Source organism: Clytia hemisphaerica, unplaced genomic scaffold, assembly GCF_902728285.1.
Source record: "Clytia hemisphaerica strain Z4C2 unplaced genomic scaffold, Clytia hemisphaerica genome assembly, whole genome shotgun sequence".
NCBI lineage: Eukaryota > Metazoa > Cnidaria > Hydrozoa > Leptothecata > Clytiidae > Clytia > Clytia hemisphaerica.
Window position 1 is genome coordinate 451,470 of NW_027104122.1, and position 144,179 is coordinate 595,648.

Consider the following 144,179-nt stretch of genomic DNA (forward strand, 5'->3'; position numbering starts at 1 on the left):
CAAAAATTCTCAGTTCTCAGTTTTTCCCTGTTTGTAACACTTTTTTCATTTTCCTAGAGGTTTTTTCAAGAAAGTCAACACTTATTCCTTTACAAAGTGAAGGTTTAACTAAGAGATCTCTTATCAAATGGCCATTTAAAAGTATCTTCTTTCATGGCAGTCACACATATTTAAGGTTCATAAAAGTCGTAGCTTTACCTTCACTTGGTTCACTGTCCTCCTTGAGTGACTTAGGGCAAGTCTCAAAAACCTAACAGTTTACCCTAAGTTTTCGCTACCAATAGCAGCCAGATTCAGAGATCCACTTAGGGCTCTAAAGTACCTCTATACCTTGAGGTTTCAGGGCCCGGTTGTTACGTAATTAAATATTAACCTAAAAATTAATTATTAAAGAAATTGTAATCATGACGTCATAATTTGATCGAATTTGGTGACGTCATGAATCGTATAATCGCTATAGTATAAAAAATAGCCTGGATATTCAAGCTCAAAATTTTAGAAAAAATAAGTTTTACCTCAGCCAGACAAAGTTCTAAAATTATAGAGCTTGGTTCACCTAGAAATCAGGTGAACCCCTGTTGACAGATTTTCCTGCATGAATCCCATGGCTGCAAATAAATATATGCACATAATGACATGCAAAATTTCAAGATGGTACCCCAGCAGTGATAAATCAATTTAGAATGGCAGCCTTGACCATAAAATATAGACAGTGTGGTGGAAATTCTGTTTAGACAAAAAGTGCAAAGTGAATTTTGGAGAAATTTTTTTTTCAAAATCCAACCCAAAACAGCAACAAAAATTGGCAAACAGAAAAGAAGAATTGAAGAAAAATAAAGATATACCTTTTTAGTTCTTTACACGATGCAACCAAGTTATTAAGAAGATTAAAACAAGAATATCTAAGCAAGTAATTGAAAAGAAAACAACCAGAACATAAAATTCCCATGTTTTGATCGGTGCTACCATTATTGTTATTTTTATTTGGATGCGTGGTCAAACACCCAAGGGAGATAATTAGATATTCTATTGTTATTTGCTTCGAAGAAGAAAAGTCAGGGAGATTTGCAAAGCAGCGTATGCGCCTTGCTGATCGCCTGTGCGGTCCACCTAAATATATAGGCGAACACTTCAAGTCAGCTTGTATAATTTCTTATAACGCGCGCCACCATTCAGATCTCTGATTCGCTTGGACCAACCAATCAGAATATCCGCATAATCAGATGAGAATGCAGACGATCTAGGTAAACCAGACCGTAAACATAAGAAATATCAAAATCAAAAAAAAGTTTACGGGCTGGATATCCAGGCTGGGAGGTCGTCAGTAGTCCGACACTTTCTAGTCCGACAGTAAAAATGTCCGACGTTGGGTTTGACGAATGCGTCAGTATTCCGACAACAATTTTGTCCGACAACGAGTCAAAAAAAAAACATGTAAAAACGTAATATTAATCGCGGAAGAGGAGGCACATCTTTTATAAAAATCCAATGTTTCGATTTTGAGGTTAAGCCCACAATCCCGACTTTTCTTAAATTTTGGGAAGCTTGTTAGGATTAGGCTTTTAAGAGTCAAGAAATTGGATTTAGCTGTTTTTACGACCCTTCTTTAGTGATTTACAACCCTGATTGCTCCTTTATTTCTAGTTATGTCAAAATGCCGCCAAAATGAACTTTTATTAATATTATCTCAGTGAAAAACCCTTATTCAAAATTCAACACTCTAAAATCTTTCGTTTTCGGACAAAAGTGACGTCGGAAAAAAGACTTTCAAATTTTAAATTTATTTTATAGATTCGGACTATTTTACTGTCGGACTAGAAAGTGTCGGACTAGTGACATGCACCCATCCAGGCTATATAAAAAATACATGTCAAATCTATCCCAAATTTGAACCAAAGATGCATCTAACTGAAATGTAACCTTTTGAAAAAAATCTTTTGGAAAAATATGATGACGTCAGCAAAAAATTGCATTTTTCGATTTTTTGCTTTTTTTGCTGACGTCATCAAAATCTTCAAAAAAATTTTCATTGAAAAGTTCGGCACCATTACTCTCGGGTGCCTAATAAACGTACATGTACGTTTATTTTTTTTGTGTCAAATTTCCCGCCTGTACGCACCTTATTAGGAACTGTACGTTTATTTATTCTGAAGAATTTTCCCGCCTGTACGTTTATTCCCTCCTGTACGTTTATTTATTTTGACCCAATATCGCCCAACTCATACTGCAAAAAATGTGTTATTTTTTGTTCAAGTAAGATATGTTAATTACATTTGAACGTATTATGGGAGATTTCGAGTGTTACACGAGTAAATTCAAACGTTTTGCTTATTTAGTACTTATCATTGATTTATAAGAGATATACCAATACTTAAGTTTGTCGTTTCGACCTGGATGTTCTACTTTTGAAAAATTGGTAGATTATTCCCTGTACGTTTATTTTAGTCTGTACGTTTATTCATTTTAGCTCTGATTTCTCACCTGTACGTTTATTTCAGCCTGTACGTTTATTAATTCCAATTTTATTCTCTCCCATGTACGTTTATTTTGGTCTGTACGTTTATTAGGCACCCGAGAGTAAGATGCGTCTTTGGTCCAAATTTGACAAAGATATGACATGTACTTATAGAGTTAGAGCTAATTTACGATTTATGACGTCATAATTTGATGACGTCACAATTCACACTTTCTTTAATAATTAATTTCTAGGTTAATATTTAATTACGTAACACCGGGTCCTGAAACTTTAAGGTATAGGTCATCTAAAAATCCATAAGTGAATCCCTGAGAATGGGTGCTATTGGTCGCGGATTCGGGATTTGTGATTTTTAAAAATCTAGACACGCCCTAACTCACCTGAGTTAGGAGTAAATATTTTTTGTTTAACCTCAAAAAATTCCAAAAGTCTTGAAGACATCTCTTAAAATCCTGATATCCTTGCTAATACTTTCCTTTGAAGTCAAAACCCAACTGTCTCAAAGTTCTTTTCCTGATATCTATCAAAATCAATTAAAGTTGTAAAAAAAGGGTAAATAAGGTGAAAGTTGTAAAAAAGGGTAAATAAGGTGATAGCAAACAGAATGGGGTCATTCAAGAGAAGCTCGTCGTTAAAAGAACTGATATCATTTTAAAATTAGGAAGAATGAAAACTGCAATTCATTTCAACATTGGAGGTGAACGTTATTTGTATCAGCTAGGCTTACCTTGGTTTGCTTCTGTTTTCTTGCGCTTTTTGCAATCTTTTCAAGTACGTGTAAAGACCCCCACAAAGAATCATTTTCAGACTGTATTTCAACCAATTAAAACCTTCAATTTAATTACGTAATGATTTTAACCATATATGGTACGTCACGTGAAAAAATTTTCAAAAATTACGTCACGGGCGCGTTTGGGTGGAAGTTATAAAACCCCGCCCGTGAAAAGGGCGCTAAAAGAAACGGCCTACCCAACCTCGTCCCCCCTGTGCATTATCGGCTTCTTTTTGCTTCCTGATGACGCTAGATAATTTGTTCGTGGATTTGAAGCCATCGGAAATATATTTGAACCAAGAGATATACATTCAAATGAATATAAATATTATTAGACTAAATTAGTTTAAAAAAATCAAACAAATCTGAAAAGTATCACAAATCCACATCGAAACGAAAGGATGGTCAATTATCTGGCGTCGATAAGTAGCGTAAATAAAGCCTGGGATACAACGGGGCGAGGTTGTGACGTACTGTTTTAAGAAATTCCCCCTGCTGAGAGGGGGACTCGCATCAGCCAACATCACACCAGGGTATTCTCTGTCAATCAGTAACGTAAATGAAGCCTGGAATACACGGGACCATCAGCCCAGTTTATGTTCAAGCTGGTTGTTAGCCGAACGAAAATTTTCTTCCCAGCCCATGGAACATTTTCCAATAAAGGTTTCGTTCATTTCAACTCGGAGGAAGAAAATGAAGAGCTAGTTTGAAATCGGCTAAAAAATCAATGAAAGTTAACTACTGTGACTTAGAGAGGAGGAATTTAAAGCTGCTATGTTACGTGTTAGTTACACACGTTTCTTTAATTAAAACAAACGTTTATGTCCTGGTTGGAGAATTTTCGAAAAATTAATTATCGTAGAGCAACGCGTATTGATTAGGTACCCGAGAGAGGTTAATTGATTAATTGGTTCTGAATAAAAAGCGCAATACTTCGAATAAACACCCAGTGCGTTTATTAAATTTTTTGATTTTTGGAAAGGCGTTTATTCGAGGGGAAAGTTTATTTATTTATTAATTTATAACATCGGTCACTTTAATATGTATATGCCAATTTATAGGGAGGTAGAAATGGGTCAAAATCAGTTCAAATAACAAAAGTTTTTCTCAAAGGAGAGGCATTTATCGAATAACGGTGTTCTAAGGAATCTAACAAAAGTTCTGTATATCTGTTCTCTAGAAATATTATGCTCCTGGAAAAATATAACAGCTATTCTCTAAGAAAGTTAAAATTCTCCTAGAAAAGGAGATCTTTTAACAAATTTATGAAGCTCCCTGGAAAGAAAATCTGGTATCCGGTTCAGTTTTTCACAATTTAGCTCCTGGATTTTTCGAACAGATTGTCCGCCAGAAAATTGTATGAGTTTTTCCTTAAAATGTGCTCCTGGACTTTAAGACTTTAAGACTTTAAGATGTCTTTAAGGCAACCCCTGGATTTTACCTGGGTGTTTTGAGGAAAGTCTCTCCTAGATTTATCCAAAAAATTTACTCTCCTGGAAAAAAAGATCAGATATTTCAAAAAAAGTCTGCCGGTGGCTGCTCTTGAAGCATACATGGCTTCCCATCAGTCAGGAGCAATTTTGAGAAAGGTTCGGAATATCATAAATACGTGTCGGTTTAATTTGTAAAGTTAAACTGATGATAATTTCAAATAAAAACTCTTGATCGATTTGATGAGCAACTTACTAACAATTTTCGTTTAAGTTTCATGCCCATTTTGAAAGTAAAAGCGAAATCTACCAAATGACTATTACAACTGGAAAATATCTAGTAGTAATCTAGTATCTAGTACTGGTAATTATTATTTTTTTTTTTCTTATGAAGATTTACAGTCCAGGTATACAAGGGCCTCTAAACCGATCTATCGTCTACAATTACAAAGATCTCGATTCGTAGCGCAATGGATGGATTGATGCTAGTAGCGTTAACAGTCTCTTTTGGTAGCTAGATCCATGCTGTCACACATCTATAATAAAACGGATGGATGGATGGATAAAAACTAAATTTTCCTCAACATACAAAGTTCTAACATTATAGAGCTTGTTCTCCCTAGAGAATGAAAGTGCAAACCCATGTTTCCAAAACTTTCCGAGCCAACCCAGGGCAGCAAAACAGAACTTAATAAAAGCAGCCTTCCAAGATCTAAAACCATTTAAAACACCCAAAGATTACACCAGAGTCCATGAACAAGATTGCATGCATTATCATGACCAACCATCAGACCATGTTTTCTCGGAAAATGAATTTGCCTCTGTTTTCTTCTTTTTCATGTTTTCATGTAACAGAAAGCTCTATATTCACTAGCAAGTGGAGGACTATCCTATTTTTGCTTCAGAATTGCTCCGCGCCGTGTAGATTGGTCCTTACGGCTTTAGCGAAGTGAGCGCAATCAAGCGGACTACATTCTCATATGGAGAATGCAAATCGCTCTAGGGAGACCAGGCCGTAAACCAGAACATAAAATATCAAAAACTAGACTGTGAAATAGTTTACAGCCTGGATATCCAGGCTTGGGATGACTGTGACGCATCAATTTGACCTAGTAGACAAGCTTTTCAGCCCTTTACAAGAAGTAACTCTTTACATCTACTATAATTAATGTTTTTGAATTGAGACTTACTCCGTTGTGGTAGTAAAATCCCGCCCGTGAAAAGGGCACTAGAAACGCCTACCATCAGCCCAGTGTGAGTTCAAGTTAGCAAAACGAAGATTGAAACACAGCTATTGAAATCAATGTTTTTTTAATACAGTAGCATATTTATGAAATAATGACACGATACAAAATGCAATATCACATGCAATATCAGAGAGCACGAAACTTTACTTGTGGATTGCAATCTGCCTAATAAGTTACGAAAATACTACTCATGGTGTTTAATTTTAGTGTGGAAATTTCGAATATCTCTAGAGGCTTCTTTAGAAGACTCCCCCCCCCCAACTAAAGACAAAATAACCTTAACACATTGGAGATAAACCTTGTGTTTGGTTTATCATTCTGTTTTATATCTGAAAAGCTGTTTAAAATTCAACAGAGCAACAGAGCGACAAAACTAAAATAAACAAAAAGGGCAAATTATAAAACCAAAACCAACATTCTTACAATTGACAACCGACAAATGTATAAATTTAGCATAGAGAAAACCAGAAAGTGAATATATAAAAAGTTGGGAAATAAACGGAGGATAGATTGATTTTCATCATAATATTAAAAAATTTGCAATCAAGCCTTAGTTTTTATCTCTCAGCATTAATCAACCTTCACCATATTTATCTTCCTTAAAGGCCGGTGTCCACTTTCGCGCGAAGCGCGCAAAACTTTTCACGTTATTTGTAACGTCATTGGTTGATTGAAAAAAAGAAGCAATTCCATTGGTCAAAATTGACGGTAACGGTTGAAAAAAGTTGAACTTCCTGCAACTTTTTTTTTGTTCGCGCGAAACTTTTTTATGATTTAATCTTTTCTTCAGGCAAAAACGGTTACGAAAAATCTTTCGCTCGCTTCGCACGAAAGTGGACATCGGCCTTAACTCTTTAAACCCAAAAATTATCATTGCTTCTTGCAGCCTTTATACCCCTTTTAAAACTTACACCTTTAACATAAAATTTGAAAGTTTGTCCCTTCAATTTTGCGGGTAGATTCTAACCAGTATTTTTGAACTGGCTCGCTCATTCAGACATATTGTTAATGTTTGATAAAGATATTTTAACAGCATCGTGATCTGATAAGTTCACACATTTTCGTAACACTTGAATGTCATACCGATTTGTCAACTCCAGCGTTTTACCATCGATGTGTGTAGAAAATTATGGCAATAGATCATAATTTGACATGATATCAACAGACAGCCGTTCATTTTCATTAAGTACCAATCCATCCCTGTTGAAGTCACCTAAAATGATATCAATAACGTGTCTATCAATATATTGAGCAAGGATATAAGCAAATACATCCTAGTGAATTTTTGAACTATTATAGAGAACTAAAGCGCAAAATTCCTTGTTGGAAAATTCACGTTTCTTAAATTTTACAACAGAAAAAGCAGGAAGAATGATCATATTCAATAATGTCCTAGCGATACTAGGAGAGCTCATTGCATTATTTTTGTCTTAGGGAAAATTAACTTCACTTCTTACGAGGGGAACAGTTTGGGAAGCCCTAGCATATTGATCCTTACTTTGAGCTTTCAAGCCAGCATAGGTATGTCATCAAACTTCACATAAATCTGCTCAACTCTATTATTTCTGATATTGACTTTGTTAATAGTGCCAAGTTACCCATTGATCAACCGGTCCTCAATATCAATATTAGAAATTAACATTACTCTCGCATCAATTTTTAATTCTAACTGGAATATTAACCCACCGGTGTCACTTGGCATCATATTTCTAGCCTTTCTAATTTGAGATTCAGTAAAACCTCTTGGATAGATATCTAAAGCATCGAACTTATCATTTCAGATTGGAGAGAACCCAGTCTCTGACTGTTGTGAAGATTAACATTGGCATTATCAGCAAAAAAATGTAAAGTTTGGGATAGTTTGGGTTTTCTCGAGCTATCATTCTAGATTTAATCAGATCCTCTCCATTTATATCCAGTCGACCAACTCTTACATCATTTAGAAGATCAATAAAATCTGTATCATCTTTTTGACGCATAATTTCATCAAGTTCTGCAAGTTTGAACAAATGCCATAAATTGAATGAATCAATAGTAGTGTTTTCTTTGCTTCCTCCTGAGGAGTATATGGGTGGAGGCCTGATTGGAGGTAATTGGTTTGCTTTTTCCAGCAAATGGAGGAGCTATTTCATCTTTTAGTCCAAAAGTTTCACAAATCCTTGTATGAATATTCAAGAGCTGTTTAGATGAAACCATAGATATTTCATCAATAATTATCAATTGAACATGCAATAGCTTGTTTCTGATGGCATTCTGCTGAGTGTGACCCATAGCTTTAAATTTTCCAACTGGGATACTCAATCCAGTGTGTATCGTAGTTACTGCGATGTTTATAGCAGCAATTCCTGTAGGCGCTAACTTAATAATGCGAGGTTTATCAAGCTCCTGACCTTTATAATCAAGCACCTTAGATAAACAGTTGAATATACATTTTACTAAGTGAGATTTTCCTACCCCGCACCACTTGTTAGGAACATCCTTATTGGTTCTAATTGTTCAGGTTGTTTAGACTTTGAATTTTGCGTAAACTTTTTAGCCCAATGCAATACTAAATCAAAAACTTCTCTTTGTTTAGAATTCAAAGACCTAATGTGGTCATTAATCTCTTCATCAGACTTGAAGTTGTGCTGTGTTTGAGTAAAAGGTGCAAAAGTTGGTTCTTCATTAACATTTTCATTTTCATCTTCAGATGAATCTTGATAGTTGTTCATCAAGTCACGCACCTCATCATTTTCTTGCTGAGAAAAAGCGTCTTGATTGTGAACCATTTCATTCCGATAATTTTGCAATACCAAATCAACAAGGTCACTATCAGGTTCAAAAACCTGTTTATTTTCATTGACTGTGGTATTTACGTCATCCATATTTAGCTTCAAAACATAGGATCCATCAACTCGAAGATCTGTTTAAAGTATAAATTCATTTCATACACTTAATGCTGAATCAACAAAGGTTTTGACCCTGTTAAATAATATTATTCAAAACCTTTACTGTTACCTTGTTCTTATTTTATCTAGAAGATAATGAAATATTTTGGAACACAAAATTATTCTAAAATCATGCCATTATAATGTTTATGACAATATTGATGTGAACACAAAACAATTATTTCAAGATTATAAACCAAGCTTGAATATATATATTAATAAAAAGTAACACAACAACTGAAAGCTTTCTAATGTTTTTATTGTCCCATGTTTTCTTTTTTGAGTTTTTCAAGTTCATTTCGTAGAGACTTTTCACTGCATGAAAAACTTGGATTTCCCAATTCTGCATTGTACGTACGTTATTTTGGCACTTCCCAGTAGGAATATCATTTCGGGAGGTCGTCAGTAGTCCGACACTTTCTAGTCCGACAGTAAAAATGTCCGACGTTGGATTTGACGAAAGTGTCAGTATTCCGACAACAATTTTGTCCGACAACGAGTAAAAAAAAACATATAAAAATCGAAATATGAATCGTGGAAGAGGAAACACATCTTTTCCGATTTTGAGGTTAGGCCCCTAAACCCGACTTTTCTTAAATTTTGGAAAGCTTGTCACGATTAGGCTTTCAAGAGTCAAGAGATTGGATTTAGCTGTTTTTACGACCCTATTCTTTAGTGATTTACACCCCTGATTGGTCCTTTATTTCTACTTATGTCAAAATGTCGCCAAAATAAACTTTTATTAATATTATCTCAGAGAAAAACCCTTATTCAACATTCGACACTCTAAAATCTTGCGTTTTCGGACAAAAGTGACGTCGGAAAAAAAGACTTCCAAATTTTAAATTTATTTTATAGATTCGGACTATTTTACTGTCGGACTAGAAAGTGTCGTGACATGCACCCATCATTTCTTGGAAATATGATATTTCTTTTGTAGTAAATATGAAATAAACACATGTTCATTCATATTTTCACATGCCGAAATTTCACATTCAGACATTTCCTCAAAATAAATACCATATTTACTACAAAAGTAAACGCGACAGAAATTTCACATTCAGACGTTTTCTAACCTTTCTCAAACGGATTTCTACAGATTTAAGAAAACCGAAATCCCAGTTTTTCATGCAGTGTTTTGTTGGAAGATTTGCTAGAGAATTTATGTTTTTCCTTTATTGATTTTGCATAAGAATGAGCTCTGATTCTAAGATACAATCCAACTAACTTTTCCAATAGGCCTTTTGAAATGTTCTTCTCCGGTGTGAACTCTTGACTTCTCATAACAATGTCATACCAAGTTCTGACAGCACAATTTTTCAAACAAAATCTTAATAAAGCTTCATAATCAATATTTATAACATGTGATTTAGTTGCTTACCGAAAAATAATCTCAACTTCCTTAAAAAGTGCAATAGCCTCTTTTCTTACATACCACATTCCACCACGATCACGGCGAAGAATCCTTAGCATCGTTTGGAATGCATCTTCCTCCCAGTGCTTGCTGCTCCGCAATTTAGAGTAAATTTTGTGGAATTCATGCCCAGACAAGCACTGGAGAGCCAAAATTTCCCTTTCTGCCAACACAATATGAGCACTTAAATTTTCAACTGGTGGTTTCACGAGATGGGCCCAACAACGAGACCCCAAATCAAACAATAGCACATTACAAAGTCTTTTATCTGTAAATTGTCCTTTCATTTTTGATAAAACGTCATCATTATATTTGATTATTTTTGTTTTTAAAGTTTCAAGAAATTGTTCTCTGTCAGCTTTGAATTTCAAAATATCATAAATCTAAATATAGAACATTCCAAAGTCACAATCTTCTATTGGAATGTTAAATTCTTTTAACCAATCCCTAAACTCTTTGGGATAACATTTATCTGCCAATATAGATTCCTTTGATTCCTTAATACATTTTCGAATATCAAGAGGGTGAAGTTTTCTTGCTGCATTTTCATGATCTTCAATTTATGCCTTTTTCTTTTCTTTTGCCACGATATCTTGATGCTTGGCAGTTCTGTGTCGTCTTATACCACCTTTTGTTTTACAAACTTTTCCACAAACATCACATTTGAAAATCTGTTGAATTGTAACTTCACTGAGCTAAAAGTTAAAATATAGGGAGAAATAAATAATCTAAGAATTTTGATTATATTTTAAACCTCTGTCAAGTTTGAAAAGGCGAATTTTAAGAGCCACAGAATTTAAAGGTTTATTCTGAATTTGTTTTGTTTTAAATGCCTTTTATCTAGAAAGGGTCTCAATTGCAATTGATACCCTTATTAGTGGCGTTTTCTAATTGATTATTGCCCTACAGCATAAATCAAACATGCCAAGAGGTAGCCTGGATATCCAAACTCAAAATTTTCCTCAACATACAAAGTTCTAAAATTATAGAGCTTGGTCTCCCTAGAAAATGAAAGTACAAACCAATGTTTCCAAAACTTTCGTAGCCAACCCAGGGCAGCAAAACAGAAATTAATAAAAAGCAACCTTGTAAGATCTAAAACCATATCAACATCGATATAGAGTTCGATACGGGCGGGGGCGGCTAGGGCGGCTAGGGCATCCAGGCAAAAATGAATCGATAGAGGCGGCTGGTCGGTGTGATTTTTACGAAACAAATCGTCAAATAAATACTTGCGCTTTTTGAAAAAATTGTGGAAAGTATAATAGTTTGGAACAAGTGATTTTATAGAACGATTCTGATTTCGATGTCTGTCATCTATGTCATCTTTGAGTGTTGTTCTATGTTTTCAAGTGTTTCAATAGTGTTTATTATCTTTGTTTCTAATAATGTTTCTCAGCATGTAGCCATATCTTTGACTTTCTGGGTTCAGTAAAACAGTAAACATTTCATCTGTTTCACATTTATTTTTAAGATGATAGGGAAGTATGTCTGTAATTACATGTATCATAATTTCACAGAGAAACATGAGCAGTAGAAAGTGAGAAAGCTTTGGGGAGATATGGATCAGAGAGTAATAATAGGGCAAAGTTTCGGTTAGTGTAAAACGCAGGTCACAGGTCACAGGTCGCAGGTCACAGGTCGCAGGTCACAGGTCAACAAAGTGCAGACCGGAAAAAAAAAAAGATCATAACATATACATAACATATACATAACATAACATCAATACATAGCGCATTAAATTACAAAAAAGTAATACATGCTATTTAGATATTATAAAATGACTATTGAATAGAATAACAACCTATTTTGACATAGTGACACTTACTTAAAAATAATGACAAAATCATAAAATATGATGCCTAGCAAGACAAAAGCACGAAAAATATTTATTATACAAACTGTGATGTGGATGGTGTGAATGGATATAAAATGGCACCAAACAGAAGCTTGCAAGGACCCTAAGAGAGTGGTTTTAGAAGGATGGAACTAATTAATTATTCAGTTATTATTTTAATGTCTTAATGACAATTTTTGACAAAAATATTAACAGAATCATAAAATATGATGCAAGAACAGACTATAAAACGAAAAATATTTATAATACAGAATGTGATGTAGATAGTGTGAATGGATATAAACGGCACCAATCAGAAGCTTGTGAGGTCCCTAAGAGAGTGGTTTTAGAAGGATGAAACTAATTAATTATTCAATTGTCATTTTAATGACTTAATGACAATTTTTGACAAAAATATTGACAGAATTACAAAATATCATGTCTTACAAGAGAAAAACACCAAAAATATTCAGCATGCCGAATGTGATGATAACAATATGGCTGGATATAAAATTACACCAATCAGAAGCTCGTGAGTTCTCTGAGAAGGTAGTTTTAGAGCGATTTGTTTTATTATATGTAACCATCATATAACATTACAAACATTACAATATGTAATATACCTGTTATACGTATAATATGGTTTCAAATATTTTCTGGTCTGCGTTATACACGGCGCAAACCGCGAAAGATCGATAAAAGCACATGGTTAAATTTTGATGTTTGAAATGGTTTTATATGGATGAAATTGCTTGAGAATTATGTTTTTGATAATTCTTTGTGTTTTCCAAACATTTTCATCTGCAATGACATTGATAAGAGTTAACCTGTCATCACTGACCTGTGACCTGTGACCTGTGACCTGCGTTTTACACTAACCGGCAAAGTTTTGATTTGGTTTATCACCAAGTTATTAATTAATCGTTTGTGAACAGTTAAACAAAATAGAGTAAAGCTTCACTTTTTAACTCAAAGGATGGGTGCAGAATAGTCTGTAAAACAGAAGTTTCTGATATTTTTTTCGTTTGCTGGTTGTACTTAGATGACTCAGTTAGATTTTTTTCAAGCTTGTTATTCATCTTAGCTAAACATCAAGTTGAAAAATTTTGATTTATTTATTTTTCATTCTAAATTTTAGGCAATCCTAACATAACAAAGACCCTGAGCATCCTGATTACATCCCTTCTATATGCAAACCCACTTTTTCAAACTGCCCCACAACGTCCACTCCTATTGCCGCCACTGACAAATTAGATAGATATGAACGAAAGCGAAGAAGATCAAAAGTACCAAAAATGAAAAGATTGATCAATGGAGGAGTCAGCAGAAAGCTTTTTTATATCATCCGAGACATTACTTATTGAACTAGACCATACGTATGCTAAAGTGGATGAATCAAACATTGATTTTGGTGTTGTAAATAAAACCCTAGGCTGTCAGACTGAATTTGAAAGTACTTAAACTTGAATTGATTATGTTGAGGAAAGAGATTTAGTTCTTCAGTCAAGATTAAAAAGTCTAGAGGAACAGGTAAGAAATGAAGTGTGAAAGTGAAATTTAAGTTAGACATACAGTATATACAATAATCAGTAGGTAACAGTTTCTTAAATAATTCTATATCATAAAATGAGACAAAATAAACAGATTATTACAAGCAAGATAATGAAGTTCTCCATAATTTAATGTACAACATTTCCTTTAAAAACTGCACAAAAATACCTGAAAATTTATAAATCATACTGAACTATTAAATTAAATTCAAAAATTTTAACCTTAACTTAAATCCCGACATGAAAGTAGCCGCCTATCCAGAGTTTTTAAAAGGTGCTCATCTTTGGATTTGCATGATCTCTAGCAACCTGGGCTACAATTCTCGCAGCGTGGATTTCCAAACCTTACAAATCTATCGTTGTTACTAAAAGAGGTAACGAGTGGTAACGAGTGGTAACGAGTGGTAACGATGTGGTAACGAGTGGTAACGAGGTGGTAACGAGGTGGTAACGAGTGGTAACGATGTGGTAACGAGGTAACGAGTGGTAACCAGTTGAAAACGGTGGCCCTAAGTCTCCAAATTTGAATTTCTCGATTCTGGTGGTTTTGCAACAGATGCTGATGGCTCTTGAGGTTCTGCAGCAGGACCTGGCAGATCTGGTGAATGTGCAGTAGGAATTGGAGATTTAGGCGTATGTTATAGTGGAGTTGATAGATCTGGTGAATGTGATGGTAAAGTTGGTTGTTTGGGTGAATGAAATGGTGGAATTGATGGTTCTGGTGAATATGAATCAAAGATTGATGGTTCTGGAGGTTCTGCATCAGGAGTTGGCGGTTCTGGGGAATGTGCATCAGGAGTTGGTGATTCTGGTGAATGTGCAGCAGGAGTTGGGGGTTCTGGTGAATGTGCAGCAGGAGTTGGTGCTTCTGGTGAATGTACAGCAGGAGTTGGTGCTTCTGGTGAATGTGCATCAGGAGTCGATGCTTCTGGTGAATGTACAGCAGGAGTTGGTGATTCAGGTGAATGTGCAGCAGGAGTTGGTGGTTTTGGTGAATGTACAGCAGGAGTTGGTGGTTCTGGTGAATGTACAGCAGGAGTTGGTGATTCTGGTGAATGTACAGCAGGAGTTGGTGCATCTGGTGAATGTACAGCAGGAGTTGGTGGTTCTGGTGAATGTAAAGCAGGAGTTGGTGATTCTGGTGAATGTACAGCAGGAGTTGGTGATTCTGGTGAATGTGCAGCAGGAGTTGGTGGTTCTGGTGAATGTACAGCAGGAGTTGGTGATTCTGGTGAATGTACAGCAGGAGTTGGTGCACCTGGTGAATGTACAGCAGGAGTTGGTGCACCTGGTGAATGTACAGCAGGAGTTGGTGGTTCTGGTGAATGTAAAGCAGGAGTTAGTGGTTCTGGTGAATGTACAGCAGGAGTTGGTGATTCTGGTGAATGCGCAGCAGGAGTTGGTGGTTCTGGTGAATGCAATGGTGGAGTTGGTGGTTCTGGTGAATGTACAGCAGGAGTTGGTGCACCTGGTGAATGTACAGCAGGAGTTGGTGGTTCTGGTGAATGTAAAGCAGGAGTTAGTGGTTCTGGTGAATGTACAGCAGGAGTTGGTGATTCTGGTGAATGCGCAGCAGGAGTTGGTGGTTCTGGTGAATGCAATGGTGGAGTTGGTGGTTCTGGTGAATGTAAAGCAGGAGTTGGTGGTTCTGGTGAATGTACAGCAGGAGTTGGTGATTCTGGTGAATGTGCAGCAGGAGTTGGTGGTTTTGGTGAATGTGCAGCAGGAGTTGGTGGTTCTGATGAATGCACTGGTGGAGTTAGTGGTTCTGGTGAATGTACAGCAGGAGTTGGTGGTTCTGGTGAATGTACAGCAGGAGTTGGTGGTTCTGGTGAATGTACAGCAGGAGTTTGTGCTTCTGGTGAATGCACAGCAGGAGTTGGTGGTTTTGCTGAATGTACAGCAGGAGTTGGTGTGGTTCTGGTGAATGTACAGCAGGAGTTGGTTATTTATGGTGAGTGCGCAGCAGGAGTTATTGTTTTTTCCTTCCTTCATTCATTCATCCATTTTATACATAAAATACGCCAATACGAAGAAAACAAATATAGTTATTCAAAGAAGTCGTTCTATTCTTTTAAATAATTAATGATTTTTTATCTTCAAGTTAAAAAAAAAGGATGCTTCGATAATTTGCACATTACATTTACAATTATACACCTCAGAACACCCCTTAATTTATGCTCCAGTGGAAGAAATAAACACAGTGCATTCAAATACAAAACTTTAGAAGCCACTGTGTTGGGTTAAATTGTTTTTTTTTCTAGATAGGTCAGAAACTTTTTTTGCTTTTTCGTCATTATTTGAGAATTTATTTGTTTTACCACTGGGATTGGGATTGAAACAGCATCCAATTTTTCAATGGTTTGACCATTTTGCCAAATGACGTCAATCAAATGGGACTTTGTTTTAGGAATATTTCCACTAGAGTGGGCGATGGGAAAGATTCTCGGTCAAATGGACAAAAGCGTATGAGATAACAAAGAAGTCATGCAGCGTCAGACAATTTTCGGAAAATTAACAAGGGGGCGTTTATTTGGAACCTAAGAGTAAGCTCAAAGTCTTCAATTAATAATGTACATTTACCAGAACCATTAACTTCACCATCACATTCTCCAGAACCATTAACTCCACCATTGCATTCACCAGATCCATCAACTCCTAATGCACATTCAACAGAATAATCAACTCCACCATCACATTCACCGTCCCCACCATCCCCACCATTGCATTCACGAGAATGACCATCCCCAACATTGCATTCACCAGATCCATCAACATCAGCATTATATTCACCAGAATCATCAACTCCACTATCCCATTCACCAGAACCACCAACTCCTGCTGTACATTCACCAGAAGCATCGACTCCTGATGCACATTCACCAAAATCACCAACTCCACCATTGGATTCAACAGAACCACCAACTCCTGCTGCACATTCACCAGAAGCACCAACTCCTGCTGTACATTCACCAGAAGCACCAACTCCTGCTGTACATTCACCAGAACCACCAACTCCTGCTGTACATTCACCAGAACCACCAACTCCTGATGTACATTCACCAGAACCACCAACTCCACCAATGCATTCATCAGAACCACCAACTCCTGCTGCACATTCACCAGAACCACCAACTCCTGCTGTACATTCACCAGAAGCATCGACTCCTGATGCACATTCACCAAAATCACCAACTCCACCATTGGATTCAACAGAACCACCAACTCCTGCTGCACATTCACCAGAAGCACCAACTCCTGCTGTACATTCACCAGAAGCACCAACTCCTGCTGTACATTCACCAGAACCACCAACTCCTGCTGTACATTCACCAGAAGCACCAACTCCTGCTGTACATTCACCAGAACCACCAACTCCTGCTGTACATTCACCAGAACCACCAACTCCTGATGTACATTCACCAGAACCACCAACTCCACCAATGCATTCATCAGAGCCACCAACTCCTGCTGCACATTCACCAGAAGCACCAACTCCTGCTGTACATTCACCAGAACCACCAACTCCTGCTGTACATTCACCAGAACCACCAACTCCTGCTGTACATTCACCAGCACCACCAACTCCACCAATGCATTCATCAGAACCACCAACTCCTGCTGCACATTCACCAGAACCACCAACTCCCGCTGCACATTCACCAGAATCACCCACTCCTGGTGCACATTCCCCAGAATCGCCAACTCCTGATGCAGAACCTCCAGAACCATCAATCTTTGATTCACCTTCACCAGAACCATCAATTCCACCATTTCATTCACCCAAACAACCAACTTTACCATCACATTCACCAGATCCATCAACTCCACTATAACATACGCCTAAATCTCCAATTCCTACTGCACATTCACCAGATCTGCCAGGTCCTGCTGCAGAACCTCAAGAGCCATCAGCATCTGTTGCAAAACCACCAGAATCGAGAAATTCAAATTTGGAGACTTAGGGCCACCGTTTTCAACTGGTTACCACTCGTTACCTCGTTACCACATCGTTACCACTCGTTACCACCTCGTTACCACTCGTTACCACATCGTTACCAGTCGTTACCACTCGTTACCACTCGTTACCTCTTTTAGTAACAACGAAATCTATGTGTTCAGTTCTTTTATCTATTTTAAAGAAAATGTTGTCAACAGCTGGCTCTAACTCCAAAAAAAGATACAATTCTCAATTTATTTTTCAATTTTATTTTCAGGTTCTTTTTTCAAAATACGACCGGCAATGGTTATGATATCACCGGATATTTCACTGGGCTCCATTGGGCCACTTTTGAGTATCTATCAAAATTTATTGTTTCATTTTTAAAACTTTGCGTTTGCGACTTTCTTTTCATCTGGGTAAGTCAAAACAATGACATAATACATTAACATGAGAAATCTATCATGAAATATTATCTACATTTAAAAATATGTATAACGGCTCTGAAATAAATTAACACAATAAAAACTAAAAAAAATAATAAAATATATTAACTTTGAAAATCTCTTGCTTAGTAAAATACCAATAACATTAAAATGCAAACTTTATGACAATAAATAATGAGAAAAATTTACAGGAAAATTAAAATCCGCAGCCAAATTTTTAGAGTCAACTAAACCTAATTTGCATTATTCATTTGATTTTTTATTACCCATAATAAGCTCGAAAAATAAAATGACATTGTTTTTATAAATAAAAACAACACACCAACACAAGAGTAACATGAATTTTAAGGTGTAAAAAACAAAATAATAGTATTCTCTACTTTTCTAAAAATATCAATAAATAGGCATACAAAAACTATGCAAATGTTTAAATCAAGGAAGATTTTAAATGACAATAAAAAATTGCATTCAAATTCTTAGAGTTATCTTCTATCAGCCCGAATCATTATTTTTGGAAATAAGAAAAATTCATTTCTTGAAATAGAAACAACACCGACAAAAGAGCAACTTAAGTTGGTAAGAAATAAGAAATTACTAGACTTTTTTAAATCTCAATATATAAAAACGATATTTTCTAAATAAAATAACTAAAAGATTTTAATAAAAGATTTGTCATTATCACGTTTAAGTGAAGATATTTAAAACCAAAAGCTTAAATTCACTATTTTGAAAATATTTCTTCCCATTGAAAGCTAAATTTTCGAAAAGAAAAATCTCCTTTTGTAACTTATAGAATCGCCTTGGTATTGTACCATCGAGCACTCTAAATAGTCGAATTCCACCACATTTATTGATTGATGATTTGTAACTTATATCAACATTATAGTGTGATTTCTTGCACATGAAAATTTGTACATGAAAATTTGTACATGAAAATTTGTACATAAAAAAATCATAAATTCACTGAATGTAAAATATCATAATTAAGGTCTAAAAAAATGCTAAAATGTCTATGTATGGTACAAAAATAATTAAAACAAAAAATTCATAATAACCTTTACCATATAAATAGCAGAAAAACATGGACATTAATGCTCCCTAATTATCGGACTTTTTGAAATTGTATAAAGAATCATTCTGTACATCCCAGTCTCATACATGTTCCTTGATCCAAGGAACCATTTTTTTAAGATTCTTGAACCTGTTTTGTTAAAGTTTTTAAATTGGGTCGATTCGAACATTTCATTTTTGTGTGTGCTTGAGTGGTGTCCAGACGATTGTAAGACATCTACATTCTGGAGCATCGAATCACAAATTTCTCTGATGCCTTGGTATGCTTTCAAAATCTTGTAAACATTGGCATCAGAAGATTCATTTTGTGCTTGGTTAGTTTCATTATTTTCGTCTACATCTCCTTCCTTCTTAATTGAGCCTATCAATGTTCTATAATGAAAATTGAAATAATGCTATGTATGTCTATCTACACAATTTTTTTATGAGAAACCCTAATTTTTGGCTCAGGGCTAGAATTGCTACGCAACCCCCAAAGCTTTGAATTTTTACCTCACTTTATGCACAAAATACGTAAAGTTGGCTAACAGAATGTCTTTGTTAGACATTTTGATGCCAAATTATGCAAAAAATGCCTGATTTTCAGCTCACACTCAGTTTCAGGGATGTGGTTGCTAAGCCAAATTGCTTAATTTTTTGGCCATTTTCAGGGCTGGAGCCTTAGCAATTTGGTTGCATAAAGACAAAAATGTGTAATTCATCTTTATTTAGTGTGCAAATTTATCTCCTAAAGGCTCAAAAGATGTTTGTTAAATCTTTGAATATTACTTTCACCTGTAAAATCTCCTTGTATATAATAAGAAAGGAAATATTACAAGCTTACCTGAAGCTTACCATCAAGATTCGACAATTGAGCCAACGTTTCTTGACACTAGGATCTTGTATGTGTTCAGGTATGCAATCATTATTCACACATTCATGTTTTCTTGCTTCATGAAAGCACTTACAACCAGAGCTTCTAGCTGCATTATGAAAAATTCTTTGATTTGCTCATACCGTTGTTTGATGTCGCCAAGTGCTCTAGGATTACCAGATCGAACAGTGTTACACTTGTAACCGGATAGATGCATTTTAATCACCGACTGAAATAAAATTTAATGGTATGTGTTATTGAAAGCAATAGTAAATATCATGATAATACCTCCTGCCCTAAGTACTCTTTTTTCTGAATCTGTGGAAAATTATTTTCATTGCAGAATAACTCCCTAATTGACAAGCAAATTGAGCAGCCAAGAGTTGGAATAAGAATGTTACAAGTTAAAAATATCACACAATTATAGAAATCTTTTTTACCACGCTAAAAACTTTAAAAAATAGTTCTGTTTCTTACATCATAAGCAGTCCTAATACAATGCCAATCTTCAAATTTGGCAAACAAGGCTTCGCGTCTCTGTTCCTTTGTTCTGCCATTAAGTATCGCCTTCAGAATGTTTCTAGCTCTTTCCTCAGACACCTTTAGTTTTTGCTCCATATGGAGTCGTGAAAAAAAATTTTCCAAGCTACTTTCACTTTCTCTCCCCAAAATGACAACAATATAGTTCATCATTTTCGTCCAATCAATTTACCGATTTTACTCACGTGATATTGTTTTTACGCATCCAGGCTTCCACGCAGATTTGAAAAGATTGGCTGATAAAAGTATTCAGCTCATCATATGCCGTAGCAATGGTGATCTGTTATGAGATTAGTTTGAACCACGAAGCTAGATAAAAGACAAGAAGGAAGACAAAAATAGTCAAATCTTTCTATAAACTCAGCAAAAAAAATTGAAAGCAAAGTATTTATACCTTCATATAATTGATTTCTTCAATTATCTCCTCGTTCCTGTCAAAAAAACCAGAATCAAGGAGGACAAGTATGTTCTCCAATCCAATTTCTTCATTGTTGTTAAATGGACATGGATTACTTGCTCCATCACCAGTGTCCATCATGACGTATATAGTTTGTCTTTTTAGTCAATTCTTTTTAAATTTAACTAAAAGAAATCAACATAGATGTGTTATTCCTTCAAGAGAAAGAAAAATATATAAAGAAGCCATATAACAAATAAATAAAACTAACAGACATGCATGCACTGAATGAATCACTTTTCCTCTTGCAAATACACCCCTGGCGAACTTCACTGAAAAAAATTGATTCAAATGCACAACAAGTGTTTTAAATATCGTATTATTCAAAAATATCTCCATAATCTAAGTTCTAAGCAAAAAGATTGGGTAGAATCTAAAACCTGTAACACTTCTGCCGTAAAATTTCCGCCATTTTTGTTTGTTTATGAAGGTTCGGAAGTCTGGACCCGAGTATCTCAACATCGAGAGCCGGAAAACAATAGCGCTATTGTTCGCTTCCTAACTATGGAATTTGAGGATTGAAGCCAACGATCTAATACTGGATAACGCCCTAATCACGCCTTAGGAAGAAAGCTTAATCCACAACCAATGACTAAACTTCGATTTCATTTATTTTAACTTATTATTTCTTCTCGTACATGGGGTTTTTTGATATATTACTGAAGAACTCCGAACAAGAACTCCTGAAATATCTTTGTTTTCATCAACTCTCTAAAATATTAGTAGTAAAATATTAGTTGCCGCGTCCGCGTCCTCCTCGTCCACGGGGTGTATAACTACCTCTACCTGAAATGAAAGTAAGAAATTGAGGATTACCGGATGTTGAAGGGCTAAGGAGGGCGGGCAGTATTAGATCGTTGGCTTCGATTTTAGTTATTAAATCGGGATTGCACTGCGGGCCCTTCGGGCCCTTGCACAATCCTCAATTTCATAGCATAAAATCTCCGCCCGATCCAATACTGGATAACGCCCTAATCAGGCCTTGAGTCTGAAAGCTATACTCCACGACCTCTGTTTAAAGCGCTTGGAGAATACTAGATAGAAATTCATCATTATCCTCCTCCATAATCATGTCTTTTTTATACCACTTTTCAAATGTTGTCGAGTCTGACCAATGAGCCCGTCTTAAAATTTCTTTAATCATCATCATTTGTGATGTTGTTTTGAGGGGCGTCGTAATCTATTTAGACTACCTTTGCCCATTGTGGATTTGGTTTAAACATCTTAGTTCCTACATTCAGCTTACTGAGGATTAAGGGATTTATGCCTAAAAAGAAGAGATTATGCCTAAAAAAGGAAGAATTAGTATAAAGTAACAAGGTGCTAAGCATGTATAAAAAAGATTATATCCAAAAGTATTAAAGAGGTAACAATTGAGTGTTTTATAATAAAAGCGGATTTCAGAAGGTCGTGAAGAGAGCTTGGATATAAAGATAAATAATTTAAAATAAAAGACTATTGGCTATTATAAAAAGATAACATAAGGGTTAAAAAGAATATGGTTTGTATTACTAAAACGTAATATATGTGCTCGGTGCGTGTGTAGTGGGATATGAGCCTACAGGCAACTGTTTAAAAATTTTTTAAAAATTCTAAAAATGGATCGTTGTTATTACTGACAACTGTTTGTTTTAATTAAAGTATTGTAATAAAGAGAAAGGTTTTTTATTCGAAGTAAAGCTGACATAATGGAATCCTAGTAGGACCTGTCTGTATTCTGATTACAAAGATATAAATATTTTATTTGTGTGAATGAAAATTAAACTAAAAAGGAATTATTTTTTGAGTGATATGTATATGTGTATTATAAATATAAATAGAAAAGAAAATTGTTAATGAACAAACTAAAAATGTAATATATATTAAAATGAGACAAGTTTTTCATAAAGTGTCTTTTTTTCTGCATTTGGCCTATTTAAAAAGTTATAATTATTGAGTGGGTGATGTTGTATACCATTCCTAGCAAGTAGCCAATTTTTAGAAAGTCGTTTTATCCTATCCTCCAAAGAAGTAACTCTTGCTTCTCTATATAATTCAGTTATCCTAGTCCATCTAGGTTTCCCTAAAATAATTCTTAGTGCCCTATTTTGTATTTTTTCCATATTGTACATCTGAGCATTGGAAATAGAAAGTAAACAAATATGGGAATATTCTAACCTTGATCTCAAAAGGCTTTTGTATATTTATATATATATTTGTATATATATTTATTTTTGGACATGTGGTACTGATTTTTTAATGTTTGAAGAAAATTTAAAAGATGGTATGATTTATCAATCTTGTTTGTTATATAGGACACCAAATTTAGTTCCTTGTCGAGTTGGAGACCTAGGAATTTGATCTTATTATCTTTTTTGATTGAAAAGGGTGTGACCAACAATTTTATTTTTATTTTCATAATATATTTCGGGAGATTCTTCCCATCATCAGATTTAATATCTAAAAACAAATATAAAAACAGTTTAAAAACAGTAGAAAATTCAAAACATATACAACTTCGTAAAAAGCATCCTCATACAACAACCTTCCCATAAATACTAAAAACATGTTTAAAAAATCGAGAAATCAAAAAATTAGAAACCAATACATAAAGCGAAACGAAAAATTAAAAATGAATAAAGAACAATTATATTTTTAGCACTAACGTGCGGCTTTTGTATTCGTCCTTTGTGTTCAATTCAGGTTTTAAGTCTTTAATAAACAAAGCTTCCAGTGTCATTAAGTGTTGTTCATTCTTTGATGACATACCAATTATAGAGACATCCTCAAGGGATATCTCTCTACCACAATCAATGAAATGTTTTCCCACTTGACTCCTTGTGTGCTCCTTAAAGCGTGTAATCAGATGACGAACGGTTTGTCCGACATAGCGCGAGTTACATCGCGGACATTTAAAGAGATAAACTACACTGCTTCGTAGATGCTTTTCGACCTTAGGTTTTAATGAAGGTAGGATCGTTTTTAACTTGCGTGTGGTGAAAACAACTTTGCATGGTGTATCTTTTTTGAGTCTCACATTTCTAACCCAAATTGACATTTTACTCGTACCGAAATTCACATGTTTGGTTTTATCCATATTGACTACTAGCCCCCATTTATGTAAGTTCAATATACTCGTCTAAATTTCAAAAAAGGATAGGTGAAAGACAGGAGCCCTGAGGTACTCCTGCTTTCAAAGAAAAAATGTTTGATTTAAAGTGAGAGTATTTAATATAAGCCTTCCTGTCTTTAAGGTAACTATGTAGGATGTTTAGGAGGTATTTTGGGATACCTAAAGAGTTTAGTTTAAAAAGAAGAGAATGTTTGACTTTGTCAAAAGCCTTCTCAAAATCCACAAAGACTGCATGCATTCTTTCACCCTTGATTTTTGCTTCTTGATAGTCGTTGAGTAAAAGGAAAAGATTATCTACTGTACTTCTTTTAGCTCTAAAGCCAGACTGCTCCTTGTTTTAAAATGTTGTTATTTTCAGCCCAATTATATATTTCTTTCTGCAAGGATTTTCTCAAGATCTTACCAATAGTAGGAAGAAGGCTAATTGGCCTATGTTCTGAGATCTTGTTTGTGTTCACTACTTTGGGGACCATCGAGATTTTTGCAGTTTTTAATGAATCTGGGAAGATGGAATTATTCAACCAGTCATTAAAAAGAGAAGTAAGTGGTGATATAAGGAGAGGAGAGAGTGTGGAAGGAAGTTTATTTTGTATGGCATCATGGCCAGGTGCTTTGTGGACTTTGAGGGACTTTAGAACATTGTCAACCTCTTGATGTGTTATTTTTTCTTCGACTTCAAATCTAGTCAAGAGAGGATCAAACATGTGATAGATAGAAAAACGTTCTCTTCTATGAAAATGAGTGTTCTCAAACCAGTGGTCGACAATATTCTTATGCCTTCTGTCAGAGGGAATATTTGGTTGGAAAATTTTTTCTTGTCTTTCTCTAAAGGAATTAGCTATGTCTTGTTTATCTTTCACCTTAGAGCCATCTTCTTTGACAAAAACTTTATCTTTATGGTGTGTGTTGCATTTTTGTTTCTCTAACATTAATTCTTTTCTTCATGAGCTCGAATCTTGCATCATCGCTATCTGTTATTTGTTGTTTGATCTGTCTGCTTAATTCTGTTTTTCTGCTTCTCAAAAATATGTTATTTTCATTTTTTCTTAACAGATTGATTATACTTCTTCTTTCTTTTATCAATTTTCTGGTTTCAATAGACATACCCTGGTTGAGGCCCCCCCAGCGGACCCAAATTTCACGCATTCACGCAAAATTTTTTCGCAATTCACGCATTCACACAAGTTTTTCTCGAAACTCACGCAAACCCAATCTTTTTGGAAATCGGGGAAATTTTCGGAACAAATCGGGGAAAATGTCAAACATAGAGGTCTTGCACATTTCGCTAAGTTATGTAATTTACGTAATTTCCGCCATTATAAAGTAAAACGTTCGATTTGCATAAAAAAGTATGACAAGGCTGTACTCGAGATATTATTCGACCGGATCTGGTCATGCACTTGAGAAAAACTTAACTCAGTAGTGATTTTTTCCTGTAGACCTGACTATAAAACACCGTGTTTGGTAGCGTCATAAGAAGCCCCCAAATAGAAAGCGTTACGTAATTTTTCAACTTTAATCACATGCCATCACGCAAAATGTTTGATTCTTCTAACTTGTCACGATCGTTCGGAAAAGGTGAAGCTTCCGCAGCTAACGTATCGCGATAGTAAGTGAAAAGATATGCGCCGCAGGCGAATTTTTGAACAAAAAAAAGCTTAAACATAATCAAAAATAGATCAAACAAACTCGAGTATGACACCATGATGCTTAGCTCAGGGGTAAGGAGGCACAACCATGGTTTACGCAGAGAGGAAATTTTTGCATTTCTGCCACTCGCGTTCGGCTAAAAATGCTCTCTTTAACACCATTGAAAAAGAATGTAGTCTAAATTCGTTAGAGGCAAGGTACAATCGCTTGATAGTTTGTAAAATGAGGTAAAAGAATGAACATTTGTTAAGAGAAAGGTTTTAATCAGGGCTCGCGAATTAATTTCCTAACGTGGAGGGCCGAAAACATCGTGACTAAGGAGGCGCAACAATGTTTTGCGCCGACAGGAGAAAATTTCTATTTTAACCCTCTGATGTGCTTAAATACGACTCCATTTCAGACTAATTTTGCCAAGAAATCAGGTTATCGAAAGTCTACATCATGGGTAAAAATTTCTTTGAAATAAGTTTCTTTTTATTTGCAAAAACGTGGCGAAGTCATGGCCGCCTCCTGCCCCCAGTGACTCTGGCCCTGGCCCTGGCCCTATCCCTGGATCATTCATCATGCATATCCATGGTTTTATCTTAAACAAACACGGGGGGAAATTAGAGTTATTTAAGATTCGAGGGCCAATACATGTTTGGCCCGAGCGAAAAAATCTGGAAATTTAAGGTGTCTAGATTGCTAGAAAGCGCATCTAAATCATGAATCGTTTTATAAAATAGAGAATTTGAAAGTTGCTGATTTGTTTGTACACCTTCACCTGGCATCCCTAGAATTTGGAATAGTAGCGCACCTTGGGGTTTTCTACAAACTGTGAAAAGGAAAAATTCACGCGTTCACGCAAAAAACAGGGCAGATTCACGCATTCACGCAATAGAAATATGGATTTTCACGTTCACGCAAGTTTTTTCAATTCACGCATTTACGCAATTTTTTTTCGATTTTCACGCATTCACGCAACCAAAAAAGCCCATTCACGCATTCACGCAAACCGCTGGGGGCCCCCTGGTTTTTACTTGGTATCAACTTAGTTGGCACATGTTTATCTATGTCTTGAAGAATGGAGACCAGTTTGTTTGTTTTTTCTTCGACATTCTTTATTCCAAAAGTTTTGTCACAAGAAAATTGATTTATGATCCTAGCAGCAGTCTCAAGGTTAAGTTTATGGTAGAGTTTAACAAACTTTGATTTTTTAGGTGCTGTAGGATCAAAGAAAGAAAAAGAGACAGGTAGATGGTCACAACCAATGGATTTAAGCGAAGTAATACGCTCAATTTGAAAGAATCTAATAGGAGATGTTATAACTTGTTGTATAACTTCTTTAAATTCACATTTTTGGACCTACCTCCGGGTGCCCCGGTGGAGGTTCTATAAATTAACCCATGTCCGTCCGTTCGTTCGTCCGTCCGTCCGTCCGTCTGTTACCAGCTTTTCTCAGGATTGGCTCATTATTTTTTTCTGATTTTTTGCGCAATGATGCAAAATGGCAATGCCCAGAACGTGACGGAGCCCGATTTTTGAGAAAAAATTTATTTGGGCAAATTTGGGCAAAAAACTACCTAAAAATAGGGTTTTTTAGACTTTGTGCAAAATCCTGTCATTACTTTTTTCTGATTTTTTGTACAAAGATGGAGGGCAAGATTCTCTAAAGAATGGCTGAAGTGGTTTTTCCCGGAAAATTCTTATTCGCCTTAAAAAACGGATTTTCGTATTTTGGGGGAAATTCCCTTTAACCAAATAAGAAAATATAGCTTTTCTCAATGTTGACTCGTTATTTTTTTCTGATTTTTTGCACAATGATGCAAAATAGCAATGCCTAAAATGTGACGGAGCCCGATTTTCAAAAAAAATTATATTTGGGCAAATTTGGGCCAAAAACTGCCTAAAAATAGGGTTTTTTGGACTTTGTGCAAAATTCTGTCATTACTTTTTTCTGATTTTTTGTACAAAGATGGAGGGCAAGATTCTCTAAAGAATGGCTGAAGTGGTTTTTCCCGGAAAATTCTTATTCGCCTTAAAAAACGGATTTTCATATTTTGGGGAAATTCCCTTTAACCAAATAAGAAAATATAGCTTTTCTCAAAGTTGACTCATTATTTTTTTCTGATTTTTTGCACAATGATGCAAAATGGCAATACCTAAAATGTGACGGAGCCCGATTTTCGAAAAAAAATATATTTGGGCAAATTTGGGCCAAAAACTACCTAAAAATAGGGTTTTTTGGACTTTGTGCAAAATCCTGTCATTACTTTTTTCTGATTTTTTGTACAAAGATGGAGGGCAAGATTCTTTAAAGAATGGCTGAAGTGTTTTTCCTGGAAAATTCTTATTCGCCTTAAAAGACGGATTTTCGTATTTTGGGGAAATTCCCTTTAACCAAATAAGAAAATATAGCTTTTCTCAATGTTGACTCATAATTTTTTTCTGATTTTTTGCACAATTATGCAAAATGACAATGCCCAAAATGTGACGGAGCCAGATTTTTAAGGAAAATTTTTTTGGGCAAATTTGGGCCAAAAACAGCTTAAAAGGTTTTTTGGGTCTGAATGGTTTAAGTGATTTTCGTATTTGGGGACATTCCTTTTTACCATTTTACATTATTCAACACACAAGCTTTATTTTTCCATTCTGAATTTTTGTACAATTATTGTCACTTTTTTCTTATTTTCATCTGATGTTAATCATTAGGTAGGTCCATTCAGCATGTTGCTTGTTTGGTTTTAAAGTTTGGTGGCATCACATATGTTTCAAAGTTGTTATCATCGTACAATTTCCTAAAAGTAGTACCTCTATGATTGTCTTTTATACTGCCCCAAGAATGGTGTTTAGAATTTAGGTCTCCGACTATGATTGTATTTGGAAGAAAGAGAAGTTTTAAAACTTCAGCATCTGCTGTAAAAGTAGGTGGAAAATAGCAACAACAGAGATGAAAAGATTTTGACATATTTAGCGAGTCAGGAAAAAATTTAATTAAAAGCATTTCGTATTTCCCTATTTGTTATTTCCTTGTCTCATCATGTGCAATATCCTCTCTAATTAGGATGGCTGTCCCTCCTCCATAAGATTTTAAAGTTCTTCTATTCTTTCTATTGTTCATGATAGCTGTGTAGTGTTTGATTTTGATGGTCTCTTTGTTAATTAACTTTGTTTCGTTCAAACAAACTATGTCAGGTTTTTCTTAAGCTAAGAGAGTTTGTAGATCTTGTTTTTTAGATTTAAATCCGTTAAGGTTTAATTGGATTATTTTTAAGCTCATCCTTTTGGAGATAGGGACACCGGTGGTTCTTCAAGAATTAAAGAGGTATTTCTGAGTTCATCTAAGGAATTCAGGAAGTTTTCTTTATCAAATTTATTATGGTGTCTCTTCATGATGGATTAAAGATGAAAGCAAATGTCAATGTGTGTAGTCATTTTCTGTTGCTCAATAGCATAGCAAGCTTCAATAAGAATTAAAGATAAAGTTTCGATGTCAACAGATTTTTCAGATAGTGAGAGAATTTCTGAAGAAAGTTCAGAAGAGAGATGTTCTTTGGTTACATAGTTATCTTTGACTTCAGATAAAGTATGGCAAATGATTTTATTTTGTTTTTCTAAATTGTCGATTCTGGATGTAATAGAAGAGAGACTGTTACTGATTTTGCTAATGGTTTTCTCTAAAATGTTGACGTTTGTAAAAAGGGTTTTGGTGTTATCAGAGATTGTTCCTAGCAGAGTAGAAATTTCAGTGACTTGTGATTTTATTGAGTCCATTCCTTCAGTACAGGTTTTTACACTGGTTTGCAGGTGACAGATTCTTGACTAAAGTTTGCAACTTGTGCATATGTTTTTTCAAGTTGGCTGTATGAATTTTTTACTTCTTTAACAGAATTATTGATTGCAGATATCTTAGAAGACTTTTGTCTGTCACTACGTGTGACAGTAGCTTTTTCAAGTAAATTTTTATAAACACTACATCCTCTATAAAAAGACGAATGGTTTTTTCCACAGTTCACACAACATTTCTGATTACACTTCCTTCTACAGTTTTCTTTACCACACCGACTACATAGAGGATTTTTGGTTTTACAGATGGGTTGAACATGACCAAATTTTAAGCATTTTTTACATTGGATAATGTAGTTTTCAATAGGATCATATTTCCTGACAAAGTGTTTACTAACAGAATTGTTAGCCTTTATGCTAAGAGGAAAGTCGTCTTCTATATCACCTTTTAACACTTCAAAAACAACAAGATTTCCTTCTCTTCTGAGATTGTATACTTTGTTAACATAGTATTCCAAGTGGTCAAAAACAAGTTGGAGGCTGACAGGTGGACCAGATTCTGGTTCTTTTGCTAGTTTATTTATGCAATAACTATCCAGAAGATTTGATTTTTTGTCGATAGAAATTGATTTAATTTTTTCACTCCAATTGTCTTTGTCCAAAAGGAATTCTATTTCACTAATGTCTATTTCACAAATAAGAGTAGAGGTTTTTGTATGTGCTTCATTAGCAGAAAGGAAAGAAAAATTTTTGACGTGGGAGTTTAATTCCACTATAAGGTTTTTCAAAATTGTGTTCATGGAGAATGACTTTGATCTTTTTCTTCTTTGGTGGTTCTTGAAGAATAAGTGGATTGGGTTTAGATCTATTCGTTTCAAAGCCAGATTCCAGAACAACATTTTCATCAGAAGAGTCAGCAGGTTTTTCTTTGGTGTTTTTAGAAGAGGAAGAGGTGGAAGATGATTGTGAGTTTGAACGAGGTTTTTTAATTCTAGAAATACCAAAGTGGACTTTTTGTTTTTTCTGAGTAATGAAGTCAGTTCTTAGATCTTCAATGCTCTGACTTACATCTTCTAGAGGTGATGTAGGTGTTCCAACCGGAGTGAAATTCCATACGGAGTTGAACTCCGAATAGCCCCGTGGAACCGGAGTAAGACATCGTATAGTCTTTTGTTCAACTCCGGTTAGTAATAGTGACTCCATCGCAGATGGTAATAAGAAAACGAAAGTAACACAAGTCCACGAAGATATATTGCAGCAAGGATATCCAACAACTCCTGATCGTCTGAGAATGATAAAAAATGGAATTAGCTGTCCCTTTTACACGAATGAAAAAGGTATAGTATTGATTTAATTAAGGGATAAATTTGTCATCTTTTGCTTCATTTCATTTGGTGCCACTTGGCTATATAATAATTCCATTTTAAAAGGTCAAGTGTGACTGATAGGAACATATTTCTGGAGATGTCAAGAGGTTTTCAAGGAGCTTAATGCACTTTGTAATACCTGCTGACGCACTTTGTAATAGAAATTGACTCTTTTGTTATAGTAGTTAAGAGGTCTCTGCATTGAATTGCTTTACATGGGCGTGGGAGAGAAAGGAATAATAAAGAGGGGAAAATTGTCCCCTCCCTGCCCACTAACTGCAATTAACGATTAATTGCACTCCTCTCGCTTAATAAACTGACGATTATGAGAACCAAGCGATATCCAATTCATTTACACAATGCCAGGGGAGCCCATAATTTGATATAATCAATTATTACAAACGATCTTTTTTCCAGCCTATGGTTGTACGTCTGATTGAGGAGAATTGAATGATATTGGACAAACCCCTGACAAACCTCTGGATACAAACTATGAAGAGTATAAAAGAGACTTGGGTGGAAAACAGTTGTTAAGATAAGGAAAGTTGTTCCTGGCGGGAGTCTTGGTTTCATGTTCCTGGTACTAACAATCCAGCCGATGCTCCTACTAGACCTGTTGAGGATTTTGTTGCTCTTTTTCAAGATAAGTGGCTTTCTGGCCCTTCCTTTCTTTTTAACCTTGACATTGACTATGACAAAGGACGTGACAGTGAAAACGAAACACCAAACGACACACAAGTACAAAGTAGACGTACTGAGACGTAGTGACACTAACGTTTTAACTGTGACTTCAAATAAGAAAGTTACTCTGCGTGATGTAATCGATTTCTCTCGTCATGGATCATTACGTAAGCTTGTCAATGTTGTATATAGCTTTCGTTCTTTGTTTCAAACATTGGAAAAAGAACATTGCAAGGGTGATTACACACGTGTGGTGAAATTAAATATTGAATTTCCACATGATTGCTGAACCAATTTTTTTTCTTGAAAACTGTTTTAGAAATAGGATGACAGTTCCATCTTCAGATAGCTCTTCTACCATTTTATGGTAGGTGGATGGAGGGCTTTGATATTATTTTTTAATTTAAATTTTATTAATAAAAATAAATTTTCTTAACTACCCTTTAACAATTTAGCTATCTCCGGCTAGAAAAATATCTTTGTGCCCTAACAACTCTTTTGTTCTCTTTCTCTATTAATTAAATAATTTTTGGTTATTATGTATACCAAGAATGGCCAAATACCTTTCTTCTTAAAATGAAGATGTTATATACCAAAAGTTTTCTATTTATTTCATGCAAATTGTAAACCCAGGAAAATTTTCAAAACATTTTGTACATGACATATATTATATATAAATCTAAAATAAACAACATATGTCAAAATGTTGATAAATCATATATATCTTTTTGTTTTTTAGCAGAAGCCATTTCAAGTGATAATAAACTATCAAATCTAAGGTTTTATTTTGTAAGCTTTTCATTTTAGAGAATAGGTTTGTTTTTACAGTACTTTTTTTCTTTTCTTGGCTGTTTTCAAATCATGATTCATCATACAATTAATTAATGATAACCTTTTAATCCATCAGATTATTATTTCTTTAGGTATGGATCTTGAAAAACACCAACAGCTTTTTAGCAAATGGTTGTTAAAGAACACAAAAACAAATTCGAAAACTATTTCAAAAGAAAAATATGACTTACACAGTGATCTTTCATTGGAACTTTTGCAAAATCGGGATTATTTTGGCTAATATCCCTTGTATCTCCTTAAGTAGTGCTCATAAGGAGATGAAATTTGGTATATAAAGTATCATTATAACAATGTAGAAGTAGGAAAAAAAGTTTTTTGATACATAAAATTATTCACCAGTTATTGGGCACTTTCGTTTTCGAGAGATCCCTCTATCCCGTCCTCATCCCGCTTGAGATCCCTCTAAATCGGAATCAAGATAATTACGGATAGGAAAGTGCTAGAGACTTGAAATTTTCACAGAATGTACTTATATTTGTCCTCTAAAGGATAAAAGAAAAAGAAAGCATTTCTTCTCAGTTAATTTCCTAAAAGTTGACTAAAACAAGGAAAATTGAATCCGATTAATCCGATCAAAGATCGCCGTGTTAATTGTCGAGTTTTTGAATGTAAGGAAGGCTAATGGTGATGTCAGTAACTTTCCGAGAAATCTCAAGGACTATATCAATAAACATAAACTGAGAATAATGTCCTACGCACCTCTACAAATTGTCAATAGGGTATACAAAGAGGTGAATTATGATGTAAGTAAGAACGGACTTATGTATACTGTGTAATTTTAAAGCTTAAAAAATGATATTTAAGTACTTTGGGGCCGTCCACATAGTACGTACGCACCAAAATGTCGAAAATCGAGTACCCCCTGTACGCAAGCATACGCTTTTGAGAAGACACCCCCTCCCCCTTTGTGCGTACCGTACGTACTATGTGGACGGCCCCTTTATCAATCTCGATGGTTAGACTTTAAAAAATCACTCACTTTTAAATATTCCACTATATACATACACACTAATTTCACAGGTCAAACAGGTGTTGACTGATACATAAGATTATAGAAGATGCATAGGGTCTGCAAAAATTATTTCCATGAGGGAGATTGAAGAACATTCAACATTTTGAAAGTCAAAACTACGCTGGTAATATTTATTTCTACTTCCCTTGTTTTTACTTAGAAAGTGTTTTCTTTTTTCTTTCAGAAAAGGCTTTACAAGAATGACCTTCCATTCACGGAACAATTCAAACTGGTTGCTACAACAGAGGATCTTTATCAAATAATTTTCAGCAACCATTGTATTGAAACGATCCACTCTGGCATATTAAAAACATACAAAGCAGTTTGTATTTTAAAATTTTGATAAGAAATTTCTTCAGACAATTGCTACAAACACTAATGTCTGACCTTTATTTAATGCTTAAAAATGATATTTAAGTACTTTGGGGCCATCCGCATAGTACATACCCACCAAAATGTCGAAAATTTAATTTTTCATTAGGATAAAAAGTCTTTATAGGTAGAGCTCTGGGTATATTTAATTTCCAAGAGACAAGAAACTTTTGTTTTGCAATGGATTTTGAATTATATATTGAATAATGTTATATCAAACAGAACAAAAACGTTTTGATTTTAAAATGCAATTTAGTTAGTTTTGAAAAAACACATCCTATTTATAGGATTAGGTACATTGTAGTCTTGAACGTTTTCTGTTCATTCAATATTTCAGGTGTGTAGGATGTATTGCAACATATCTCGTGATGTAGTCAGTGCTTGGATCAACTTATGTCCAATATGCAATCTTGCTGCAGTTCAATTCAATAAAGCACCACTTCTGCCAATGATCCCAAAAGGTTTTTTAGAAAGACTCCAGGTAGGATTGTATCTTTATGGTCCTGTTTTCTGCAGTTTTTGTATTTTTGAGGCTTGAAATGAACTTGCTTGCTTCTTTAAATGTAGTGACTACATTTACAGTGATTCAATATGGAATTCGTTTTTAGGTTTATTCGATACTTCGAAAAGGTTTAAAAAGATGAATTTGACTTTAATTGCTACCTTAATAAGGGAACTAATTTTTGCAGGAACTAATTTCCGCTAAAGGAAAGTACATGGAGAGAATCTTTTAAAGGAAAATGAAGCTCATTTCATTTCACAATTCAGGCTTAATAGAACAGAATAGAAACTTATTAATAACTTCTTTGTTTGTAGATTGACTTAATTGACATGCAGACTAAACCATCAGGAAGTTTTAAATATATTGGTCATGTTGCAGATCATTTTTCGAAATTCCGTGTTGCGTTCGCACTCCCAACAAAGCATGCAATACAGGTTGTGGAGCAGCTGAATAATCGTGTTTTTTGCTACTTTGGCCTTCCTTCCATATTTCATAGTGATAACGGGAGGGAGTTTGTCAATGACATAATAACGGCAACAATTTTAATCTGGCCCGGCATCTGTTCAATTGTTAATGGTGGTGTTCGGCATAGCCAATCTCAAGGAAATGTAGAACAAGGCAACGCAACTATTGAACGAATGATCAGCAAAAAGATTCACGAAACTGGTCAGAAAAATTGGCACGATTGGCTTCCTCAAATACAATGTAAGTTGAGGTTTACAAAAATAAATTTAGACCTACATTGGGTTTTAATGAATTAACCCATGTTCGTTCGTTTCTTAGTTACTATTTTATAGTTACTATTTTATAGTTTACCAGCTTTCTTTCTCTTTGTAGGTTCATGAAAGTATAACTTTTGTGTATTATGTTAGGCTACTTGCATTACACTAAGTTTTTTGTTTATTATATATTAATTTGAATTTTAGATATTAAGAATTACATATCAATTATGTGGACTTTTTCTGGCTTTTTGAAAAGTTTCAGACTAGACAAGTAGGTAAAAAAAACATTTTTAAAATTTTGATTCTATTTTAGTTGCCTTGAATACAACAGTGGTTAGGAGTACGAAAAAGACACCTTACGAAATAGTTTTTGGACAAATCCCAAACTGTCATTTGTCTTCGCTAACAACTCAATCTGGACCTATTGATATTGATGAAGTTCAGGATATTATCCAAGACGACGATGGGCCTGAAGATGATATTGATTTTGAGGTTGCTGAATCCAAATTCTTAAAAATGCAACAACACGCTCCAACATCTTCCACCATTAATCAATGTAATTATTTAAATGTTTAATTGCTTTTGATTGAAGTATCATTTCATAAAAAGCAACTACATTTTTAGTTTATTAAAAACCCATCCAATGTTATTAACTAAAAATGTCTTTTCCAGGTTTTGGAATGGATAACACTAAAATTAAAGATAATTTAGCAAAGAATTTTTATGTTTTTGTCTACTTGTTGTCCCCTATTGAAAGTTCATAAGACATCAACAGTGCACATGTCAACACCACCACTGGCTGTACTCTTAGGTGCCAAATAAACGGCCCCCCCCCGTTTGTTAATTTTTCGAAAGTTTTCCAACCCCCCCGTTTATTCGTTTTTTTCTTTTCTATTTGCAGCACCAACATCCAAAACTCAAATGACACCGTCCAAGATTCAAGTCAACACCACTGCCAACTGTAATTATTTACTTTTGTTATCATTGGGGTTTGAATTTAATTCACAATTTTCAACTCGTTGAAAAATTATTTTCAACCAATAAAGGTGTGTTTTTTCTTTTCTATTTGTAGCACCAACATCGAAAACTCAAAGGACAACTGGGATTCATGTCAACACCACTGTTAACTGTAATTATTTACTTTTGATATCATTAGGCTTTGAGTTTAACTCACAATTTTCAACTCATTGAAAAATTATCTTCAATCGTTAAAGGTGTTTTTCTTTTCTATTTGTAGCACCAACATCCAAAACTCAAAGGACAGCATGGATTCATGTCAACATTACTGCCAACTGTAATTATTTACTTTTTTTATCATTGGGGTTTGAATTTAATTCACAATTTTCAATTCGTTGAAAAATTATATTCAACCGATAAAGGTGTTTTTCTTTTCTATTTGTAGCACCAACATCGAAAACTCAAATGACACCCAAGATTCATGTCAACACCACTGTTAACTGTAATTATTTACTTTTGATATCATTAGGCTTTGAATTTATCTCGCAATTTTCAACTCATTGAAAAATTATCTTCAACCGATAAAGGTGTTTTTCTTTTTTATTTGTAGCACCTACATCGAAAACTCAAATGACACCGTCCAAGATTCATGTCAAGACCACTGCCAATTGTAATTATTTACTTTTGTTTTCATTGGCGTTTAATTTTATAACTTTCCATTTTCTAATCAATTTAAAAGTGTTTGTCATTCTGTTATGTTAATGATTTTGCTTTCTTTTTGTAGCACGAACATTGAAAACTAAAACAACTTCCACGATGCCCGTTAAAACCAACACTAAACGTAATTGTTTACTTTCGTTATCGTTAGGGTTTTGAAAAAATTAAAAGATTATTTTTATTCTGTTTAGATTTCTTTATTTGTTTTATATTAGTTTTGCATTATTGAAAGCTCAGTCATCGGCAATACATGTCAATGCCAGTACACAATGTAATTGTTTTACCTTTCCTTTATTGTTATTGTTCATTAGTTGAATTTAACGTTTTATGAATTTCATTTAGTGAAATCGCCGTTAAAAGACTTGGATTTGCCCACTTGGGGGTGTAAAGCCAACCACAATGGAAAAGTAGTGAAATTGATTGTCCAGTTGATTGTTGGATCAGCATAGTTAAAGCTGCTCTATATCACAGTCCTCTTTTTTAGCGCATCCCTCCTTTACGGAAAGTTTCAAATCTTTTGTTGAATTTGTCAGTGCAGGCTTGTACAACGACGTAAGGCTTCAAATAGCTCTTTCAAACCGAACGCCATTAGTAAAACGTTTGGAACGTTTGATTTGTGGCGAAATGAACTCAGCACTTTCTTTAAGTTCGCGGCTTATGATTACGAATCTGAGTGCGACAGCCCAAACTTAAAATTCCTCAGTCAGACAACCCTTCATTTAACCCAACAATAGAAGAATCATTTCTGGTTCAAGTTGAGAATTGGTTCACGGTTGGATCTACATTTAAGTGAAAGAAAGAAATGAAGACTCCAACGAAATGCACGATATATACCTTTTGGGGCAAAAGAACTAACGGGTCAGTATTTGGAATAATGAGGTTATTACGATTTTCATTATATACATAGCTTTGAAGTTTGCAGATCAGGTAGAGTTGCTAATTCGCCATATGCCATTCCCAGTGGCAGAAAGTCCGGAGGACGCCTATATGACGTCCGAATCACGTCCGCCCGTCCAAAGCCCATCCCCGTCCAATCGCGACGTCCTTAAGACGTCTTTAATGGACTTGATTTTTTCAGGACGTCTAATAGGCGTCCGTAATACGCCCAAAATTATGTTATTTAGACCGGTGATTGGAAGTCTGGTAGCGAGTGTATACAAACATGACTGTAGCCGGGGGTGCAACATTTCGTGACATTGATTTTGTAAATGCAAATAATGAAGCGTTCAGCAAGAATTTCACAAATATATGAAGTTCATTTTCATATCTTTCCAATTCAGACATTAAAAAATGTTCATAATATTTTACTAACTGTCAGTTAGTAAATAGTTAGTTCGAATAACCCCCCGACTACTTCTTGAAAATAAAAGTGAAATACGGTTATCTGATTGGCCCGTTATAAAAGTTCTCCATAAAATTTTTTGAGGCAACAGAGTATTTTTCAAAGCAAAACTTCGTGAGGAAAAGATGGTCATGGAAGATCCTTTTGTCAATATTTCTGGCGATTTGACATCTTCTTTTTATGGTTCAAAAGATTGCTTAAAGTGGAGGATACAAGTAACAAGATTATAGAAGAGTAAGTGGTAAAAAATTTCTTCTTTCTATTTGTTTTCATACAGTAGTATATCGTCATATGCCAAGGAATAAAACATTAACACAGGCTCACAGAAACCTAGCGTTCTAAAGAAATTTTTTGTTGCATTTTGTATTCTGAACATCCTGGTTTCTTCCACCACTGATCAAGTTTTGAGTGTTCTCGTTCGACTTTGGTTTAAGCTTTTCATTCTATTTTGTAAACAATAAAACACAAAGCGCCACATGAATTCAAGACTTCTTAAGATACACATCCGAGCAATAAAACAAGGCTTTCCTTTCTCAAAACATTTGTTTCTGTACTTTGTGTTGTTTTTCAGGCATTTTTAGTTGGGTTTAATTAGAAAGCGGTTGGCCTTTTCAATTTTTAGAAAAATATTTTCTCTAATGTGCGTTTCGAATGTTTTGATTCAGAAACGTTCTTTTTATTAAAAACATTCGAATACGAAATTCATTTTGAACATTCGAATCGCCAAAATTTCGAATGTTTTGTTTTGATTCTTTTTCTTGAAACTTTTTAGTGAGCAAAGTATAATATGGTGCTCTTCAGTTTATAGAATGTCGGGATAAGATTATTATTTTTGCCAATTTCATTTTTAAGGAGCTTATGCTGAAAAGATGGAGCAAAGACTTTTGATGGATCATTTTCAGGTGAGTGAAATTTCTAAGACAATCTTTTATCTAATAATTGGCTAGAAAATTCTGAAATTAACTTGCATCATAACATAATGAGTTTCTAAAGTTTCATTTTTTTGATAAGTTCTTTGGGAAGCAAGTACAAATTTATTTTTTCTGAAAGAACAGAGGAGACACAAAAATATTTTGTTCAAAAAGAGACCGGTGAATTGCAATAACTGTGACTTTTGATGGGCTTTTGATTAGTTGACAACAACTTACTTCTTGGAAGACGTACAAAATTGGAGAAAGATTTTCGATCAAAAGGCGTTATTATTTAATCAAAATAAGGGTCTTATTTTCGTGTGGTATTGTATGGGTTTTCTTTGAGAAACTTAAGTTTCATTCGTATCAGAATACCCTGATTGACTGTTACATTACCTTTTAGGTTCGTACCCATCCTACTGGCCCTCTGGAAAATGCAAAAATAACTGATTGTTCAAAGCAAGGTATGCTATTCTATGGTGTGTTTTAGGTACCACAAGTCAACTTTATCATTGACGAATAATACACCCCTCTTTCAGTGACCCGGTGAGAAATTCTTAACCACTTAGGAATGAAATAAAGGAGCTAATTGAGATAACATCAGATTAAAGATTTGACCTCAACCCTGCTTTCTGTTTTTATTTTAGGACGAGATTGAGATATTTTAGGCTCTTTATCCAATTTTTCTCTTGAATTTCTTGCAATTCAATTTCAGCTTAGCACTGATCTTAAATTTTTGTAGCTTCATTACTATCTATTATAAAAAAGAGCTTGTAGTTATAAAGCTTTTGAGGGTTTTCTACTCTTTCCCAAAATCAAAACTTTTCTTTCCTCATTTTGTTTTCCAGATTCGATCAGCACTATTGCATAAATCTAACTCGTCAGTCCAGCTGAACCAAAATATCATCAACATGTTACAGGTAAACCTCATAGATACTAATATGATAAAAATGCTTAGATTCATCCATCGGATCTGGGATCATAGTTTCTAAATACCCTCTTTATTAAGTACCAAGATTTTGTATAGATTTCTGTATGGATTTATATCAATAAAGGTGAAATGGAGTTTACATCATGATCTCAAAAAACTTGCTTTGTAGACTAAATTATTTCAGCAATTGGGGATAAAAATAATGGACTGAAACTCGATGGGAATTACGATTCCCATATTTTTTATGGCTAAGGATTTCAATTCTTTTGTTTTTAAGTCAGAAGGTTCAGTGTGGAAGAGAAAAATAGAATAAAATTTTGCAGTGAGGATCGGTTTATTTGATTATTTTCAATGGTGACATAAATTAGAGGATGATTTTCCACCGGGGCCAATTTTTCCAGTGGGAAGGGGTCCCAGTGGGTCTGTGTGAAGGTAAAATTAAGGAAGGACAAATTAACACCCTTTGTCCCATAGGTTAATAAGTTATTTTGGCACACTGCTATCCGGAGGGTTATAGTCAATAATTATCCTAAAAAAAAGACATTCCTTTGTTTGATTTTGTCATATTATTTGTAATTATTTTCATAAATTATTATTTTCCTTTCAAGGTTGTGCATTTAAGAAAAAGGACTTTCAAACGTGTGTTCGCAGATCGATTTTATCAATGTCTGACTGAGCCGACTTGAAGGAAAAGAAAGAAACCAAATTTAAACACAAAGAAAAGCATGTCAAACTTTAATGGCACCAAGTATTTGAAGACGTCCGATGTATTCACAAGTAATAACCAGAGTAGAAGTTAAAGACTGTTATTAGACTTTTTCGAATCTATATATTAATAGCGGTAATCTGTATGTCGTTTTGTCGTCTTTCTTTCTTTCTTTCTGTCTGTGCTACTTTCGTTTTCGCACGCAATGTTTTTGTTCTTTCAAAAGATGACTTTTATTTTGTTCTTGCTCCACAAATTTGTTTAACGATATTCGCGCCGTTTTATAAAGACTTTGTTTTGATTGATAGATTGATAGATTTTTTCTTTCTTTTTTTTTGTTTTATGTTTTCGAATGTAATTAACGACCTTATTTGATTTTGGACATTCGAATTCTTTTCAAAACAAAAGAAATCTTTTAAACAGAATCTGTTAAAGAAAAGAACAAATATAAAATAAAACACAATACAAGAATCACATAACAAGTTTCTTAGAACAACAGCAACATTAAAAATACATTCAAAAGGCGGTAAAAACTAGAATTCTTTCTTCGTAAAAAGGGACCTTTAAACATGTATGTCGATAATTATTTTGCTGTAAATCTAAGTCATTATTGAATTTGAAAAGTTATTGAAGTTATGACGAAGTTATTTTATAAAAAGCAACACAAAATTGCGCTATCTATCACGCTTTTTTGTCTGCGTGTCCTAGCTGCCTTCCAGGGGGGGCGACTATGGTTGCGAGCTGACTTTCGGCCCTGCCCCTCGGACCCTTAGCAGAATAAAGAGGAGAAGAAACAAGGGAAATTGTGTGAATTTTAATTCACTTTTTGGAACTAATGTGACCAAATTTCTATCTTTCTGGGGGCAAAAAGTTGAAATTTTCCTATTTTTCCAATTCTTAGTGGGACTGAAGTTTGATTTTCCGATTTTTCAAACTGCCATGTTTCAAAAAAGACACCCTTAAGGCCGGCACATACCCATACCCATACCCTTCTCTTGCCTAAGTACCCCCTCCCCCGGGCTGTCTTTTTTCGACGAATCGCATGTCATGTCTATTATTTCACTCTGCTTATCTTGACATCAAAGTTTTCCTAAACATCAAGAACTACGGCAAATATAACGCGAGCGAAGCGAGAAAAAAAATCTAATTGCAGAGCCGTCTCGGACGTCGCTGGTCGCTGGTATGGTGTAATTTGGGAATGACGCCCTTTCTGTTTTCTGATCATTTTTGCCACAAAAATCTTTTTCAAAATATGGTTAAAAAATACGTCACCCGGGAGGGATAGAGTCAAACTTTGAAGAGAATTTTTCCCTTTAATTTTGATTTCATCGTGTTTAAGTCACCTTCCCAACATCTCAAAGGACTTTAAATGCGTTCAGCAGACAGCTAAACCGGCGTGCGACGCCGGGTACCGGCTAGTTATATATATTTCATCAAGGCGTAAAATTTGTACGTAGTTTTTTTTCACCCTGTTCAGATACTTGTTTCAGTTGTTTGCTTCAGAAGATAATAGTTTCGACAAAATACAAAATCTTTCTGTTTATTTTTCTGATACCTTTGTTGTTATGTTGACAAGAAAACTAACTGAATTTAGTGATATATTGTCAACTTGGAATAATTCAATAAACGAAATTAAAATTCTTTTGAAAAGAAACATAAATACTATCTCCACAAAACTCTGAAGGCCGTAAAAGATAAAACCTTCCAAGGAGAAAGTTCTGACATCTAAATGAAGTCTGTAAAAAGGTCAAAGTGATGAAATCACTCACTCGTACTTGCGTCTATATGAAGTCTGTAAAACGTCCTTCAGACGTCCAATTAATTAAATGGCTCACCCCGGCGTCCATATGACGTCGGTAAAACGTCCTTTAGACGTCAAATTTTAAAAGAAACGTCCAAATAACGTCCATTTGATGTCAGTTAAGGACGTCTTACTCGGACCTAAATCAGACGGACGGATATGACTTCATTTTGAACGTCCATAGAACGTCCAATTGACGTCTCCGCTACACGTCCTCCCGTCCAAAATGGACTTTCTAAGGACGTCCATAGGACGTCTTGTGCCCACTGGGATGGACGTCTTTTGAACATCTTTTGGACGTTAAAAAGACGTGAAAAAATGAGTATGGTGGCTCTTTTTATCCAGTTTTAAACTTAAGGTCATGACTCCGAACCATGTTGGAGTAGAAACCCTTTTACTTGGACCTTGAGGGACGTTTATTGATAGTGCTACGGCCGTTTTCTTTTGGAAATTTCTGAATTTTCTATTTTTTTTAGCTGTGGACGTCTTTTGAACGTCTTTTGGCATTAAAATGACGTGAAAAAGTGAGTATGGTGGCCGTTTTATCCAGTTTTAAACTCCGAACCATGTTGGAGTTGAAACTCTTTTACTTGGACCTTGAAGGACGTTTATTGATAGTGCTACGGCTGTTTTCTTTTCAAGATTTCTGAATTTTCTATTTTTTTAGCTATGGACGTCTTTTGGACGTCTTTTGGACGTTAAAAAGACGTGAAAAAGTAAGTATGGTGGCCCTTTTATCCAGTTTTAAACTTAAGGTCATGACTCCGAACCATGTTGGAGTAGAAACCCTTTTACTTGGACCTTGAGGGACGTTTATTGATAGTGCTACGGCCGTTTTCTTTTGAAGATTTCTGAATTTTCTATTTTTCTTTAGCTATGGACGTCTTTTGGACGTTAAAAAGACGTGAAAAAAGGAGTATGGTGGCCCTTTTTATCCAGTTTTAATCTTTAAGCCGTGACTCCGAACCATGTTGGAGTAGAAACTCTTTTACTTGGACCTTGAGGGACGTTTATTGATAGTGCTACGGCCGTTTTCTTTTGGAAATTTCTGAATTTTCTATTTTTTTTTAGCTATGGACGTCTTCTGGACGTTAAAAAGACGTGAAAAAGTGAGTATGGTGGCCCTTTTATCCAGTTTTAGACTCCGAACCATGTTGGAGTTGAAACTCTTTTACTTGGACCTTGAAGGACGTTTATTGATAGTGCTACGGCTGTTTTCTTTTCAAGATTTCTGAATTTTCTATTTTTTTTAGCTATGGACGTCTTTTGAACATCTTTTGGACGTTAAAAAGACGTGAAAAAGTGAGTATGGTGGCACATTTATCCAGTTTTAGACTTAAGGTCATGACCCAAAACCATGTTGGAGTAGAAACCCTTTTACTTTTGACCTTGGGGGACGTTTAAGGACAGTGTTACGGCCGTTTTCTTATGAATATTTCCGTATTTTCTATTTTTATTAGCTATGGACGTCTTTTGAACGTTAAAAAGACGTGAAAAAGTGAGTATGGTGGCCCTTTATATCAAGTTTTTATCTTTAAGCCGTGATTCCGAACCATGTTGGTGTAGAAACTCTTTTACTTGGACCTTGAGGGACGTTTATTGATAGTGCCACGGCCGTTTTCTTTTGGAAATTTCTGAATTTTCTATTTTTTTTAGCTATGGACGTCTTCTGGACGTTAAAAAGACGTGAAAAAGTGAGTATGGTGGCCCTTTTATCCAGTTTTAAACTCTGAACCATGTTGGAGTTGAAACTCTTTTACTTGGACCTTGAAGGACGTTTATTGATAGTGCTACGGCTGTTTTCTTTTCAAGATTTCTGAATTTTCTATTTTTTTTTAGCTATTGACGTCTTTTGAACATCTTTTGGACGTTAAAAAGACGTGAAAAAATGAGTATGGTGGCCCTTTTTATCCAGTTTTAAACTTAAGGTCATGACTCCGAACCATGTTGGAGTAGAAACCCTTTTACTTGGACCTTGAGGGACGTTTATTGATAGTGCTACGGCCGTTTTCTTTTGGAAATTTCTGAATTTTCTATTTTTTTTAGCTGTGGACGTCTTTTGAACGTCTTTTGGCATTAAAATGACGTGAAAAAGTGAGTATGGTGGCCGTTTTATCCAGGTTTAAACTCTGAACCATGTTGGAGTTGAAACTCTTTTACTTGGACCTTGAAGGACGTTTATTGATAGTGCTACGGCTGTTTTCTTTTCAAGATTTCTGAATTTTCTATTTTTTTAGCTATGGACGTCTTTTGGACGTCTTTTGGACGTTAAAAAGACGTGAAAAAGTAAGTATGGTGGCCCTTTTATCCAGTTTTAAACTTAAGGTCATGACTCCGAACCATGTTGGAGTAGAAACCCTTTTACTTGGACCTTGAGGGACGTTTATTGATAGTGCTACGGCCGTTTTCTTTTGAAGATTTCTGAATTTTCTATTTTTCTTTAGCTATGGACGTCTTTTGGACGTTAAAAAGACGTGAAAAAATGAGTATGGTGGCCCTTTTTATCCAGTTTTAATCTTTAAGCCGTGATTCCGAACCATGTTGGAGTAGAAACTCTTTTACTTGGACCTTGAGGGACGTTTATTGATAGTGCCACGGCCGTTTTCTTTTGGAAATTTCTGAATTTTCTATTTTTTTTTAGCTATGGACGTCTTTTGAACATCTTTTGGACGTTAAAAAGACGTGAAAAAGTGAGTATGGTGGCCCTTTTTATCCAGTTTTAAACTTAACGTCATGACTCCGAACCATGTTGGAGTAGAAACCCTTTTACTTGGACCTTGAGGGACGTTTATTGATAGTGCTACGGCCGTTTTCTTTTGGAAATTTCTGAATTTTCTATTTTTTTTAGCTGTGGACGTCTTTTGAACGTCTTTTGGACGTTAAAAAGACGTGAAAAAGTGAGTATGGTGGCCCTTTTATCCAGTTTTAAACTCCGAACCATGTTGGAGTTGAAACTCTTTTACTTGGACCTTGAAGGACGTTTATTGATAGTGCTACGGCTGTTTTCTTTTCAAGATTTCTGAATTTTCTATTTATTTTAGCTATGGACGTCTTTTGGACGTTAAAAAGACGTGAAAAAGTAAGTATAGTGGCCCTTTTATCCAGTTTTAAACTTAAGGTCATGACTCAAAACCATGTTGGAGTAGAAAGCCTTTTACTTTGACCTTGAGGGACATTTATTGATAGTGTTACAGCCGTTTTCTTTTAAAAATTTCTGTATTTTCTGTTTTTTTTTAGCTATGGACGTCTTTTGAACGTCTTTTGGACGTTAAAAAGACGTGAAAAAGTGAGTATGGTGGCACATTTATCCAGTTTTAGACTTAAGGTCATGACCCAAAACCATGTTGGAGTAGAAACCCTTTTACTTTTGACCTTGAGGGACGTTTAAGGATAGTGTTACGGCCGTTTTCTTATGAATATTTCTGTATTTTCTATTTTTATTAGCTATGGACGTCTTTTGAACGTTAAAAAGACGTGAAAAAGTGAGTATGGTGGCCCTTTTTATCAAGTTTTTATCTTTAAGCCGTGATTCCGAACCATGTTGGTGTAGAAACTCTTTTACTTGGACTTTGAGGGACGTTTATTGATAGTGCCACGGCCGTTTTCTTTTGGAAATTTCTGAATTTTCTATTTTTTTTTAGCTATGGACGTTAAAAAGACGTGAAAAAGTGAGTATGGTGGCCCTTTTATCCAGTTTTAAACTTAAGGTCATGACTAAAAACCATGTTGGAGTAGAAAGCCTTTTACTTTGACCTTGACGGACATTTATTGATAGTGTTACAGCCGTTTTTATTTTTAAATTTCTGTATTTTCTGTTTTTTTTTAGCTATGGACGTCTTTTGGACGTCTTTTGGACGTTAAAAAGACGTGAAAAAGTGAGTATGGTGGCCCTTTTTATCCAGTTTTAAACTTAACGTCATGACTCCAAACCATGTTGGAGTAGAAACTCTTTTACTTGGACCTTGAGGGACGTTTATTGATAGTGCTACAGCTGTTTTCTTTTGAAGAATCCTGAATTTTCTAATTTTTTTTAGCTATATACGTCTTCTGGACGTTAAAAAGACGTGAAAAAAAGAATAATGTAGCCCTTATAATCCAGTTTTAATCTTTAAGCCGTGACTCCGAACCATGTTGGAGTAGAAACCTTTTTACTTGGACCTTGAGGGACGTTTATTGATAGTGCTACGGCCGTTTTCTTTTGAAAATTTCTGAATTTTCTATTTTTTCTTAGATATGGACGTATTGGACGTCTTTTGGACGTTAAAAAGACGTGAAAAAGTGAGTATGGTGGCCCTTTAATCCAGTTTTAAACTTAAAGCCGTGACTCCGAACCATGTTGGAGTAGAAACTCTTTTACTTGGACCTTGAAGGACGTTTATTGATAGTGCTACGGCTGTTTTCTTTTCAAGATTTCTGAATTTTCTATTTATATTAGACGTCTTTTGGACGTTAAAAAGACGTGAAAAAGTAAGTATGGTGGCCCTTTTATCCAGTTTTAAACTTAAGGTCATGACTCAAAACCATGTTGGAGTAGAAAGCCTTTTACTTTGACCTTGAGGGACATTTATTGATAGTGTTACAGCCGTTTTTTTTTTTTAATTTCTGTATTTTCTGTTTTTTTTTAGCTATGGACGTCTTTTGGTCGTCTTTTGGACGTTGAAAAGACGTGAAAAAGTGAGTATGGTGGCCCTTTTTATCCAGTTTTAAACTTAAAGTCATGATTTCGAACCATGTTGGAGTAGAAACCCTTTTACTTGGACCTTGAGGGACGTTTATTGATAGTGCTACGGCCGTTTTCTTTTGAAAATTTCTGAATTTTCTATTTTTTCTTAGATATGGACGTATTGGACGTCTTTTGGACGTTAAAAAGACGTGAAAAAGTGAGTACGGTGGCCCTTTTATCCAGTTTTAAACTTAAAGCAGTGACTCCAAACCATGTTGGAGTAGAAACTCTTTTACTTGGACCTTGAAGGACGTTTATTGATAGTGCTACGGCTGTTTTCTTTTCAAGATTTCTGAATTTTCTATTTATTTTAGCTATGGACGTCTTTTGGACGTCTTTTGGACGTTAAAAAGAGGTGAAAAAGTGAGTATGGTGGCCCTTTTATCCAGTTTTAAACTTAAGGTCATGACTCAAAACCATGTTGGAGTGGAAAGCCTTTAACTTTGACCATGAGGGACATTTGTTAGTGAGGTTAAGTAAATCGGTAAAATCACGACGACGAACGAAAATTTAACAGGCTAGTGAGTTTCAACCAATCAAATTTCGTATTTCCACTAGCCCATTACATTTTTCGTCCGTCGTCGTGATTACCCCAGTATACTTAACCTCACTATTGATAGTGTTACAGCCGTTTTCTTTTAAAAATTTCTGTATTTTCTGTTTTTTTTTTAGCTATGGACGTCTTTTGAGCGTCTTTTGGACGTTAAAAAGACGTGAAAAAGTGAGTATGGTGGCACTTTTATCCAGTTTAAGACTTAAGGTCATGACCCAAAACCATGTTGGAGTAGAAACCCTTTTACTTTTGACCTTGAGGGACGTTTAAGGATAGTGTTACGGCCGTTTTCTTATGAATATTTCTGTATTTTATATTTTTATTAGCTATGGACGTCTTTTGGACGTTAAAAAGACGTGAAAAAATGAGTATGGTGGCCCTTTTATCCAGTTTTAAACTTAAGGTCATGACTCAAAACCATGTTGGAGTAGAAAGCCTTTAACTTTGACCTTGAGGGACATTTATTGATAGTGTTACAGCCGTTTTCTTTTAAAAATTTCTGTATTTTCTGTTTTTTTTTTAGCTATGGACGTCTTTTGAACGTCTTTTGGACGTTAAAAAGACGTGAAAAAGTGAGTATGGTGGCACTTTTATCCAGTTTAAGACTTAAGGTCATGACCCAAAACCATGTTGGAGTAGAAACCCTTTTACTTTTAACCTTGAGGGACGTTTATTGNTTTTTTTCAAAAAATTAAGAAGCCTAATATTTGTTGCTTTATTACTATTATTATTATAATCTTGGTCATATTTGCTGGAAAGACACAGGGTTTTGGCTTGTTTTTCAAGCTTGTAAACCATATTTCTTTTATATTTTGATTTTTCTTCTTCTTTTATAATACACAAAGCAAAATACAGTAAACAAAATATCCAACAAACAAATACAGAATAATATAAATACCGGAGAATGAAAATATTATGTTTAAAAACGAGAGTGTTCGAGAGGCTGTAAGACAAGTTATTGTGAGCTCTTTTAGCTTTAAAATGATGAATTATGAGTCTTCCATGATTATTTTTAACTGGCTGTTGGGAGCCAAAGTCAAACCCAAATTAAAATCAAAAGTGGAACAATAATATCACATTGAACCATACTACATTAAAAGGAAGACATCACTCTTTGGCACAGATCCTGCAGACTCCTAAAGTATTTTAAACACTTTTTCTCTGGAAAAGCAAACCAGAACTACTACGGTTACTACTTCATAGCTTCACAGCCTCATTAGCATAAATTTCATACATGTAATCACTTCATATCATCCTCTAAGAAGTTAGCACCCTCTTTGATTTTTAAGCTTGAAATGCTAAAATTCTCTCCAAAGTAATATCATTCCACGCACCTAAAATTTACCACCGTTCATTTGACAATACTGAGAAATACGACGTTCGATTGAGTCACTTTTGAAAACGTACTTTAAAAACCAAATTGTAGCCAACAATTACAACTGCACATTATTTACGATAGCAGCTCGTGATGGGCTAGTGGTTCAAGAGGTTTTGATCTCTCATAAGAAGTCCACAAAGCAAAAACACGATTAGATATAGACAGAAATGGGAAATATTCATAAACTTAAGTTCCATTTACTCTGCAACAGGAATGTACCTAGCTTTTATCGTTCATTAGTACAATGTCGTTCGATCACTGGCACTACTACAAATTTAGTGACTCCATCTAACCACATTAAACATAGTAAATCCACTGAATCCATATGAAAGCCACAGAACGACAGTGTTTTCAAATCTGAAAAGTAAATTCTGATGGAGATTTGATTTGTTTAAAGTCAATCGAGTTAAAATATAATAATGACTCTGGATTTGAATTCCTTGTTAAATGGTCTTCTTGTGAGTTTCGTTTGATGGAGGCTTTACAAGGGGCTTACAAGTTATTGTTTGTAGTTGGTACACCGATTTTCAAGCTCAGTCAAGCTTAGAATGTTATGTTGGAACAACAGGGTCTAAATGACCTACTGTAAATCCCAGTTGAGTGAAGCCCTTTTTGCGATTTTGTGTCAAACATTTATACTTAGAATACTGTGTGTTCACATAAAACTGTATGTTTTATTGGAGTCCAGTGAGCACGATTGGGCGAATCCATTTGTTATTCATCAGTTCCTCTTTACGTTTGCTCAAAGAAAAATGAAATGTAGATATGTAGATATCTTTTACCAGTAGGCTCGTGGCTTGTGGCCTACAAGAATACCCAGTCTTGCATTTCGTTGTGCTCTACATTTGGTAACCATAAATCGTTCATATAATCATATAATTAACCTTCTGAAATGAAAAAGTCAGTTAGTATATCTATAATCCATGAAATCTGATGAAATAACTATTTGAAAAACATATCACATCTAATTTCTTTCTACACACTACACTCCACACATCTCACACAACAAACTACGATAACCTCTTGTGCACACACTCGCACAAAATATTCGGTTTTTCTTTCCTATTGTTTTATTGTAAAGTACCTGTCTGTTTATTTACTTTGTATGTAATGAATTTTTAATAAAGTTATTTCTTTAATAAATCTTTTATAACAATAGAAAATCTATAACAGTCAATCAATAGGTAATATAATTAAAGAGAAAATATAAATAGTTTTCAAGTCTACAGTGCCATTTGATAGTAAAATTTTTTAGGCCTCTTAATTTTTTGAAAAAAATGTGACATATATGGCCGTATTTTTAGTAGGCCATGGTATAGAGCTTTCAAAGTTTGAAAACAGACACTGCATTGGTTACTACAAGACATACTATCCACACGGTTTTTTCGATTCATGAAAAAAAATAAAGTATTTATCAAAAAAAAGGTTCTCTTTTTTTTTGGTAATCAATTCCAACAAACAACAATCAATATAACAGTTTTTTGAAAACCATCCCACAGTGTAAACATTATCAACCAACTAAACCCACACCGCCAAAATTGTAAAAATAAGTCAATATAATTTCTTTATCCAGTTTTAAACTTAAGGTCATGACTCCGAACCATGTTGGAGTAGAAACTCTTTTACTTGGACCTTGAGGGACGTTTATTGATAGTGCTACGGCCGTTTTCTTTTGAAGATTTCTGAATTTTCTATTTTTTTTTAGCTATGGACGTCTTTTGGACGTTAAAAAGACGTGAAAAAGTGAGTATGGTGGCCCTTTTTATCCAGTTTTAAACTTAAGGTCATGACTCCGAACCATGTTGGAGTAGAAACTCTTTTACTTGGACCTTGAGGGACGTTTATTGATAGTGCTACGGCCGTTTTCTTTTGAAGATTTCTGAATTTTCTATTTTTCTTTAGCTATGGACGTCTTTTGGACGTTAAAAAGACGTGAAAAAGTGAGTATGGTGGCCCTTTTATCCAGTTTTAAACTCCGAACCATGTTGGAGTTGAAACTCTTTTACTTGGACCTTGAAGGACGTTTATTGATAGTGCTACGGCTGTTTTCTTTTCAAGATTTCTGAATTTTCTATTTTTTTTAGCTATGGACGTCTTTTGGATGTTAAAAAGACCTTGGACCTTGAAGGACGTTTATTGATAGTGCTACGGCTGTTTTCTTTTCAAGATTTCTGAATTTTCTATTTTTTTTAGCTATGGACGTCTTTTGGACGTCTTTTGGACGTTAAAAAGACGTGAAAAGTGAGTATGGTGGCCCTTTTTATCCAGTTTTAATCTTTAAGCCGTGACTCCGAACCATGTTGGAGTTGAAACTCTTTTACTTGGACCTTGAAGGACGTTTATTGATAGTGCTACGGCTGTTTTCTTTTCAAGATTTCTGAATTTTCTATTTTTTTTAGCTATGGACGTCTTTTGGATGTTAAAAAGACCTTGGACCTTGAAGGACGTTTATTGATAGTGCTACGGCTGTTTTCTTTTCAAGATTTCTGAATTTTCTATTTTTTTTAGCTATGGACGTCTTTTGGACGTTAAAAAGACGTGAAAAAGTAAGTATGGTGGCCCTTTTATCCAGTTTTAAACTTAAGGTCATGACTCCGAACCATGTTGGAGTTGAAACTCTTTTACTTGGACCTTGAGGGACGTTTATTGATTGTGCTACGGCCTTTTTCTTTTGAAAATTTCTGAATTTTCTATTTTTTCTTAGATATGGACGTATTGGACGTCTTTTGGACGTCTTTTGAACGTTTTCTTTTGAAAAAGTTTTAAACTTAAGGTCATGAATCCAAACGATGTTTGAGTAGAAACTCTGCACATTTTCCCTAAATATGGCAAAAAGGAATTTCCCCAAAGTAAGAAATTTCGATTTTTACAGCCAAAAGAAATTTTCCAGAAAAAACGCTTCAAGCCACTTTTTAAAGGATTTCGCTCTTTATCTTTATGCAAAATTTCAGAAAAGGTCTAAAAAGCCACTTCTTTAGACCTTTTTTGTCCCAAATTTGCCCAAAAATGATTTTTTCGAAAATTGGCTCATAAATTAAATATTACCATTTAATATTATTATCCAAAAAATAAAAATAAAACACCCTAAATATGGCAAAAGAGAATTTCCCCAAAATAAGAAAATCCAATTTTTACGGGCAAAAAAGAATTCCAAAAAATACTGCTTTAGCCACTTTTTAGAGAGCCTTGTCCTCTATCTTTAAGCAAAATAATCAGAGAAAACTAATGAAGCAATTTCACACAAAGTCCAATAAATATGAGAACCCCATATTTCATATAGGTGTTACATTCAAGAGTACAAAAATCAGCTATGCAACAATCGACAATGACCTCATCCAAATATTTTAATGAGACAGGGGTTGTGAGAGAAATTGCATTTCTAGCATTCCACCCGCACACCCCCTGTCTCAGTATATTTTTATTTCACATGTCAAATAAAGCGTTTAAATCGTAATCTATTGAATATTTAGGATACAGTAAGCATGTTAAGCTCGGGGAACACTTTTAAGTATTAATATTCTCAGTCTCGACATACTGTATTAATAGACTTCACATACATGTATACTCTTAGTCTTGTTTACATTAATTTTAAGATAACCTTTTGAAGTATCTATCGATCACAGCGTGGTTTTTCTGCGGGTATAACCTTTCATATTTAGTTTAATATATTCTCTATTAGTTCTATTTTATGTTTGCCTCAGTTATTTTTCATACTGTGTTATGCCTCGTGTTTTTCCTTACTATCATTTACTCATGCCTTTCCAACATTGGATAGTACGTACACCTCTCAATCAAAACGAGATCTAACATCGTAATTTCTACTTTCATAGCGAATTTAACTCCTCATTCAAATAATTAATTTTCAAGTGCTTTTTCATAGCCAAATTCAATACGTTCGTAAACTATGCCAGCATGCCTTTTATTTAACTTATAATTTATTTATTATTTTAGATTTATAACAGGACCAAAGGTAATATCAGATACTTGTAACTGTTTGCGTAATCCTGTATAAATATTCAATAAAAACTAAAAACTAAAATGGCTATGTTTGTTTACGATAGCTTTTTGAAAGAACGGAGGAAATTATAGACATATACTCTTTTCCGGCATGACAGCATTGAAAGACGTTTTTGGTGAAAGGTTACCTTATATAACAAGGATCTTTTGTGCCAAAATGCATTCAAAAAAGGGTGATTCAGGAAAGGCCCCGCCACCCCCTAGTTTCAAGCGCCTCAAAAACTAATACGAAATAACATCAGTCCTTGAACATGTTAAGTTCGTATGTAAGAAAGTTAACTATAGTTACCAATAGGCGTTGGCGTCGAACGTAAAACTGGACCAATCCCGATATATCTCGTATTTCCAAACGCACGTGCCATCTTGCCAACTCTTGCACCAAGCTTGCGAAATACTTTTCAGTTTGCTCTGATAAAGCAAATGGGCGCCCAACTTTTTTCTGAGATTTTCCTGAAATCAAAAAAAAGTTAACTTTATTTACGTGTTATTGAATAGGGCGTTGGGTATAGAAGGCATATCAAAGGTGTGTCGTTCTAAATTACTACCAAGTCATGATATTTCACCCTAGGGACATCCCACAATCGCGTAGCCAGAGTAACACTTTATGATATTACTGATATGGACAAAAGTGGTGGTTTTTTGAGCGCTACACTTCCAATTTCTTAACTGGAACTTTTTAATCTGGCATTTATAGCCCTCCCATTCCATGCCCGTAAACGAAAAAAATTGGACACTTGGTCAGCGAAACAAGATTTTTTTCTTCAATGCTCCCGCTAACAAGCGAAACGCAATCCGCGGAAAAGGGAAATCTTTACGAGGAAAGGTTGCTACAAGGGAATAACCAGAAATTTACCTGCCGCATGACGCCAAAGTGTCGTATGACTTTTTATGCCAACAACAGATGCCGCTTCCCGTGAAGTCAACCCTCTCATCTTTCATGAGACGTAATCCTTCCTTTAATTGAGCGTCACGGTAACCTCGGTAGACACGTTTTGGTTTACACAATTCGTTCGCATCGGCTTGAAGCCTATGAAAACGAAGATATAGGGACCAATCGTCTCTGTTAAATTTAAACTAGCCCGGGGTCCACTTAAAGCTTTTTATATAGACTGGATGGCGCGATTAAGTACTAACTACTCCAAGTAGTTTTATTGTTATTTGGATTTTTAACATTTTCTCTCAAAATGGTGACCTCACCGCACACGCTCCTAGTCTACTTCACTGGACTCAGCGTCATAAAAAATTATCAAAATGTTCAGCCGAAAGTAGACTCTAGTCTAGATTTAAACAGACATATTAGACTCTAGCATGTGGAATAACGAGCATAATATACATAACATACATAACATACATAATTAGTATGGTATAATATAGCATTAGTGGTGTATACACCTGACCCCGAGAATTAATGTAGGTGAAATTTGAATCAGACCTGAAAGATGTAGTTTTGCATTTAAAAAAAAAATGTTTTCAACGAAATTTTAAACTCCCAAAATCCTTTCCCGAGGGTTAGTTTCATTACTTTTGATAGATAGGCTAAATTCTTTGGTCCTTGAAGTTGACTCCCATTTCCGTTATAGCCCCCAGAATGTAGTTTTGTTAAGGCTTTGAATCTAGAAATAGTAAAATGTCGATATTTCTTCAATTTGATTAATCATAACAGCAAATTTTCCAAATATTTTGTGCCAAAACAATATTCTAAAGAGCATTGGGCCATTCCAAAGAAAAACCATACAGGGGTGTGGACCAAGCTTTTTAGGGTAAATTTTTTCTCTGAAAATGTGTCTATACCCCCTGGAAAAATTCATATTATCATTTAGCCCTCTGGAAATTGGTCATAAATTTTTTTTTATACCCTGGAAAATTTTGTAACTTCGACTTGACCCCTGGAAAATCAAATATCCGGAGGACGATGCTTACTTGTCTAACCCCCCGGAAAATAGTCTCAATTTTACAGGAACCCCTGGAAATTTTCGGAATACCCCCTGCAAATCTTAATCAAAATACCCCCTGGAAAAGTTCGTCCACCCCTATGTATTGACATAAAATGGAATTGCCCATTTCGTTATTCTAAAAATTGGAAAAATTTTAACCCCCAGAATGTAGGTGAAGAGATTCGGTAGGTGGGAGCGGAATGTCAGTATTCATCGGAAATTATTGTTCTCTAAGAGGAATTCATACTTTAGAAACATACTCTGACTAAAAATCACAGCTTCACAGCCCTGGTGGAACTTTTTCCCACTGCGGGGACAAAATTTTTTACTAAAGTCCCAATGGGGATAGAAATTCTATTGTTCCAATCTTAGGCAAATTTTCTGATTGGGATGACTGGGGTCCCAGCGGGTCTACAACAAACAAGTTTTATATAATTTGACAGACTTTTTATGTCGGATTATGAAGGTTTATAGGTCAACTAACTCCAAAAGGTAGGTCAAGCATTTTCGTCAAAATATTGATATGGACTATTTTCCCAGTTTTCTTTGTTCACTAAGAGTAAGAAAATACCCTATCATCAAAACTTAATTCCAATAGATTTCGATTTAGAAAGGATTTATTTAAAAATGTCTCAATTCGGGTAGTCTCCAATCCAACTTCGATTCAGATTTTCGTTGGAAAAAATTAATTCAAGTTAAAATTCTATGTCTATAAATAATAAGTAATATGTATTAGTATGCTCTAAAACAACTTTTTGTGAAGTTGAACTATCGTTAGAGCTAGAATGCTAAATAATGAGAAATCTACATTCTCGGGGTTTACTACATTCTCGGGGTTAGGTGCTGTAGAGAAAGTTTGTATCTTGAAACCATTAAAAAAGAAGAAAATGTTATATAAAATTACCAAGTTTCCTTCCAATTTAAAGATGTATCACTAAGAATTCTAAGAACTATCGACTGAAATTTTCTCCTCTAATATTTGAGCCTGGCTGAGTCTGCCGGGTCTGCGAAAAGCCAAAACAAAAACTCAATCTCTCCAAAGTTCTCGTAACCGGCAAAAAATATGAGAAATATTTCATTACAGCTGACGGTTCATGCTTTGCGGAATAATATTCCAACAAGGCCAAACTAGAGGTTGTTTTATTGTAGTCTCCAAAGTGACAATACATGTTAAAACTTGAAAAAAAAATCAAGATCTTGTAACCAAAGCATCAGCCAAAATCAAAACAAACAAATAATCTTAATTTTAATTGAATCATTATTTCATGCAACTGAGACACAACTTTCCCTTGATGCATTCCATAGATACAACTGAACATAGATTTACACATACAAAGCTTTTAACTCTGAAATGATAACTTCCAAAAACCAAAATAAACTCCAAAAAAGAGAAAATCTCTTCTTCGCTTCGGCAGCCATATTGGATTCAAAATATGAACGATTAAGCTAGCTTGTATCAAACTAAAACGTGACTTTTTAATATTGGTAAAATAATGAAAACATTTGTTATTAGTTTGTTACAGGCTATGAAAAATCTAAATCGTAACGGGGAGAGTTCCTTCAGAAATTAATCATTATAAACTGAAGCACTCGCCAGCTTAAAAAGGTTGTTCGCCGAAATTCAGCGAAAAGCGGCATATTCTGGGAAAAAGGATCTACCGAGTATTAAGCAGCCTCTATAAGAAACTTTTTTCGCTAGAGGATGAGCAGAAGCCTACTAATCAGGATGACCAAGGAAAAGGTGTAAGGGTTGGCTAAAGGGTTCAAAATATTTTTTACAAACTATTTTTGGACCCACCTGAGGGGCCTATAAAATTAGCCTGCGTTTGTTTTTTCGTTCGTTAGATGCTACGAATATATATTTATCTTATTTTTAGACTATCCCAATTAAGGACCTTTACGTCAAATCAACAAATAGAGTAATCAAAATAATTTATGAAACCATTTAATTAGCGCTACTTTTAAAATAACTACTGAGCTTGAGGATGTAGTATCTTAGATAATATATTGATACTACATGGGCCGCTGATCTACAAGAAGTTATTGAATTAAAAGGTCGAAAACTTCATCTGAGTCAACTGATGACCTCTTAAAAGCTCTTCAACCTAACGAAACGCAACAGATGATCCTTAAAATCCGTGACATACAACAACCAACATTATCTGATATAAAAACATTATCTTAGAAAATCTCAATAATCCCAGAAGATAATGGTTTGTAAACCATAAAACTATATTATCTGTTTTGTACCAAATTATGAAAATAAAAAACAATTTCATTCATATCTCAATTTTTTGACTTCTTTGACCTTCAGAAATCTGACTGCATTATTTACATGTATATGGTCTCCCTGTTACAGCTAAAGGTCTCTATTTCTTTATAAATCTTATCGGCAGTACTCTGACCTAAAATATTTTTTTGTTTTTGTTTTTCCTTTTTTCATCAGAATTTTCAAAAAGAAAAAGTTTTTTTTTGGCCAGAACCTTAAATTTTCAAACTTCGGTTGAATCAAAAATGTCTCGATTTACTACGTTTTCGGAAAAATATCCCGAACGGGTTTCTAGAACCGAAAATCGCTGATTGCTATTCCTGAGCAATATTAGTTATTAATAATCCGATCGGAGTACACGTGTGATTATAATAGTAAGACAAAATAAGTACCCACAATGTCTCCTTTTTTAAACGCTCCACGAATGAGGCGAAAAAACGAAAGTGGAATGTTTTGAAGCTCTCAGCGTCCAAATTTCTGCTAAGTGATCCTTTTCTGTTTAATTCCACTCATATTTTGGCTCGAATTAAATTTTAAAACTTATTTTAGCAAAAAGACACAGTTTAGAAAAATATTTAAGAGCTAAAAACATGACAAAATCAATCATATTCCATTTCTTGTAAAGTTTCATATTGCTTGATCTCACCAGCGAAAAGTCTTAAATAAGGTAAACGTTCAGCAAAATTCCGGACTAATTTTTCACCATTTCAGTGACTCTCTTGTGTGGTTCTAACATTTAAACATCTTTAACCTTTCTCAAGCAATGCAATATAATTAATTTTTTGATTGTGTAAGATAGAATGACATTATCTTTTTGGTAATGAGTAAGTAATTGGTCTATCATTTCTTTCAAAACACTTTCTGAAGGGACTTTCCTAAAAATTGGTATAAATTCTTGCAAGATGAGCATTGAATTCATTCATTCATTATTTTTTGCAACAACAGAAATTCTTTTCGAGTATTTACAAAATGGTCCGTATCTCCTTTTTGGTGACTTCTTTTCTCTTCATACTGATATTCCATTGCAAAACTGATGGGTTCCAGTTTCAAGAATTGGAGATGTTGGCTTGCCCACAAACAAATAATATAACCATTATTGCAGATTGGATTGAAATGAAATTTTTGGATGACCTCTTGCATCGTTTAGAGCCTTTGACACGGAACGAAGATTGCTTCACCATCAATGTATACCTCCCGAGTGATAGATTTGTTGTCCAATGGCGGCCAAACTTCAATGTCAATCAATTCGAATGGAATTTCCCTCTAACAAACCGCTCTGTTTCAAAGGGTATTCCTTACAACGATTTGAAAAGTTTCTTGAAGCGTCTTTATTATGAACAAGTGATGGGGAACAACACTGTCAAACAAACATTGGTCTATTCATATGCAGATTATGATTCTGAAGAAGAGTTTCAAATGTTGCAAGGACTTCAAGATGATCAGTTTTGGAATATCATTCTTTACTGTCAAAGTTATTGTGATCTTCCAAATTGGTTGCCGATCAATCGGTTTTTCTTCTCATTTTTTCTTCCCGATAATAAGTATACTGTAGAGACAAAGAATATCTTGCTTAAAAATCTACTTGATGTGATAAAAGAGCCAGATTTCGACCGATATGAATACATGCACCAATACCTTCTTTCAAGAGATGCCCTGTTTAATGAAACTTGCATGACTGGAATAAATATGATCAATATCTACACACACTTCCCTCAGGATGTTTATTTTCCATATTTTGTTGCCTTATTTAAAAAAGTGAACGCTTTACGTGAAATTAAAAAGAAACAACCGTTGAGGATCATCATCACGCCATTTGACAGTTATTCACATTTTGTTAAAAAAATGATAAATGAAATGTTTGGCCCTGATTTGATGACGAATGTTAGAAAACCAATAGACAGTGATGCTGTTTCTCTCCATATCCAAGATGAGGACTGGAGACCAAGCGATGAAGATTGTAAATTACTTTCAGAACCTAACATCAAACATTACCGATTTGCATCTTTGAACCCCCTATTTTGTCTAAATGCTGTGAAAATGAAAACATTTGAATCAATGGATGATCTTATAGAAATGATGAACGAAGATATTTGTAAAATACAAAAATTAGATTAAAACATTTCATTAATGTTGTATCAATGTTGTGAAAATGAAAACATTCGAAAATTTTAACGATCTTATAGAAATGATAAAAGAAGATATTTGTAAAAGATGAAAATTAGATTAAAACATTTCATTGATGTTGTATCAATGTTGTGAGAAATGAAAACCTTCGAAAATTCAAAATTAAAACATTTTAGCGATGTTGTATCAATGCTGTGAAAATGAAAATATTTGAATCAATGGATGATCTTATTGAAATAATGAAAGATGATATTTGTGAAAGACGAAAATTTAAAATGAAACTTCTTAATTTCACCTCTCCGATTTGTTAATTATATTGTAGAACTCATTAGTTTTTGGCTCAGCGCGCTTGCGAAGGGGCCTTTCAAGAGGAAATTTCCGTGTGTCTGTCCTGTCTGTCCGCAGTCCGTGTTGTGTTCTGTTTTTCTGTCCTCTCACTCCTATCCGTGCCGTGTTTGCTCCTTGCACCCTCTTTTCTATTTTGTAAGCTTTCGCGCTCTTTACATTTACAACTTCAACACCAGGCGCTTCGACTCCTGCCTTGGAAATAAGAAGAAGAAGTTTGGGAATGAACTTGCATGTTTCTTCAAAGACTTTGTGCTTTAGGACATCCTCGTGAATCAGTCTAAAATTCACACTGCCAGTCATTGCAGACACATTTGGCCACTTATAAATATTTACATATATACTTGATTGCTGTTATTTTATCCATATCCATATTTTATCATATCCATATTGTTGCTGATCGACCAGTAATTCTTCATATTATTCATCAGCTATCACTGTTATTGGAATTATCAGGCTGCAAGGTATGTAAATGTGTTATTTGTATCCTTCTGGTGTAAAGCTTTCACTTAAGATTGCCAGTAGAGCACACTGTGCGTTTTACTTACAGTATGTAGCTTAATTGAGCAACAAGTGACGGTCTAGGCTGCACGCATCCCCTTTGATATGATTTGATATAGAAAAAACTATAAAAAAATAAATTCTGGGGATGCACGCAGCCTAGTGATGGTCTGAGAAACCGCTGTTTTACTTACAGACGCTCGATTTGGCAACACTTACTTTTACTCTTATTTTTCATTGAATTTGTGCAAGCGACAGTAATTTTGTGCTGAAAGAGCTATAGTTCTATAAGTAATTTACAGAAGATTTGCTAATGGAATCGAAAATCAATTGTGTAAAAAATTTGTATTGTAAACCCTTGTTTAATTCCGCTAGCCACTTTCAGGGATAGTAAAGGGAGGAAAAGGTATGATGGCGGAATCGTTGTTTAAAATGTTTTTGTCCAGGCGACCATCAATAATATGTTCTGTTCACGTCGCCCGATCGACTCACTTTCAAAACATAAATCCCGAGTCGGCCCAGTTGCAATAATGTCGGAAAATTTTTTGAATAGCCAAGCCCTTTTCTACATCACCATTCGCTTCAAGTTTTCACTTCACCCACCACCGATGTTAAAGGTAATCGTCACAAGCCAAAATCCATGTTCAACAGATTTTGAAAACGAAAGTGTAAAGAATAAACATTGCTGATACGTGTTTAAAACGCGGGTAAAAAGTCCTTGGCTGGTTTGTGAGCCTTTGAAATTTGTTTATTTTGTATTCTGATTGCTCTCTCATGATGCCCCGCCATTATAAAGTTTTTTTTTGCGTCTGCTAAATGCAATTTTGTGAGACTTTGCATTACCAACTTTTGCTTGCGGCAAACACCTGTGCCACATTGACTCCCATTTGAGTTTTTTCCGGTCCACCTTCATTGAAATTATCAACTTGAAATTCACTGACATGTTAGAGCCGAGGGCGGAAAATCAGGACCAGTTTTAAGGTCAACGAATTTCACTGGATTTATTTCAGCAAATTTTAACAGGGCGGCAAGAGATTCTGTTTTTTGCCGACTGGATTCTTCAGGATTTATTACTGTAAATATTAAAAAGTTCACAACATTTGCTACCGACCGACTGGATTTGGGGATATTTTATGACGCGAACGGAACATATTATTGATATACGCCTAAGCAACAACCAGCAGCAAGGCAGAAAAATTTAAACACAGATTCTGTCCTTGCATCTTTCCAATCTGTGAAAATGGCTGATAGAACTAAACAAGGATTGACAACCAGCTTTTTAGCGTTTTTTGATTGGTGTTTGATTGAGTTCAATGAATTGATTTTTTTTGATTTTTTTTGATTTTTTTGTTATTTTCCAGCTTGAAAGTCAACTCTGGAAAACTTCTGAGAAGAATCATTTCCATCCATTGCCATCACTGGTGTTCGAGGCCAGGTTATAACTTACTGAGATGATTTTAATTGTCTTATAACAATAGTATTATTTTGCTATAAAGCAATAGCAGCTGAAAAACTTCTTTCCTCAAAGACTTATAAGTTTTAAATTAACCTTAAGAGTATAAATTAAGGTGTATGACCAAAATATTCAACCATTAAGTTTTGCGGAATTTAATAATGCGAATTAGGGCCAAATTCGCATTAATTAGCCCTTTATTAATTTATACTCTTAAGGTATTCAAAACCAGTCAAATCTTTTGTACAATAAGGGGTGACAGATTATTGCAGATGATGATTTAAGTCCACCCACTACAAACTTTTTTCTAGAATAATCTAAGTTAATAATGGTAGCAGCCCCAGCGGTCATCAAAAAATTTTCTAGTTCCCAACTTTCGTCACTCTTTTCTCTAAAAACCGGGTTTGAAAGTTTGTAAAAAAGACCCGGGAAATCAAAATTCAATAAAAATGAAGGCCCGCTCCTTTAGAGCTTCAGCGTGGGTGCCTGCCAATACGCCATCGGAATATCAAGTCCTTTTCGCCGACACCCGGCTGTCTGGTACTTAAGACACGATGCAACGGGAACAAAAGAATTTTTCGATGTCCACCCTATCCTAGCCTTTATGTCGTACAATTACATCTTACTAAATTTAAATTATTTTTTTTACAGATTTCAAGACCACCTTTCACTCTGTGTGAGGGGCTTTACTCGGCATTATCAGCTTAATCGGCATTATCAGCTTAATCGGCATTATCAGCTTAATCGGCATTATCAGCTTAATCGGCATTATCAGCTTAATCGGCATTATCAGCTTAATCGGCATTATCAGCTTAATCGGCATTATCAGCTTAATCGGATCAGCTTAATCGGCATTATCAGCTTAATCGGCATAATCAGCTTAATCGGCATTATCAGCTTAATCGGCATTATCAGCACTATCAAAATTTACTGGACTAAACTTACTCAGCTCACTGAATATTTGAAATAAATATACAAAAATTTTTTTACGTCTTTTCAATTCGTCTTATACTTCCCATTCGACACGTGAGAAATCATGATATCCATAGAGGCTTACCGTATTTCAATAGGCAGTTTACACACAATTTTTAAATCATCAATGAAATATAATATTAATGCACATGCGTGTCTAGTAACTACAAGTTATTACTTGGATATGATATTGGTTGAATTGTATTTTAGGACTCTTAAAAGAAAGTATGTGCTAGGTTGGTTGATTATCCTTTTTCGAAATTTTCTCGTTTAACTCCTTATGAACCCTCCGTCATTTCATGTGGCTCCTCTCAAGTCCCACAAATCAGTTATGTGCCGCTGCTACTAAAAGGTTGAACACCATCAATCGATAGAATAAGATGTATTTTGATGTTTGAAACAGGCTTTCTGTTTTTGCTATTAGTATGTTAATTTTTTTTCAACGTCTTTCCTTCGCTTAGGCTACGTCATATCTCCTTCGTTCCGGCTGAGAGCTTAGAGAAGGAGTTTTACGCTCGGAGCGCAGGAGATATAACGTATCCTTTGCTGGGCTTTCACGCCCTACGGGCTTCTTGTTTTTTATCAAAATCATTTCTGGACCTACCTCGGAGGTCCTGTGGATTAAAGTCATCTCCGTCTGTCCGTCCGTTTGTCTGTTACCAAATTTTTCGGGATTTTTTCTGATTTTTTACACAATGATGCAAAATGGCACAATATCCAAAATGTGACGGAGCAAGACTTTTGAGAAAAAAATCTTTTGGGCAAATTTTGGCCAAAAACTGCCTAAAAATAAGTTTTTTTGGGACAGAAGGCAAAGTCCTCTAAAAAGCGACTGGAGCCGTTTTTTTCCGGAAATTTTCCTTTTGGCCGTTAAAATCGGATTTTCTTATTTGGGGAAGTTCCCTTTTGTCATTTTTAGGAAAAATAAGCATTTCTTGGTATTTTTTACTGATTTTTTGCACAAATAAAAGACTCTCGAATGTGGCGCAGCCCGATCTTCGCCAGATCCGAAAATATCCCGGAAAAGCAGTTTTTCGGGATTTTTTCGAGATTTAATCATTAGTTTTTCCTGATTTTTATACATAAATGCGTATTAGTAGTGCTTTCAATGTGTCTAAAACCGTTTTCTGTAAAGATTTTCTTCCAGTCTATAGAACCAGAGAAATGGTCTGGAATAGAAAAAGTGCTTCTCTGATTAGACCCGAAGTGTTACATTACTTTTTAAACTTTCAGTATCCAGTAACAAATTTTACACTAACTTGTAGTCTGAAAAATTCTCATCACAATGATACCAAAATATTTCAAAAAAATTTGATAGAAATTCATCAAAGACAGATTTGATTTCTTATTTTCGTGCACTTTAGCTTTTAATCTACATAGTATTACTTTTTCAAAACATGAGCTAGAATACTAAGCTAGTCCAGTCCTAAACTCAGATTTTTGTTGCTTATGAAAAAATGTGGATTCACCGTTGCCTCTGTATGAACATATTCTTTGCCACGGAAAGTCATGTGACATATTTTTCCAGCAATAAGATTTAATAATTTCCAGGGTAAAACAAACACTATGGTTTAACTCACTAAAACATTATGCTTACTGAAAACACATAATTAATCTTTAGTAAGTGTTCTGTTGTACTCCAGTTCTGACGTCATGCCGTGGCGAAGAATTAAATCTGGAAAATTGGAAAATGATATCGGAGTCCAAGCACGAAGATGGTGGCTTTTCTATATGACACAATTGAATGATAAAGTCGATGATTCTAAGATTTAAGTCAGTGTCACAAAATTTGCGTTCAATTGGCTGACACTCTAAAATACGGGCACCTCTGATTAGTAGACAGAATATTTTTCCTGGCGTTTTCCAGCCCAGACTCAAAAAGTCTCCAAAAGGCGGATAGTCAAATTACATAGCGGGCACCGCTTCTAGCAAAACAATTTTTGCACGGAACTGTCTAAAACCTATCACCCTTTAATGAGGAGAAAATTAGTTTCAGATATTAAAGTAAAGGTAATTAATGAGTTTTTTTATCTAACTGAAAGTCTTTTCATTCTCATCATATTTCTGTTTTAAACTCGAAAAGGAATCCCGAAGAGGGAAGTTAAGACAGGGTTTTATTGAATGAGATCAAAAGATCTTAAAAATTATTGAGCAAATAAAAATTTCACGATTTCCGTGCATGACGCCTAAATTTGCCAAATCAAATGGCAACTGAAGAAAAAGCTGTTTGGTTGATTTAAGAAAATTGAACTCCATAAGTTGAAACCTATACACACTTTTTATAATATGACCAGTAAAATTTTACTCAGGCTGGGATGCTCTTGATTTTTGAAATTTTCATGCATAATTGTTCTTAATTTGTTCTTAGGTTTTGGTCAATTTTCACCCTCGTGTTCTTATAAAATTGTTCTTATAAAGAAATCTTGTACAGTCTTGCTAATTACGCAGGAAAACGGGCCTTTTAGTTTTCATCAAGCTTGTTTAATAGTCTCCTTTTATGCAACAAAATATTCATCAATTACACCTCTACGCTGCACAAAGGGATAAAACCACTGAATAAATTTGTAAACAAACCGTATGCAGCGGGATACAAAATCAAAACAAATGTAACATGTCAAAATAAAAAATAAAAACAAATATGGCTGATTTTAATTGTTTCAATCGTTTTACAAGTTTGTTTCGGACACATGATTTTTATTGTTCTCTTTAATGACACGTGGTTCGCGCAATGTTTACATTTTACTACTTTTACGTCCCTTTAACCCTTTAAGTGCTAATGTCGTATATATCAGGCATGGGCTGTGCAGTAGGGCGAAGCCCTCCTGTAATGCCCAGTTTGAGTTAGAAATCGTCATTTTTGGTCTAACTCGTACGAATCGGATTGGGCTTCAGGGTCAACCAAAAAAAACAATCAAAAGTGAGTCTTTTCAGCGAGATTTTAAGCTAAAAAGTCAAAAAAATAAAGAATTTGACAAAACTCCACTTTTATAAGATTTTGACCGTTTTTTGACCATTTTTGGTCAACGAGTGATCCAAGAACCTCCAAATTTGGCCCTGATTAAACTTGATTCTGTTTTGATTCTGTCTTGATTCTGTCCTCCAGCGAATTAGTTTGAGGTTTTACCACTCGGCACCTTTCTATCATTCAGTCAGGTCTGCGAGACTCTAAGCTATCCAACGGACTATAAACGAGCTTCTAACTCCTTCTAGTCTAGATCCGGAGATAAAAGCCTTTAAAGTTTGAACTAGCGATTGTTTTTAAAAAGCTTAGAAAAAATGACCGTGGCACTTAAAGGGTTAAATCTATCAGCCTTACCTTTTGAAAATCATTTGGTTATGATTCGATTTGAGAGTTGAGCTTGACCACTTCAAAGTATTTTGAGCGGGGGAAGGTTTTGACATCATTGGATTCGAACCCTGCAAGGAAAAACATGATAAAGATAAGTACTCTTTCTACTTTTCAAACTACCTTATTACACGATTTTTACTAGACAAGTATTCAACGGCCTTGAAATTAACACTCATAAAATTAACACGAATTTTATTTGCTTTTTCAAGGACACCACTGCTAGTTTTAATTAAGGGGGTAGTCATATGAGAAATTTGAAATGTCATTTTTTAAACTTTTTGTTATATCTTGTGAAGTAGTAAATATTTTTCAATGAAACTTTCCACAATTGTAGCACAACTATAAAGAACATGAAAAATTAAAAAAAAAATCTAAAAATAGCAAAGACGGGGGTAATATCGTCCAGGGGGTAAAAGCTATAAAAATATTGTGTCAACCTTTTAAGAAAAGCTAAGAAAGCTATTCAAAAAATTTTTTCTGGTGAAGGTTAGAATTATGAAAGTCTCCAGAATGAGTGGAAAAATTTTTCCAAATTTCAAGCCAGGGGGTCTGGAACCTAAAATTTGTACTTTTTCAGTTTAAAAGTCAAAAAATGATTTTTTTGAAAAACTGCTTCATTCATCCTGAGGCTTACTATAATGAAAAACTAACCTGAAAATTTCAAGTCAATAGCTTTTCTCAATCCTGAGAAAAGGCTGACAAGGTGCGCAAAAACCCCCTAAAACGTGTTTTGAGAAAACGGCGCAGAAAGTTGAAAATAGAGGTTTTTCTAAATTTTTCTGCGATACATAGACCGTTTTACAAAATTTTTGCTGTGGTTGACCAAAATGGATTGACACATAACTTTTAATGTTGAAAAGGTACTGGAAATACTAAAATAGTCCAAGTTTTTTGAAAAAAAATGGCCTTCCACGTGCTCCGGGAATCTCCAAGTATTTTGCGTCAACTCTGCGTACAACGCGTAAACAGTCGTAAACATGGCTTTAAGTCAATAAAAGTGCATTTTCTCATCAAAAAAACTATTGCCAACAAAATATATCATCCTTGTGCTCTCTCAAATCTGTTTATATCATTTACAGTTGAATTTCAGTGTTGATCTTAGGGAAACGTGTCTTCAGGTTGAACGTCAATCATGCCATAGTTTTACTCAATTTTCCAGGATCGCCTCTGGCGCCATGAGTGCCATGATTCATCAAAGACTAGATTTCCACTGGATTTAAGACTCATAATGGATACATCATTGAATGTGTTTGGTTCCTTGCTTCAAACTTTATTCAAAGTCTATAGTCCATCACTTTGAAAAGTTTTTTTCGGTGTACAAGTTTTACTGTTAGAAAACATCAGTTCGCAGAATCAAATTGTTGCTTTCACTCAAATTATAGGCTTCCAAAGCTTTCCCAGATGTGAGAAATGAAATGAAACATTCAATAATATCATAATTCAATCCAAAACAATACATAAGCTCAGTTTCCATGTCAAAAACACAGCTGACTGACTGCCTCCAAAATGTGAATGTTTTTGAAAATACCACTTCTTCGGTTACCATCTTTAATTACGTCATATTAAGAAATCCCGGGGAAAAAAGGCGGTATTGACTTAGACGCCCAAAAAGGGCGTAAAAAGAGCTTTCATTTGGTATGTCATGATGCTATGTTTAGAGCAGCCGTACGGAAATGAGGCCCTAGCAACGGATGCGATTTCCCGTTGCTAAGGAGAAAATTGTATACCAGGGCTCATAAGAAACCCAATATATCGGCAGATATTTATGCTACGGCCTTGAAATTTTCAGGGTATGTTCAGGAAGGATAAAGGATCCTAAAAAGCCCTAAATCCCGAAATTGATAAATTTTTCACCAATTTTCAAAATCTCATATGACTACCCCCTTAAGGGGGTTTTTATTGACACGAAATTTTTCAATTCGTGTTAATAAAATGAATAGTAATATTCGTGTAATAAGGTACACAATTTCTTATAAACAACCAGGCTGCTGAGGCTCGAATGTTCAAATTAAACAATTCTTTTTTTACTTATCCCGTAAAGTAAAAGCTCTTTAGATAAGCATAATCGTGTTAGCAAATTTTTCAGAAAATGAGTTAGAATACTAAGCAACTAAACTCAAAAATGACTTTATAAAAGATTCAATAATTTCTTTTCCTGGAAGTGCGATTGGCGTGTTAAAGTCACTAAAGTTCTTTTCAAATTAACTATCAGTAACATAATGAGTACCATACATCTTTTTTTTTGTCAGTGGTGATGTTCTGAAATTTTAGCAAAAGGATTTCTGAGATTACCAGATTGTACCAACACAAAACTTCTCAAAACGTTAAATAGTGACACAGTTGTAAACTTCATACTAAAAAATATCTGTCTTCTCATCTCTGAAACAACTTTTGTCTTTTAACGTAATATAGAGAATTCCCAAAAGTCATTTAAATCTAATTCAAAAGGACGCCAATTCTGTGGGTGTTTTCGCACTATCTGCTTGAAACACGGCGAACAATTGAACGCACGATTTTCTCTATTGTTTGCTATTATATGAATTTGCACGGACGCTTGAAGATGTCAAGCATACTTGAAGTCGATATGATTAAGTAAAATGAGCAATTAAAATAGGTTTGTGAACCGAGATTCTTTTCGGAATGCCACTTATCGTTAGAATATTTTTGATTCTTATATGGAAAAAAAGCCGTATCACACGTATTGGAAATATACAAATTTAGGGTTTTTAATTTAATTTGTTCAAATATGGCTGCGTTTAGACCAGCCTGGCATTTATAATTGCTTGCAGTATTCTTTTAAATTATATTGTTCCGCGCAATTGTTCGGTTTGTCAAATGCCTAATGATGCCAGCGTGTTGGCATTTCGTTGGCATTTGAAATGCCATTTTGAGCAAAGGAATCCCCTTTTCTGGCATTTCAAATCAAACAAAGGAACCAAAACAAAGAGAAAAAATGACATTTTTGATTTTTTAAAGTATTTGCACATTTTTTATTCAGTTCTTTCTATAGATTGTAAAATTTGCAAGATTTGCCATAGCCTAGCCCTACGGCAAAAAGTTTCAGTCTTAATGACTGCAGTTTTTGAGAAATTCCATGCTTTTCATTGTTTGATCTGTCAAAGTTGAACTTGAGGGAATCACCTTTTCAGTAATGACTCTAAAAAGACGATTCCTTAAATGCCATGACAGAAAATACAATGGAAAAGCTATTAAAATCGAATCCCTCATGAGCAAATGCCAAATTACAAATGCCAGTTGGTCTAAACGCAGCCTATGTATAGTCATTAGTTCATTTTCGTTTGGATAATCGTTAACGACTTTCAGAAGCAAACATTTTCTTTCAACTTTCAAAAATAATGAAATTAATGGGTTTGTAAAAAGACATTATCCAAATGAAAGTGAACAAACTATATCAATATGTTGCGCGTCTCTTTCAAATGTAAAAGTATGTGAAAAGTCAAAATGGATAGACACAGGTTTAAGGTGTTTATAATAAGGAAGATGTTTAAAAGACGTAAAAAGTTCAAAAGGAAAATGAATGCACTGGTTACAGAATTCTTACGTCAAAAAATGATGCGAAAAAAGATATTTGCAATAATTGAAATGTTTATTACAGAACGCAGGTTTTGAATGGTGAAATACAAACAAAATTGGTTTGAAGATCTTTGGGCAATACGCAATGTGCCTTTAGCCAGAGAGATATTTAAGAAAGAGTTTCGAGTTACCCCAGAAACGTTTTCGATTATCCTAAACATAACTAGTCCAGCAATGATGCTACAAGATACACATTTGAGACGAGCTCTACCATTACGTAAACGTGTTGCTATACCTATGTGGAAGTTAGCCACTGGAAACGTGTATCGTGTGGTCGCAAAGGTTTTTGGTGTTGGCATTGCAACGGTGTCCGATCTGCTCGATGAATTTTGCATAGTTTTGGCGGTTTTGGCTCCAAATTATATTAAGGCTCCAGTAGATGCTGCCGAAACCTCTGTTTTGATCGATTTATTCCATCTGTCAACAGGATGTCCCATACATCAGGTTGTTGGATCTATGACTGCACCCACTGTCGAATAGATGGTCCAGCTACAGATAGCAAGGCTGATTATTTCAACAGAAAACAGGCCTACTCTGTAAATACACAAGCAGTAGTAGACGGAAGGCTCAAATTTATGGATGTGTGTACCGGATTTCCAGGCGCCGCCCACGATGCAAGAGTTTTACGCTACAGTTCATTTTTTGTGCGAGCACAAAATCATGAAATTCTCCATGAACCTGCCACCATGGTTTCGGGTGTTCTGATAAGGCCATTTATCTTAGCTGATGGTGTATACCCTCCTCTCTGATGGCTATTGAAACCATATACTCGAAATAGAGTTCTAACACCTTCAGAAATTAGATTTAACACAGTGATTTCACGAAATAGATCTATCACCGGGTTACTGAGACAAGGCTGTCAGAAAGTACCACCGGTTCACTGAGACAGGACTGTCAGAAAGTATGACTAGGCTCTCAGAAAATACCACCGGTTCACTGAGACAGGGCTGTCAGGAAATATCAGTGGGTCACTGAGAAAGTGCTGTCAGAAAATATGACAAGACTGTCCGAAAATACCACCGGTTCACTGAAACAGGACTGTCAGAAAGTATGACAAGACTGTCAGAAAATACCACCGGTTCACTGAGACAGGACTGTCAGAAAGTATGACAAGGCTGTCAGAAAATACCACCGGTTCACTGAGACAGGACTGTCAGAAAGTATGACAAGGTTGTCAGAAAATACCACCGGGTCACTGAGACAGGGCTGTCAGAAAATATCACCGGGTCACTGAGACAGGGCTGTCAGAAAATATGACAAGACTGTCCGAAAATATCACCGGGTCACTGAGACAGGAGTGCCAGGAAACACTGGGCGAAAAAAGAGATTTCCAATGTGTGGAAAGGCGTGGAAATGTGACAATTCCACATCTTTCCAATGAGTGGAATGATGGTCTTTCCACATCCATTGGAAAGTTAATAAGGTTACCTTTCTATCTTTCCACAAGGTCATCTTTCTAACTTTCTAATCAGTGGAAAGATCATTACTCCAACTTTCCAACTATTAGAAATTTCACTTTTCAAACTGGTGGAAATACGTAAATGTCAACTTTCTACATCTTTCAACTGATCAAAAATTTCATCTTTCCACATCGATTGGAAAGTTTGTAAGGTTACCTTTCTATCTTTCCACAATATCATCTTTCTAACTTTCCAACAATTAGAAAGTCCATATTTCGAAAAAGTAGAAATACGAGGAAATATCAATCTTCCGCATCTTTCCATACTGTTCAAAAATTTCATATTTTCACATATTGATTGGAAATTTAGTTAGGCTATCTTCAAGCATTTGAAAATTCTTTTTTCTAAAGGTTGTAAAAACGTGGAATTTACGTTATTTCTGAATCTTCCAAGCTATTGGGGATTTGATCTTTCAACAATAATGGAAAGTTACTAAGGTTTGAAATCTGAAATTCTTTCCAAACAGCTGAAAGCTCTAATTCCCACAAGAAATTAGAAGTTATATAATTAGTGACAAGTTGTGTTTCTTGCTATTAATGCTACTAATTTAAGAGTAAAATTTTGACTGATAAAATATTTCATAATTATATGCTTTTACATCGATAAGTTAAAAGCCACTAAATCATGCGTGTGATATGGAAATAAAATCTAAAGTACACAGTTTTCATAAGAATTACAGAAATCCGGGAAAGCCTGAAATTTTTCAATTTTTCGAATATCTTTCATTTAATCGTCAAAATTTTCTCTATTCAACTACCAAGTATTGTCTCAAACGTGAGAAAAAGAGGAAGGAAACTAATAATTTCAAATTTCAAAAGCCCAAGAATAATTTTAAGCCTTGTTTATTTTATAAATGGAAGACAAATAAATGTTGACTGAAAAATATTTTGAGGCTCAGCATGATTTTTAAAAGTTTGCAAATATTTGAGTCTTGCGTTTCTTATAAAAAAATTAATCATATCACAAATAATAATTTGAAAGAATTAAAAATGGTGAGGAAAAAAGCTTGAGAAATCAAATTCAGCTACCATAAACCAGTTTTTAACTTTATATATTGAGGGTTATTTTTTTCTAAATTGTTTAGAAAAATTTTAAGGTTGCAAAAATAAAATCATTGTCAATCTTGCCCGGACACTCTTAAAAAGCTTTAGTATATATAGTATTTAGTATAACGATGAATCATTTTGATGATCTAAAAAACTAATAAATAAATAATAAATAATATAAAAAACTCTTACCAATTTTATCTAATTTCCATTGATTTCAAATTAAATGAAAAACTAAAAATAATGCTAAACTGTATATATTCCAAAGAGGAAACTTGGATAAAAACATGAAGCACAAGCAAAACCAAGTTTAAATCAAATTCATTTGATAATTGTTCAAAAGTCAGCTTCCACTATATAGCTATAAAAATTGGTATGCAGCAATCATTTGAATAATGGCTGAGATAAATTCATAAGTCGATTTAATTGATATTGAAAATCACAGCATCCTACAACACTTTGATTGGACCATCTCTCCTGAACAAAATAAGAAAATACAAAAACATTTAATTCATCAAGTCTGCCAGAAATCTTAGAAACTATCAACTTTGGTACATGATACCAGCAGTCAAGTTGTTGCTTGCATCTCCCTGATGCCTGAAGGAGAAAAGTTTCTAGTACGAATTCAGTTTGTAATGCTCTTATTAGTTAAACTAATTAGGATACTCTCTGATTTTAATAAATAATATATTTAATAAAGTGTTGAATACAAAAAAAATTTGAAGAAAAATACATACTTACAATATAAAATTTATTGCAGAACAATGACAATGATTTTATCCATGTTCACATCAACACATTGCCGAACGTTGTGACCTGAGGTGAGGAAGAGTAAAGCATATTTACACACCAGCTTAAATTAAAGAATTATCTAATCCCAGCTGTAAAAAAGCTAAAACATTTAAAGCTGGAACTTTTTTATTCTTTTATCCACCCCATTTAAAATGCCTAACATTTTGTGTAATCAGAGAACAATTATTTCTATCATTATGAAAAAACCAAAACAACCAAAAATTAAATTCATTCTCACTTTAGTTTAGCTAATTTGTTTTAATTACAATTTTCAAGAGAAAATATAGCAATATATAGATTTCATACTTCTTTGTGCTGTTCTGTAAATCTTGAAAAAATATATGGAGCACAACCCTTTCATAACAAATGGACCATGCTGGACTTAAAAAGGTTGGTTTGTCAATCCCCAAACCCTAGATTTTGAAGATGGGTAGGTTGGAAGGAAAATTTTTTTTTCTTTCAAGGTTTAGTTCCTAGTTTAGTTATTCCCTTCTTAGCCTCAATTGGACTGCATGGAATTTCCACAAAAATGTTAGAAAACTGCTGAAAATCACATCCTGAATGTATAAACATATCAAGTGCAAATAAAGGGGGGGTTTGTAGGGGTTCGAAATACCGTTTTCACGTCTAAATTTTTGCTGAATCCTGGAATCTCGAAAATTGAAAAAAATAATAACACCGTCACACCGGTTTGTACAAGTTCAAATACCGGCTAATGACAAAAAAATAAGGCCAAGTACCGTCACCGTCTAATTTTAAAATACTGTTTTCCCTTCTTTTTTTTCGACTTAAAAATGGCCAACCCCCAACATGTCTAGGTCTGTTTCTTTAGAATTTTAGAAATACGATATTTATTGTTGCAATACATTCACTAGAAACAACAATCATAGAAAGAAAATATCTAGTCACAGTCCCCTGAAAAGGCATTAATGTAATATTGCCAGAGGCATCTCTCAGAAAAAAGTGACAGACTGCTGAAAAAGTGCAGAAGAAAGCATCATGTGAAAGAGTCTCAGAAAAACTATTCCAGCTAAGACAAAAAGGACATTTTCAGTTCTAATATTCAAGTGGCTAAACTCCAAACTCTGAAAAGTAGCTAAATTTGGTACTTACAAAGGCTTAGGGGAGAAATCAGGTCTTGCTTCAGTCTTCTTCCAACAACTTGGTTTGGCTTGCTTCCTGCTTTCTTCAACCAGAATTTTGAAAGACATATTTTTTCCAATGTTATGAATTTGTAGACGAAAATGAAAACCGGGGGTTACAACCGAACAACTCAAAGTCGTTTTTAATTATTTAGCACGTTTAGCACAATCTTTACACTTTGCTAGGTGCATAGAGATTTTAAATTTATTTTAGACTTTTATATATTCTGAAAATAAATCATGAATTGAAACGTAGTTGAAAAAAAGATATTTTTACAAGTTATTTTTGACCCCCAGAAATCTTATGTTACTCATTAATATTCAAGATGGCCAACGCGCCATAACCAAAAGAGCGCGCGCACACATTTAGACTTTGAAAAGTGGGTTGACAAATTTTGATTTTCTGATACACGTTTTTTTTTTATTAGAACCTAGTTTATAAGAACATATAGGCTGAAATTCGTCGAAAAATTAAGAACAATTTAAGAACATGCCCAGCCTCAGTTTAGAGAAAAATGACAAGAAACTACAATTTTTTCCTCTTTTTAAGCAGTTTTAACCGAATTTAGGGGTGGATCTTATCAAAAGTCGAGAGTCAAATATTGTCCAAATTTTGCCAAATTTAAGTGCTCTTTATTTTGTATCATATTGTCGATTTAGAGTAGTCTCAAAAATTAAGAACGCATTTAAGAACATTTTAGGCTGAAAATTGCTAAAAAAAATAGGCACATCCAGGCTCAGCCAAATTTTAGGTGTTCTAATAAAAAAAAACGTGTATGCCTTAATTAGGAAAGTTAGTAATAGTCATATTTTTGAAAATTGTAAAGATGGAAAAAATCATCTTTCAACAAATTTCCATAGATTGGAAATCTCATTCTTCTTAAAATTAGGAAATTTAGTAAAAATCGTATTTTCGAAAATTGGAAAATTGGAAAAAATCTACTTTTAACAACTTTCCATAGATTGGAATTTTCACTCTTCCTAAAATTAGGAAATTTAGTAAAAGTCATATTTTTGAAAAATTGGAAAAGTGAAGAAAGACCGCCTTTCAACGAGTTTCCACGATCATAGAAATATCATCTTTCAAATTTTTGGAAAGATAGTGAAGATGAAATTTCCAAAATTGGAAATATGAAGAAATGAGATCTTTCAACAAAGTTCCACAAAATTGTAAAAATGGTCTTTCGCTAATTGAGGAAAGATGTTAAAGATGAACATTCCAACATCTTTCCAAAATGGAAAGCTCTAATTTCGCCCAGTGAAATCTCTCCGGTGTAACAGAAATAAGTACCCCCGGAAACATTGCTCCCGGAATCGTCCTTACCCTCGGTGCGAAATAGTTAGGGAAAAATAGAAAGATAAAAGATACTTTATGTCAAAGAAAAAGCATCGTTAAATAGAAGGCCTTTCTTTAACCTTCGCTCGAATGGAATTTTGTGTTGGATTTAAGTAAATGCACCTGAAGACTTTTCATCAGTTGACAAATTTATGATCCGACCTTTACTCATGTGTTGTGTTCAGTTGAATGATACCCCCCATCGGTAAAAGTAAGTTTCTTGAAGAATCGAAAAGAGCTTTGAAAATAAAGGCATGTGTTGTGTTCAGTTGAATGATACTTAGGTATTTCAGCTCAATCATGATTATAAAAGTTACACTTAAAAAAATAAGTACAGCAAGATTTTTATAGTAGGGTAGATTTTGAAAACGCTTTTACTTTGTCGTTCGTTTTTTGTTTTGTTTTTGGTTTCGATTTAATTTAGTTTTACGCACCGAGCAAAGTAGACAAGAAGACTTTTTCCTATGACACTGGCAAAGGGGTGTCAGACAGTTACACCGGGTCACTGAAAAGAGGGTGTCAGACATTCTCATCTGGTCACCGAGACTTGAGCTAGAGGTGTGAGAAAATCCTACGAAGTAACTGAGGAGGGGGATGGAAAACCTGTCGAGTCACTGATATAGGGGTGTCAGAAAATCACACCTGGTAAATGAGAAAGGGGTGTTAAAATTCTCATTGGATCAAGAGACAGGAATGTCAGAAATTCTCAGTGGGCGTCAGAATTCTTAATGGGTCATAAGTTCTCACAAAAGTGTCCGAAAACATTACATTTACATACACTAACCTTCAATATAAAGTGTGCTCAGAAAAAGGCGGAACAGAATTCATATGTCCTTCCCGGACATTCAAAAGAATAAACTACAGTCACGTTACATCCATGCTACTGTTGAATATCTTGTAGTTAGCACAGCTAAAGACTCGTGAAATTTAAAAGGACCGACAAAGTATCAAAATAATGCATCTTTTGTACATAATACAAAATTGTTGGTGACATGAGTAACAACTATGGCAATTCCAGTGCAGTAATTATAACAGTAGTCTAAAAGTAACGTTGGGGTAACATGCTTAATAAAAGTTCTTACCTTTATTGTTCTTTTCCCTTTCCTTTGTGTCGGGTAACTACTCTGATTCTCTTCAGCATTTTCTCGATAATTTTTGTAAATTTCTTGATCGGAAATGATAACGCTGTAATAATTACATGCTCCGTGAATTGTTCCTTTGATTTTTGGATGATAAAGTGATTGATAGCCTGTTGATGCAACACGAGATCAATAAGTATCGGGCTTTAAACTTCAATCGTTTTTTCAAGTCAAGATTGTTTAAAAGTCCTGTACCGTAACTTTGAAACATATTTGAAACCTGCCTGGTTGAGGTGCAGGGGAATGGTCCTAGTGGTGACATGAGTTAAACTGTGATTCGAGCTGCCGTAAACGATCTTCTGATATCACGAGTTCTCCATTTGGGAACTCTCCCCCAGGGAGGGACGTCGTGTTGTGTTCTTTTGTTGTTTTTAATCTATTTTGTACTTCATTCTTATATTCATTGCTAAAAAAGAAAATATTATAGGTTAGTATATGATATGTTTAGTATTATTTGAATATTTCATAAGTGACTTTCTTATAGAAAAAATGAATGCTGAATAAATGATGACTGAATAGTGCGCTATTTCAAAACACAAACATTGAATTTGAAGTGCCATTTGTCATAAAATACCAAGGGACAAATTTGTGTGAGTCGAGAGGAGAAATTAAGGAGCTGTTTAAATACACCTTTTCGACCATAGCCGCCAATTGTCGCACGGGTATTTTTTGTCCGCTTTATCCCACTAAAACCGTCCCAGTCCTTCTTTCGCACCTATAGACAATAGAAAAAGGTGTCAAAAAGGATTGGATTGACTATTGACTTTAGCGGGATAATTAGATAATTGAGTGGCACGCGCTTTACTACGGTCGAAAAAGGTGTATTAATCACCATGAAACAAAAAGCGCGTGCTACACATTAAAATTTACGATGCCTATAGCGGAAACCAGGGAATCAGTCATAGGGTTTTCCTCAAATAGGCTGTGAATTTCTAAAGCGGGAAAAGAAACAAGGGCGAAAAATTTGATGTTTTTTATAAGTACACATAATTAGAATGCGATCATAAAAAATACCTCTACAATACGATTTTGAATCTTGAATATAGACAGAAAGAACTTCAGCAAAATGACTATCAACAGAAATGTTTTATATAAACAAATTTACACACTGAATTAAAAAATACTGAAAAATTTTATTTTTTCGCCTTTTGTTTCAACCTCTTCGCTGGTCTCGGCTGACAAACTTCGCACGTGAAGGCTATCGTCTGCCAATCTATTTCGTTAACCTTTCGGGTATTGTATTTCAATTCAGAACAATGGATGTGATAGGCCCGGCCACATTGTTGATCGCATACTATCCACCTGAAATAGCAAAAAGTAAAAAAAATAAGAGCACGAAAAAATAAAAAAATTTCTGTACCAAAATTGATACACGTTTGAAATACTGGGTAACCATAACCGGAGAGATTGTTCCCGCCACAATTGCTAAAATCTGTCATTCCAGATTTTATCCCCGCCAAATTTATCATTAGTGAGTTTATGTATTTGCACTTTGAGGACGGTAGAGTGATTGAAGCGATTTGGAAAAATCCGCAGTTCTGACCCGCAAAATCGAGGACGGTAAAAGTGCTGGTTTAACGTTGTCCTCAGTTGATCAGGACCTAGTCAAATTAGAACCTTACCGTCTCCGTCGCAGAGAAACACACATACATGAACTCGGAGCCTAAAATCTTCCTAATCGCCGGATCAAATCCCCACCATCATTTTATTTGGCAAATCACCAAATTATGTCCACCCCAAAATTAATCCACTTAAACACCCCTGTCTCACAGCCCCTCAGTGGGGATAGAAATTCTTATTGAAATCCCAATGGGGATATCAATTCTATTGTTCAAAGGTTAAAAAATCCAGTGGGGTTGGTTTTGGAGTGCAACTTTTGAGCATTGAATGTCGAGTGGGATAAAATCAAAGTAATCTTACCAGTGGGGCTAAAATTCCAAATTTTTGCCAAATTTTCCAGTGGGGCTGGTGTCCCAGCGGGTCTGTGACACAGGGGTGTACTTAAGGAATTAGTCAGCTGTTACACTTTACTAATCTTATTGTCAAATAAAAATGCCAAAGGGTTCAAATATTTCTAACAAGTTTATATAGAAAGGGTGCAGACACTCACATTTCAGAAGCATTGTCGCTAATTTCAAACGATATTGCAGCCTGCACACACCCAACTGATACCATCCCCGTCCTCTTTCTCCGTCATTCTCCCAGTTTCCTCTACTTGTGTATCTGTTGGGGATTGTTCTTCGGCCTGTTCTCTTCTTTGTTTCGCAGCAAGATTTTCCATCGCCTCCATCTCGATTTGATCCATCTCATCCTCTGTATCGAGGTATTCCTCATCCTCACTTAATTGTGCGGCAAGGGCTTCCTCCAACTCCACTGTTAGTTGCTCTTTGCTACTTTCATCCAATTCCCCATCACTGTCTGCATCCATCTCTCTGTCATTGATAACGTTTGATGGCTTTGGTTGTTACCATTATTGACACTGATTCGCGCTTGGGACTGTATTGGTTGCTGCAAAACCTCGGAGGTTTCAGAACTCGTTGAAGCCGCCTGGGTATCCATCTTGTCGCAAGCATTCTTTGCCAGGCTCACATTTCTTGCCTCTGGTTTGTTTGTCTATAGAAAAAAGGGAAAATAGCTTTCATGAAAGTATTACAAAAAGAGCAAGGTTTCTCTGTTGTGTTACATTAACGACCGGGTTTCCATCTTTTTAACGACTACAAAACTACTTTCAAAATCCCGGGGGGAGGGGTACTAGGGTTGAGTGATGCTGGGTATGTGCTGAACCTCCAAACCCTGACCCTTAAAGAGACTGATTTTTCCTGAAAAGGTGACAACTTTTACCAAAGATGTATCTCACTAAAGTCGATCATTTGGAAAAAAAGTGACATACATCTTTGGTAAAAGTTTGAAGACAATTGGAGAATTAATCCTTGAGAATTTTTTTAGTTTTGCTGACGTCATCGATTATTACGTAATAATCAGTTTTTACGGTTTTTCGCGAAAATTAATGAAAAAACAATTAGGTTACACATCAGGTTAGAAACTACATCATAGTACCCTTCATGTTCAGTCATTTGTTTGGTCATTTTCTGTCGGCTAGTGCGATCTAAAAATTATGGTGATTTTAAGACATGCCATAACTTACCCGAGATTTTTCGACCTTTCGAGAGACTTAAGGGCTCTGACCATAGTAAATTTTTCATAATTGCCGTGTTTAAAATGTGTTTTCTGACTGATGTAACCAACAAAACTATGGCATGTTATACATTTTCTTTTAGACAAATTATTCCTGAATCTTAAAATTCAAAAATTGCATTGAAAAAGTTTGATGAAGAAGAAAATGAAGACTTTTGCGAGGAAGAGTATTTCAACTTTGAAGAGCTTAGTTTCGGCGAAGAAAAAACATTTTGAAAAGATTTTCGCAGTAGATCGTGTATCTTTTACCGAACAATAAAACTTTTTCGGAAATTTTTTGTAAATACTTCTTTGTCTCGAAATCTTCAAAATAGTGGTTTTTCGTCAATTTTTCATCTGGATTTTGCGTAAAAAAACAGTCATAACTTTTGACACATCTTTTTAGAAAAATTTTCCGCAAAATTTAAATAGTTCAATTCTTTGTGGACAGTTTGAAAAATGTTCGAAACAAAAAGGTTAATTACCCATTAAAACTTAGCACTTTTTATAAAAGAAGGTGATGCAACATTATTATTAACGTCTTTTTTAAGTTCACAACGTCATTTTTGCAATTAAGTTCTTGATTACTCTTAAGGGATTTGATTAAAAAGCAATTTATAAAGGCAATTCTTTGTTAAAAGTGCTAAAGAATCTAAAACATAACTTTTATGTTCAGATACTAAAATCAATTTTCTGACTATGGTCAGAGCCCTTAAACCGACCCTTAAACCACGCACATAAACCAGCACCCTTTGCCTAAGTACCCCCCCCCCCATCCCGGGTTAAATCGTTGTAGTGGATTTGTGAAAAAATAAGCATATCAGAAAGCTAGTGTATACTTTGGTGTGAGGTTCGTTTATCTTTTCCATTTTAATGACTCCCTTTTTTTGGAAGAATTAAGCACAATGCAAACATAACTAGAGCTTCACTCCAAAATATAGCTAAGCTTCACCGAGCTTATTTTTAGAAAGAAAATATGCTTATAAGAAAGTGTACTCACTGGTCACAGAACATCTAGAACTCTCGTTGAAAATGTTTGTATCCAAGCCATCAACAACATGGATCCGTGAAGAAAGTTTCCTTTACAATCAATCCAGTAGGTGAATGCCACACGTTCGAAATCCTAAAATGACGTGGAATGATAGAATTCATTAAAATGTGATATCGACTGTCCATGGCTTCATTAGACAAAGGTAGAAAAGCTAATTTTAGTTTTATTTGACACTCAAAAACCCACAACTTATGCGGCCCGTTGGCGTAAACCGCTGTTGCTTCTCTTCAAACTCATTACGTTGACTCTCAAAAAAAATTTTTTGCTCTTCCTTTTATTAATATAAGAAAGAACCACTGCGAAGGAAAAATTATCTCCATAAGTCTCCATAAAAAAAGTATTTTTAAGAAAATCAACCGTTGTCAATCTTATATAAAAATGCATACTAACCAGATTCCAGGGCAGTTACAAGCTCGCTTTCTATTCTGATGAAGGTGCTCCTTAGAATTGCCGGAAAGCACGGTTTTTGCAAGTCATCCTTAATTCTGGTTTCTCATCTCTATGCCTCCAAGCCTTCCGCCAAAACTTCTTCACTGGAGAGAAAACGACAACATCAAGGGGTTGTGATATGTAGGTGGTGTTTGGAATAAGGGGAAAGAATGCAATGTTGTGACGGCGGCAAGATCACGTCGATAGTGTAATGACACCCAAGATTGTCACCAATGATAACCTTCTTTCCAGTCAACTCCTTCAGACGTGGTAACGCTATGTCCATAAACCATTTGGTGAGGGATCGTGCCTCAAACCTACCATTTTGACTCATACTATACGAAGCATTTTAGAGTAATGTAATAAGATACGTTATTTCCACTATAATTCAAAGCCCACATTTAAGTCACTCAGGTGTTGTCTGTAAATAAATGCTAAGGCAGGCTATGTGAACTGTAAAATAAGCAAAAAAAACTTTATTGATGACAAATATGAATCTGGAGAAGTCCGTTTCTACATAGAAACAGACATGCCTCTAATCCCTTTTTTCTTCCAATTTTCCCACATTCATTCAGATTTATATACAATCATGGGTGGCATGAACTCACCCTTCGGGTTGCCGCAACACAACATGACTGAAAACGAAGTTTTCGAGTGAGGCATGCATCGTTCAACTCTCCGTCTCCTCTTAGATACAATAACCTGGATGAGATAATATAGGTCGATAAAGTTGATTAGCATGCCCTGCGAAACAGAGATATGGTGTGCTCACAATCCAAAAAGACTCCTGTGTAAAGGACCTGGTCAGATCTTGATGGGCTAGGTTTAAATCAAAAATTGAATATCAATGTAATACTGAAATTCCCACAGTAACACAAATGGTATGAGAATCCAATTAAACTTTTGATAAAATTTATTTAACATATGATTAGGAATTGAGTGTGAAATCTCCACCTTTGTAAAACCGAAGACTTTGAATCCCTATATTTGTTTATTTGCCTGATTCTATCTGGAAAGGTACGAATTTGCACATCGGTTAACTGAGGAAGGGGTGTAAAACACCTTTTCTCGTCTAATAAAGTGGTCAGATCTGAGCAATAATTCGGAAATGTCTGAACCTTTTTCTTTCCGGGGTCGTCAGTGAAATTGGTCTCGTCAAAATTCCAAATATTCTCGGGTGGTGCCCCGTCGAGTTCCTTTTCCAGATTGACGAAAAATTTGTTCACGTCTTCCAAAGTTAACCCACTTCTGTTCGGCTTGACGTTGTCTACACTTCGTAGTTTGAGTTTAAAGTCACGAATGAAGCGTTCCATCCATGCTAGGGAGGTTTTCATTTTTCAACAACTGTAAGACAATATATACATGTTTTTTATAAGCATATAGGCTCGGCGATGCCTAGGTCGAAGGCTTGGCAAGGCCAAAAATGTTCCTAATGATACTTATACCCCGAGTGAAATGCTAGGAAAATTCCGAAAATCCGTAAAACCCCAGCCCAACTCGGGGAAAGACATTTTTTTTAAGCTCAAGCAATGCTTATAAGTGCAATGCTTATAAAAAGCAAAAAAATATTAATTGGTTAAATAAAAATCGTCACAATTCTGGCAGTTCATTTCCCCTTAAAAAACCACACGTCGGTGTATCAGAATATTTCTCTCACCTTTACGCCCTTTTTGTTGAGATAGTCTTGAACAAAGTATCTTAGATCCGTTCTGTCCATGGGTACCTGCTACATACACGTAAGCTTCACCAACGAAGCCAGTGCCTTTTCTTCTTCATGATCGAGAACGGTCAGGCGTCCAACTTTCTTTGGGTGATTGCCTGAGATTATGCAGAGGATGAATTTTATATAGATAATTATATATTACATTCAGAATTTTCAAAAGACTGAGTCGCGATTGCGTCATTAGTCCAAAGTATGATTGGTTGATAGATATGAGCCTGGTTTCCCCATCAACTCGGTAAAATAACAAGATTTGAAAACGAAATTGTGACCATTCTATCATATGGAAATGTTTCTTCTTTATGTTATGTGTCAAAGTAAAATGCAACACGATGGAAAAAATAGACTAAATAAAAAAGAAAACCTGAATGACTGTGACTGTGATACGACTACTTATGATCATTAATATGCATGCCCATGCTGTATGTATCATGATTAAACGATTTTTTAGAAAAATCATATACAAAACTAAGAAGCTCTCAAAACTCTTCATTTATTTAGTGGAAATCCAAATCTGGAAAAAGAAAAAGGGGCTAAAATCGGACTACTTTATTTGCTTTCAAAAATTTAAGGAGCTGATTGTTTTTTGCTTTCCTAAAAGAATATGAATCCTTTTTTAAAACGAAGCCTAAAATTATTTTTGTATAATAAATAAATTCAATTAAAAATACGATATCAAAATAGCATTGAAAATGTCTACGTTTCCGTTGGCTTTTTGGTAAATGGAGCACTATTACCCATGGATGATTTGCAGCGCATGAAATGAAATGAATAAGTGTTTATATCGATGGTGTGATAATCTTTCGTGTTCTATTGAATCCCACTACATTCCAGCATGTACGGCTGCTTACATTTAAGGCAATGCAGCCAGTTAGATACAGCCACACCCGTCCACAAAACCAAACAGGGGTCTTCTTGGTGGCTGTTAATGGTAAGTGTGCGATCTTTTTTGGTTACGTTCGGATTCTGTTTAGGATTTGGGATCTGTGAAGCATTTGATTTAGGTTTCCGTTTAGAAGTTCATTGATGGGAACAGCTTGGCAGATTGAGTGGTACAGCTTTTATCAGTCGGGGCAGATTGAGTGGCACAGCTTTTATCGGTTGCGGCAGATTGAGTGGCACAGCTTTTATCGGTCGTGGCAGATTGCGTGGTACGGCTTTTCTTGGTCGTCGAAGCTGACTGACGCTGACGGGAAGATTTTTTATTGCGCATAGACGGTGTTGTTGACGGCTGAGTTCCAGGAGAAGTTGTGATATTTTCAGGAGGCACTGGTAGCCCAGAGATGATTTGATTTTTCGTGACACGTGGTCGTTTGTTTTTATGCAAAACTTAAACCAGTTTATCATGGACCTTGCTAAGTTTTTAAACCACACTACCACCAAGTGCCTGGCAATCCTCAGTGCCGATCTGCTCCTGGAAAGGAATTATAGGTACATGAAGCCTATAGGTATACGAAGTATCGCTTTTTGCTTTAACATAATGACTAATCTGCAAATCCACTCCATCGAGTGGTACTAGTAGTTGAACTACTTGCCTTTCGTACCAGGATATTCCCGAAATATGATATGCATATACGATTTTTCATAAGAATATCCAAAATAGTTGAAGCCTTCCGGTGTTCTTAAACTTTTGGCCATCGAAGCCTTATGTTCTTACATAGTTTGTTCTAATAAAAAACGTGTAATACATCAATTAAGAGTGAACAAATAAATGGCCAACGTTTAATTCTATATTGCATTCTATATTGCCGTCGAGGAAAGGTCTACAAATCACAACTAGTATACTTTATTAGGAATTCTGCTCAGGAGAGGTTCTGCATTGAGCGGGTATATTCCACAGGTTCGAAAGCCAGATATCAATGAATTGGGCTTCAACTTTTCACGTAGCTTCAATGTTAGCGAGGTTAAATTCGCCTTGTTAATGGCACCGATTGGGTTCTAAAAGAGATTGTTTCACGCAGTTTTAAAGGAAAGAAAACCCATGAAAACATTTTATCCATTTATCAGGAATTGAGTAATGGATGAATTCTCAACGCAGATAGTGTATAAACTTCGAAAGCATAAAAAAAATGCTATTATACTTCTATCTGTGATTGAAGTGGAGTGAAAATCTGTGTGAATTGACAGTTGTGGATGAATTTATATTTCAATGATAAAAATCCTACTAATTCACTTACGTCAATTCACCATGCGGTATATCCTTCCAATCCGTTTTTAAACCTCGGAAAACGGCCACGTCTAGTGGTTGTGATAGATGGGTCGAATTGGGCAGAAGCGGGACGAAAAGTATGTTTCTTCTTTCAAATTCCTAGAATAATAAGTATTGATTGTTTTACTTTAGTTTTGAATTACTCGTCACCCTCATGTGCAAATTTCGTCAATTTATAAAATTTTGCTTAAGCTCTGTAGTGCCGGACAAAAACGGTTCATTAAGATCTAGCTGAAACTTACCTCGACAACATTTAAGGAGAAATGGAAGCCGACGTTATCCCCAATAAGACATGCGGGCTCATCATTTCGTCCTTCGCGTAAGAAAGACCTGTAGAATTCAATAGTTAAAGTAAATTATCATTTTTTTCGCAACATTCATTATAAGTGTTGGAAGGATATAGATGCATTACTTTAATGGGATAAATTTTCGCGGGGATTAAATTTCGCGGTTGAGCTCATCCGCGAAATTTTAAGATTTCGCGGGGATTAATTTTCGCGGATGGCACTATTGGGGGGCATTATTTTCTCGATTTTGTGACTTTTACTGTCAAATCATGCATATTGGTTGTTCAAATACACATTATTTGCGCCTCTTTGATGCAAGTAACCATACAAATAGCATTTATTTGACATATTTTGAGTTTTGTTTAGAAATATTTCGCGGATGGGCCTTTTTCAAATTTCCAATGGGACTTATTTTCGCGGATGACACCCAAATCCGCGAAATCCGCGAAAATTAATCCCCGCGAAAATTTATCCCATTAAAGTAATTGAATTTTTGACGTCATGCTCTATACAGTAGAATAGTAGGGGGAATTTTGTTCGATTTTTTGGAATCGCTTGACTGTTTTATTAGAAGCACTTGTTATACATTTTTGGAAAGCTAAGGGGTAGGGGAATCGAAATTACTATGTTTCCAATTTTTTTTCGGACACTTTGGTGTGATTTTCGGACAAATATGACGGTCTCAGGCAAAAATCATAGGGTTAAAAATTAATGAAAATTTTAGCTCGAGAAAACGGAGACCTGTTGTATATTTTTGGAAAGCTCTCAAAAAATTAAGATTAGAGATATATTGCAAGTATAGGTGATTTCTGTACCTAACTCGAGATATTAACCCTTGAAAACCGTGTTTTTCAGCCAGAAACAGCTATTTTGTCCAGTTTTTGCGCTTTTTGAAGCTCAATATCTCGAGTTAGATACTGAAATCACCTATACTTGCAATATATCTCTAATCCTAATTTTTTGAGAGCTTTCCAAAAATATACAACAGGTCTCCGTTTTCTCGAGCTAAAATTTTCATTAATTTTTAACCCTATGATTTTTGCCTGAGACCGTCTAGACTAGTAAACTAGCCGTTGAAAACAGACTCTATCTAAAAATTCAAGCTCAAAAGAAAAAGCATCGAAAAAGTAATGTTGCGTGTCTTTTTTGAATTTCAACGACTAGAAGCTTCTTCCCTCAAAAAACGTTGTTTAATTTTTCAACTTTTTTTAGATTTTTGAGAAATCATCCAACTTTTTTGACTAAATTTTATTTCATAGTAACATTGAACTTAGGAACATAGAAATAAAAGAACAATTGTTAAAACGCAATTAAAAGAAAGAAAAATAAACGCAAACACGTACGCACCTGACATACAGAAATCTTATGATTTTAGCTGAAGAAAAAAAAGGCGTGGAAGAAGCTTCAAGTCTGTAATTCTCCTTTTGCACGTACATTTATAGTTTACTTTTTAAATATTTCCTATCTATATAGGAAATATTTGTTAAAACGGTAATTGCGAAGCGAATGTACATGAGCGAAGCAGTTTTGCTATCGTGTGTGCGTACCTTTAACTTTCCATTCTTTCAACCATCTATAAGGCAGGAGATGGGAAAAACGTTTAGTATCTCCGAGTCGCTCGACAATCAATATTAAGGGGATAAAACATAAAGGATATTCCGCGAAATGATAGAGAAAATTATCTCCACTACATTAAATTTGACGTATTCGAATTTGAAACTCCGTGTATGATTACATGGCTCGTATTCAATCGAGCTCCGAGCGAGAGAACAGTAGAGTGGTTTTTTTTGAGACGGACAACGTTATTTTTAAAGACACGTCGCGGGAAAACATCCCTACGGTGCTCTATTCTCCTTGCAGATCGTGGAACGTCGCCCGGTTCGGAAGGGTATTGATTATTAGACCGTACTGGTTTCTAGCCGTCAAAACATTAAAGATGGCGGCAACAAATGGACAACAAATACTGCTCCTCGGTTATTTTTCTTCGATTTTCATGCTTCAAGAGTCGATATGGATCATGTTTTTTGTCTGATTGGCACAAGAACTGGTGGATGATAAAGTTTTCTTGTTATACCTCCCTGGATTTGATGTTTTGTTTCAATTCTGTTGGTTTGGAATGAGAAATGCATTTTCTTGAAAAAACAGGACAAGTTTGCTAATTTTGACAACAAACTAACTTGAATTTTGCCTGTACATGTAAATGAATTGTAACATGGCAAGTGACTGAATATTTTGGGAGAAATCTGACCATGTTGTGCCTGGAAATAAAACACTTGCAGCTTTAAAAAAGTCTGAAGTTCCTTATGCCTCTTGCTCTCTTGGCTTGATTCATTTTGTTGTTTGGAAAAATTTGAACCTGGAGCAAAATTAACTATAGATTGAATTTTACTTGGTGCTTCTTCTACAACAATGACACTCAACTGGTAATTAAAACCTCTTTGAGGGGAAAATTATATACGGTAGCGGCTTATTTCCAACTTTTGAAGCTGACAACCACAGCCAGCCCAGCAGGCAGGCGGCCTGATGAATAATGTTAGCTATGTCAACCTCTGAAAAAGTAAGCTAATCGTAAAGACATTGTATATGGATGTCAACAATTGGAAATCACCTTACAAAACTTTTTAAATTAAAAACTTTCATCGTAAACTTTGAAATTATCTTCCGTTTTGATTAAAATGTGGAAAAAAACGTGTCGTGAAATATGAAATTATCTTCGGAATGGGTTTAAAATATGGAAAACTTTTGTAGTGAACCATGAACTTTTCATTTGCATGCATAAAAACATTGAATATGGATGTAAACAATTGGAAATCACCTTACAAAACTTTTTAAATTAAAAACTTTCATCGTAAACTTTGAAATTATCTTCCGTTTTGATTAAAATGTGGAAAACGTGTCGTGAAATATGAAATTATCTTGGGAATGGGTTCAAAATATGGAAAACTTTTGTAGCGAACAATGAACTTTTCATTTGCATGCGTTCAAAATTTGGAAAACTTTTGTCATAAGAACATGCAGCTTGCTGGAAAAAATTTGTTTTGCTATTTTTGATAACTTAAAGATATTGAAATAGAACTTTAAAGATAACTTTTATGTACACAAACAGTATGAAGTAATCTCTATGTATCAAGTACTAATGCACAAACTTTTAATTACAACTGGGTGAGAATACCTATTGTAAGAAAACAATGTTTGATAGCTTGAACGGTCAACTTGATTTTCTTTATGATGGTTCATATTTATAGTACTTTAATGCAATAAACTTTTGCGGGAATTAAATTTCGCGGTTGGGCCAATCCCCAAAATTGAAACATTTTGCGGGGACTTAATTTCGCGGATGGCACTATTGTGTGACAATATTCTTACAATTTTTTTGCCTGTACTGTCAAATCAAATTGGTCGTTGAAATGCGTATTATTAGCACTTCTTTGATGCCAGTAAACATTCAAAAAGTATTTATTTAACATTTTTTGAGTTTTGTTTAGAAATATTTTGCTGATAAGGCCTACTCAAATTTTCAATGGGATTTAATTAATTAATTTGGGGATGACACCCAAATCCGTGAAATCCGCAAAATTTAATCTCCACAACAGTTTATCGCATTTAAGTATTTTTCCTTTTTGATATCTTTTCTGAAAATAGCCCACCATCACTAATAACTGGTTTTTGCGCTGGTTTGCGTCGTTTTTAGGTTAAAAAATTAATTGATCGTTTGGTCGGCAGATAAAATGTCAGAAAAATTGGATTTTCAAACTATGTGTTGGGCAGAATTCAAATCCAACGAAAATTTTGAATAAAAAGCTACAAACACTACATTGCAGTGTTCGGAAAATTAAGAAAAATATTATCAGTCAGTTGGACAGTGCGAACACTAGTTATTTGTGATTGTGGCCTTATAAAATGTTTTTATAACTTTTCAGAATGCTTTTGAAATGGAAAATGGCTTCTGAGAGTGGAGTTTTTTCCCTTGGGTATTCTTTCAGATTAAAACTTTTTTTTCCCAAATATACAGCACCTGACCCCGAGAATGTAGTAAACCCCGAGAATGTAGGTTTCTCATTTTTTAGCATGGTAGTCCTAACGATGGTTCAACTTCATAAAAAGTTGTTTCAGAGGATACTGTTACATATTACTGATTATTTCTAGACATAAAATTTTAACTTGAATTGATTTTTTTCAGGCGAAAATCTGAATCGAAGTTGATTGGATACTACTCGAATTGAGACATTTCTTAAATAAATCCTCTCTAAATCGAAATCTATTGGAATTAAGTTATGATGATAGGGTATTTTCTTATTCCTAATGAACTAAGGAAATGTGGAAAATAGTCCATTTCAATATTTACTTTTCTAAGTTAGATATTTTAACGAAAATGTTAGACCTACCTTTTGGGGTTAGTTGATCTACAATTTAGGGGCTTTCATAACCCGACATAAAAAGTCTGTCAAATTATATAAAACTTTTTTGTTGTACTTTAATAACATGAAAGTATTACCTGAGAGATGATTAATGTTGGCATTTTAAGCTTTTATGACGTGTCCCAGACCCGCTGGGACCTCAGCCCAATCAGAAAATTTGCCTAAGTTTGGAACAACATAATTTTTATTCCCATTGGGAATTTAGTAGAAATTTTTTGACCTGATGTGGGAAAAGTTCCACCGGGGCTGTGAGGCAGGGGTGTTGTTACATTATTCACATATTTTGACACAGAATCTTCAACCTACAAAATAAAAACAACTTTCTAGTCTCTTCTTTTCGTCCTTTCTTTTACTTTTCATCATTTGTAGCACGATAAAATTAATATCTTTGTTAATTTTTTGTCAGAGTATATTTCTAAAGTATGAATTTCACTTAGAGAACAAAAATTTCTGATGAATACTGAAATTTCGCTCTCAGCAACCGAATCTTTTCACCTACATTCTGGGGGTTAAAAAGCGAAAAAATCAAATTTTCAGAATAACAAAAGCTCTTTAGAATACTGTTTTGGCATAAAATATTTCTAAAATTTCCTGTTATAATTAATTCAATCGAAAAAATACCAACATTTTTACTATTACTAGATTTAAAGCCATAAAACCAAACCTACATTCTGGGGGTTATAACGAAAATGGGAGTCAACTTCAAGGACCAAAAAAATTAGCCTATCTATCGAAAGTAATGAAACTAACCCCTGGGAAAGGATTTTGGGAGTTCAAAATTTCGTTTAAAACATTCAATATTTTTTTAAATGCAAATCTACATCTCTCAGGTCTGATTCAAATTTCACCTACATTCTCGGGGTCGGGTGCTGTACAAGACATTTTTCCATCCTTGCAATCTGTTGAACTTAGGTATAATATGAAATTGCTTCTTTTGAAAGTTTATTTCCTTTGAAACATTTTTAGTTACGTATTCCGTTTTTTTGAAAATGTGAAATTTTCTTATTATTTGGAACTAAATGTTTTGCTTGCAACTTGCGAATCGAGGTGGCTCTGGATTGCTTCGCAACTTTTATACATATACGGCTTGTTTTTCTCCTTCTTCTCCTCCTTCTTCTTCAAGTCTAACGCTCGGTTTTGGTCAATTTCGTGAGTTTGTACATGAGTCTCTTTTTAAATCAAGCTCCGGCGGTAAAAACAGTAGGATGTTCTTTTTTCGAGGCGGAAGACGTCATTTCTTCGAAAAACGTCTGTGGTAAATATCCGTACGGCGCTCTATTCTCCTTGTCGATTGGGCAACGTCGGCCGTTTTAGAAGCGTATTGTTGATCGGACTGTCAAAACAAAGATGGCAGAAAAAAAGACAACAACTTTTGCTCTTTCGCTTCTTTTCTTTGCCTTGCTTTGGTTTATATGCTTTGATGAGTTGAATTGGATCATGATTTTTGTACGATTGTCACAAGGAATGGTCGACAGTCAACTTTTCTTAATATTCCTTTCTGGATTTGATGTTTCGTTTACATTCTGTTGGTTTGGAATGAGCTGGAATGAGAGATGATACAATCTATTGGTCTTGGTCTTGGAAAAACAGGACATTTTATCAACTTTCACAAAAAACTAACTTCAATTTTGTTTGTATATTTACATAAATCATACGAAGGCAAGTGACTGTGAATAAATCTGATCATGTTATACCTGAAAAATGACATACTTGCAATATGAAAAAAGTTTGCACCCAACGTGCAACGAATGCAATGCCGACAATGCAAGTTTTTTATCTACAACAATGAATTAACTGCTGGGGTTAGTGACAGTTAAGGAAAACTCGTTGCAGTTGTAAATTTCAAATTTTAAAGCTGATAACCGGATCCGGAACACCACGGCCCCAATATGAAGAATGTTATGTTATACTTCGTAAAAGGTTTATTGCATTGAATATGGATGTTAATAATTTGAAAACACCTCACATGTACAATTAAAATTTTTCTTGAACTTGGAGATTTTCTTCCCCGCGTGCATTTTAAAACGTCGAAAACTTGACTTTAGTTGTGAATTTAGAGATCTTTTGCAACGTGTGTTTTAAACGTGGAAACTTTTGTCGTGAATTTGGAGATTTTCTTACCGTAAACTGCTCCAACTTGGGACTATCTGACAAAACATGGGACGGTAATTTGGCCACCATTTCACCGAACCTCCAAAGTCATTTAATTTGAGTAAATGAACGGCGTATTATAAAAATGGCAAAACGATGGAGCGTTTGACGTCACTCGCGCAGCAAGTTACACACACGTTATTTGTTAACCCCATCGGGTGATAGGCGGTTAGGCAGCGGGCGTTCTCTAATTCTACAATCGGCGCTATCAGTGAAAGTTATCATGACATGTTATGAAAGGAAGTATGATTGATAAACTTGGTGGAGTTATCAAAACAAATTTGTTGTCAAAGAGATTTAACAAGTTACTCTCGGGTACCTAATAGCCAGGGGGTTTGGAATAAGCAGGGGGGTTGGAAAAAATCTCAAAATTTAATAAGCGGGGGTTGGAATAAAAATGTCCTGGGTGGAAAATGTTTGAAAAGGAGGCTGATACAGCAGAATTAGGGAAAAGAGGTAACTTTCAAAAAAAATTTTTCCAAAGATCAATAAGCGGGGGGGTTGGAATAAGAATGTCATGGGTGGAAAATTTTCGAGAAATTAATTAGCGGGCCCCCCCCGGCTATTAGGTACCCGAGAGTAGTAGTGAAAATACAGACCAGATATCAAACAGTCCCATGTTTCGACCAATCGTCTCAAGTTAAAGCAGTTGACGGTATGTACATTTAAAATGTGGAAACTTTTGTGATAGATTTGGAGATTTTCTTACACGTGCATTCAAAACGTGGAAAACTTTTGTCGTGAACTTGACATTTTCTTCCACATGCATTTAAAAAATGAAGAAAACCCAAGTGATTTCCTGGCATGACAATTTATTTTTTTTTTGACATTTTTTTGGAAATTTTGATTGTTTCCAAGTATGTGACATTTTTTCTCTTGCAGCATGCTTTTGGAATTTTTTCCTATCGACATTCTTTCAGATTATGAAATGTTTCCCAGTATATAAAAATGAGATTTTTTTTTTTTTTGCATTCTGTCGGAAAATATGAAATTGTTTCCCTGTTTTGAAAGATTTTTACTTTTTAGCACGTACATTATTTCAAAAAACTCCAAAAGTTACTTTAAATTTTACATTTCTTACAATATTTTATATATGAAAGTATAATGCAAAATATTTCATCTCATTTTGAAAATATATAAAATTTTCTTTGGTTTTCTTACTGTGAATATTCTCCTTTTTGTCATTCTTTCATTTTAAATATTTGCCCTTTTTGGCTGTATAGTATTTCTGGAAATCACCGCTTAAAATAATAATTATATAATCAGGTCTTTTGATGTGTTTCAACAACCTCTACTTGGGGTGCGACGCCGGGTGACCGCTAGTATAATACTAAAATCCATTTAAAGTCCACCTAACGAAAATTAAAGTTCCAGCCAATTTGATTACTGCATTGTTGTTCTCAGTCGGGTTCAGCTTGGATATATTCCGTGATCCGTAGCTTTGAACCTACAGTCATCTTATGAATAATCCTGTAAATACTGGCAATAACATAAATGGAATTTTGAAATTCTTAGGGACTTGTGTTGCTTGATGTTATCTGAGAGTTAAAGCACTTTGAAATCTTTTGAGGACATCAATTATTATTTTAACATTTGTAAAGGAAATATTTATCCGCATCTTTGCGGCTCTTGTTATTATTATTATTGTATAGTTCTTATAGCCAGAGTAATTACAGACTTGTTTACAAGTCTAGAGACCGTCATATTTGTCCGAAAATCACACCAAAGTGTCCGAAAAAAAATTGGAAACATAGTAATTTCGATTCCCCTACCCCTTAGCTTTCCAAAAATGTATAACAAGTGCTTCTAACAAAACAGTCGAGCGATTTTACAAAATGCCCTCTACTAGAACACCGATGTTTGCCCGTAGGACATAATGTTTCTTCACATTTTTGTTTCTCATATTTTAAACAGTGAAATTGTAACTAAGACTTACGTGAAAGAACCAATCCTCGAAGCGTAGCCCATTGAACCAGCCCGATTCGGTTGGTTTGTACACCACCCCTGGAACGCCCTTCGTCCATGGCTCGTAGACCTCTTCCGCTTTATATATTACCATTGGTGGCAGATGTTCTCCGACTGCATTTCCGCAGTACATCAGACTAAAGGAAACATGGAAAAGTTTATTAGAGATACATATTTTGTGCATATATTTCAGATATATTGGAAGTAACGATCGCCCTCTATGCGAACAAAACCATTCAAAAGTTTCAGGGTAATTTATAAAAAGACCGTTCACTAGTAATGTCTTTAATTTATATTAGAAACGCCAAGCTAGAGGGAGATTTTAATTAACAGATTGTCATACCTAAAAACCTGTTTGGAGTGCTCAACCAACTTCTCCAGATGATTAAATTCACCACACGGTAACCAAAACATGTTCCTCGTGCGGATCATTTTTGAGATTGGTCTCATCAAAATTAAAAATTCGATTGGGAGGGATACCAGCAATCGTCTCGCATAGGTTGTCGTGATATTTCTGAAATAGAATTATTTCTAGTTAACAGTTCAGTACTAACACGTGAATTAGACTCTCCAGCCCCGCTCGGCAAATTCTAACCGTGTCCCTGAGACAGGGGTGTTGTAAAAATACCCGAAGATAATGCTGATGTAAGTTAAACTGACTCTGGAAAAAATTTGAGTGGGAAACGCCTATACCTTTAATTCGTCGCGTGTGCATTTCATTCGATCTGATTTAATTTTGTCCACTGTCCGTAGCGTTACACCCATGCGTTTGCGGAATTTTTCGGGCGGTTATTCTTTAACCGTGTTGTTCACTTGAGCTTATCCAAATAAAGTTTTACCATGTCCTTGAAATCCTAAACACTAGCTCCAAACCTCCAACGGGCGAATAAATCTAGCACAGATTTAAATCGTTCTTCCTCTTCTTGTGTAAAAACAGTTGCTGTTGTGACACCATTATTGCGTCGGTTTATCGTAGATTGGGTCGACCCCATTCTTCTTGTAACTTTCCGTTCACTTATTGCATTCAATTTTATCATTTGAATCGCAAATTCAATGTTCTCGTTGGTAAATCTCTTGTAAGGTCGTACATCTGCCGTTTGAGATCCTTGTGGGTTAGTACGAACAAAACTTAATTTGAAAGTGGGAATATCTAACCAAACGACGTTTGATAGCTTGAACGGTCAATTTGATTTTCTTTATGATGAACCATATTTTAGTGTATATTTCAAAAGACAAGTCTAAATCATGGCTTGAACTCCTTTTCACAAAGTCTGCGGCCGGGTCAGAAAAATTCTTTTTCCACCCGGCCGGTTTCCAGAAACACTACATTTTTGACTAAAAGTCGTTAACTTTACAATTAGTGCGTTGCAATATACAGCCAAGAAGCCACCTTTTTTGAGTAGATTAAATTTAATTTTTATAAGTTCCCTCTTTCACTCAGGTGTCGTACCAGCGGATACCCCTTAAAACCACATACCCCTTAAAACCTACAAAGATGGGTTTTGGGCTCTCTTAACCACCAAACTTAATTTAATATTGTATAATTCATTCTTTTGCACTCTCTAATATAGGTACTTTCGTAAAGTACCTAATTTCAAGAATTTTAATTATTGCAAAGTGTTGTAAAATTCGAGGTTATTGAAAATTTTATCAAAAATCCCTTCAAAAATCAAGTTTTTCGGACCTAGAGATTACACAAATGAATTTAAGGTCATAAAACCTATACTTTTTAGGTACCTATACTTACGGTAGGTACGAAAAAATAATTTTCTTCTCCATGGTTACACCCCAAAGAAATCGTAAGGCCCTTAAAGTTCTATTTTAAAGCTCCTTTATGGTAGTGGCAAATAAAATTTGAAAATCGACTTTCTCAAAACATGGTCATATTGCATACCAAAATGTCACAAATTTCATGGAGATTTAGAAAAACATTAGCAATGAGGTGAATAAAAGTCTTAGCCCTTCAAAGCCGATATTGACAAAAAAACCGGTGCAATTGCATTATGGGCATGGAATCCTGAAAAATACAAATATTGTTTTTGGAATGGATTTCTAGCAAGTATTTAACCAATTGAATCACAGTTCAGCACCTGAATTGCAATTTCACAGTTTCAGTAAGTTGTGAGCAAGGGGTCTGTGTTTGTAGGTTTTGAGGTGTAATAGTGTAGGTTTTAAGGTGTATTTTGATTTGAACGTACAGTTTTGAAAATATATAGGTACCAATGATCTAATTGTAGCATTAGTAACTTTGCAGTGAATCACCGTTCAAAATTTGAGACCAAAAGGACTATTTTATAAAAAGTTAATCAAGAAAACCATGCGCATAGAACGCGCCGTAATCATGACAACGGATTGTATCTAGCGGTTCGTTTGTTTTGGAGGACTACATTTTTTGAAATCTAGCGATAGATTTTAGTTTCAATCCGGCGCTTGTGTCGAAACGAAACCACTTATTTCCCATCCAGGAGTCTCGCCTCTAGCCCTTCGGGTATGAAACTCAATGGGCACATTCAACAAAAGCAACATGTAAGAGCTATAATTTACTGGAGGTCAGGCTAACAAAGAAAAGATAACATCCATACACCTGGGTGGACATGGGCTTCTGCAAAGTATGTATAAGATCGTCGTCTGCCCTGGAATTAGGTAACAAGAAAGACCCATTTTCAAATCCCCAGCCGTAGGAACAGATGTTTACTTTTATCGGCACAGGCTAAGTGAAATAAGCCCATACAGCCACAAAACACATGCAATTTAGGTAGGGGGCCGTCCACATAGTACGTACGCACTAAAATGTCGAAAATCGAGTACCCCCTCCCCCCTATACACAAGCGTACGCAAATAGCTATACCCCCTCTGGTAAGCACGTACTTTTTCACCCCCCCCTCGGTTGAAGAAGATTTGGAATTCAAATCGTTTGGTTTGGACCTTTATTTCATACATGAAACTCAATGTTTATCAAGAAACTTTTTCTTTTCCTTGACGCGTATAACAAGCGTAAAAATCGACAAAAAAACAAGCGAAAAAGGGCTATGAAAGGTTTTTCTCTGCGTACGTACATTTTCCTTTGACCCCTCCCCTCCCCCTGTACGCAAGCATACGCTTTTGACGCATAGATTATGACGTAAAAGAGAAAATAACAAAAGAAGACGAATTAGTGATATGTGGCGAATTAGTGCTATGCACACCCCCTCCCCCCTTAGTGCGTACGTACTATGTGGACGGCCCCTAGAATTAAGTGTAATTGAAACAGGGATGGCTTATTTCACGACAACTTTCTGTGCTTAAGGTACAAAGCCGCACAAGTTTCCAAACAGTGGTCACCCGCTCATTTACACTCACGAGATGAAAAAAATAATCATTACCGCCCTTTCTGATCAGCAATACACCCCTACGTTACTGACCCGGTGAGACCCCCGCCTCACTGGAAAATTTTGCCAAAATTTCGTTCCTGATGGGAAAACACTCTCCTATTTCACTCCCACTCGGGTAAGTTATGGCACGTCTTAAAATTACCATAATTTTTAGATCGCATTAGTCGACAGAAAATGACCAAACAAATGACTGAACATGAAGGGTACTATGATGTAGTTTCTAATCTGATGTGTAACCTAATTGTTTTTTCGCTGATTTTCGCGAAAAACCGCAAAAACTGATTATTACGTAATAATCGATGACGTCATCAAAACTAAAAATTGAATTTCTCAAGAATGGTGTATCCAATTGTCTTCAAACTTTCACCAAAGATGTATCTTACTAAAGTCAATCATTTGATAAAAAAAATTTACTAAATTTTGATGACATCAGCAGAAATTAGTGAAAAAAGAAAAATCCTATTTTCTGCTGACGTCATCAAAATTACGAAAAAGTTTTTTTTTCAAATTATTCTTGAGATATTCAACTTTTTGAAATTATGACGTCATCTTTTCTTAAAAAAAACTCAAATTCTGCTAAGAAAAAAAATTAAGTTACACCAAATCCGATATTCTACATCCAAATATGAATAATTTGTTATGGTTTAAAAACTGGAGTTGGGGGGGGGGAACAAAAAGAAGTTTTTGAAGACATTGGGACATGCATTAAGTTACCGAGTCCGGTGGCTGAATAACCAAGTGTATAAGATTGTCAAAATTTACTTTGGATACTTAACGTCGTGTGAACCTGGTCAAAATTTACTTTGGATACTTAACGTGTGAACCTGGTCAAAATTAATTGTAAATCAAGGTTTATAAGTTGGTCATAAATTACATCATGTTGGCTAAACCAGTCAACAATGCAAGATTTTTCAAGGGATCAGCCAACTAAAGTAAAAGTTTTCCTATCCGCTTATTTTTAACATAACGCATGCTAGAATAAGTTATCAAAGATTTGTACTTCCCTTTCCTACTCACCATAATTTATTTCTAAAAATCTAATTGTTCCTACCCGGACGAAAATCAAAGTGAACATTTTCACCCTCGTGAAAAGTCTCTAAATCAGACCTTTTTAACTTTATTATGAAAATGAAATTTACTTCGCGGCGGGTTTTAAAATGCCACCTATGCGTAAAAGTTGAGTTAAACAGTCGTCCAACTATGGAAAAAATAGCCGACATATTATCAAGAAAGTATTCATTTACAAATCAGACAACGGTTGCCTATAAAAATCTTGTTGCAGTTTCCCCTCACCTTTTGAAATAGAATTAATTTTTGCTTTTTGCTTTTTATTTAAAACATCATAATTGGAAAACGTGCAAATCGCAGGACAGTTTCTTAAACCAATTACCTATAACGCAAGTTACAGATTCGGAGATATAGGCCTTTAAAGTTTGAACTAGCGATTTTCTTTAAAAAAACTTAGAAAAAAATGACCGTGGCACTTAAAGGGTTAAGAATCAGTATCATTACAAACTTAATGATATCGGCTAGAAGTTTACTTTACACCCCTGTCTCAGTTTTGAAACCCACCGGGGTCACTCTGAAAATAGTTGGATTTCACTGGATCTGATTTTCGAGGTCTTAAAGGTCTCACTTGGGTGAGAATTTTCACCGTTGAAATGAACAACAAGTATATCAAAATTATCGATTGTAGATAGGGTTTTGTTGTTTACTCACTCATTTTGTAAGAGCCAGTAAATTTTTTTTGAGGCAATGCAGTACTTTTGTTGGCAGTTTGAGCCTCGGAATTGTTCTTATCCTGTGTCTAGGAACTCTGTAAATAAGTTCTGCAAGAATGAATGTGCTTGAATGTCGAATCTCAGAATAAAAATAGAATAAAATAGAACCAACAAGAGTCTAGTAAATGCCGTCATACCCTGTCAGAATAAAGTTATACAAATACACCCCTGTTTCAGTGTTATGAATAAAACTTTGATTTAAACGGGCGATCACCAATTTAAGCCTGCTGTATTCATAAGTATTCTTTATGTTTCAAAAAAAAAACACGGGTAAAATTGGACACGGCGAGAAAAATTGTCCTGGAGAGGAAATGCTGTCATCCCTATTAGTCCTATTAGTAAGTTAAATGGGGGTCAACTATGTCATATTTCTTCTTACAGATCGAACCTGTGACAAACCCAGCCGTATCGCTACCCAAGTTGAGACTCACCGTCAATATCGATGTCCCCATCGAGAGACTGCCAACGAAAAACAAAGCGAAGAAGAGTAAAGCTGTCAATGCGAAGGACGTCGTTGGCAACCATTGTCACGTATGTCATGTAACTTTCTATTCGAAAGAGGACAAGCATCAAAGGCAAAGGGTCTAGGGTACAGAACTCCAGCATAGGGTGTATTGTGGACGGGTGTGATCACTGGGTTCACGTACGTTGTTCTTCACTTAAGGATGTTATTGTAACAAAAGAAGACGCAAGAGATGCAGATTTATTGTGACCAAAACACAAGAAAGACCGTGAGCTAGCTGCCTCGAAACCTAGAAGTCCACAGCCAGGTGGATCAAAAACATAAATTGTGGCTACCTTAAAGAGGGAAATTTAGGCAGGAACCTTAATTCGACGGATGGCCGAAAATTATTTTAATTAGCTGTTCCGTGATCTTTTTTGGCGGGAGTCTTTGTTGAGTAGCAAATTACTGGTTTGAAATGAAACGATTTGGGAGAAAAGTGATGATAAATTAAATTTAGCTAATTCGTCCGAAATCATTTCACCAAAATTTCTTTCTTTAGGGCAGCTCAGGGCTGTTGATCGATATAGGCTTAGCCAAATAATGGTTCCAAAATGATGCCCATTATATTTTTGTCATAGACTCGGGCTTTTGTAGGAGCTGTAAAATCTTAGCCGTCAGTCACCATTTTATACTTCTACTTGCTTTTCGTGTTTTAAAGTTAAAGCAAATCGATCGTAAACAACTAGGCTGTGAGTATTCTTATGTGGCTTTGCTGGTTTTAGGAATAGCGAATACCTTTTCGATATTATGTAAAAGTCTTATTGTCTTTTACCAGCTTTCATTAGTTGGATCTCCAAGTTTCGGAATCCAGAATTTGACCTTCTTCATCTCTTCCATGATAGCGTCGCCTTTAGAAAGATTATTGTATGTTATTGAAGTGGTTCAAGAAGCGTTATGTTACAATATTTAACCTATAGTATATTTTTTCGAAGAGAGTTGTATCTTATTTCGATGTTAAAATGAAGACATTTCTTTCAGTTTCATATAATGAATATTTACCTCCTTGTGCTGAGTCAGTGTACAAATATGCTGCCAGCCATATTGATGATGTAGAGTTCCTTCACTTCTTTTGTCATTGCTATCTTCTGATAGAAGGGATGGTCTCGTACCAGCGAACAAGGTGATTAGTTTTTACAATGCCAACGAAACTCCTACAAAATGAAGATGTATCTCTAGTAAGCTTAATGTTTAGTCTATGTATCATCTAGCTTACTAGGGCAATAAATTCTTAATTTTCCTTACTCACAACAACAAAAGACCCTGACACGCAAAAAATTCAAATTCATCATTGGAATATCAAACCTTCAGTTTCCTTTCCATCAACAATCGGAACAATATAACAACTGAACCATGGACGCTATATGGCGTGGTTGTCCGTCTGCTCGTTTAGCCACTTCATGTAATTGAAGACGTTGCCTCTCCTGGGTCTGTAGCTTTGAATGATACTACCGATTTGTCAAGAAAAGCGAAGAGAATTGACACCAGGAGCGGCCACGTCTTGTGGTGATCTTTGCATTTGAACATCATATTCAACGCGTTGTCCATTTTGAAACCCAATTCGTCACAAATGCGTAGACCAAATATCTAACGAGACAATTTTGCAGCGTACCCACATGAGGTCCGAATTGCACAGAAATGAAACAAAAAGACCATAAGTGGAGCCTATTTGTTAAGCGTATTAAATTTCATTGATTCAGTGGATCGTACAAGAAGAAAAGATTGGGGTACCTGGCTGGCCACCATGTTCTCGTTTGCCTATGATGTGACCAACGGCCTAAACCCATACTAAAACGAATCATTACCCACATCGAATTTTCGGAGTTGACTTTGTAGGAGATAATTTACCTTTGCGAGAGACTGAATTTTATTAAGCGACATAGTAATAAGTACCTACCAATTAAGTTTGAAGAAAGCCTTGCAAATGTTGAACCCCAGCTAGTGGAATAATCAGTCGAACTCTTCACAACAGTGATGTTTCTACAAAACGTAAACGCATCAACTCCACCCTATAAAATATAGTAGAGAGGGCTATAGAATTATGATCAGTAAGTTAAATTCAAGCGACATTCTTCAAGACACCAAATAAAAAAAATTACCAAATTTTCCAAAATTTTAGGCTTGTAAAAACTTCCTAAAATTAATCTGATTACAGTAATTTTACACAATTTACAAACTAAAATAATATACAGAGAAAATTATTACAAACCAAGAAATCTTTGTCATTTTCACAATAACATGCCGTGCAGTATTTGACTGTGCGTGAGTGTTTGATCAGACCAGCTCAATTTTCAACGGATCGTTTGTTTCTCTGCTTTCGTTAAAACGTTTGAATCTCGTTTCAACGAATTCCAAACGCAGTGCTCTATACACACTCTCTTCGTATGGTGTTATTGGAATGTCCTTTACGACCGATCTTTTGGGGAACCAGACCCGCGAATGATACGTGTCATTAAACTGGAGATTGGTGCCAGCACGAAGTATGTTTTAAAGGTGATTTGTGATGACACTGACCGGCGTTGAATTGGCTTCTAGATGCAAATTTTTGCCAATGATTTGGAGGTTGTCCGCAGCATATGTCATGTCAACATCCGGTATGACTGGCACAGCCTGCGTGGCCTTGTTGATCCATGTAGCCAAATGGGTGTAACCTCCAACGGGTGTCAAATTTCCAAACATTGAACACAACATTTTTGAACGTGTCATGTGAGTGGACAAAGGCAACACAAGGCGTTTGTCGCGCGCACCGTATATCAATTCGATTTGGAAGACAGCTTCTTTTGCCTTTAAGAAGCTACTTCCTGGATGTTGATTTGGTGTACTCCTGTACAGATTTTGGTCGGGCGCTTAACCAAGTAGTTGGATTATATCGTGTCAGCTCGAACTCGAACTTTAAGTGTTCGAGTAAGTTCGAGTAGTTCGATTTTCGAACTGTTCGAATAATGGGGTCTGGTCTATATTTGAAACTGATCAACGTCTTGTTATTGTTTGTTGTCTAAACCATTTTTTTATTAGAACAATTTTATAAGAGCACGAAGCTGAAGATTTGGCAAAACATAAGAACAAATTGAAAACAGTTTAAGGATCATCTCCTTGGGGGTACTAAGTTTGTGAGATGATGGGTATGTGCCGCCCAACATTTGGCTATAGGGCCCTTGCAGGGACTAAAACTGACCCTTGGAGGGACTAAAACTGACCTTTGGAGGGACTAAAACTGACCTTTGCAGGGACTAAAAACGACCTTTGGAGGGACTAAAAACTGACCTTTGGAGGGACTAAAACTGACCTTGGAGGGACTAAAACTGACCCTTGGAGGGACTAAAACTGACCCTTGGAGGGACTAAAACTGACCCTTGAGGGACTAAAACTGACCTTGGAGGGACTAAAACTGACCTTTGAGGGACTAAAACTGACCTTTGGAGGGACTAAAACTGACCTTGGAGGGACTAAAACTGACCTTTGCAGTGACTAAAACTGACCTTTGGAGGGACTAAAACTGACCCTTGGAGGGACTAAAACTGACCTTTGGAGGGACTAAAACTGACCTTTGGAGGGACTAAAACTGACCTTGGAGGGACTAAAACTGACCTTTGGAGGGAATAAAACTGACCTTGGAGGAACTAAGACTGACCTTTGCAGGGACTAAAACTGACCCTTGGAGGGACTAAAACTGACCTTATGGGACTAAAACTGACCTTGGAGGGACTAAAACTGACCTTTGCAGTGACTAAAACTGACCTTGGAGGGACTAAAAACTGACCCTTGGAGGGACTAAAACTGACCTTTGGAGGGACTAAAACTGACCTTTGGAGGGACTAAAACTGACCCTTAGAGGGAATGAAAGACCCTGAAATAAAGGATCTAGAATTAGATTTTTGTGATTTTACGACCCTTAGTGGGATTTTAAAGATTGAAAAAGAACCAATTAGATGACAAAGACCGAATCAAGAAGAAGATTAATAAACATCGTTATACACAGCTATTATATTTTTTCCCGTCAAACTGTTATTCATAAAGGATTGAAAAAAGAATTACAAGCAAGTCATTTTACCAATAGAACACTTTAAAAACATTTAAACCTGAAAATTTCAAAAATTAAGAACAGCCAAGTAGCCTAGGTAAAACTTTACCCCTAATTATAAGAAAAAACGTGTGTGTGCGATTTTTCTGGATTGCTATCTTTGTTTTTCCCTAATGTGAACTGAAAGTTTCCCCATTCCCTTGAGCACCACTGTCTCACACTAACGGTGGAACTTCTTCCCTTATTGGGATGAAGATATCTATCGAAGTCTAAAAGGTCGGAATGGTTTTGAAGTGCATTTTATTCTATTGAATTTTCAATTGAGATGTCAACACCAGTTGGGCTAAAAAATTTAGGGTATTTTCCCCAAATGGCAAATAAGGCGAAATTTAGATAAACCTTCCAGCAGCGAGGAGGGGTCAAGGGGGTCTGTGGCGATAGGTACGCAGTAAGGGTGACCCGCAATAAGCGGGTCGGCTGTTTGGCTTTGGAATAAATCAGAACAATTTATGTAAGAATAGAAAAGCTAAACTCCGATTTTTGTGAGTAGAATGTTTTCGCAAAAGAAAGGTATATCTACCACCCGAAAAGTGATTGAGTTTCATAAAAAAGAAGTCTTTCAAGTTTTGGGACCCTAATGCGTAGAGTTTAACTTTAGAAAGAACGTCAAGATCACAATCGGAGGGCTTCCCTCCAACATTCGAAAAGGTAGCAAAGTATTACATACATACTACTGCGGACGGCTAAGTTATGATGCTACAAAGATATAACTTATAATCTACGATTACGGTTATCAGATTTTGTCCAGTCAAACAAATACTTTGGGCGTACAAACTTTCGCGAGCTGAAACTTTCGCCAATTTCGCGAGTTTTGGTCTTGTTCACGAAAGCAAATGTCTTTGAAAATTCTTAACAGGGCTATTCGCGAAAGTTTATGCTCGCGAATGCCTTTTTGAGCAATGTCGAAGAGCAAGCGTTTTTAGCATTTTTAGAAAATATTTTTCACTTTAAAGGCAATTTTTATTCGACAATTGTCATTTTTATCCAAAGACTCGCGTAAGTTTTATGATCACAAAAAACATTTTTTCCTCAAATTCGCGACAGTAAATGTCGCAAATTTCGCGATTTTTCGACCTCGCGAAAGTTTGCTCACGAAAGTTTGTACGCCTAAAGTAATTTCGTAAACTCGTATAGATAATTTCGCGCCAAATTTGGTTGCGTTTAAGATTTCTACGCCTTCGTCAAATTTAGCTTTTATCTCATCCCGCGCACTTTATCATTCGCATTTAAGACCCTTTGACGAAATCATATCTAACCTCGCTAATTATGTCAATTAAATATTCGAAGCATCTCTTCTGCAGCCATCAAAATACTAAGTGATAATAACATTTTCAAGTCTCAATTTATACCGTTGCAAAATCAATGAATGATGCAGGTAATTCACTTGCGTGTTCTCGAGTTTTTAGATGTCGTGGGATTTGACGATTTCTACTATTTTAATTGCTCTGATGGATTCACAACACAAGTTACTAGGCGGTGGAACATTATGATATTCTCATTCGATAAGTCTTTTTGCTTTTCTTTTTTGTATAGAGATAACTTGAAAAGATCGCTCAGTACTCGACTGTTAAAGATTGAGGAATGAATATTTTTTAACGAAATAAAGTTTAACATAACATGGAATACCTCCTCTTTTCATTAGGAAGATGGTAAAATATTGTAGTTTACTTTATTTCTAAGCTGGGAAAGAAAAAAGTACCTTAGGCGTACAAACTTTCGCGAGCAGAAACTTTCGCGATTTTCGCGAATTTTAGCCTGTTTCGCGAAAGTAAATGTCTTTGAAAATTCTTGAGAGGGCAATTCGCGAAAGTTTATACTCGCGAAGAAAAGTGTTCATTTGCTAAAGTTTCTTTTTTGTTGTTGAAATTGATATCAGTTAAAAAAAATTCTGTCTTCAAATTACCCCCTTCTTATTCCAGCCCCCACCCGCTTATTAGAATTTAGAAAATTTTTCTACCCCGTGCTTGTTCGGACCCCGCTCCCCGTTTAATCAGGAGACAAGAGTACGGGAAAATGTTAAATCCTCGCGAAGTAATAACTTGTGAAAGATTTTGTTCCAAGGTTTCCCCGACCTACGGTACTGTAGGAAAAATTGGCTAGAAATTCCTCCGTAAAAATGTAAAAAAAATGTAAATTTCAAAATTTTCATAAACTAATCATGATGCCTGTGCCCAATTGGCTGGTGTAAAAACACGAAAAAATCGAGTGAGAAGCAAAAATGACAAAAAATAATCAAAAATTGAATTCCATGACTTTGACACAATTTGTAAAAGTTTTCTTACTTTGAACCTCACATTAACTCTTAGTAAGGAACAAGTGAGCTCCTTGAAAAAGTGTCTCGATTTTGATAAAAAAAAACTGACAAAAAATGAACAAAAGATTACATAATGAAACAATAGAAAAATAATGACAACACACGTATTGAAAATAAAATGAAATGCGTAAAAAAAGTAAATGAAAACAGAAGCTAATAAAACGCAAAGCATTGAAAAGTTATTGAAACCATGGAAACAGAAGATTGTGAAAAGAGATACTGAGGTTAGGGACTGAGATGTTTTGGTTTTACTGAAATTTACTAAAAATACATCAGAGCCACCAAGCTCGCATTACACTCCCAGCCAAGACCAACAAAATTTTCTCCAGTCAGGTAAAACCAGTATCAACAGTTTGGGACATTTCATACAATGTCCTTCATTAGATCGCAATCATTTACTGAATGAATGAGAACCAAATCTCGAACAGAGGTTTCACAAAATTACTTTACGCAATCGTTTTGAAGCTTCACTTCAATTGATTCTTGATTGAGGTATTGGATCCATTGATCCATTGAAACTTGAATTGATTTTTTCAAGGGACTTGCATCTTTGACATCTCCTCAAGATGATTTTGACAGTATTTCTTCCGTCATTGATATAAGCCTTTTGTTGACTTCACGTAAAGTGGTTTCCACTCCTGAATGTTTCGAGACACGCCTGTTCCAATGAACATCTGATATGATCCTGAAGGCGATAGGTTAATAACGATCCACGAGTTGAACACAGAATGATGTTGTAGATAAATCCAGCATTGCTTCAGTGAATTTACCGATGGTTGTGACCTGGTTTGATGGTACAAGATACCATCTTTGTTTACACCGATTGGTTCGTATTTTTTGGGTGGAATGGATTGAATGATTTCAGCAGTGGCTTTCTTGAAGAAGTACGTCTCTACCTGTTTGATTTCCAGATGTGTAAGGAAGGCTCTGTAAGATTGGCCGAAGGAGCTCGTTGCTTCGATCTTAAGATGTTGATATATCGGATTACGTAACCTAGGAAACCCAAACGAATGACTGAGATGAAATCTCTGTGATCGGGGTCGAATACGTAATTGGAATATTGATATCTTTCTTAGACAGCTACTAACAATTAAATGTGATTTACTTGATTGTCTTTCTTTTTTAACTTCTACAATGCTCTTTTGGCTGAGTCGAAGGTCCTTGTCTGTCTTGTTTAAAAATTCTTCTCCGACGTCTTAAGTCATCCATTCATGGATCTTAGATGGTTACCCCTCTGCTCGTCCCCAGATCACCAATCATGTCACTTGTGTTCGCATAGAACCATTGATCCTTTAAAGTGAGTCTGTTGATTTTGTTTACTCGATTTCTGAACAAAGTCTTAAGGGGTTTTTCATCGTTGTTGAGCCAATGAAGGACAAACGATCTATCATTTAATCAATGAAGGTCACCAATTTCTTGGATTGTTTCGAAGTTGTTCTCCGAAATTTCTCGAATATTGCCAGGAATCTTGTTATCCCAATCCAGCTTCAAATGAACGAATTTCTGGAGATCAATTTTGATTCTAGCAATGAGTGGTGTGAGTTTTCCAGTACGATCAAATACTTCGACGACCTTTGATGTAAAGTGTCTCCTTGTAAGTCTCTCTGGGACGACTTTAAAGGTTTTTTAACACGTATCTTCTTAGCAAAGTTCATCTCTCCGATGTTGAACGAAATCTGATTAGCTACAAACCGGCTGTGGATGATCGTCCCATCTTCGGTAAGCAGTGGTGGGGGGGGGGGTCTTCTCCAAAAAATGCCACGCCTTTCAATTCATATCCACCACGATTGAGTGACAATTCTATCTCGCCAGCAAGTTTGTGAGCTCTTTGTGATCAGATGCACCAGTAAGACAATCGTCGACGTAAACATCCTTTTGAACCACATTGTTTGCCTTAGGAAACTCTTCCTTTGATGCTTCAGCAACCTTTACGATGAACTATAAATGAAAATCTCAATTAATTTTGCTCGAAATGAAAAATATATTGTAAAGAGAGTTTAGTTAGTTACGTATCTCAATATGCTAATGGTCTAGAAATGAGAAATAAGAGATTATTTTTTGTGTACATGATGAGCTGAATCACATAAACTTTGCCCAGTGCTTGATCCAATGCATTTTGAAATATAATATCTATTTTTAAAAGAAAAACTTCAAGGTAAAAGAGAACTTTCATTCATAACAGGTTAACAACTGAAAAGTCGAACTATAAATGAAAATCTCAATTAATTTTGCTCGAAATGAAAAATATATTGTAAAGAGAGTTTAGTTTGGTTACGTATCACAATATGCTACTGGTCTAGAAATGAGAAATAAGAGATTATTTTTTGTGTACATTATGAGCTGAATCACATAAATTTTGCCCAGTGCTTGATTAAATGCATTTTGAAATATAATATCCATTTTTAAAATAAAAACTTCAAGGTAAAAGAGAACTTTAATTCATAACAGGTTAACAACTGAAAAGTCGAACTATAAATGAAAATCTCAATTAATTTTGCTCGAAATGAAAAATATATTGTAAAGAGAGTTTAGTTTAGTTACGTATTACAATATGCTAATGGTCTAGAAATGAGAAATAAGAGATTATTTTTTGTGTACATGATGAGCTGAATCACATAAACTTTGCCCAGTGCTTGATCCAATGCATTTTGAAATATAATATCTATTTTTAAAATAAAAAATTCAAGGTAAAAGAGAACTTTAATTCATAACAAGTTAACAACTGAAAAGTCGAACTATAAATGAAAATCTCAATTAATTTTGCTCGAAATGAAAAATATATTGTAAAGAGAGTTTAGTTTAGTTACGTATTACAATATGCTAATGGTCTAGAAATGAGAAATAAGAGATTATTTTTTGTGTACATGATGAGCTGAATCACATAAACTTTGCCCAGTGCTTGATCCAATGCATTTTGAAATATAATATCTATTTTTAAAAGAAAAAATTCAAGGTAAAAGAGAACTTTAATTCATAACAGGTTAACAACTGAAAAGTCGAACTATAAATGAAAATCTCAATTAATTTTGCTCGAAATGAAAAATATATTGTAAAGAGAGTTTAGTTTAGTTACGTATTACAATATGCTACTGGTCTAGAAATGAGAAATAAGAGATTATTTTTTGTGTACATGATGAGCTGAATCACATAAACTTTGCCCAGTGCTTGATCCAATGCATTTTGAAATATGATATCTATTTTTAAAAGAAAAACTTCAAGGTAAAAGAGAACTTTCATTCATAACAGGTTAACAACTGAAAAGTCGAACTATAAATGAAAATCTCAATTATTTTGCTCGAAATTAAAAATATATTGTAAAGAGAGTTTAGTTTAGTTACGTATTACAATATGCTACTGGTCTAGAAATGAGAAATAAGAGATTATTTTTTGTGTACATGATGAGCTGAATCACATAAACTTTGCCCAGTGCTTGATCCAATGCATTTTGAAATATGATATATATTTTTAAAAGAAAAACTTCAAGGTAAAAGAGAACTTTCATTCATAACAGGTTAACAACTGAAAAGTCGAACTATAAATGAAAATCTCAATTAATTTTGCTCGAAATGAAAAACATATTGTAAAGAGAGTTTAGTTTAGTTATGTATTACAATATGCTTTTGGTCTAGAAATGAGAAATAAGAGATTATTTTTTGTGTACATGATGAGCTGAATCACATAAACTTTGCCCAGTGCTTGATCCAATGCATTTTGAAATATAATATCTATTTTTAAAAGAAAAACTTCAAGGTAAAAGAGAACTTTCATTCATAACAGGTTAACAACTGAAAAGTCGAACTATAAATGAAAATCTCAATTAATTTTGCTCGAAATGAAAAATATATTGTAAAGAGAGTTTAGTTTAGTTACGTATTACAATATGCTACTGGTCTAGAAATGAGAAATAAGAGATTATTTTTTGTGTACATGATGAGCTGAATCACATAAACTTTGCCCAGTGCTTGATCCAATGCATTTTGAAATATAATATCTATTTTAAAAGAAAAACTTCAAGGTAAAAGAGAACTTTCATTCATAACAGGTTAACAACTGAAAAGTCGAACTATAAATGAAAATCTCAATTAATTTTGCTCGAAATGAAAAATATATTGTAAAGAGAGTTTAGTTTAGTTACGTATTACAATATGCTACTGGTCTAGAAATGAGAAATAAGAGATTATTTTTTGTGTACATGATGAGCTGAATCACATAAACTTTGCCCAGTGCTTGATCCAATGCATTTTGAAATATAATATCTATTTTTAAAAGAAAAACTTCAAGGTAAAAGAGAACTTTCATTCATAACAGGTTAACAACTGAAAAGTCGAACTATAAATGAAAATCTCAATTAATTTTGCTCGAAATGAAAAATATATTGTAAAGAGAGTTTAGTTTAGTTACGTATTACAATATGCTACTGGTCTAGAAATGAGAAATAAGAGATTATTTTTTGTGTACATGATGAGCTGAATCACATAAACTTTGCCCAGTGCTTGATCCAATGCATTTTGAAATATAATATCTATTTTTAAAAGAAAAACTTCAAGGTAAAAGAGAACTTTCATTCATAACAGGTTAACAACTGAAAAGTCGAACTATAAATGAAAATCTCAATTAATTTTGCTCGAAATGAAAAATATATTGTAAAGAGAGTTTAGTTTAGTTACGTATTACAATATGCTACTGGTCTAGAAATGAGAAATAAGAGATTATTTTTGTGTACATGATGAGCTGAATCACATAAACTTTGCCCAGTGCTTGATCCAATGCATTTTGAAATATAATATCTATTTTTAAAAGAAAAACTTCAAGGTAAAAGAGAACTTTCATTCATAACAGGTTAACAACTGAAAAGTCGAACTATAAATGAAAATCTCAATTAATTTTGCTCGAAATGAAAAATATATTGTAAAGAGAGTTTAGTTTAGTTACGTATTACAATATGCTACTGGTCTAGAAATGAGAAATAAGAGATTATTTTTGTGTACATTATGAGCTGAATCACATAAACTTTGCCCAGTGCTTGATCCAATGCATTTTGAAATATAATATCTATTTTTAAAAGAAAAACTTCAAGGTAAAAGAGAACTTTCATTCATAACAGGTTAACAACTGAAAAGTCGAACTATAAATGAAAATCTCAATTAATTTTGCTCGAAATGAAAAATATATTGTAAAGAGAGTTTAGTTTAGTTACGTATTACAATATGCTACTGGTCTAGAAATGAGAAATAAGAGATTATTTTTTGTGTACATGATGAGCTGAATCACATAAACTTTGCCCAGTGCTTGATCCAATGCATTTTGAAATATAATATATCTTTTTTTAAAAGAAAAACTTCAAGGTAAAAGAGAACTTTCATTCATAACAGGTTAACAACTGAAAAGTCGAACTATAAATGAAAATCTCAATTAATTTTGCTCGAAATGAAAAATATATTGTAAAGAGAGTTTAGTTTAGTTACGTATTACAATATGCTACTGGTCTAGAAATGAGAAATAAGAGATTATTTTTTGTGTACATGATGAGCTGAATCACATAAACTTTGCCCAGTGCTTGATCCAATGCATTTTGAAATATAATATCTATTTTTAAAAGAAAAACTTCAAGGTAAAAGAGAACTTTCATTCATAACAGGTTAACAACTGAAAAGTCGAACTATAAATGAAAATCTCAATTAATTTTGCTCGAAATGAAAAATATATTGTAAAGAGAGTTTAGTTTAGTTACGTATTACAATATGCTACTGGTCTAGAAATGAGAAATAAGAGATTATTTTTTGTGTACATGATGAGCTGAATCACATAAACTTTGCCCAGTGCTTGATCCAATGCATTTTGAAATATAATATATATTTTTAAAAGAAAAACTTCAAGGTAAAAGAGAACTTTCATTCATAACAGGTTACACAACTGAAAAGTCGAACTATAAATGAAAATCTCAATTAATTTTGCTCGAAATGAAAAATATATTGTAAAGAGAGTTTAGTTTAGTTACGTATCACAATATGCTACTGGTCTAGAAATGAGAAATAAGAGATTATTTTTTGTGTACATTATGAGCTGAATCACATAAACTTTTCCCAGTGCTTGATCCAATGCATTTTGAAATATGATATCTATTTTTAAAAGAAAAACTTCAAGGTAAAAGAGAACTTTCATTCATAACAGGTTACACAACTGAAAAGTCGAACTATAAATGAAAATCTCAATTAATTTTGCTCGAAATGAAAAATATATTGTAAAGAGAGTTTAGTTTAGTTACGTATTACAATATGCTACTGGTCTAGAAATGAGAAATAAGAGATTATTTTTTGTGTACATGATGAGCTGAATCACATAAACTTTGCCCAGTGCTTGATCCAATGCATTTTGAAATATGATATATATTTTTAAAAGAAAAACTTCAAGGTAAAAGAGAACTTTCATTCATAACAGGTTAACAACTGAAAAGTCGAACTATAAATGAAAATCTCAATTAATTTTGCTCGAAATGAAAAATATATTGTAAAGAGAGTTTAGTTTAGTTACGTATTACAATATGCTACTGGTCTAGAAATGAGAAATAAGAGATTATTTTTTGTGTACATGATGAGCTGAATCACATAAACTTTGCCCAGTGCTTGATCCAATGCATTTTGAAATATGATATATATTTTTAAAAGAAAAACTTCAAGGTAAAAGAGAACTTTCATTCATAACAGGTTAACAACTGAAAAGTCGAACTATAAATGAAAATCTCAATTAATTTTGCTCGAAATGAAAAACATATTGCAAAGAGAGTTTAGTTACGTATTACAATATGCTACTGGTCTAGAAATGAGAAATAAGAGATTATTTTTTGTGTACATGATGAGCTGAATCACATAAACTTTGCCCAGTGCTTGATCCAATGCATTTTGAAATATGATATATTTTTTAAAAGAAAAACTTCAAGGTAAAAGAGAACTTTCATTCATAACAGGTTAACAACTGAAAAGTCGAACTATAAATGAAAATCTCAATTAATTTTGCTCGAAATGAAAAATATATTGTAAAGAGAGTTTAGTTTAGTTACGTATTACACTATGCTACTGGTCTAGAAATGAGAAATAAGAGATTATTTTTTGTGTACATGATGAGCTGAATCACATAAACTTTGCCCAGTGCTTGATCCAATGCATTTTGAAATATGATATATATTTTTAAAAGAAAAACTTCAAGGTAAAAGAGAACTTTCATTCATAACAGGTTACACAACTGAAAAGTCGAACTATAAATGAAAATCTCAATTAATTTTGCTCGAAATGAAAAATATATTGTAAAGAGAGTTTAGTTTAGTTACGTATCACAATATGCTACTGGTCTAGAAATGAGAAATAAGAGATTATTTTTTGTGTACATTATGAGCTGAATCACATAAACTTTTCCCAGTGCTTGATCCAATGCATTTTGAAATATGATATATATTTTTAAAAGAAAAACTTCAAGGTAAAAGAGAACTTTCATTCATAACAGGTTAACAACTGAAAAGTCGAACTATAAATGAAAATCTCAATTAATTTTGCTCGAAAAGAAAAATATATTGTAAAGAGAGTTTAGTTTAGTTACGTATTACAATATGCTACTGGTCTAGAAATGAGAAATAAGAGATTATTTTTTGTGTACATGATGAGCTGAATCACATAAACTTTGCCCAGTGCTTGATCCAATGCATTTTGAAATATGATATCTATTTTTAAAAGAAAAACTTCAAGGTAAAAGAGAACTTTCATTCATAACAGGTTACACAACTGAAAAGTCGAACTATAAATGAAAATCTCAATTAATTTTGCTCGAAATGAAAAATATATTGTAAAGAGAGTTTAGTTTAGTTACGTATTACAATATGCTACTGGTCTAGAAATGAGAAATAAGAGATTATTTTTTGTGTACATGATGAGCTGAATCACATAAACTTTGCCCAGTGCTTGATCCAATGCATTTTGAAATATGATACATATTTTTAAAAGAAAAACTTCAAGGTAAAAGAGAACTTTCATTCATAACAGGTTACACAACTGAAAAGTCGAACTATAAATGAAAATCTCAATTAATTTTGCTCGAAATGAAAAATATATTGTAAAGAGAGTTTAGTTTAGTTACGTATTACAATATGCTACTGGTCTAGAAATGAGAAATAAGAGATTATTTTTTGTGTACATGATGAGCTGAATCACATAAACTTTGCCCAGTGCTTGATCCAATGCATTTTGAAATATGATATCTATTTTTAAAAGAAAAACTTCAAGGTAAAAGAGAACTTTCATTCATAACAGGTTAACAACTGAAAAGTCGAACTATAAATGAAAATCTCAATTAATTTTGCTCGAAATGAAAAATATATTGTAAAGAGAGTTTAGTTTAGTTACGTATTACAATATGCTACTGGTCTAGAAATGAGAAATAAGAGATTATTTTTTGTGTACATGATGAGCTGAATCACATAAACTTTGCCCAGTGCTTGATCCAATGCATTTTGAAATATGATATATATTTTTAAAAGAAAAACTTCAAGGTAAAAGAGAACTTTCATTCATAACAGGTTAACAACTGAAAAGTCGAACTATAAATGAAAATCTCAATTAATTTTGCTCGAAATGAAAAATATATTGTAAAGAGAGTTTAGTTTAGTTACGTATTACAATATGCTACTGGTCTAGAAATGAGAAATAAGAGATTATTTTTTGTGTACATGATGAGCTGAATCACATAAACTTTGCCCAGTGCTTGATCCAATGCATTTTGAAATATAATATATATTTTTAAAAGAAAAACTTCAAGGTAAAAGAGAACTTTCATTCATAACAGGTTAACAACTGAAAAGTCGAACTATAAATGAAAATCTCAATTAATTTTGCTCGAAATGAAAAATATATTGTAAAGAGAGTTTAGTTTAGTTACGTATTACACTATGCTACTGGTCTAGAAATGAGAAATAAGAGATTATTTTTTGTGTACATGATGAGCTGAATCACATAAACTTTGCCCAGTGCTTGATCCAATGCATTTTGAAATATAATATCTATTTTAAAAGAAAAACTTCAAGGTAAAAGAGAACTTTCATTCATAACAGGTTACACAACTGAAAAGTCGAACTATAAATGAAAATCTCAATTAATTTTGCTCGAAATGAAAAATATATTGTAAAGAGAGTTTAGTTTAGTTACGTATTACAATATGCTACTGGTCTAGAAATGAGAAATAAGAGATTATTTTTTGTGTACATGATGAGCTGAATCACATAAACTTTGCCCAGTGCTTGATCCAATAGATTTTGAAATATGATACATATTTTTAAAAGAAAAACTTCAAGGTAAAAGAGAACTTTCATTCATAACAGGTTACACAACTGAAAAGTCGAACTATAAATGAAAATCTCAATTAATTTTGCTCGAAATGAAAAATATATTGTAAAGAGAGTTTAGTTTAGTTACGTATCACAATATGCTACTGGTCTAGAAATGAGAAATAAGAGATTATTTTTTGTGTATATTATGAGCTGAATCACATAAACTTTGCCCAGTGCTTAATCCAATGCATTTTGAAATATGATATCTATTTTTAAAAGAAAAACTTCAAGGTAAAAGAGAACTTTCATTCATAACAGGTTAACAACTGAAAAGTCGAACTATAAATGAAAATCTCAATTAATTTTGCTCGAAATGAAAAATATATTGTAAAGAGAGTTTAGTTTAGTTACGTATTACAATATGCTACTGGTCTAGAAATGAGAAATAAGAGATTATTATTTGTGTACATGATGAGCTGAATCACATAAACTTTGCCCAGTGCTTGATCCAATGCATTTTGAAATATAATATCTATTTTTAAAAGAAAAACTTCAAGGTAAAAGAGAACTTTCATTCATAACAGGTTAACAACTGAAAAGTCGAACTATAAATGAAAATCTCAATTAATTTTGCTCGAAATGAAAAATATATTGTAAAGAGAGTTTAGTTTAGTTACGTATTACAATATGCTACTGGTCTAGAAATGAGAAATAAGAGATTATTTTTTGTGTACATGACGAGCTGAATCACATAAACTTTGCCCAGTGCTTGATTCAATGCATTTTGAAATATAATATCTATTTTTAAAAGAAAAACTTCAAGGTAAAAGAGAACTTTCATTCATAACAGGTTAACAACTGAAAAGTCGAACTATAAATGAAAATCTCAATTAATTTTGCTCGAAATGAAAAATATATTGTAAAGAGAGTTTAGTTTAGTTACGTATTACAATATGCTACTGGTCTAGAAATGAGAAATAAGAGATTATTTTTTGTGTACATGATGAGCTGAATCACATAAACTTTGCCCAGTGCTTGATCCAATGCATTTTGAAATATGATATCTATTTTTAAAAGAAAAACTTGAAGGTAAAAGAGAACTTTCATTCATAACAGGTTAACAACTGAAAAGTCGAACTATAAATGAAAATCTCAATTAATTTTGCTCGAAATGAAAAACATATTGTAAAGAGAGTTTAGTTTAGTTATGTATTACAATATGCTATTGGTCTAGAAATGAGAAATAAGAGATTATTTTTTGTGTACATGATGAGCTGAATCACATAAACTTTGCCCAGTGCTTGATCCAATGCATTTTGAAATATGATATATATTTTTAAAAGAAAAACTTCAAGGTAAAAGAGAACTTTCATTCATAACAGGTTAACAACTGAAAAGTCGAACTATAAATGAAAATCTCAATTAATTTTGCTCGAAATGAAAAATATATTGTAAAGAGAGTTTAGTTTAGTTACGTATTACAATATGCTACTGGTCTAGAAATGAGAAATAAGAGATTATTTTTTGTGTACATGATGAGCTGAATCACATAAACTTTGCCCAGTGCTTGATCCAATGCATTTTGAAATATGATATATATTTTTAAAAGAAAAACTTCAAGGTAAAAGAGAACTTTCATTCATAACAGGTTAACAACTGAAAAGTCGAACTATAAATGAAAATCTCAATTAATTTTGCTCGAAATGAAAAACATATTGTAAAGAGAGTTTAGTTTAGTTACGTATTACAATATGCTACTGGTCTAGAAATGAGAAATAAGAGATTATTTTTTGTGTACATGATGAGCTGAATCACATAAACTTTGCCCAGTGCTTGATCCAATGCATTTTGAAATATGATATATATTTTTAAAAGAAAAACTTCAAGGTAAAAGAGAACTTTCATTCATAACAGGTTAACAACTGAAAAGTCGAACTATAAATGAAAATCTCAATTAATTTTGCTCGAAACGAAAAATATATTTTAAAGAGAGTTTAGTTTAAAACTAGATTTTAATGATCATTAAAATTAGCATAACAGTTAACATGTTCAACTATACAGTTAAGTATTACAATATGCTACTGGTCTTGAAATGAGAAATAAGAGATTAACTTTTGTGTACATGATGAGCTAATTTAGATAAAATTTGCCAAGTGTTTGATTCAATGCATTTTAAGTTAAAATTCATTTTATGCCAATATAACCCTCAAAAAATAGTTTTGAAACAAATTTTGCCAACTCTGATAAAGTGTTAATTATAATTAAATCCATTTTTGATTCTTGCCAATACACCACTCAAAAATATAATTTTGACATCAATTATATTAAATGTGATAAAAGTGTTAATTAGAAATGAATCCTTTTTTTTTTAACTGCAAGAAAAAAGAGAACTTTCATTTATAAAAAGTTAACAAATGAAAAATTATCAATTTTATTAATTATTTTATCAATCTTATGAATTATTTTATCATTTTCTGAGAAGAAGATCTGACTTTCAACCAGAAGGGAGAGTACAGATTAGAAACTTGTTTTTAAAGTTATAGACTTTTCCTTTAGAAAATTAGATTCTAATTCTAATCAAAGAAGAAAACAAATAGCCCTATTCTACATAATATACATCCCCAGGCTTTTAGGCCTTACTCTTGAAGATTAAGTAGGAGTTTTAAGCTCGAAACGAAGATAGCCAGAACTTTTGTGTCTCCTAATCCTCGATGACATGAAAAATGAATCTTGTCATATTTTGAGAAGGAGAGCTGACCAGACAGAAGTAAACAAAACAAAAAGAAGATTAAAAAGCTAGCTAAGGAATTTGTACTATATAATGTCATTGATTACTAGAACTTGCTCCTTCGAAATTCTTGATATAATTCTGAAATATAAATACTTCAAATTAGATTAGAAAACAGAGAACTAGAAATTTTGTGTCTCCTATCTCTTAAATGACAACAAAAGTGAAAATTATTATATTTTGAGCAGGAGAATCAGTCAGACTTTCAGACAGAAGTAAAAAACCAGCTTGAAAACTTTTTGCTATAAAGTTATTCATTCCAGCGACTCCCTCTAAACTTTCCCCTAAGAAATTCTTAATATAATAAAATGAGATTTCAAGTCAGGAAAGAAATCAGAGATCCAGAAATTTTGTGTCTCCTCAATGACAAAAAAAATGAATTTTATCATATTTTGAGAAGGAGATTTAACCAGACTTTTAACCAGAAGAAATCATAGAACCAAAAATTTTGTGTCTCCTAATCCTCAATGACAAAAAAAGTGAATTTATCATATTTTGAGAAGGAGATTTAACCAGACTTTTAACCAGAAGAAATTATAGAACCAAAAATTTTGTGTCTCCTAATCCTCAATGACAAAAAAAGTGAATTTTATCATATTTTGAGAAGGAGATTTAACCAGACTTTTAACCAGAAGAAATTATAGAACCAAAAATTTTGTGTCTCCTAATCCTCAATGACAAAAAAAGTGAATTTTATCATATTTTGAGAAGGAGATTTAACCAGACTTTTAACCAGAAGAAATCATAGAACCAAAAATTTTGTGTCTCCTAATCCTCAATGACAAAAAAAGTGAATTTTATCATATTTTGAGAAGGAGATTTAACCAGACTTTTAACCAGAAGAAATCATAGAACCAAAAATTTCGTGTCTCCTAATCCTCAATGACAAAAAAAGTGAATTTTATCATATTTTGAGAAGGAGATTTAACCAGACTTTTAACCAGAAGAAATTATAGAACCAAAAAGTTTGTGTCTCCTAATCCTCAATGACAAAAAAAGTGAATTTTATCATATTTTGAGAAGGAGATTTAACCAGACTTTTAACCAGAAGAAATCATAGAACCAAAAATTTTGTGTCTCCTAATCCTCAAGACAAAAAAAGTGAATTTTATTATATTTTGAGAAGGTGATTTAACCAGACTTTTAACCAGAAGAAATCATAGAGCCAAAAATTTCGTGTCTCCTATACTATGACAGAAAAAGTGAATTTTCTCATGTTTTGAGCAAGAGATTTGACCAGACTTTAGAAAACGTAAATGTACAAACAAAAGGGATACCTCACAGAACCAGACTTCTTACTGCAGCTTTGATATATTGACTTGAATGTTTGCTTGTTTTCTCCAACACCACATCTCTCTTTCTTTCTTGAATCGCAAAAGCCTTCTGTCATAATTTCTTTCTTTTTTATTTGATACCGTGTGCGTTAGGTCGAATCGTCCTGAATGGAATAAAGGAAATTTGAATTGCAAGCGCGGAATTTGATTTTTTTATTACTCTATTGTGATTGGACGAAATGCACGTAAATGATTGGCTGTTAAAATAAGACGTCTAGACAACAATCAAAACATTCCCAAATAAGGTAATAATTACAAAAGCGCAAGGCCCGCTTCGGAAATTAGAGAAAAACATTGCAAATTTCTAAACTTAGTTTTTTTGTTGACTTGAGTGTAATACGTGGGGATAAAAGCGTACATTTTTATGTACTCAAATCCAAAATCTAAATCAAAGAAAAGGGATGCAGAAGGAAGCAAAAAAGAATCAAACAGTAAGTTATTTCTACCGAGTTCAACTTCCTGTTCCGCTGACTGTGAAAGCAAGGGCTTTAGGTATTCAAGAGAATTGGCTATCAAGGAAACATATTCGTCCTCCCTTGTGCAAAGTTTCACTCGTCTTTAGGAGAAAAAATTTTAATTTTGGGATGGCAAGGGATGGCAAGTTGTCAAGAGGGGTGTCAGAATTTTATATTTTGTCGTGATTTACTGTAGGTTGTTTTATGGATATTCTCTGCCTGTCTTGAGAAATCTTGAGGCCTAAGATTCGGTTAAAATGGGCTTATACCAGTGGATACCCCTTAAAAACACATACCCCTTAAAACCCACAATGTTGCATTTTTGGCTTTCATAACTACCAGATTTAATTTTATATGGTATGTTTCACTTTTTTACAACCTCTTATAAATGTTCTTTCATAAAATACCAAATTTTAAGGATTTTAAAGATGCTAAAGTATCTTAAAATTCGAAGTTATTCAAAATTTGTAATAGTAATGATATGACATTGAGGGAAATTAGGGATTAATACCCCGAGTTTCATTTTGAAATAGTTTGAAATAGCTCGAACGAAGTGAGGGCTATTTCAAACTATTTCAAAATGATACGAGGGGTATTAATCCTAATTTCACGAAATGTCATATCATTCCTGGTTAATTATATGACTGATTTCATTATTTTTTAAAGAGCTTATCCGAAATGGGGATTCCAGAAGTGAGACAGAAAATTTATGACGTTTTACTATAGAAAGATGATGTATTGCTGCTCCAAAACACAAATTATTCCATATCACTTTCAAATTGTTGCAGAAATTTCATATTAAATATAATGTCAAACAACAAAACCAATAATCAAAAATAATCCATTATACAACAATATTATTGGAACGAGGATTCTTCATAAAAATTGTATTTTCGGCTCCTTTGCAAAGACGCCTGTATTATTATTATCAGCAAGTATCCAAGTTCATAATCAGTGCCATTATTCTTTCTTTCGTATCTCCACACAAAATAGTCACAAATGAAGTGTTCAAATTAGCTATATGGTTCGTATTCGGATATGCTCTCCCATTCTATCTCCTCAAGTCCACGAAACTCTCCGCCCATTTCTGAAAAGCATTTATCTAAATGTTCGCGTTTTTGTTTTTAGAATTTTGCCATAATAAAAGAACAACATCATCCAACAGCTTGACAAATTCAACAAATTCTTCTTTGTACTTTTTTCTTGTACTTTTCCTCCTTTGACCAGACAGCTATACTATTTTTGTATCGAATGCTGTTTACTTTTTGTGATCGAATAATGCCAAAAATATTCGAATGTTTTGGAAATTCGAACGTTCATTTCGCGTGAAATTATGTTAGGAGAAAATGGTTTTGATCAAAAATATTTAGGCGGGAGCGGGGTATTACAAATCAAGCGGGGTATTACGAAATAATACCCCGCCGAAGGATAAGGGCACGCAACCTAAATAAAATCAGTCATATAATTATATCAAAAATCCTTTTTTGGACCTAGAAATTACACAATTGAATTTAAGGTCATAAAACCTATACTTATGGTAGGTATGAAAAAATCATTTTCATCTTCGTGAATAGACCCCAACGAAAATGACAGGCCCTTAAAATTCTACTTTAAAGCAATTTTATGGTGATGATCAATAAAATCTGAAAATCGACTTTCTCAAAACCTGGTCATGTTGCATACCAAAATGTCACAAATTTGATGGAGATTTAGAAAAACATTAGAACCATAGGTCAAAAATGAAGCGAATGAAGGTTTTGGCCTTTCGTAGCCGTTTTTGACGAAAAAACCACACACAATTGCATTATGGGCATGAAATCCTGAAAAATGAAAATATTGTTGTGGGAATGAATTTCTAGCAAGTCTTTGAACCATTGAATCACGAAGCAACACCCAAATTTGTATCCATCAGCTTGAGTATCCCGTTAGCAAGGGTCGGACTTTGTGGTTTTAGCCTTATTTTTGTAGGTTTTAAGGGGTGTTTTGATTTTAACACATATTTTTGAGATCATTTAGGTACTAATGGTATATTCATAACATTAGTAACTTTTCAGTGAATCACTGTTCAAAATTTGAGGTCAAAAGAACTTTTTTGTAAAAAGTTATTCGAGAAAAACCATTTTGTAGGTTTTAAGGGGTAAATAGCTAAAACTGCACTTTTCCACTTCCTCGTGAAAAACTGAAAACTGTTTTCTACAAAACATCACTGCTAGGGAAGACAATCATAGACAACGTACTTTCAACACAAAAAGTTTCAGCCTTACACTCCAACTAAACAATGAGATAGAGGGTACCACTTTTTATTGTGGGTTTTAAGGGGTATCCACTGGTACCAATGCTGAAAGCTATACAGGTTTCCTCTGTAAAAGAACATAACGCCCCATTGGCAAAAATATCAAGAACAAATCAAGAACATTTCAAAGTCGTGCAAACACCCGATTTCTTAAGAAAATAGACAAAATTCCTCAAAAAAACGGTGAAAAAAAGATGATGGAAAGAACATTTTTAGGCTTAAAACTCACATCCGGAGGCTTCAAAAATTGGATATTCTTAAAAAAACATTTAGACGGAGACTTGAAGTTTTAATGTTGCTTTTTATCCTCAAAACCAGTGCGGTAGTATAATAAGTTAGTCTTTAGTTGTTAGCTTAATATTGTTACTTTTTCATATTTAAACTTTAGGCGGGAACATTCGAATGAGAAATGATGCAAATTATGAAGAACTCCTATTACCGAAATGTTGCACTGCTGGATGAGAAATTACTTTTCATCAAATGTAAGAACTTTATTATTCTAAATTTTACATTGAGATAGATACACCAAATGTATTTGACTGAAAATGTTTTCCTTAATGGTAAAAATTGTCTTTCAGGGAATAAAGTTTATTTTGAGCTAAAATTTGACTTTCATCTCTGGGATGGCTCAAAAGAATACTGTACGGATTTTTTAAATTCTATTTGTTTGAACAATGTTAAATACTGTTATGTATCCTGATATAATTTTCAAATTTTTTGTTTTATTTTCTCTTTACAGGGCAAAATTAAAGTAAAGTCAACAAGTCGCTTCCAATCAGCATTGGTAATGATGGCACGAACAAGCTGAAATCATTTTCAAAGAAATAAAAACTTGATTTTAAAATTTCCAATTGCTTCTTTCTATTCATCAGTGTTTTACTGTTATCTGGAGAAAGATAGCATGGACAACTTTCGACCCTTACTGAATGTAGTGATTTTTTAACTGAAATAATGGTGCTTATTAAATTCCAAGTGCCTTCTGTTTGATAGGGGGTGGCCGGGGTGGCTAAAACGTTTTTTTAGAATGTGGGTCTGAAAAAGTAGTGCTTTTAATTTGGACTTTCGTGGTCGATTCTAAAACCAAAAGAGAGCTTTTAAAGTAGCTCTTTTTGATAAAGTTTAAATCCCTATAAAGTCTTCTGTTTACTTGGGTGTGTTTTTCTGACTTGTGTGTTTTGCTAGTATTTCCGAAATTCCACAAAAACATTTTCTCAATTCCAAAACCGAATTTTTTTACTATTTTTCGTCATTAATGCTTTTGTGTAAATTGTGTAAATTCCAAAATACTTAGGCAAAAAATCCTCATTTTAACGAAATTATAAAAAATAAATCCATTTCCGATACCGAATAAGAATTCTGAAATACCGAAAAAATTGTGTTATTTCCGAAATTCCAAAGTAAGAGGTCGATTTTCCCAATAACGAAATATCGTACGCGTCCACTTAACTGGCGTAAGTTATCACACCCCTTTCTCAAAGACCCGGTGGGACCCCCCCCCTCTCAACTGGAAAAAGTGGTCAAAACGTCTTCATTGGAAAATTATCCCAATTTTTGTTCCCGCGGAAAAGAATTGACTGAAAGATCCTCACTGCAAAATATTGTGCTTCTTATGCATCCCAACTAAATTTTCTCACTTGAGAACGCGGGAATATTCTAATCCATAAAAAAAATGGGAATATCATATCTAAAATTCGGCTAGTTTTTGGAAGAATGGAAATATAAGTCGGATTTTCCCAGAAAAGATCCAGTGACATCCAATAAAGTGAAAAACAACCACTTTGGCATAACTTCGATCTTTCGAGAAATATATATTAGATTTTTTTTTTAACTTTTCTATTAACTCTTTTTTTCGTAAACCCTGGGACAGGGCGCTGTATCGTAAGTTTTCAATAAGAGTATATCTATTGCCGCCCACCAAGTAGAGATTCACAGTGGAGCACACCAAGTGAAGGTTCAACAAAACTCCAATCAAAGTTTTTTGTTGGATAGGGTTGGGAAACAGTCAGTAGGTTCATACAAAGTCCGGCAAGCTCCCAAATTAACATAATTTGCGAAATATGGTGACTAGAAAATAGTCCCTTTAACCAGTAAGGCACTAAAGCACTTGAAAATCACTTGCGCTTTTAAAACTTCGAAGGAACACCCCTTTTGTGCCAAATGTTATGGCGGGCGGCGATATTTAGGATATTTTTCCCACATGGAACTGAATTTAGGCAAAATTTTCCAGTAGACTGGAGTCCCAATTGAGGGGCAATTCTAACATACTAGATATCTCAAAATGGTTACTGACAGATCGTTTTTGGTTTGGTTTGGGTTTGCAAACGTATTTGAAATCAAAAAAAATCTTTGAATCCGAAGATACGAAGTAACGGCATACATAAGTTCATAGATGGGAATTTAGAATCTTTTATTTAGGGCTAGAAAATTTAGTAAGGTTCTAAAAAAAACGGTGTGCTTTAAATTTTCAATGTTTTAGAGTACTTGGTTAACTTTGGAAGATTTACCTGTTGGTATTCCAATGGGAGGGTCCCAAAGGGTCAGTGACACAGGAATGTTAAGCCGGAAATGTTCTAAATATAAGGCCTTATTATAATCAATTATCTAATGTCTGAATGAAACAATTCCCGGAAGGAACAAGGCGAAACAGAGTGGTAGACATCCTGAATCTTTATTTTTCAATGTTTCAATTGCGGTAATTGGAAAAACTTTTGATTTGACCCTATCGATGGGCTTTTCCAGAAAACAAGTGATACTTATATGGACCTACCTGGTTATGCATTTAACACATATATAACTGATGTTTACGTGAGCGGTGACCGTTAAACAAACATTCAGAACACAAATACAGTAAAACCTCTAATTAACGGACACTCTAAAAGGCGGACACCTCTGATTAGCGGACAATTTCATTTTCCCCGGCCGTTTCCTAGTCAAATCCTCATAAAAAAGTTTCTAAAAGGCGGACACTCAATTAGCGGACCCTCTGATTAGCGGACAAATTTTTTCGCACAAAATGGCCAAAACCCCTATTTTAGCTCTCCAATTAGCGGACATTGAATATCAAACGGGTCACAGACGTCCAAAATCGAAAAAAAACTTTTTAGATATTTTTATTTTAAGCACTTATTAGCCTTATTATTCAAATTATTTAATTAAGTTTCCAGTTTTCCCTTGACCCATTCAACGAATTTAGGTGGGCCAAAGAAATCATAAATCACTGGTACTTCTTTTATTTGTTAAAAACCAAATTGTTGCGTTTTAATAACCTTTATCGTGTTCTTCTATGGCCTAGGGTCTGCAGATAAGTACTTTAGACCCCAATTTTGTATTTTCGACACCCTGGGATGACCTAATTTAAAAATTGGAGCTCCGAGATCAAAAGTTTCTAAAAGGCGGACACTTCTAATTCTACCCCCTCCCCCGGACACAATATTCTCCACTGCCCATGCACGAGCATTTTCTGGAAGAGCCCAATTGGCTCAAAATTCCCTTTTTGAGACAAAGAGTTCTTTTAAAAAGCCAAAAACCTCAAATCCTACTTTTTCAGGATGAATTGGCAAGGAGGCACGGTTCGTACGCTAGTTTGAATGTCTGACACGAATGTCTTCAATTATACAAGAGACTGCGTCAAATGATAGCCTTAAAACGCGACCGAAATTATAGTATATTGATGAGCTGAATAAATAGAAAACTATGCGATATTGTGTGTGATAATGTGATCCAAGACAACTAGAAACCCTCGAGTCACAAATGATATTGAAAGAGCCGTAGCTTTTTCCTCTACAAACAATTGAAATTGTTTGACTTTAGCTTATGCTATACCCTTATAAAGGCTTTATAAAGGTATGTGGAAAGCCAGAAACGGTTGTAATTTATTTTAAAGTAAAATATATTACTCGAAATAAATCTTCTATCAGATTTTGCTTCGTTAGGGACGGAGATGCTTCATCTAGTGTTTTATATAAGATATCTTTGACGCAGCAATGGTAGCTTTCATAGACTGGATGTCGAATAATATTGCTTTAAGGATCTAACAACGTGGATTCCCCGTGAATGATTCGATGTCGAACAACCGAAGTGGATAGCTACAAGTGAATATTATTGTTTCAAGGATTCAACAACGTTGATATGGATGAATTATACCATCTCGAACGGATTAATAGTAGTTTGTTCGGAGTGGATGGTTGAAATGAACGTAAATAAGGACGGATTTTGATTGGCTGCTCAATTTCTCTCCATCTGAAACGGGTAAAAAATACATATCTGAAGCATGGCAAAGCTATTGAAAATTGAAGATCAACCAATACGAGAAACACGAGGAAATTGCATCAAGTGTCGAAAAACAGATTCAGAAAAAAATGGAGCATTACTATGATTCGTAATGCGTAAATGATTCTCTAGACTCTATACCACACGGTAAGTCAAGTATAACGTTCTGAAATTGCCATATGATTCATTTTGTTCTAGTCTACAATGGCAAGTAAATATGTAGAAGGGTGAACGAATTGAATCATTGAATTGCGTACCTTGTTATAATTGAAATAGATCTCGAACCGTTTAATAGTAGTTTGTTCGGAGTGGATGGTTGAAATGAAAGTAAATAAGGACGGATTTTGATTGGCTGCTCAATTTCTCTCCATCTGAAACGGGTAAAAAATACATATCTGAAGCATGGCAAAGCTATTGAAAATTGAAGATCAACCAATACGAGAAACACGAGGAAATTGCATCAAGTGTCGAAAAACAGATTCAGAAAAAAATGGAGCATTACTATGATTCGTAATGCGTAAATGATTCTCTAGACTCTATACCACACGGTAAGTCCAGTATAACGTTCTGAAATTGCCATATGATTCATTTTGTTCTAGTCTACAATGGCAAGTGAATATGTAGAAGGGTGAACGAATTGAATCATTGAATTGCGTACCTTGTTATAATTGAAATAGATTTGCTTTGTGAATACATTCATTCGTTGACCAAGCATCAGGCCTTTTATTAGCATGTTGCTGTCCCTGGTGCTGTAAGTTTTTGTAGAAGCAGCGCTTTGTCAATCCGAGTTCATTTTGGAAGAAACGGCTATTTGTAACATTGCGAACAAACATTCGACTATTGTTATGTCGCTGGGTCTTCATTCCGCTTCGGCTTCTTGTTATCTTTCAAAGGAAAGAACGGTTATCTATTTTTCATTGATGATGATGATGTTCAAGTTAAGAATAACTTTACTCAGATGTTACGATCTCGTTTTCATCTGCTCGATCACCATTCCAAGACCATTCACAGACCAAACATTAATTTTAAACTAGATTGCATTTTACTTATTTTACTGAAAAAGAAAGAAGAAGAAAATTTAGCAAGCTAGGGAGTTTTAAATGTATGGTTAGTTTTCATGAGTTTGACAATTGTTTTTAAAAGCGTTTTAAAAAAGGGTTAAAGGAAACAAGGAAAAAAAGTTCCCAAAATTGGAATTTATTTCAGCCAATTTGAGAAAACAGGAGGGATTGTGAGGAGGAGGCTTCTGATTGGTCTTGGTTAGTCCTTCCCTTTTTAGTTTATGCTTTGAATCTTACGTTTGAAGCCAGAAATTGTTTATCGTTGATAATAGTAATGTCTTTTCGAAGCTCGGTAAGTTTTCTCTCCAAACCAAACTGCCCGGGAAAGACAAACGGGCAATTATCTCTTATGATTTGAATTGGAGCCAAAAAAATACAAGAGGTCATCCCTTTTTGCATTTGGTTCCTTCATTTTTATCCTCCAACTAAAAATTTCTCACGCCTCACTGAGACAGGGGTGTAATAAATGACAACGAATTACAAATTCATTATGTTTGAGCCTAGAAATACTCAAGACAAAAATCACAAAACAACCAAAACTTATAACCTAGAAATATAGAGTGAAATAAATGACAACAATTACAAATTAAAGAAAACTATTTCCATCAGTGATACTCAAGACAAAAAATAAAAAACAACCAAACTTATAACCTAGAAATAGAGTGAAATAAATGACAACAATTACAAATTAAAAAAACACTATTTCCATTAATGATACTGAAGACAAAAATTACAAAACAACCAAAACTTATAACCTAGATATATAATATAGAGTGAAATAAATGACAACAATTACAAATTAAGGAAAACTATTTCCATCAACAGACTTATTAGTAGGATCCTTAGCAAAATTTAAAAAAGCGAGACATTCCACTTTGAAGTGAAAGCATCACCTACTTCCTTAAAGGCCAATGTTTGAAATTCTGCGAGTCAGGCATGGTGGAATATAGTCTTGAATCAGGAAAATTAGTTTTTTTAATCCTGTTATTTTGTTTTCGGGGAATAGAATTTTCTGAACAAAAATATACCAGTTAAGTCTTATATTATATGGAAAGAGAAGATCGCCAAGACTAGCATGTAAAACATCCCTCGAGTAAATATTTGGCTATTTTATAAAACTTTTTGGCATTGGTGGGGAGTAACTGATGGCAATTCATAAGGATTACAAATATTTTCCGCTAGGTATTAAAGGTAACGACTAATTCAATGATCAACGGACAACGCTAGCAGCGCGTCAATCTGGCGTCCATTGCCCTGAAAACGCTAGATGAACGTTTAAAAACAGTCATTACATTTAAAGCTTTCTTAAACACCCCTGTCTCAGTGCCTCGGTGTGAATATTTCTACTCTCGGGTACCTTATGGCCGGGGGGGTTGAAATAAGCGGAGGGGTTGGAAAAATCTCAAAACTTAATAGGCTGGGGGGGGGGTTGGAATAAAAATGTCCTGGGAGGAAAATTTTCGAAAAGGAGGCTAATACAGCAGAATTAGGGAAAAAGAGGGAACTTTCAAAAAAATGTTCCCAAAAATCAATAAGCGGGGCGGGGGGAGGTTGGAAGAAGAGTGTCCTGGGTGAAAAATTTTCGAAAAACTAATACACCTTTCCCGAATTGTTTGGTATTGTTCGAAGGTCTTCAAACCATATTGAAAACTATCTATTTGTTTTTCTCCTATAAAGACAAGTGCATGCTGAATTTGAGCTCAAAAGCTTTTTTCTATCAATCTTTATGACTGTTTTTGTTCACGGTGAAATTCCTTATAAAAACTAAAACATACAGCCCGGCCTCGTTTCCATGTAATTCTATTGTTTATAAAGAAATTTCAAATCAAAATAACTCAAGACCCGGAAGTGCTTTTTTCATAATTCTTTTTTTATTTCTTTAGTTTTGCGACATACAATTTTATGAAACTAAATAGAAACATCCAAACATTAAAACAAAAAAAGTCAAAAAGCCTAAATAACACTTCGGGAAAGGTGTATTAGCGGCCCCCAGGCTAATAGGTACCCGACAGTAGGTAGTTGAGATGAAATGAAAAATAATGGGGCATTGTTTTGTGTTTGGATTGTGAAGTAAAGATGCGAAAGGGTAGCTTGTACAACAAACTCATGATATCTATTATATGGAGAAAACCAGATGATATATGAAAGCTCTGAAAGAGAAAACTCGTTGAAAGAAAAAGCACAAGACATAGATGAGTCATTACCACCATAATCGTCAGCCGTGCAAAATTACTCGAATCTGATTGGAGGAGTACGATTAATCGTTAATTGCACTATTATTACCACTTTTTGCACTCTTCTTGAATTACATTTTTCGCTTTTTTCATTAATTGGTCCAGCGCGCTGCAGAATGGACCTTTAAAAAGCAACTGATCGAAAAGATTTTGTCTTTGTCGGGGCCTGTGCGCGCAATAAATTAACAAGTCCAGGCTAAGCCAACCGCAGATCTAGAATTTTTGCCCCGCCTACCCGCGCGATGTTTGACCTATGCTTTGGATTGAATTGGTAGTAGAGTCAAATTTCCCGGTTAGATTAAAGGGTTGTTTCAGGTAGGGTCAGGTAGGGTTAGGGCTAGGGTTGGGGATGGGAGTTAACATCTGGTTAGGGTTTTAGCCCCCGGGTAGAGTTTGGAGTAAATACCATGTTTATAAGCAACTTTGAACCTCGATGGCCGAATGGTTAAGGCGCTGGCGTTCTAATCATAGGTGCTTTGTATATAGTGGGTTCGAATCCCATCAGCGGCAAAAGTTTCGGAATTTCGGGAAATGCATCATCAAAAACTTTCAAAACTTGGCAATACAAAGAAAGTGTCAAAGAATAGAAGCTCAGAGTGGAGGACCATCCATAGGCCACAAGAAAGTCACGGACCTAAGAGAAGCTTTAAACAAAATACATCTACAAGGAATAGCACGAAAAAACGCATACATGTGCGTAACATCAAAAGATGTCGAAATACTCAAAAAAGCTGAAACCAGAACCACCAAAAAGTATACTAAAGAAAACCAAAAAGAAAAAGAAGAAAAACTAAAACAAACCTACAAATGAGGGATTGGAAAACAAAACAACACCATCTGAAAGATTGGAGAAATCGTCAAATGTGACCTTCAATCCACCTCCAGTTCCAACACCAACAAAAAACGCAAATTCTTGATGTTGTTGACTTTACAATGGATGAACCGATGGAAAAAGGACAACAAGCCAAGCTTTTTAGCAAGGCCTTACGAACAGAAATAGAAGAACAACCGAGCCCGAAGAGAGGACGTTCCGAAACCCCACCACCGGAGGAAAGCCAAGTAGCTATGGTAAGTACCGGGTCGAGTGAGGTCCTAAGTCAACCTCTCTTCCCTGAGTTGTCCTAGGCTGAAGAAAATGATTTACATAACACAAGAGATATTATTGATGAACCAGAAGGAGAGGATATTGATCCACATCGAATCATAGAAAATTATATTGAAGTCGTCAAAGAAACACCACCGTCTCCTCCTCAAGTAGAATCACAAACGATCTCTGATTTTACTACAGACGAATCACAACATATATCACAATTTCCTTCACTTCCATCCCCAAAAACATCCACACCAACAAAATCTGAAAACACCACCGATACTCCAATAGTGTCTTTTCTAAGACCAAAAACCAATCTTAGATTACTCCCCGACCACGAGTATAAAAGACACTACGAAGAGCTACAATCATCTGTATAATATTGTGAGACTGACACCCCCCCACTCCCCCAAGTCAATGTTGTTTGAATTCGAGAAGCGTTGATGGTCAAATTTCCTCCAATATCCACAGCATTGATTTGGGGAAGCGGGGACCCTGAATTAAATGGAAAGTCTCACTATTTTCACAAATGATTCTCTGAATTTGGAAAAAAAAAATTGAAAGGGGTTTCCCTGTATCTTACATCACATTTTTGAAAAAAATTGAAGCTCCCAGTTGCTAAGCCCACCAAAACATATCCGACGGCCATGTGCAAGCGTTTGAGTGGTTTCAGAGTATACCAATTAGTTCGCCATGTGTTTTGGGTTGTTTTGAGTTATAGCAAAGAATAAAATGACGTCAGAAGCGCGGGAAAATACGAAAATTCGCGCCGAATTCGCCACGTGCAGGGGTAATCAGGCCTTGCATGAATTTCTCCCATAAAGAAGGTAATTTGACGATGGAATATGGTCCAAGTATAAAAGAAGACAACAAATCAGACCATGCCTATTTGCATTCATAAAGCAGTTACATCTACCATTTACAGGTATGTACATAAATAAAAAATACTTTCTATCAATATCAAGAAATAAACATATAAACAATAAGAAGCTTAAGTAAAATTTCTAAACACAAGAATGTTTCCGTTGAACTTTGGCAAACCTTAAAGTCTTGACCGGTGTATTGTTTACTGCCTTTCGGAATGAATGGAAAGGGAAAGAACACCGGCAATAAAGCACCGCTAAGCTCATTGCAACCCCGGCAGTTGGGCACAACGTACCTGATAACCTACAGCCAGGCCGACCTAACCAGATTCCCCGACCGAGAAGACTTTGCACGACTGGTTGTGGGTCTGTTCAACGAGACGGAGGGTGTAGGACGGGTTGATTATTGGGTCTGTGGCAAGGAGGAACACCGAAACACTTCTGGGTATCATTACCATCTCGCCCTGAAGTTGACAGACGGTATCCGCTTTGATAGTGTCCAAGCCCGCCTGGTCGAGGAAAATGATGTGAAGGTCAATTTTCGAGATGACTAATGACTTGTATGTTTATGCACAACGTTATTGCGTCAAAGAGGACGATGATGAGATTTCCTCCCTTTTTAAAGGTAACAAAAAGCTTTACGAGTCACTCAGTCCTGCTGAACGCCCTTCCCCTCGCAAAAGAATGAAGTCCTCAGGGAAGTCTTGCGTTGCAATTGCATTGAGGGGTGTGACGGCTGTTGGTTCACTTGCGCCATTGAGATCTTGGAACACAATAGGATTACGGTCGACACGTGCGCCAAGTCCATGAGGTTGCTGTTTGAAAAGGGAAGGGGCAAGAGGAGAAACATCATGTTGACTGGGCCTAAAGACTCCGGCAAAACTTTTCTAATGGACCCAGTCTGAAAAATCTTTCTTAAGAAAAAGACTTTCTTAAACCCGGCCGATGACAAATACACATGGCAAGATGCCGAAGATTGGAAGGCCATGTTCTTTAATGATTTCCGCTGGTCTAAAAATATGATCAGGTGGAATGATTTGCTTGTACTGCTCGAGGGCCACCCTGTCCGCTTTCCCGTTCCCAAAAATCAAAGGGCCAAAGACATTTTGTTCACGCGGGATGTCCCAATATTTGCAACCAGCCGATTTTATTTCCAAGACAACATTTAAGACAACAACAACAACAACAACAACAACACCTCCACCCACTCCCCCAAGTCAATGTTGTTTGAATTTGAGAAACGTTGATGGTCAAATTTCCTCCAATATCCACAACATTGATTTGGGGGAGCGGGGGACCCTGAATTAATTGGAAAGTCTCACTATTTTCCCAGATGATTGTAGAAGCAAAAAGAAAAATGGCGGCTAGAGGTCTCGAAGGAGACACCAAAACACAGTCGAAGATGCCTCCCAAATCAAAAATACATACAATACAAATTGCATGCGTGATGACCGCAAGAGATTGCAAGTTTTTAGAGAAATTCTTAGTAATCAAAAGCTTTTTTTCCAGACATATCCAAAGACATTCCCTGTTTCCTGTTGTAGGATTTCAATTGTGTTTGTGGAAAAATATACTACAACATCAAGCAATTTAAACGACACATAAACGCTAAGGTTGATACAGAACATTACAAAAACAGTTAAGGAATCAATAAAAAGTACCATGGATCTAAGGTTTCGGAAGGGCGACACAGAACAGCGGAGGGTTTTGGCAATCGACGAGCTCCTTGGGTTCAATAGTAAACCTCATGCAAGTGGATTGCCTGGATTGAACAAAGCCCTTGAAACCGTTTATGCACCGATGACATCGGTCACATGTTGACTGGCAAAGCGTATTCTCCATCAATTTTAATGGAAGAATTGTGGGTACAAACTAAATACCGAAGAAAAGAAATATAGCTGGAGAAGTATCGCGATTCTGCTGATTCTTGCCAGTACGCAAGTGATGACAATCAAACTGAGTAATTGGGTGAACAAGAAACAAAAGAGGTACCCAAGGATTCAGAGACGTCCGTTTTATGGTTCAAATATGTCGCTATGTCAGCATTGTCAAAGATTTCATTACAGCTGAAAGAACGGAAGATTGGAATCTGCATATTACGTACTACACTTATGACATGTTCAACCTTTTTGCAGAACCCGGGCACAATACCAACGCAAAGTTGTGCAGGTTTTATCCGAAATAAATTATCAATTTGGAAAAAGAATCAACCAGAAGTATATACCGAAGGGTAATCACACTGTCAGAAGAACACTTAAGAGTTGGACTGGCATATGGACACTTTTATGGAATCGTTAAAAAGGAATTGGAGTGGTGGCCAAAGGAATCACATAAAATGTTTGAGCGTACGGACAATCTCAATGCATCGATGCGCGGAGAAATCGGGAGCTGTCAATTCATTCTTTTTAAGAAAACCATCGAAGGAGGCAACTAAACACAAAGAGCTGTTTCCTGGCAGGATCAAACGAGATTATGAAGATTTCCGAAAGAATTAACATAACTTTTCTCTTTTAGAATTTCTATCATTATCTTAAAAGCCTATAAATCTTATACAAATAAGAATAGAAAAAGAGTTACCAGTTGTTAGCCAATTTTTATTTAAAGCCGCATATTATTGTAAATTTTGTAAATTTCTTACGCGCGTGCGTTTGCCAAAAGAGTCACACTCCGCTCGCTTACGCTCGCTACGCAAAAGTTTCTTTTTTTATTGCTCTTGATAGTCTTAAAATTTTATTCACTAGCTTAGTACCTTTTTTAGCAACCGATCATTGGAAAAAAAATTGAAAATATAAACCACAACTTTCTGAATTTGAATTCAGCAAATTTTGCAGGGTTATCACTCCACATTGAGAATCACTTAAAAGATGAAATTGAATGTGCTAAAGTGAACAAAAGGTATATACCCCCTATAACCTTTTAAAACTGTTTGAAAAGGACTTGGCTCGAGTGATTTTGTTGATTAAGCTATTTAATGGTAATCCTAAAATTTATGGAACAAAATATTATAATGAAATTAATAAATCAGAAAACCATCAAAAAATTCAATAGTACCTTTTTCTTTTTCCTAGATTTGTAAAAATTAAACTGAACAGATTAAAACAAACTGCTGATCGTAAGAAAGTTAATGGTTTTCTTTATACTTTTTTAGTATATACGAAAGTCTTGATGCATTAGGCTGTAACAAATGGAATGCAGAATTTGCAATTGCATTCACTCTCTGTAGGCTACATCAGAAGATACTGGTAAGTGGATAAACATTCAAAGTAAATTAAATGATTCATTTTCATTTCCACAACACAGAAACAATTTCCTTTTTAGAACCCATTGTACAGGAATTAAAGGGCTTAGTGGAATCTACGGAATCAGCTTCCGTAATCTACGGAATTTGCTAATATCTTTCCAACCAATTAATATTTTTCAACCAAATTTGACATGCATATTACAAACTAACAGATGCACCTTCACAAAAAAATTCAACTCTTATAAACTACGTAAACGGAGGTTACGGTACGGCAGAAAAACTTTTAGTTCCGAACTGATCCCGCAAATTACAAATCTACGGAATCTGCTAATAACTCTCGAAGGAATCGGTTATTTCAAACCAAACTTTGCACACATCTCGACATCCATAAGACGCTGTTCTGTGCCAAGCCCTTGTTGAAAAAACTCAAAATCGTTGTATCTCCCGAACCGATATGTTTTACAGGCCCAAATTTTGCACAAAGAAGCCCCTCATAAATATAAAAATGCGTGCCAAAAATCAAGTCTGACACATGACGTAAGCAGGCTTACGGCGGAAAAACGCAAGACTACGTAATACACCCCTGCCTAGGCTGGTTAAGGCAAAACTCGAAGTACTCGTAACTCACGAACCAAAGAGTTCCAGAACCCCAAATTTGGCACAAAACAGCCCAGCCCCTCATGGATGCGAACTTGCATGCAAAATTTGCAGCTTATACGATAACGCCGTCGGAAGTTATTTTAAGATTCCGTAGATTAGTAATCTGTGAAGTGAGATTCCGCAAATTACAAATCTACGGAATCTGCTAATAACTCTCGAAGCATTTGGTTTTTTCAAACCAAACTTTGCACGCATCTGGACATCCATGGTCTGGTCTGGTCTGTGCAAAATTTGAACGTTTGAATAGGCCGTTAACGGGAACTATGACGGAATTACGTAAAATCAAGTAAGGGACTTTATAAGCCCTTGTTGAAAAAACTCAAAATCTTCGTATCTCCCGAAGAATTGCGTTTTAAGAGCCCAAGATTTACACGAAGAAGCTCCTCGTAAATATGAAAAAGCGTGCCAAAAATCAAGACTGACGGATGACGTAACCGAGACCTACAGCGGAAAAACCTAAGACTACGTAATAAAATCTGCTAATAACTCTCGAAGCATTTGGTTTTTTCAAACCAAACTTTGCACACATCTGGACATCCATAAGACGCTGGTCTGTGCCAAATTTGATCGTTTGAATAGGCCGTTAACGGGAGCTATGACGGAATAATGTAAAATCACGTAAGTGACTACATTGTAAATTTGGTCGGGAAAATGTGACGAATTTAAAATTTTGGTCGGGTAAAAGTGACAAAAATGCCTCAAGGTAGGTTTTGGGTATAAAAATTTCGGGTAAAAGTTTCGGTCGTGTATTAAAAAAACCGGGTCAAAGTTTTGGTCCGGTGATAAAATGTCGAGTAAAAATTTCGTAGCCCCCTAAAAAATTTTCGTCACTTCCCCCGACATTTTTCCCCGAAAAGGTACAACCTTTCTTATCTGACAATCTTCGAATGTGCATTTTGACACAAGTTAACATCCTAAAAAATCGCATTTCGACGAGAAATGGCAAGCTACTTATTCAAAGCAGATCATTTTACGATTAACCTTCTAAATTCCATCCAAAGAAGACTAAATTTAAGATTGCTAGCTAGGAATAGTAAAATGGTGACCTCTATGCTCTGTTACGCCTACTACACTACTTCTCTTCTACTACTCTTCTGTGCTTAAAATTGTAGGAGGGATCATTTTCCATTTTCTCGATTTTTTCAACCCCAAAATAACTTTATAATGACCCCCCCCCCAAATTTATGACTTTTGTCCAAAAGTGTCAAAAACCTTCATTTTCCTAGGGAAAATCACTAAAACCACACAAAATATCCATTAATTTAGATAATTAATGACCCCCCCAACAACTAAGCACAGAAGAGTACATTGACTTTGTCGTAATCAGAAAGTTTCCCTGCTGAGTAGCTTGACGGTTTTTCCCACGCCTACTAACCCACCCCTTAAACCCCTTAGTAGGCTCTAGTAGAATTATTTGATAAAAACGTCACTTTATTATCTCGTATATAACAAATGGATAGTCATAGTTTTGATTAGATCGCGTGTCAAAATCTGATAAGAAAAGCATAATCGAATCTTTTTTTATTTTCGAACGTCTATTGTTCCATTCCTTTTGCTTTTGTGTCTCCCCTTTTTCCTCTTTTCAATGAAATCGAAAACAGCTTTCGTCTCAGCCAAGAGAAGTGGTTGTAAGAGTAATGTTTGTGTTATCGACGTTGTGTAAAATGAAAGAAAAATAAAGTTTTATTTATTCATTCACTTATCCTCGACTTGAAAAATATAAGCAATCTGATTGGCTAAGAGAGGATACATATTTCACATATTTTATATCTTACACGTAAAATACGAGGCCACCTTCAAAAAGAGGTTAGAAAGAAAACAGACTTCATATATAAACATATGGCTTCGTTTTATTCTTTTCTCTCTATAACATTTGATCTTTTTACCATAGTTGTTCGAATTTTCGAATGTTTTGATGTCAGTTTCATTTTCAAATATAAAAGCGAGGGGAAAACGAATTTATCCCATATCGTACTCTGTACCGTGTGGTAACTTTCACTTATCACTAGTGTATTATCATATTTAGTTTTTAGGAGCGAAATGAATTACAGAAGGTCCTATAAAATAATAGTAAACAGTTTCTCAAGATGTGCATTTGAAAGTTTGCCCTCTTTTGTACGATTTAAATGTGACTGAATAACATTTTGAATTCGATTAATTATTTATAATAATTATAATAATTTGGGTGAAATGATTTTTACACATCATGATTCTATATTTGTTTTTAGTATCGTTGTTCACGAAATTTGCAGCACCACAATGGTGTTAAATATAAACGATTGCAAATCTAGAGCCGCACAGTCAGAATTGTTGCTCCATTTACATGAGTGCATCTATCAAGGCTCAAAATCAAGAGGACTAAAAAGTTCAGGCTGTGCTGGTGTAGTTCTATATCCAGAACCTGAAATGTATGTTATTTATTTAGAAGTAACCGATAAGTGTTTCGAGCACAATTGCTTTAAGACTTTTGAGGATGCAGTACAATATTTTTGGACTGCAATTTTTCAACTTGATGAAAGGCATTTTGATCTGAAGAAAAAAAGTTAATAAAGTTAAATTAATAAAGAAGGAATTGAACTTTGGTTGATCTTAAATACAACAGTGAAATTACTAAAACTATTTGATTTCAGATTAGTCTCGAGGACTATCAGACTGGATTTTTCGGAAGGGGGTCACTCTGAAGATAAATGCGACTTGCTACGAACTTTTCTTTGGCTAGCTTGAGACTTTTTTATATCAATAAAAAGGAATAGGAGACATGTATGAACTAGAATGGATTTTTCCAACCAATGAAAATCTGCAAATACTTGAAAAATCTTAACCCTCTCCTCTGACAAATGATGGGGCTGGACCCCTCTGCATTGTAAGTTTTTGAATTTAATTTTACTCGTTTAATAGAGCTTGCCGTATCGCAAGAAAAAAAGACTGAGATAATGAAAGACAACGATCGGAAATCTGGCTTGGTAGACTGTGAACATTTGGACAAATTTGAAATTGAATGTGCAGGTTAACTTTCAAAAAATGGAGCTCCTACGGTGAAAAGGCACGCAATTTTAGACAGTATTTCGAAGATGACATAATGAGAGCAGTGAGACTGCCCAAAAGCAGCGGCTATAGTCAATTATAGCCTAAGAGACTGCCAGGATAGCCGAGACAAGGAACTCTGTTCCAAAGAAGCACTTGCACCTCAGAGAGGAAGTACGTCAAAAACACAAAAACAACTTCACCACAAGTGATTATTTACCAAGAACGGTATGACAGTTTTGAATTCATATGCTAAAGCTACAACAAACCTAACATTCGATCAAATTAAAACCAATAGAGCCAAGGACAAAACGTGGGTACTGGAGGGCGTGTTTCCAAGTAGACACGTGTGCCCTCCAGAAACCACATATGAGGCTCTGGTTTACGAGGACATTGTAAGATTTATTGGAAGCGATGACATTTTATCCATTCATGTATCAAATTCGAAACGCATAACGATTTACATCCGAGATAAAAAGAGCTTCGATAAGTTAACACAAAAAGGGTTGCGGTACAGGAGCAAGCAAGGAGGATGGGATTATTTGATGTTTCAGCCGAAAGACACGGTCGGAGCATCATGGACTCTAACCTTTTTACAAGTGCCTGGCAACTACCAAGCAGCCGACCTTCTGAACTATTGTCAAAAATTTGGACTCGTTAGAACAATCTATAGAAAGCGTTTATCATCGGGAATGCATGAATTTTTCGGCCCCAACATCGTGGCAAGATTCATGGTTACTAATGGGAAGGTTCCCCCAAAATTTTTATGCTTGGATGACCACACGATCAAATTAATGTACAACGACCCAAGAGAATTCATTTTTGTGACGGCGCGGGGATGGATCTGACCAAAGGGGTGGAGGAGGTCTCTAGGTAATCTCGAACCCAGCCTGGGCACGAAGAAGCAGTCGTGCCCAGCACAGAAAGAGAATTTAAATTTGGCAAGGATGAGGAAGGAAAAATGGTGCAGCAAGTTACAATTAAAAACTGTAAGGACGCTGCCACCGTTGTAGTAGCAGAAGGAAAATCTGAACAAAACACCACAAGAAAACCTAAAAACGAAACCAAAAAGGAACAAACCAGAAAAAAATGACACTTAAAAGTGTAAGGGATAAAGAACATCATGAAGCCTTCACTAGAAGCTCGGAAAATGATATCGCTGTTATGTTATCAGGGGAAGACTCTCTCCATTGCGACACGAAGGTTTTCAAACAGATCAGAAAAACTGCGACTAAAGTAAACCTTGACTATCGAGAATACAATAACTTTTGCCACCTTTGGAACTTGATTTCGAAAGAGTAGGAATTTTACCCTAACAGTTTCTCGACCAACAAGAGGCTCTTTCAATAGCTAACTTTAAAGAAAAAACTCAAAAACAAAATTACAACGAATCAAAGATGGGATCCTCCAAAAAACCGGAGATCACCGAACCAAAGAAAAGAAAAACCAAAAACAACGTTTCACCTACGAGAATAAGTAAGTGTACAGGACATCGATATGGAAACAGTAATCGAAGATCAACATGTCTCACCCTCCGGTGAGGCAAAAATTGACTTCACCAAAACAATCGAACAAACCATCCCCCTAGACCGGGAAATTAGAAAAGAGGAAGGGAAGGGCCTTATCCGCCAGAGACGAGAACGTTCAGATGACCAGGAGACGACCTCCAAAAGAGGGAAAACAGAATCACCCAAACAAGATGTCCCAACCGGGCTGGGGGAGGGTGTAGGCCCGATTGGCCCGATTGTAGCAAAACAAACTAACTTTAAAACTCATTATCAAAATAAGGGACTTTATTTATAATTGAGGTCACAAAAGTTATATCCTTTACAGGTATTTAATAACATTGGTAGAATAGCGGTGATATCAGAGGATATATTTTGAATATATCTTTCGAAACCTCTTTCGAAACCTCTTTTGAATAACCCGAAACCGCTTTTTGAATCCGAAACCTGGTTCCTAAACTAAAAATCCGAATTCAAATCCAAAGCGAAATCGCATATGGGAAATCAAAACAAACAAAATGGCGTCGAAGTTGTTGCAGGACGTCGAGTTCTGTGTGGCTTCTAAAGTGATGCTGGCATATTATTACGTGATGGATGTTGATTACCCCAAACAACTGGAGCTCGCTTACAGCGTGCTCCAATACTTTTTGTTTGAAGATACCAAGGTGCCAAAAGAAATAACACAAGAATTGGATGACTTCATGGACCAATACACCAAGTTTAAAGTCGATCGTAAATCGCAAAATCGTAAATCGCAAAAGTGACTTGCTTAGCTTACTTGAGCTTGTTAGAGCTTGCTTACTTCTTGTTCGAAGACGGAGGTGCCAAAACGACTTTTTGTTGAACACTTCGTAGTTTTTAGAGATATACAGTGTGTCCGGTAAAAAAGCGGAACAAGAGTTTCGAATATTTACAGTAATTATTTGTTCAACCAATAGATATTCAATTCCCAAATTGATTTAATAGGTTTTGATAAAAGAAATCAAGTACTTAAAGGTAGTGAGGATTTTTCTTATTTATATGAATTATATTTCGCTTTTTTCCAGACACACTGTATTGTACATAGGACGAAAAAAGTTTCGATTGCTTTTGTTGATTTTTACAGCTGCAGAAACTCATTCAGAAAAACAATTCCTCGGTGAATCCCCCCATTAAATTACAATTATATCGTTCTTTCAGTAAATTTAGGAAGTTTACTGGGGGGGGATTGTCCGGTAAGCTAAATTTGGAATTTTGTTAATATTTCAAAGCAAATTTCGTATAGAAAGAGTATACACTCTTCTCAATCTTGATATGCGTATAAGTATGACTACGCAATGAATTTCATCATATATGGTATAAAGATGGCGTCACGGGGTTCAAATCATTACGTTATCAGACTTAATACTCTTTTACATTTGATTATACATTATCGTTAGGACTATACTCTTCTTATACTCTTTTACATTTGATTATATATCATCGTTAGGATTATATTCTTGATATGCGTAACTTTTTCTAACGGAATTTGACTCCTTTTGTGCGACATGACGTCACACGGGGGTGGGGCAATCTTCTGTTACATATTAACCCTATTCGGCCTAGGGGGGGGGGGCTCTTTCTGTTCGGACGTCAAACTATTGGTAATAGCTCCTGAAATAATAGAGCTTTTGCCTTGAAATTTTCTGTAAATTCCTAACTTTTATTTAGCTTGAAAATAAAAAAAAATTTGACACCTAAAAATTTTCACACCTTGAGTATGATGACATTTCTGACAGTAAGGTGTCACAAAAATTGACACTTTTCCAATACAAATTTATTTTTAATGTCTAATATATCGTTTAAACCGTAATTTATTGAATATTTAGGATAAAATAAGCATTTTAAACTCAGACAACTTTTTTCTAAAGCTTTTGTTAGAATACAATAGCTATTTATAAGAACAAAGGAAATTTTCGGTTTTTGCTCACCTTGGGCATGATGAGTGACTTCATCAAAAAAATTTTTTGTCAAAAGTTACCTTACGTGACAAAGATCTTGTGTGCCAAATTTCACCCAAAAAGACCAACTAGATCAAAAGTTAAGGGGTGGTACAGGAAAAGCCCCCCCCCCCCCTAGTTCTGAACCGCCCCTAAAAGCCTAGGTTGAATAGGGTTAAAGAGATATGTATAACAAAGAAAAAGCTTCAGTACATTTTATTAAAAAATTTTTGTCAATCATCTTTTGAGCTGAAAGTAAACGAAGATGTAACGGTAAAGAAATTCCTTGATTATTCCCAAATTTGTAAAATCGCGCGCTTTTTCTTTCTTAGACCTGTTGTTCGTGAGGTATTAATTTGAGAAAATTTGATCTTGTTTTAAGACAACTGTTGATTAGTCAATTTGAAGCAAAACAAGAAAAATTTTCTCGTCATTCCGACAAGTCTAAAATGGATTATTTCAAACCATTTTTGGCTTGTTTTGAATATTTTTTTTCTTTGTTTGATATTGTAGAATTTGCTGTGTATAGTAATTTTTATGATTCTTGCCATTTTGAAGGGTAATTTTCATTACTTGATGGTGTTTACGTAATAGGTAAACGACTAAGTTTTCACGTTTGAGTAACGTTTGATTGTCTTTTTAGGTAAACGACTTTTCATTTTTACCAAAGGCGCATGAAATTTTAGATTCTCTTAATGTTTTTTTCATGGTCAATCTTAAGAATTTTTCTATTACAGTCCTTGAAGTTTAAATGAAGTTATTAGTGTTGTGTATATTACTTAGGTTTTTTAACTTTCATTTGTAGATGTACAGAAACCGATATTCTTAGAATGGAACCAAAAGATAGACAAACTGCTGGCACTTTGTGAAGATGAAGATGAAGATGAAAATCGAGTAAGGTTTCAAATTGTTATTTTATAAAAACATTATCTAAAAGCTGGGTTAGGGTTTTAATTTATAATATAGTCCGTGAAGTTTCATTTGGATAATGAACTTTTATGAAAACAATTGAAAACAATTGAACGATTATCCAAATGAAAATGGACAGACTATACATAATCACCTTGTGATGTTTGAACAACGACTTATACAGTTTATTTTTTTTGAATTTTGCAAAAACAGGGTCGGTCAGGCCCGTAGATCAATAAATTAAATTGGTCTCGCCTAAAAAATAAACTGCATATATTACACCCGTGTCTCAGTGACCCAGTGAGAATATTTTAGCCAGTAGGGATAAAATGAAGGAGATAATAGCCAATGGGGATAAATATTTTTTAATAGGTTCGGGTTTCAAATTCTATTATTTACAGCTAAAAATTACTGGTTGGGATTCCCAAAATTTTAATGTTCTTCCCATGTTATTAATTTTACATATATAGGTTCTCAAAGGAAGTTGACTTGCCGAAATCGACAAAGTTGTGGCTGAAAGAAAAAGTGAAAGAAAGACTTATGAAGGAGTTTGGTGAATATGATTCCGTGAACGTAAGGGATACGGTCTTGCTTTCATCCTTTCCGTCTCACTTTCATGTCATTCTTGCATAATCAAATTTCTAATTTTATCCTGTAACTTCTGTTCTAATTTAAAGTTGTTTATTTATTTATTTTCATTTATTTATTTATTTGTCATCTTTTGCAGTGAACTGGATGAGACGGCGACTGAGTTGCTCAAAAATAATAATCCTTATTCCATGGCCAGTCACTTTAAATTTAAAATCTTGTTATTATTGTTATTACAGCGTTACACTGACCATAAAGGACACGAGAAGCTGAACACTACTTGTCCTTATCGAAATTACCCAACGACGTTCGTTGGAGTAAATCTATATACCCACCTCATGAGTAAGCACCACCTGTGTGGGAGGAGGAAAAAGCTAAGATGGAGCAAAACTATCGCCACAGGTACTTAATTTTGATTCAATCGTAAACAGACAACCGTGGTATCGAGAAAATTGTATTTTCTATTTCTAATGTACTAATGACATTGAAATCTCAGAAGTGAGCTCATCCCTAATATTTCTATTCATACAAAGAAAGAATGGAATCTCGATCTCCTTTGTTGAATAAATATATTACTGTATATGATCTTTTATTTCAAAATATATTTCATTCATTACACAGGATTGTACACTTGGTGCACCCGATTGAAGGCCTATG

At 34.8% G+C, this 144,179-nt stretch overlaps 1 protein-coding gene and 5 long non-coding RNA genes across 6 annotated transcripts; 3 read left to right on the top strand and 3 right to left on the bottom strand.

Moving 5' to 3' along the window:
• Window positions 1-21,698: 21,698 nt before the first annotated feature.
• LOC136813534 (uncharacterized) lies at window positions 21,699-54,054 on the bottom strand. The gene is made up of 3 exons (XR_010847489.1): window positions 53,885-54,054; window positions 53,321-53,481; window positions 21,699-21,746 (listed from the first exon to the last, which is right to left on the bottom strand). It is a non-coding gene; the product is annotated as an uncharacterized lncRNA (long non-coding RNA).
• On the top strand, window positions 34,029-37,177 carry LOC136813533 (KRAB-A domain-containing protein 2-like). The gene is made up of 6 exons (XM_067070049.1): window positions 34,029-34,252; window positions 34,588-34,978; window positions 35,309-35,551; window positions 35,897-35,956; window positions 36,737-36,793; window positions 37,012-37,177. Exons 1-6 carry the CDS (start codon window positions 34,118-34,120, stop codon window positions 37,116-37,118), a joined length of 993 nt encoding a protein of 330 aa, XP_066926150.1. The 5' UTR covers window positions 34,029-34,117; the 3' UTR covers window positions 37,119-37,177.
• On the top strand, window positions 37,999-41,016 carry LOC136813549 (uncharacterized). The gene is made up of 5 exons (XR_010847495.1): window positions 37,999-38,245; window positions 38,864-38,913; window positions 39,326-39,386; window positions 39,771-39,842; window positions 40,462-41,016. It is a non-coding gene; the product is annotated as an uncharacterized lncRNA (long non-coding RNA).
• A 17,485-nt stretch (window positions 54,055-71,539) lies between the features above and the next one.
• Window positions 71,540-74,082, bottom strand: LOC136813550 (uncharacterized). The gene is made up of 3 exons (XR_010847496.1): window positions 73,984-74,082; window positions 72,820-72,894; window positions 71,540-72,555 (listed from the first exon to the last, which is right to left on the bottom strand). It is a non-coding gene; the product is annotated as an uncharacterized lncRNA (long non-coding RNA).
• Window positions 74,083-106,231: 32,149 nt separating this feature from the next.
• Window positions 106,232-126,349, bottom strand: LOC136813552 (uncharacterized). The gene is made up of 3 exons (XR_010847498.1): window positions 126,017-126,349; window positions 119,316-119,476; window positions 106,232-107,878 (listed from the first exon to the last, which is right to left on the bottom strand). It is a non-coding gene; the product is annotated as an uncharacterized lncRNA (long non-coding RNA).
• On the top strand, window positions 119,678-122,971 carry LOC136813535 (uncharacterized). The gene is made up of 3 exons (XR_010847490.1): window positions 119,678-119,803; window positions 122,509-122,602; window positions 122,860-122,971. It is a non-coding gene; the product is annotated as an uncharacterized lncRNA (long non-coding RNA).
• Window positions 126,350-144,179: the final 17,830 nt, after the last annotated feature.

Excerpts from the sequence above, each read along its gene's own strand:
- LOC136813533 (XM_067070049.1), top strand. The coding sequence starts at position 34,118 with ATGTATTGCAACATATCTCGTGATGTAGTCAGTGCTTGGATCAACTTA. Across the intron at positions 34,979-35,308 it reads TTGGCTTCCTCAAATACAAT|TTGCCTTGAATACAACAGTG; the intron begins GTAAGTTGAGGT and ends ATTCTATTTTAG. Across the intron at positions 35,552-35,896 it reads ATCTTCCACCATTAATCAAT|CACCAACATCCAAAACTCAA; the intron begins GTAATTATTTAA and ends TTCTATTTGCAG.